The 124,472-nt window shown below is 41.2% G+C and overlaps 14 protein-coding genes across 20 annotated transcripts; 10 read left to right on the top strand and 4 right to left on the bottom strand.

Annotated features, from left to right (window-relative positions):
* Positions 1-602: 602 nt before the first annotated feature.
* rp2 (RP2 activator of ARL3 GTPase) lies at positions 603-5,774 on the top strand. 2 transcript variants are annotated; one of them, XM_061077672.1, is made up of 5 exons: positions 603-873; positions 2,536-3,204; positions 3,845-3,959; positions 4,726-4,811; positions 4,903-5,774. In XM_061077672.1, exons 1-5 carry the CDS (start codon positions 712-714, stop codon positions 4,984-4,986), a joined length of 1,116 nt encoding a protein of 371 aa, XP_060933655.1. In that variant the 5' UTR covers positions 603-711; the 3' UTR covers positions 4,987-5,774. The 2 variants fall into 2 exon arrangements, with proteins under 2 accessions (XP_060933655.1, XP_060933656.1); XM_061077673.1 differs by having other exon boundaries at positions 868-925.
* Positions 5,775-7,071: 1,297 nt separating this feature from the next.
* jade3 (jade family PHD finger 3) lies at positions 7,072-18,725 on the top strand. Its single transcript, XM_061077910.1, has 12 exons — positions 7,072-7,207; positions 9,632-9,707; positions 10,102-10,161; positions 10,257-10,339; positions 10,445-10,602; positions 10,692-10,882; positions 11,070-11,281; positions 12,328-12,495; positions 12,603-12,719; positions 13,273-13,731; positions 15,447-15,564; positions 15,661-18,725. Exons 3-12 carry the CDS (start codon positions 10,113-10,115, stop codon positions 16,449-16,451), a joined length of 2,346 nt encoding a protein of 781 aa, XP_060933893.1. The 5' UTR covers positions 7,072-7,207; positions 9,632-9,707; positions 10,102-10,112; the 3' UTR covers positions 16,452-18,725.
* A 2,486-nt stretch (positions 18,726-21,211) lies between these two features.
* plcxd1 (phosphatidylinositol-specific phospholipase C, X domain containing 1) lies at positions 21,212-24,098 on the top strand. The gene is made up of 7 exons (XM_061078715.1): positions 21,212-21,245; positions 21,416-21,524; positions 22,147-22,289; positions 22,392-22,520; positions 23,209-23,364; positions 23,505-23,685; positions 23,804-24,098. Exons 2-7 carry the CDS (start codon positions 21,431-21,433, stop codon positions 24,046-24,048), a joined length of 948 nt encoding a protein of 315 aa, XP_060934698.1. The 5' UTR covers positions 21,212-21,245; positions 21,416-21,430; the 3' UTR covers positions 24,049-24,098.
* A 1,999-nt stretch (positions 24,099-26,097) lies between these two features.
* Positions 26,098-32,239, top strand: si:dkey-66a8.7 (PI-PLC X domain-containing protein 1). The gene is made up of 6 exons (XM_061078578.1): positions 26,098-26,329; positions 27,370-27,506; positions 28,702-28,830; positions 28,914-29,069; positions 29,154-29,337; positions 29,973-32,239. The coding sequence occupies exons 1-6, from the start codon at positions 26,245-26,247 to the stop codon at positions 30,236-30,238; spliced, it is 957 nt and encodes a 318-aa protein (XP_060934561.1). The 5' UTR covers positions 26,098-26,244; the 3' UTR covers positions 30,239-32,239.
* Positions 30,458-34,744, bottom strand: gtpbp6 (GTP binding protein 6 (putative)). Of its 2 annotated transcripts, none has more exons than XM_061078577.1 (10): positions 34,146-34,744; positions 33,595-33,732; positions 33,431-33,501; positions 33,223-33,353; positions 31,899-31,969; positions 31,643-31,801; positions 31,341-31,549; positions 31,068-31,216; positions 30,774-30,926; positions 30,458-30,683 (listed from the first exon to the last, which is right to left on the bottom strand). In XM_061078577.1, exons 1-10 carry the CDS (start codon positions 34,519-34,521, stop codon positions 30,569-30,571), a joined length of 1,572 nt encoding a protein of 523 aa, XP_060934560.1. In that variant the 5' UTR covers positions 34,522-34,744; the 3' UTR covers positions 30,458-30,568. The 2 variants fall into 2 exon arrangements, with proteins under 2 accessions (XP_060934560.1, XP_060934559.1); XM_061078576.1 differs by having other exon boundaries at positions 30,458-30,695.
* Positions 34,745-36,533: 1,789 nt separating this feature from the next.
* LOC133011073 (T-lymphocyte activation antigen CD80-like) lies at positions 36,534-39,246 on the top strand. Its single transcript, XM_061078764.1, has 5 exons — positions 36,534-36,638; positions 36,731-37,054; positions 37,354-37,638; positions 37,944-38,120; positions 38,980-39,246. Exons 1-5 carry the CDS (start codon positions 36,575-36,577, stop codon positions 39,048-39,050), a joined length of 921 nt encoding a protein of 306 aa, XP_060934747.1. The 5' UTR covers positions 36,534-36,574; the 3' UTR covers positions 39,051-39,246.
* Positions 39,247-39,624: 378 nt separating this feature from the next.
* Positions 39,625-45,716, bottom strand: nit2 (nitrilase family, member 2). Its single transcript, XM_061077737.1, has 10 exons — positions 45,641-45,716; positions 45,395-45,513; positions 44,280-44,400; positions 43,306-43,394; positions 43,101-43,194; positions 42,933-43,007; positions 42,769-42,847; positions 41,868-41,966; positions 40,846-40,901; positions 39,625-40,279 (listed from the first exon to the last, which is right to left on the bottom strand). Exons 1-10 carry the CDS (start codon positions 45,666-45,668, stop codon positions 40,179-40,181), a joined length of 861 nt encoding a protein of 286 aa, XP_060933720.1. The 5' UTR covers positions 45,669-45,716; the 3' UTR covers positions 39,625-40,178.
* Positions 45,717-46,047: 331 nt separating this feature from the next.
* On the bottom strand, positions 46,048-56,630 carry tbc1d23 (TBC1 domain family, member 23). Of its 2 annotated transcripts, XM_061078342.1 has the most exons (19): positions 56,587-56,630; positions 55,462-55,573; positions 54,393-54,498; positions 53,212-53,416; positions 52,993-53,116; positions 52,758-52,882; positions 52,619-52,665; positions 52,436-52,539; positions 52,157-52,279; positions 51,930-52,022; positions 51,673-51,843; positions 51,461-51,503; positions 51,266-51,372; positions 50,821-50,963; positions 50,378-50,422; positions 49,535-49,623; positions 49,279-49,414; positions 48,568-48,762; positions 46,048-47,914 (listed from the first exon to the last, which is right to left on the bottom strand). In XM_061078342.1, the coding sequence occupies exons 1-19, from the start codon at positions 56,622-56,624 to the stop codon at positions 47,830-47,832; spliced, it is 2,091 nt and encodes a 696-aa protein (XP_060934325.1). In that variant the 5' UTR covers positions 56,625-56,630; the 3' UTR covers positions 46,048-47,829. The 2 variants fall into 2 exon arrangements, with proteins under 2 accessions (XP_060934325.1, XP_060934324.1); XM_061078341.1 differs by lacking the exon at positions 50,378-50,422 and having other exon boundaries at positions 56,587-56,626.
* A 1,124-nt stretch (positions 56,631-57,754) lies between these two features.
* On the bottom strand, positions 57,755-66,071 carry tomm70a (translocase of outer mitochondrial membrane 70 homolog A (S. cerevisiae)). The gene is made up of 12 exons (XM_061077697.1): positions 65,754-66,071; positions 63,368-63,541; positions 62,292-62,418; positions 62,086-62,195; positions 61,847-61,995; positions 61,048-61,255; positions 60,504-60,638; positions 60,248-60,355; positions 59,996-60,112; positions 59,783-59,880; positions 59,559-59,681; positions 57,755-59,472 (listed from the first exon to the last, which is right to left on the bottom strand). Exons 1-12 carry the CDS (start codon positions 65,985-65,987, stop codon positions 59,319-59,321), a joined length of 1,737 nt encoding a protein of 578 aa, XP_060933680.1. The 5' UTR covers positions 65,988-66,071; the 3' UTR covers positions 57,755-59,318.
* A 3,458-nt stretch (positions 66,072-69,529) lies between these two features.
* On the top strand, positions 69,530-72,944 carry lnp1 (leukemia NUP98 fusion partner 1). The gene is made up of 4 exons (XM_061078913.1): positions 69,530-69,685; positions 71,676-71,912; positions 72,416-72,511; positions 72,774-72,944. The coding sequence occupies exons 1-4, from the start codon at positions 69,530-69,532 to the stop codon at positions 72,942-72,944; spliced, it is 660 nt and encodes a 219-aa protein (XP_060934896.1).
* A 6,365-nt stretch (positions 72,945-79,309) lies between these two features.
* Positions 79,310-92,090, top strand: tmem45a (transmembrane protein 45a). 2 transcript variants are annotated; one of them, XM_061078215.1, is made up of 6 exons: positions 79,310-79,501; positions 82,748-82,955; positions 83,127-83,339; positions 84,811-84,995; positions 90,427-90,569; positions 90,694-92,090. In XM_061078215.1, the coding sequence occupies exons 2-6, from the start codon at positions 82,760-82,762 to the stop codon at positions 90,788-90,790; spliced, it is 834 nt and encodes a 277-aa protein (XP_060934198.1). In that variant the 5' UTR covers positions 79,310-79,501; positions 82,748-82,759; the 3' UTR covers positions 90,791-92,090. The 2 variants fall into 2 exon arrangements, with proteins under 2 accessions (XP_060934198.1, XP_060934199.1); XM_061078216.1 differs by lacking the exon at positions 79,310-79,501 and adding an exon at positions 82,111-82,138.
* Positions 92,091-92,410: 320 nt separating this feature from the next.
* sft2d2a (SFT2 domain containing 2a) lies at positions 92,411-95,879 on the top strand. The gene is made up of 8 exons (XM_061078703.1): positions 92,411-92,572; positions 92,668-92,757; positions 93,442-93,527; positions 94,284-94,365; positions 95,182-95,217; positions 95,343-95,401; positions 95,490-95,519; positions 95,628-95,879. Exons 1-8 carry the CDS (start codon positions 92,507-92,509, stop codon positions 95,665-95,667), a joined length of 489 nt encoding a protein of 162 aa, XP_060934686.1. The 5' UTR covers positions 92,411-92,506; the 3' UTR covers positions 95,668-95,879.
* A 2,205-nt stretch (positions 95,880-98,084) lies between these two features.
* chd1l (chromodomain helicase DNA binding protein 1-like) lies at positions 98,085-114,939 on the top strand. Its single transcript, XM_061078590.1, has 25 exons — positions 98,085-98,317; positions 98,511-98,623; positions 99,621-99,727; positions 99,924-100,035; positions 100,127-100,158; positions 100,848-100,929; positions 101,023-101,185; positions 101,341-101,496; positions 101,901-101,996; positions 102,078-102,174; positions 102,375-102,448; positions 102,598-102,708; positions 103,035-103,149; positions 103,966-104,119; positions 104,246-104,438; positions 104,643-104,794; positions 105,430-105,521; positions 110,520-110,713; positions 110,808-110,906; positions 111,019-111,089; positions 111,328-111,442; positions 112,342-112,450; positions 112,546-112,806; positions 112,994-113,078; positions 113,809-114,939. Exons 1-25 carry the CDS (start codon positions 98,200-98,202, stop codon positions 113,929-113,931), a joined length of 3,024 nt encoding a protein of 1,007 aa, XP_060934573.1. The 5' UTR covers positions 98,085-98,199; the 3' UTR covers positions 113,932-114,939.
* Positions 114,940-116,547: 1,608 nt separating this feature from the next.
* traf3ip2l (TRAF3 interacting protein 2-like) lies at positions 116,548-123,851 on the top strand. Of its 3 annotated transcripts, none has more exons than XM_061078253.1 (10): positions 116,548-116,782; positions 120,768-120,862; positions 121,177-121,832; positions 121,984-122,026; positions 122,133-122,197; positions 122,288-122,385; positions 122,463-122,531; positions 122,752-122,868; positions 122,961-123,035; positions 123,227-123,850. In XM_061078253.1, exons 2-10 carry the CDS (start codon positions 120,798-120,800, stop codon positions 123,371-123,373), a joined length of 1,335 nt encoding a protein of 444 aa, XP_060934236.1. In that variant the 5' UTR covers positions 116,548-116,782; positions 120,768-120,797; the 3' UTR covers positions 123,374-123,850. The 3 variants fall into 3 exon arrangements, with proteins under 3 accessions (XP_060934236.1, XP_060934237.1, XP_060934238.1); XM_061078254.1 differs by having other exon boundaries at positions 120,768-120,866; positions 123,227-123,848; XM_061078255.1 differs by lacking the exon at positions 116,548-116,782 and adding an exon at positions 117,945-118,018 and having other exon boundaries at positions 123,227-123,851.
* The last annotated feature ends 621 nt before the right edge of the window (positions 123,852-124,472 follow it).

Here is a 124,472-nt window from a genome sequence, read left to right on the forward strand (position 1 = left end):
ATGTTATTATTTTGTATAACACATCTACCATGAGCTGCAATGTGTACAAAGTCATTTTTGGGATGAAGGCAACACCTGAGAGTTGTGCCCAATGTGCAGATGGAGGTGCATTCAGGCTCATCTGTTAAATCGATAACTACTCGATTACACCTTCTCCTGGCTCACGAATGTGTGGGGTTAGAGGTCCGTCTACTTTGAAAGCACTCTACTTTATAATCTGGAACGTGTAATTGTATTTTAATACTTAAATGCATTCGATTAATTTATATCAGTTTGTATGCAAAGTCACCGTATTTGAATAGCAGCTATAGTGTTGTCATATATCACACGGAGTCATCTCATTTGATTCAGCTTAGACAGTATATATTTTGAATGTGTGTATTTTACTTTATGTCCATACACACTCATTGGAATAAGATAAAGATAAAACAGTTTAAAGCAATCTGGTTTGATGTTTTTTACATAAATGCCTCATGGGTGCACACATCTCCTACGTGATCCCGTCACCCCGCCGGGCTCGGTGATTGGCTGTTGCAATGACCACCTCGGCGCTGATTGGCTGGTGAGCTGAAGCTGGGGAAACGGGAAGCTAAAAAAAAAATCTGGTCTCCTGAAGTGCTCAGAAGCTTCAGTGCCACATTTCTCGCGTTCACGGAGCAAACGTCACGGCGAGAGAACGCTCCTCAGCTGGTCGCCGCGGTACGAGTCAACATGGGGTGTTTCTTCTCCAAGAAGTCCAAAAGGAAGTCGGATAAAGAGGATCTGACGCCGACAACTACCACCGTCGACACCACGACGACGGGCAACGCGGTTCCCCTTGGCAACAACACCGACGAGCCCCCGAAGCAGTACAGCTGGGACAAGAGAGAGAAGGTATCCCCGAGCTCACTGGAGCAGGAAATCACTACTGGGAGGGCTGTGGCAGGTGCTGGCTTTAGATGCTAACTCTGGTTTTAGATGCTAACTCTGGTTTTAGATGCTAACTCTTGGTTTTCTGTTTAGCTCAACAGCCTTTAACCTGAGCTCTAACTCGCTTCCAGGTAGCTGATACTCGTCTTCCACTGTTCGCTAACTTCTTTTACACCTTTAACTTGCAGCTACATGAACATTTAGGTTACTATTAAATGAGACATAATTCAATGGACGCTGCCCTGCGCCGTGGTTGTTCCCGGGTGTCACCGACCCACCTGTAGCATTCAATAATGTCGATGTAGGTGTTTCTGACCATTTCCCTCGGCGCTGCATAGATACCCCCCCCCCCCCCCCCAGCTGAGATTGACTGCGCAGTATCACGACACATTCACTTCCATGTTCCCTCCAGAGCCAGGGGATGCACCCGAGGCTCGTTGTGTGTTGACGACCCCTGAGTTTGAGGCTCAGCGCCCGCTCCCTGGCTCTCCCTCACATTTCGTGTCCAGAGTTATCTCGTTATCGGATTACTACACAATGTTGTGTAGCTCGCTGTTGTACAGCTGACCGCACTCACAGGCGTTAACCGAGCGGTGGTTCAACTTCCGTTTTGACTCATTGCTTGTTGCACTTTTGAAATACTCCTCCATGTCAGTCACAGCATAGCTCAATAACTTGTTTGCAATAATTAACGCTTACAGTTTACAGTTATCACTTTGGTTCCTTCGTTTGCGTCCTCAAATCTTACACTGCATCCTGTAGATAGTTTTAGTGTTGTATGTGACTTTTTTATATTAAGCTTATTTTACTATTTTAATTTAGATTCAATTATTGCTCTGCTGAGCTGACCTGTCCTTCTTGTCCAGAACATTTTATTGCATCGTTTACCTTGTGTTCACATACACATGTTAAATAAAACTTGAATTTGAAACTTGAACCACATGACCTGCATCTTAACAGGGTTAAATATCTAATTTATCGTGGTAATAGTTATCGACAATCAACCCATATCAACATTTTCATTTAGATACAATTTTTGGCCATGTCGTTTTACCGTTGCTTGGTAAATAATACTCATATATGGAAAGCCTAACAGTTTTATGAAGGATCAAAAATTCATCATTGGTGTCTTAAAAGCTTACATGTTCAATGTTTCATGAAAAAGTAGAGTTGGATGATAGAGGTGGAAATCTTTCAGATACAAGTGTGTCAGAAATGTTGTCTATCTCTAAAGCCGCTTTCAGACATTCATTGATCTCCAGATAGAAAAAGCAAATGTCCCAGTCAGTTGCTCCAAACCATCTCCAGAGTTGATCCTTCCTGTAAATTCTCTGCAGAGTCTCCAAATGAGCCCATCTGAGAATTCAGTGGCATATTAACCAGGGAATTCCCCACTTTGTTGGCACAACGAGGACGGTTCTTACGCAGCAGATGCAAAACTGAAAAAATAAAAAAGACATCTCAAGAAGAAAAGATTGTGCCTTACACAAGACACCGATGAAGATATCAACATGGGGGATTCAAGAGTTCTTGGCAATAAGGTGTATTGTGGTGTAGACCAGAAATGATGTTCATCTCAAAATATATTGTTTAAATACTCATCCGGTCACTTTTCTCTTCACATAGGTTGATCCCAAGGACTACATGCTGACAGGGCTCAAAGATGTCACAGTGGGCCGTCTCCCTGACAAACTAAATGGGCAACAGTTTGTCATCCAAGAGTGTGAGAACTGCAACATATACGTGTTTGACCACTCAGCGACTATCACCATCGATGACTGTGTCAACTGCCGCATTTTTCTCGGACCTATCAAGGGCAGCGTGTTTTTCAGAGACTGTAAAGACATCAAGTGCGTGGTGGCCTGTCAGCAGTTTCGCACACGGGACTGTAAAAAGATGGAGGTTTTCTTGTGCTGTGCCACTCAGCCCATCATCGAGTCGTCCACAGGCATGAAGTTTGGCTGCTTTCAGTATTTCTATCCGGAGCTGGCCTTCCACTTCAAGGACGCCGGGCTCAGCATATTCAACAACAACTGGAGCAACATCCACGACTTCACGCCAGTGTCCGGCGAGAACAACTGGAGCCTGTTGCCAGAGGCTTCAGCGGTTCTGGATTTTGTACCAGCACCAGATACCGAGTCTGAGTTCAAATCCGTGCGAATCTCCGGTGACCCCGCTCGCAGCATTGTGCCTTTGACAAAGGGAGGGAGACGTAAGGACAGTGAAGAGTCCTGCCTCTTTGTCTTCTTCGCTGGGGAGTACAGCACTGCAAATTCCCGCAAACTGATCGATGAGGTGAGAGAGTGAGGAAGTTTTGTATTATTTAACACCTGATTGTGAGGTGTTGTTTAAATGGGGAAGTCTTTATTTGTATTTGAGAGTGAGAGGTAAAAGGGTGGTGGCTGTATGCCTGTCACCAGGAGCACCACCCAGAGTTTAAGAGATTACTTACTAATAATAAGACAGGTTTAGGTAAAGTCAGTCATGTTGAAAAGTTTGTTGAGCAAATCAAAAGAAAACAACACATCACACTTGCAGCATTGTAAAAGGAACAGAAGTTTACCACAGAATCATAAATGAAGTTAAATAGTGAGGAAATCTTATCAAGCTTTACTGCCATTGGTCGTGGATTCATCTCAATCTGAAGATGGTTATCTGTCAAATCCAATCAGGTATGTGTAAACATGAATCTTTTTTATGTGCTCAGTATTATCTCAGTGTTCAGAGTAATGTGTTTTCCTTTTTTTAGCTAACTTGCTAAGATGGCTGCATGCTACTCAAGTATTTTAGTTATTTGCTTGCTCTTGTCAAAATATGCATTACTCCGTCACTTAAGCCTGAGACTGGAGTTACATGTGGAATCTGCATGTAATTGTCACTGGTTCACTACAACCTTTGTTATATAACCTCCCTTTCTAAAATCTAATTGGAACAGGTGTCTACTAAAGGTTTTGTGCTGATCCAGACAAAGGAAGTCTCAATGCGACCTGAAGACGTGAAAAGAGTCTTCCAACACAGTGCAGAGGATCTCGTGGAGTGGATCACCAAAGGTAATTAGTGTGAATGCTGGCACAGCGGCCACTCTGTGGTTTTCCTCTTTCGTTATTACTTCTCTATCTGTGTACATTTTTTGGTTCAAATTTGTAGTCCGTTTCAGTTAAGAAAAACCTCAGCATTTTTCAACAACATTCAAACTTTCATCTTGTTCAGGTCATTCCTGATCTGATTTTATTATATCAACTCCTCATAGTTTTTGAAACATTCAGCTTATTCTGCGATAAGTATTGTAGGCTTATATAGTTGTCATATCACATTTCTTGCATCTAGGAGGTGTAACATGGTTACCTTTTATTATTCTGCAGCTCGTAGCAGCAAAGCCTTTCAGCAATTCGTCATTTACACCAAATCTTCCGCAGGAAATGCATTATCTTAAAGGATGTAGCACATATTAAAGCAGAACACATTGACACATCCACAGCATGTCTTAAAATGCCTTAAATAGAGCCATTGCAACACACTCACATGATTATTAATACTGCTGACTACCAGTTTCCCAGTACCCATTTGGAAAACACTGCTGAAATCAGTTGAATCAGTATTTGCATATATGTTTATGAGGACTGGAATTGTTAACGATCCCCATTTCCCTGGTAGGCGGTTACTGTTTCATAACCAAAGTGTGTGTCAATGTAACTGGACTTTTGCAAAGAGGAGGGTGACCTGTATTTAGCTTTAGTATGAAGGTAACTGTAGAGTTGTGGTTGCTGCACTGTTGTTGTGCTGTAGGGTTTTGACTTTCATTTCTCACCACAAAAGGCCCTGTGATTGCCCTGGAGCTAAATGGTGACGGAGTTGTGGAAGCCTGCAAGAACATCGCAAATGAAATGTTCAATGGCACCAAGGTAATTACACTTTGGTTGTGGCATCTGTCTTTTACCGGTTACAAATATTTTCAAGAGCTTAGAGTAAGTTGTGTTTCTTTTTCCCCCACAGGTTTTTGTGTCTGATAACAAAAACACATCCTCTCGAGATGTGGACAACTTCTTCAATTTTGCAGACATGCAGATGGGCTTGTGAATTATAGAAATATTGAACAAACTGCTTGTCATTCTCTGAATCTTATTTTCTTATCCACCTGCCGCCCAGATCTGGTTGAATGCCAGTGGTGTTGGAACTATTTGCCTCTTTTAAAAATGATAGGTAGGAATGGTAATTATTAAGGACTAGATTCAGTCTCTATCATCCAAAATGATTTGCTGTAAACCACTTAATATCCATTAGTTGCTACGAGTGCTGTGAATATTTATATTTCTTTGAATGTATTTGATAAGCCTGTTGCTTTTATCGATTGTGAATGTAGTTCTTTGCTGTAAATCGGATTCATTTAATTTAAAGCAATTGTTTTTTTCATTACCTTCTTCAACCGTTGACGCAGTTACAAAAACATGAGCACAAGCCTGAGGGAAAATATTTGTAATAATAAAAAATGTTTTTATTTCCTGTAAGGATTAATTTGTGTATATGGTTTAGATTGTGAACTTTTCTCTGTTGAAGGTGTGTACATTTGAAACTCGCTATTTGGTGAGAAGGCCAAAGCTGAACTTTGAAGAGCTTGAGTGTATCTTGAATTCAGATCAATTGAATGAGTTATGTTAAAGATGTATAAATGCTGAGTTTTGATGTAGGCAACTTATGTTATTAGTTTAGAAAAAAAATATTTGTAACATTTGTTTTATACTCTACTCAATGTTTTTGTATAGAAACAATTTAATGTTCTCCATTGACATTTTTAGTAAAAGTGTCCTCATGACGACTTCAGTTCTGTTATGTATGAAATAAATCTGTCATAATGGTTGTAGACTCAATATATAGTCAATCTGTCTTTCTGAGTTACTCCAGTCACTGCATGTCTAATTGTACATTACTGTATTTCTGGCTTTAGGCGTTAGGATCTTCACTCACCAGATTAGATATAAAGTTTCCTCTATGTTGCAATAGAAGCCAACTGCTTAAAGATTTGAGCATTTTTAAACGTGAAGTGTGAGTCATGGAATCTTGAATTAACAAATGCGGTCTTTTCCAGTGTATCACAGTTTTGCATCTTTCACTTCAGCTATTTGACTTCCACATATTTTCAGCAACATTTCAACGTTTGACTCGCTACAAACATTCCAGGTTGCACAGCCTGCAGCTTGACCTCGCCCAGTCTGTGCTGGGGGCTTGTCGTCTAATCGTTTATCAAGGACAGAACACATTCAGCACGTTGCAGATGTAGGTAAAGCTAAAAATTGGCCTGAAATATCACAACAGCTGACCAAAACAACAATGACTGTGTGGTAAATATATATCAGCCTCAGTGGTGCATTTAATGGGGCAGGCAGGGGGGGTTGGTACAGTTGTTTTTTATACTGCATGTAAAATGTCTGCCATGGTGTAATTCCATGTATAATTTTGTAGATACATTAAGACTCCATTCATGAAAAAAATTGATAATTACAACAAACACTACCAAACTTTAGAGATCTGCTTCTTCGATAAAATAAGTCTTATCAGGGATATCATCTATAGTACAGGTCAAGGTTCAGTGCGTAAGATTTAGGTGAAGTGGTTCTATTGGCAGAAATTGAATATAAATATTGCTAGTGAGGTTTTCACTAGTGTGTCTCATCTTAATTGTACTTAATGTTTTCTTTACCCTAGAATGGCCCTAGAAAAACACCTTTTGAGTTTTTATGACAACTACAGGTTCTCTTTCATGTTTGGAAGCAGAACCTATATATATATATGATTGGACTTCTAACAAACACTTGTATAACTTATTTCTCTATCATATAATTATTTAAACATCCTGGTGTGACCCTTATGCTTTTTTATTTATGCACTGCATATGTAGATGTGTGTTCCCTTTAGGAATTGCACGAGAAAGGTTTATGTCGCCTTTACAATAAGATGACAAATCCACCCCTGGTCGCCCTGTTTTCATTGGTTGGGACTAGATTGTTGTCTTTGTTCCCACTGTGTGCGTGGATAGAGGTGGACGCCGGTGAACAAATTGAGCGTCCCCAGGATGGAGGGAACTCGGCGGGGTTTAGGACCCGGCGGGACGCGCGGTACAATAGAGCCGTTGTGCCGTGGTGGTGGAGGAGGACAGATCGCAGCTCTGGAGATTCCCAGTGAGGGGGACACACAAAACCCATCATTGAACCCGGAGCCAGGAGCAGAGACCCAGTGTGCAGAGTGTGTGTGTGTGCGGGTGGACGTGGCGGGACCGAGGCGGACAGCAGCGAGTGTACCGGAGGTAAGACACGGAGGGATGTGAACGATATACCCGTGTGTGTCCAGCGGGGCTCCCTGTGCCAGGATCTGCCCTGGATGGTTGATCCAGGCCACGGGGCCTCCTGCTCCCACTACCCCCACTGTCTGCTTTCACTGGTGTGTGTGGTAGCTCTCTCTACATGAGACTGTGAAGCAGCTTCTCAAACCTCCGTCCTGCTGCCTCTAGGAAGTGACATCTTTGTATGGTGGTGGCGCCCATGTTTGATTTCTCCACAGTCTGCAGTGGAGCCCGCTCCAGGCCTGTGTGTGTTTGTTTGGCGCCAACCAGACTCTTTGGGCAGGGCAGCCGCTCGGCGTTAGTTCATTTAAAGCCCTCAATCTGCGTGTAGCTGCAGCTAACAATGTAGCCACCGCTAGCAGCTACATGATAGCACATTACATGCCATATAAAACACACAGGAGACCACAGTGGACGATCCCGTTAACTCAAACCAGCGCTTTTGGGAGCGCTGTGACGTCATTTCCGTGCATGTTACATCACAGGCTGCAGTCACACTACAGCTGCTCTCAGACATGCACTGAGCTCCACATCATCTCAGACTCTCAGGGTCTGGTTTCTCTTCAGGGTGATGGAGGTTTAGAGCAGATCAGGTTTAGTCAGGTAACAACAACATGGATGAACTGACTCTGCCATGTTTTACTCTCTCTACCATCCAAGTCCTGTTTTGAGTACATGACAGCTGTATGCAGTTTGAACAGACAAGAGACCCATCACACTTTGATGATATCTTGTTTTCCTGGTTCCAAATGTAGATGTAACAAGAGCAGGCCCCTCCAGGTCTGCAAAATGAGCAAATGCTGGTCTCAGACATGAACTCCGGAGGATGTCCGCACAATTGTGCCTGCACTTTCTCTGGTGGTTGCCTGTCGCACAGAGATTATTCGCTCAAACACGTTAACAGTAACACAGAAGTCTCTGCTGCGTTCTGTGTATTATTTCCGTTGCGCAGATCATGTGTTTTTGTGAATAGCACATATCACCGGCGTCAGGCCTGATCACCAAAAGCTCTCTTGAAAAAATTGGATATTATCCAGAGTTTTTATTAGGGGACTGTCGGGAGAAACTCGGGAGCCTCTCACTTGGACATTGGCGTTCTGACATACAGACCTTCAGGAGATAATTCAAAGCAGCTTGACAAATGGTGTCAGGTCTTTAACCACTGTAGGGTGTTGTCTATCTTGACAGTCCTTTTGCATAATATCTCTGTTAAACGTCTTTTAAGAAACACAAGCAAGTCAAGTTCCCTCCTGAAGATTAAAAATCATTATCCAGGGTCGAAGGCTACAAAAGTGTATTGAGCCCAAATTGAAGAAAAGAAATCAGAAATTTTAGAATATTGTCATAATATTACGAGTTTAGTCGTAATATTACACGGGTAGTTTTAGTTGTAGGAGAACCCATCATCCCCTGTCTCCCACTCTTATCTTATCTGGTTCCGGAAAAACTACAAAATTCATTTAAATAGCCCATAGATCCCAGTCAACCACTACCTAACATTTCGTCCTCTACAAAACTGAGACAATTTCCTCAAAGTCTCTCTGGTTCTTTCTTCAGAATAGACACAGGTTCTTGCACAATTGCTTGCAAAGTCCTGATACTTATAATATAAGTAAATATTTTAACTTAACAAGATGCTCCACGTTCGTCATTTCAACGCAGACAGGCTAATCCTCTCATACCCAAGTGTTCTGAGAACACTGATTCTGTTTTGTCTAAATATTAATTCTCATGAGTTTTTTCTAGTCCTGCATTATCTCTGGATTAAAGCTGAAGTATAGATTTGCCAACATATTGATTGTTTTGATTGCCAGGAAAGTAATTGGCATCTATTTAATATAATTGTGTCAATTTTCGGAGTAAAGCGGTCTTCAGTTCATCACACAGAGCTCAGTGTATTCAGACCAGGCATCTGTTAATGGCAGGTCCCTGGTCTAATGGTTACTGCTACACAGTTTGCTGCAGTGTGTCTGTGCTGTGTGACTTGTTCTTAAAAATAGCATAACGTTTTCACCTACAAACATCTTAAACATTTATTTATACTATGATAGGGAGTGGGATTGGCTTTATTCCCTCGCCCACCCCTCCTGTCCTCATGAGGAATGTGAGGCATGTCCTGTCTGTTGAAACAGTGAACTGTATTGGGGGCTACACCGCGTTGACGTTCCTACATTTCTTTTAAACCTTCATGGTTCAAACTGTGGACTTGTGAAGATGAAAAACAAAATAGAAAGACAACCAAGGAATATTGTTAGTGGGTTAGAATATTGGATGTTTTATTGCAATGATTTGGGCCAAACCCTAATATGACAATATAGACAGAACACGTGCTTCTTGTTTACATGCAAACATATTTGCTTATGTGACTCTTATATTTCTTCTTTGCAGGAATGAAGTTGAGCAGTAAAGGGTTTATTTTCTATCAGAGGAATCCACTAGCATGCTTTTCAACTTGAAATTTATGGTGAGTAATTATCTTTTCTCCATCTCTTTATCAATTTGAAATAAAAAGATGCTTTCAGACATACACTGAGCTCAGGACATCTCTCCAGAGGGGCTGTATGTAAGAGCGCAAACATCCGAGTCAGTTGCTCCAGACATTTTCCAGATAAACATTTGATTCCCTCAGCAAAATGTAAACGTCATGTCCTGACTCCTGTGCCCAGACTCCATGCCAGAATGGACATTTTCCTGTTGTTGTGATTATGACTGACCCATAATCTCCTCCTGCGTTATTCAAACGTGAAAAAATTTCAGAGCTCATGTCTGAAAACGGCTTTACTTGAACTGAACAAATCATCTCATACCATCCATACCTTCTTTTGAACCATGTCTAAAGTCTGTCATCTCTTCTGCAGGATGTTACAGGATGAAACGTCTCAGGTCCTCAAGCAGCAGCGACAGCTCTGACAATGAGAGTGAGTAATTTGCCCCTCGAGACCCCACTGCCTGAACTGGACTGTATTTTGTTTTCTCCTCTGCAATTTGATCAAATCTCTTTTTCTTCATTTAGGTCCATCAACCTCCTTCTGCTCTTCCAACAAGTATGGCGGCAAACCTGAAACCCCCGTCTCCAACCCGAAGAAACCGGCTGAAGTAAGTTGCCATCGACAACGAGCACTGCATACTGGGTTTGTTAAATGTAAAGGCCAGTGTTGGACTGACTGTGTGCCGCCCCGCGTCCCCTTCCCTCTCCCAAAGGTGTTCAGAAAAGACCTGATTAGTGCCATGAAGCTGCCAGACTCGCACCATGTCTCCCCAGAGGACTACTACCTGCTGGCAGACACCTGGAAGCAGGAGTGGGAGAAGGGAGTCCAGGTGCCAGCAAGTCCGGACACCATCCCAGAGCCGTCCGTCAGGTAAACACTGACTGTTAACAAACACTATATATCACTGTTTGAAGATCCTTGCAGTTCTGACAGATTTGCAATGTGTTGTCTGTGCTCAGGATTGTTGTGGAGAAGCCCAAGGAAGTCCTGTACACCCACCAGAGGAAGTACATTCAGTGCTCTTGTCAGGAGTCAACTGAACCAGGTTATGTCAACATCAAGGAGCTGGCAGAGGCCATGTGTCGCTACGATCTGGATGACATGGACCTTCACTGGCTGCACGCACTCAACCGAGAGCTGGACCGCATGGGTAAGGAGCTGGATTGTAAAGGGATAATCCATCTTAAAATTCACCACCCGGTGATAGATCACATCTACAACAGCGGACATCTGTCCCCCTGAGACACAAATAAGAGCTTTAAGATTTGGAATCATGGTGTTCTTACAGTCTAGGCTTTCTCTGACCATGTGGAGCTTCGTCTCTCTGTTTCTCCCAGGGGAGGAACCCATAGATGAGCTGACGATGGAGCGCACCATGGAAGCCCTGGAGAGGCAGTGCCATGGCAACATGAAACACGCCATCGAGACAGTGGAGGGTCTGGGGATTGAGTACGACGAGGACGTTATCTGCGACGTGTGCCGCTCCCCGGACAGCGAAGAGGGGAATGACATGGTGTTCTGTGACAAGTGCAACATCTGTGTGCACCAGGTAAATATGAGAACACCTTTCAGCACTCAGGCCGCACGGGAGCTCCATGTTCGGTCACTTGATTGATCCGTTATTATCAGAATGTATATTTGTCCAGTCACTACTGTCATTGTATTCAAGAGTGGGCGAGAGGCCTGCTAAAAATATGTTAAAAAATACCAAACACACACAAAACCAGACATCCTTGTATATCGGAGCATATACATTTTCTAGCTAGATAGTTTCGTTGGGACTTAAAAATGTTATAAACTCTACAATTCAATAATCAGAAACATTGGCCTTTAGTCTGAAATATGTTAAAATGTTTTGTACTTTGTCTTAAATATGTTTAGGAAGGTCTTAATTATGTTAGAATTAGCTTAATGCTACCTCCACCGTGCTCTATGAATTTGGATTTATATTCAACATAACCACAGTCACTTTACAGAATAAGGCAAACAAAGAACTTAATAAATAAAACAAACCAGGACAAGAAAATGAAGTTAGTAGTGCAAGGTGAAAGGCGTCAGTAGTGCACGCTGCACATATTTTAATCTTGTGGCCAAAGCCTTTGTGAATATTTTTGAAGAGTTTTAAAAGTTTTTGTTTAAGAAGAGTTTGGAGGGTGGTGCTGTCGTGTCACCATCAGTTCACGGGCTGGTGCTGGGGATAGAGGACAGTGTGGTCCAGGATGAACTACTGTAAAGGGATGCAGGATCAGACAGGCCCGGGGGCAGGGGGCAAGTGTATTGAGGGAGTTATAAGTGAGGAGGAGGAGTTTGTACACGATGCAGGACTTGACCGGAGGCTAGTGATGATGGGCTTGGTATAAATGATAACCCTGGCTGCTGGAGTCTGGAAATACTGGAGCCTGACCAGGGCCATACTGTTTACCCCGTGCACTACTCCATTGCAGTAAAGCAGACATTAAAAGGAAAAACAATGATTGTTAGTACCTAAATCTAAGAGTATTTATTCATCTGTTGGTACCAAATGGTTATTGGTTTATTGTGTTGTCAGGGAATGTGTCAATCACATAATGTTCTAACCTGCTCTTCGCTCCTCAGGCCTGTTACGGCATCGTCAAAGTGCCCGTTGGAAACTGGCTGTGTAGGACGTGCGTCCTCGGCATCGACCCGCAGTGCCTTCTGTGTCCCCAGAAGGGCGGCGCCATGAAGGCAACACGTGCCGGCACCAAGTGGGCACATGTGAGCTGTGCCCTGTGGATACCAGAGGTAAACGCGCCTCACCTCTGCGCTACCTCTTGACCTCACTAAACAGTTTTACATTAATAACCCTGTCAACAGTCTCATACCACACTGAATGTTTTGCTGCCCTGCAGGTGAGCATTGCGTGTCCTGAGAGGATGGAGCCCATCACCAAAGTCTCCCACATCCCACCCAGCCGCTGGTCTCTCATCTGCAGTCTGTGTAAACTGAAGACCGGTGCATGCATCCAGGTGAGTGTGAATATGCGCATTCATTGGTGTTACAAGAACAACACAGTAAATGTAAACTTTAACGGAGCTGTAAGTAAGTTTTCTATGCTGCCAGCCGTGGTTTCTCTGTGGGAGCAGCTGGTGGTGGTGGCCACTTACTTGGTTTTAATACTGGCTGTGTGCAAAGTGTAAATAACACTTAACAGGCTGCCTGAAACTCATACTTATAGTAAAAAAAAGTAAGCCTTTCAAAAAATTCCACTTCTCCAAGAAGTTAGTTGCTTAATCCTTTGAGGACATTGCAGCCGTAGCAATACATTCAAATACAGTGGAAAACAGGTATCCAAATATCCATGTAAACATGTGTAAACAAAACTTGTGCATTTTTACTTTTCTCCATCTAATTTCTACACTATATCTTGTTTAGAGTTTCATTGCAAAACTTTTTTTAAGAATAACAAGATGTCCAAACTTCCAACATATACGAACAATTACAAACCAAATCATGGTAACTCGAGTAATGAAAGGAACATTGGTTTTCTTTAAATAACCATTATGTCCCCTCCACTCGCAGTGCTCTGTAAAGAACTGCACCACTCCCTTCCATGTGACATGTGCCTTTGAGCACAGCCTGGAGATGAAGACCATCTTAGACGAAGGGGATGAAGTCAAGTTCAAGTCGTTCTGCCTCAAGCACAGCAAATCCAAACCCGGGGAGGCCAGCCTGAGCCCGGCCCGCTCCAAACCCCCCATAGAGGTGGTGAAGGTGGGCCAGCGGGCGCAGAGACTACATGAGCTGGAGGAGGAGTTTTTCAGTCTGATCCAGCCGGACGAGCTGGCGCGGGCCCTCGGGCTCTCTCAGCGCTTGGTGGACTTCATCTACCATTACTGGAAACTGAAGAGGAAAGGGAGCTTTAACAAAGCTCTGCTGCCCCCTAAAGAAGAGGAGGAGAACCTGGTGCTGCAGCCTCAGGAGGACAGCATCCATACACGCATGCGGATGTTCATGCACTTGCGACAGGATTTAGAGAGGGTGGGTGCTTTATTTCTCACTGCAGTGTGTTGTACTCTGGAGTGCTGAGTCTCAGTTTTTTTTTCTGCTTAGTCTAGGACATTTCTCTGTTCACACTGTATTTGTTGTCTTAGTTTTATTCATCCTATAGTTTGCTTATTCCTAATGGGCTTTTTTCAAGGAGGCTGACAGATTATGTGCTTGAATTCACGTTTTATTCTATTAACTCCGAAATCACATTTTACTATGGTAGTTCCTGAGCAATAGAGTTTGCATATTCTATATATTTTGTCATTGTTATTGATAAATATATACATGGCAGAAATCTCTCCATACAGCCACAGTGCACTAAACAGCTTAAAGAGTCTGTTTTGCTCAGACTCATAAACTGAATAAATGAATTTCCAGAGCTGATTTCTGATGCTACAAATCAAATTAGTGTATTATGACTAGGGTTGCAAAGTTCCGGTAATTTTCAAAGTTGGAAACTCTCCATGGGAATCATCGGGAATATACGGGAATCAACGGGAATTTAAGGGAATAAACTGGAAATGTTGTGGCTAATTTATACTAACTGTATTTACCTTGTCATATACAGACATAAATATAAGCATTTTGTTTTGTCATAGGCTGATTTGAGCCCTGAGGAAACTTTGGGCACTTGACTATACGCCTCTGCATCGTTGTGTCATTCTTAACATAGGTCTTTGCACAGTATTTGCAAATGTATACAGCCTTTCCTTCTACATTGGATGGGGTGAAATGTCTCCACACATGAGATGGTACACTTGGCATTGTTCTGTAGAGTAAGATGAGAAAAAAGTTTGTAAAAAAACACTAATGCAATGCAAGAGATATAAATAGTTAGCCAAACAATTGGAATCGTCTGTAAAAATATTTTACAATCGATGAATGGAAATAGGCTAGATGAACAGATGAACAATCCTCAATCAGCATGCTAATATATTTTCCCCAGTTATATCATTGAAACTTACCTGACTATTCCTGCACACTACAGCAGGCCTCAATAGCCCTGCTGTAGTGAGCAGGATGCTGGGAGTTATCTGTGCATGTGATGGAAGAATTAAAAAAAAAAAAAGAAGTTTAATTTGCGAAGTTTTTTTTTTTTCAAAATTCCCAAAATTCCCGAGCTTAACTTCCAATGGAAAGTTCCCGAAATTTACCGGAAACTTTCCGCCCCCCTTGCAACCCTAATTATGACACAGAATTATAGCTTATATTCTATCACCAAACTCAAAGTTGTAAAACTAAATCTGAAAACCAGATAAATGTTTTCATAGGGCGTTATAAACTCTTAAGAGAGTAAAAACCGCCACACAACATCACTGTGGTATGAACCGTAAAGTTGTTATGAAGGGAGGAGGAGGAGAGGTTCTCACAGTTTTCTCTTCAGGTTCATATAATGATGATGTGCTGCTGTACCATTTTTCAAACACTTACTTGTGGGAAGAGAAGGCGTCGTAATGTGAGCTTCACAAGGCACGGGATTGGCTGGTTTACTACCCCCCCACCTCAGGGGACGTTGCCTCTGTGTGTGCTGTGCATCATAGCAGACCCGACTAATTGTTCATGAAATTAGTTGCCAGCTATTTAATTTGAATTTATTAAATCAATTAACCATTTCAGTACTAGTAAAAAAAACAAAAGGAAATTAAATGATGAACATGTGTGATGAACCTTTTTACCTGACACACCGTCATGTCCGTGTTCTGCAGGTGAGGAATCTGTGTTACATGGTGAGTCGGCGGGAGAAGCTGAAGCTGCTGCAGAGTAAATCCCAGGAGCAGATGTTTAACTTGCATCTGCAGCTAATGAACCAGGAGCAGTCTGCGGGTGAGATGCCTCTTTTGTTATAGTTATCTGTTTGGTCACTTGATGTTGTGATCGCCAATAGCTGACCTGCAATGTTGTGTCTCCCTTCATCCCAAGGCCTTCCTGCTTCATTCCCAGTGGAGAGTACACTGTTCCGTCCTCCTCCGCGGATTACTCTAAAGCTTAAAATGCCCAAAGCTTCAAATCTTGGAAATGGAAATAGCAGTTCCAAATCTGGTAATGGGCCACTGTGTCCGGACAATAGGGGTAATGTTTCAGAATACACAGGTGAGGGGCTTGGTCAGGGGAAACCTCAAATGCACGGCCGTGTTCGGCGAGACGAGCGATCCATTGGCCGACTGGCTTCCTCGAGCCACTCCATCATCCCGACACTGCCTGTTAAACCAACCGGCAAACCGCTATCCCTACACGCTGCACTGCACGGCCACTCGTCCCACAGCAACGGCAAGCTGGACCAAGACCGAGCAAAGGCTAACGGCCGCCTAGAGAAGTTTGCGGCTCAGAGGGACAGCTCCTGCCAGACTCCCATTCACCAGGACACCGCAAACGACAAGGGCAGCTTTCGCAAGTCTGCCATCGAGCACTTCGGCAGGTCATTCAAAGAGGCGACCATTAACCTGGTACGGACCACAGAGGACCTGAGGGCCTCTGACAAACTGTCCCGCAAAGTGTCTGCCAAGGAGAGACTGTGGGCGAAACCCGTGACTGAACACAAGGTGAAAAGCGCGCGATCGTACCAGGACAGTGACGGATACTGTCCCGACCTGGAGCTCAGTGACTCAGAGCCAGAGGCCAAAGGGCGGCACCCACGGCAGGTTGACACTCCAAGGGAAGGGGTCAGTCGGGGGAAACAGTCGCTGGGCTCCCGACACCCCATGCAAAGGTGACAGCTGTATTTTCTTTCTTTTTTTGTTATTGTCGTAGTTTTTTTTTTACTCTTCTCACTGCCACTGATGTCTCCTGACCCTCTGGCAGACTTCCTAAGTGCCAGGCTGCCTCTCTGAACACATTTCAATCAGGGACCAGACCAAGACCCAGCGCTCACGTTGCTGTTCACACGAACCAGAAGATGTTTGACGGGTGTTGTCGTTGATAGCGGCCCAGTAGAGTTCACGGAGAAGCGTAGCTGTTACAGTATTGATTTAACAGGAACAAATCTGTCTTCTGAGATTATCATGCTTGCCTTTTTGTTTGTGGCCAGCATCACATTTTGTATTAAACAGCCCTGTTCCCCTGTACACAGGTTCAATCTGCCTTTGAAAAAAAAAAACTGTTGTACATACATTGTTCAAATTGGGATGTAAATGTTGTGTAACTGAAACACATGTTCCACTTAATTGATCCTTCACTGTCACTGTGGCCAGATATTAAAACTGAAACGGCTAATGGGAATCCTGTAGAGAACTCCAGCATCTACTCCACCTGTTTCCATTGCTTTCCTCAAAGGTGACTGACATGGTGGTTTTTACCATCGTCAAATAGTGGAGTCATGTAATTCTAAAACATGAATGCCTTTTGTGTAGGATTACACTTTCCCACAGTGAGGACCTTCAGTTTTTGCAGGTGGTTAAACAATCAGGTTCTTGCCCATAAGGGAGAAAATGCCAGAAAATATAACTACATCCATCGGGAATGACTTGAAACGGGATGCATAAGGGCAAAGACTGAATACAGCTCTTTCCTCAGATAGTAACATGGTCAGTCTTTATAACAGCTGTTTTATTTTTATTGAAAATTGAGGAGCTTGCCAAATATGAACCAATTTTTAATACAAAAAACTTTATTTTATTTAATAAAAAAAGCCGAACGTCTCTAAAGCAGCCGTGACGTTATAAAAACAGCTGTACAAAAACTGCCTAAATAACAAACATTGTAAAAGTTGACCAAACTATGATTTAAAGAGGACATGTGATCACACAGGGCAGCATGGGGGTGCGGCGGTTAACACTACTGCTTCACAGCAAGAAACTGGGGTCACATTGGATTAATCCGGAAACTTCAGCTTCCTCCCACAATCCCCCTCCCAAACACATACAGGTGTAGCTTAGGTTAACTGGAGACTGTACTTTGACTGAAGGTATGGGGTGAATGGTTGTTTGCCTCTGTATGTCGGCCCTGTGACGCTCTGGGGACCTGTCCATGGTGTACGTCAGGGTGAATCCTGCATCTCGTCCAATCTCAGCTGCGATTGGCTCCAGCTCCCTCAGAACTCACAAAAGTAGAAGCTGTATAGATGAAGAACGAATACCAGTCCTTATGCCTCCATGCAAACGACAGCTGTGGAGACAAGTTTCCATTTTGTCCAACCCTCAAACCCATTGTTGTGAACACAATATCTCAGGTTCGCCATGGTGTAACTTCCTCTAATTTGGCACAAATGTTCACTTGGACTCCAGGATGAGAGAGGTTCAGTATTTATTTGTCAAAGGTCACTTTGATCTCACAATGATCTTAACCATTTTGGCAATAAGAATTACAGCAGAGTGATCATGGGTGCAGGGAGGTCTGGTTATGTAATATAATTCAACACCATAACTATGACAGAATAAAAGACTGTTAGCATATTTCACAAAAACAATTGTGGTATTTGTTTGGAACCCAGCTGCAGTATTCACGTAGCATAATTCAGGTGTAATTATATATTTTTTCAAATACACCAATAAACACAGTTGAAATAAACAGTTGCAAAGTGGGTGTTACACCTGAGGTTCCATTCAGAACAAGGTTGAGTAAAATCACCTTCTCAAATGAGGGAAGAGGAAGTAGGTGAAACTGAATCGGTTTCCTCACCTCTAACACTAACTGAGAGCAGGGAGGTTCATGCCAGTGAACGTTTCCAGAAGTAGACACACTACTTGTTCCGTAAACCAGAAACTTTATATGCTGAAGTGAAACATGGTTTTCAGCTCTGACCTACGCTATGTAATCATTTCACAACTGCATTGTGTGTGTTTGAGTGACTTACCTCCTGTGTAGCATCAACTAACACTGTCAATGCATTTTTGTTCAGTTCACCTTCTCAAAACAAACAGTCAAGACTGATGTGGATTGTCAATGTAAAACAGGTGCACAATTCAACACATCCAACACATTTTTTACCCAAAAATAATGGCCCACATGCATTTGAACATGCAATGTTATGTTTCTCCTTTGGAAGGTAAAGTTTTCAAATAAAATGTTGATTAAATAATTGTGTTCTTTGTGTAAATAGATGAATTTTATGAAAGTGGCTTTGTTCAGAAGGGTGGTATTAGGAAGGGATAAGGCCGAGATAAATGAATGACTACTGACAAAAAATAGGCTACATGAAATAGTTCCATTGTTTATTATTTCATGATTTTTATTAGTTATTTAGTTGGTTGGCTAAATGTCGGCAGTCTCAAACATAGCAACTGCACAGTTTGTAGCCAGGCAGAGCTGTTAAATGTTATACCTGTGGTTTTCTTTCACCTTAAGTGTGTCAGTGTGATAGCACCAGGAAAGTGTTTACACTAACTGAAGAACAGCCATTAATAATGTGAGTAGTTTCACATGTACTTGTAATAATGATACTCATCAGTTTGTCTTGTTTGCTTGACCAGACTGGCTAGTGCTGTTTCAGGGTTTATTGACAAACTGAAGAAGCTGAGCAAGACCTGACCAAGCCAAATGATCACAAACAAACAGATGATCAGTTTCTGGGAAGTCTGTTTAAGCACAAAGGTGAACCTCAGATTAAATTAACCTGATTTATGTTGAAATTGTTCAATCAAACAGATGTGTTTTAGATATTTGCATATCTAGAAAAAGTGACAACATCTGACATCTGACTGGTTGGGATTTGCAGATACAAAGGGTGTAGTCCTGCCTGTATGGAGAACAAATATGTGATAATGCAGGTCAGCAGTTCAAACTCTTTCACCTCATAAAGCAAAGCTACTCTATGTCTTCTTATGACCTCTTTTCACATATCCCACATACGAAGGTGTATGTGTGTCTCGTTTGTAACCCTTAGTGGTCTGATGAGGGTACACTTTATGAAATTGCAAAACAAAAAAAGAAGTGCACATGTCAAAAAATACACAGCATTTTTGAAGCAGTAATATATCTTTTGATCAAAGTTACCATCATTGACACCAAAGTGTCTCGATCACCTCCTGGTACCTGGCTGGAGCACAGGTCACGAATCCCAACTCATTTATGTTAGTAGGAAGTGGACTAAACAAGAAAGTACACTCCAAATTAATTGTATCACACTGATGTATGCCCAAGTGTCAATTTGTCAGGTAAGTTTTGTTTGAATTAGTTAGTTATAGGGTGAGCTACCTAGGCTCCATCCCTCAATCACTTCTGTGCAGACTCTGGCACCACATGGTCAACTATCTGGGATCTTTTGGCTTAATTTCTGGATATGTTCAGTTCTGTGGATTAAATTCAACATGTCATCTACATGTCATCTGATAAACTACAGCAGAGGTCAGTAACCTGGATCAAACCCTGGGTCAAATTTTCAGATGATTTATTGTTTTAAATTTGTGTATTTCTCCAAGACAAACATTCAAAGTAGTCACGTGACATGATCTCCGTCATGGCAACAACATTCATTGACTCACTTCCTCATTAGCTATTAGTCTTCAAAATAAAAGCACAACGTTCGCTTTGTTGCAATTCTTCTCACCAGATGGATTACAGAGGTTTTATTTTAGTACTGAGACCTTGGGTCTGAAGATAGTTTAACAGAACTCCAACTCCTAGCCAACATGCAATGTATGGACAATCGACGCCAGTTCAATAATTATTTTAACTTGTGTATAAACCTAATCTGTGAAAACGCTTTCATTTGATGATAAGCTCTGAGAGTATATATATATATATATATATATATATATATATATATATATATATACTAATACATTTTAAGAAACTCAAAGACACTTCACATAGAATTTAAAAAGAAAGAAAGGTTCGCACCAACATGTTTCACAATGACAATACTAGCAGACCAATATTTAGCTAGCAGCAACTATGTTAAACATGTTCCCTGTCTTAATTAAGCATGCAAAACATTTAGAAAATAGCCTGAAAGAAAGGCTGAGTATTGGACAAACTGTAATGACCTGATAATTACTCCTACAGTTGAGGTCATAGCCTGCAGCTCTGACCACACCCTCCCAGCAGGGGGTCTGACCTGGGGGGGACGACCACGTGTGTCTGAGACGGTGGATCAGCATCTCTCTGCTCGGTATGTGTCAGAGAACACCAGCTCCGGGTCTCTTTAAGAGGAGCCTGTGTATCTGCTGATCTGTCAGCAGGCTCGGTGCCGCCCTCCCTGCTGCACATCCTGCTGCAGCCCAGGGGACGACCAGCACCCGGCCGCCGGTCCCACACGCTGTCTGGTGCACCGCAGCATCACCATACCTGGACATGTTTTGGATAATCGACAGTCGATGTTAAGGAGAATGCGCCGGGCACATGGTCCCGTCTCTTCCGGGATTCGCAGGTAACCGGCGGACCGAAGCATCGCGGCCACGCTGCTTCTCTGGATCTCATCATCAACATCCTCCTCATCCTCGGCCATGTGTGTTGCTCAGCCATGACATGTTGTGACGCCGCGGGATGGACGACTTCTCCCGGCTGTAGTTTCACAGGGATCGAGTTGTGTGGTTGACGGAGAGGAGGACACAGCCGCGGCTCTCTGATCAGTAAGTGTGAGACAAACAGGACTACACCTCTCTCAAGTTGACTGAGTCACACTGATCCCAACCAATCACACACACCCCATAGTGTCCTGTGTGTCTGCCTATGTGCCTATGTGCTGTAACATGATAACAGCCTCCAGAAGTGGAAACCCTGAACACTGATCTGTGTGCAGACACTGGAGCTCGGTATGTCCAGCCTGAGTGAGCTGCCCATGGAGAGCTGGATGTCTCACCTGCCCTGTGCTCTGTGGGACACCCCCCTGCCCCACCTGGCCATCCCAGGTAAGCTGCCACAGATCTGCTCCCTGTAGATGCTGACAGAATGGTGTTTGTTGGAAATATGTGTGCTGTGTGAGTGGTTGGATCCACCTGGCTCCTGTTTGAAAGGTGACCCTGCCGAGCTGCGTGCACGGCCACTAAAGAAAACACATGCAAACAAAGAAACCAGCCTCACTAGTTTGACAGCACATAAGCAGCATTACAGTGTAACAAATGAGTCAGACATGTACCTATCAAGAATTGATTAATTTTACATGTTTGCACTTGCATCATTAAGAAACGTGCTGCCGCCAACACATGTAGAATTCCACGTTGTTTATTGGCAGCCACACGTGTCACAAAAGACAATTACAAATGTTTTACCCGTAGCCTGTTTTTATAATTATTATTCCATAGGCATACATTTTTTGTTACAAACCTTAACAGGACATAAAACAACGCAACTGGGAGGAATATAATTTAAGTTATGCACCTCTCATCTCTCATGTAAAATCTTGTACGGGGCCGGATCAAGTCAATCCACCTCGACTATTCACTGGGAAATGTATCTTGTTGCATCCTGAGGGAATATGTGAATAACCATTTGTCTAATGGTGATTATGTGTGTTATCTTCGCCCCAACTAGGCAGCCACAATGCAATAACCTACTGTCTGGATATGAATGACAGATCCCCAGTTGACCTCACCCAACCAGACATGCTTCAAAAGCTGGACAAATACATGAAGCCCCTTATTCGACCATTTGTCTACAAGTGGGCTGTAACCCAGGTAACGGATCACAGAAGAAGATGCTCAAGATACTTGTTGGTGAAATTATAATTCTTTTAAGCTGGGACTCCTATAATGAATTCCTGGATGCTTGTCTTGCAGGAGTACACTATAAAGCAGCAGCTGGACTGTGGGGTCAGATACTGTGACCTGAGGATCGCACACAGGCCCAATGACAGCTCCAGCGATCTGTATTTCTACCATGGTGTTTACACCACACTGACTGTGGAGGTACAATTACAACATGCAGCCACACATGTGTACACAACCATGATACTTTCATGGTCTGCAGAGACTCATCACTGCAGTAAGATGTATAATTGTCTTGCTCCAGCTTTGTAAGACTTTCATTTGATTGGGTGTCATCATTTTTTTGCTTTTAATGCAGTGCAGTTACTGCAGTAGAGTTTTCATATGCACCTCCATGTGAAAGTTTTTACGTGCAGCAATGTGATGAAACCACAAACAGACCTTTTTATTCGGTCTATCAGCCAGTCATGATCGTGTAGTAGACTCACGGGTGAATGCCAACAAACTCATCCTTTAAAACAACTGACCCTGGGGATGTTCCTCCCCAGATAGCATACAGATGTGGGCCACTTCAGGCAATGCTGCAGCACCTTCGACCCTAAAGTTGTAAATGGTGAATATGGCCCAAATAGCACAAAACAAATTCTTGCCACCTTTGGCACCTTTAGTTGACATGCAGGATTTTCTATGGTTTAGTTGTGGCCCAGGTCTGGCAAACAGGAGTTGACCACAGAAGTGCCATCATTCCACTTGGTTTGTGGCTGGATGTGGGCCTTATTTGGTCTAAAATAATTTGGTTATGTGGGTTGTGCACTATTAAACTTTTAACCAAGGCCAACAATTGTGATTTAAAAGCAGACTAAACGGCACCTTGTGTTTTTTCTGACAGACTGTTCTCCTGGAGATAAGAGAGTGGCTGGACGCTCATCCCAGAGAGGTGGTCATTCTCTCCTTCAGCCACTTCCTGGGCCTGAGCCCGGAGCTCCACATGCTGCTGCTCACAAACATACGCAACGTTTTCACCTCCAAACTCTGTCCCAAAACGGTACAACCTCTCCTCCGGTTTTATACAAAGACTAAGACTGGCAATATTTATTATTTTGTTTAACAGCTTTAATGTTTGATTTTAAAAAATGAAAAAATTCCGATAATATGATTCTAAGACTGTGATTCTGTTGATTTCAGGAAACGTTAACACTTCGAAACCTGTGGGCTGTTGGCTACCAGGTGATAGTTTCTTATGAGCACAATATGGCCAACTGTAACAGTGAGCTGTGGCCACATGTTCCTTACTGGTGGGCTAATAAATGCAAGGCTGAGGCTCTTATTGAGGAGTTTGAGAACAGGAAGCAACATGGCAGACCAGGTAATCTGCTGCTGATGGACTACCAGACAAAGGCTGGACAGAAATGCTCAAGTTTTGTGTTAATGCTGTAATCGACCTGCAGCAATCACAATATCACGTGTATTATTTTGTGTTTCAGGAGGTCTCTTTGTCACAGGAATTAATCTGACCGAGGACCTGAAATACATCTGCACTCACCCGACAGAGTCCCTGAAGGACCTGGTGACGTCCACGTATCCCACGCTGCTCAGCTGGGTCAAAGAGCAGACCCCCGGCTCCAGGGTGGGCTCCCTCAACATCATCGCTGGGGACTTCATCACAGAGAGTCACTTTGTACCAACTGTTGTTATGCTAAATGAGAAACTACTGAAATGGTCCTCATGACTTTTCACCAGAACGCATTATTTTACAAAAAAGAAAATGTGAATCACAGCATGAAAAACACACACACAAGCTTGTTTTGTTAAACGAGACGGGGGGGGGGGGGGGGGAGTACTTGAATAGTTAATTTAAACATAAATGCACTGATTGGAGGCAACATTTCAGTTTTTTAATTGCGTTTGGTATTTTGACCGGCATTTGTTTGTTTACATTCAGTTAACTCTTTATGCAATGCACTGTTTTCAGCGAGGTGACCAGTGGTGACCAAAGCAATAATGATACTACTAATCTCACCTCATCACCGCAGGCATTTTAGAAGAGTAAGCACAATGTATTCAAAGAGCACATATGACTGTAATGTAGAAACTTTTCTAAATGTGAGCAGAAGTTGGAGAAGCAGCCTAACTTTACCACCTACTCCACACGTACTGTATTTGTCCATAGAGAATGTAGAGACATGAAACTGCATGGAAATGTTATTTGCATGAACCAAACCTGGATTCTTCTACTTATTACTGACTTTAGGTCACAGGTTAGGCCTTGATTTAAAGTGATATTGCACCACTGTGCCTGTGGAGATGAGCTTTTTGAATAAACCTGAGCATTTTTAAGCTGATTAGCTTGATTATTTGCTCACCATTCAGACAGGGGACATGGACTACTAAATATACAAGTTACTACGATGATGAAAAATGGAATACAAACTTCAAGTTGACTTCAAAACCTTATTATATTTGTGCCAAAAACTGAAATTTGACTGAGCATTTACAGGAATTGTGTCAGGATGAGATGATGATCAAGTTGCGAGATGAAAATTTGATTGTAAAAAGGAATTTGCATGAACTATTGCAACAATCTTTTTAAATGATGTTAAACTATGTTTCAATGAATAGAGATATAAAATGTTTTTTCTCCCCAATCACTTACAAATGATATGAACTTTGTTTCCAGCTCTGTTGTTGTTAGGTATGATTGATCTGCTCATTGATCAGTGTATTGAACTGACTCCTGCTGACGACTGATGGCATATTTAGATTTAGACAGCCACACAATAGTTTACCTCTACATCGAAGTCCTTAACAGTCATAATGTGTTCATGTATTGTTTTTATATAACATGCAACTGATCTTTAAAATGTACAATTTCTGTTTAATCCACTTGACAAGGTCTGACCCACAGATTCAAGTAACCAGTGTCTACAGTTATCTCAGTAGCATGGTCTGGCATGTGTTTAATGATATATCCAGTTATACTTGAAGAGTTTAAGAGCTCAGATATAATTATGAATGTCCAGAATACTTTTTTTTATTGATACTGTATATATTAAATCCCAAACTTTGCTGTATTCTGCTTCCTTTCTCGTCGTTTTTCTAAATCAAGATGGATGCTTCTTATTTTGGGTGAAATGGCTCCAGTCTTTCTGTGGAGTTTCTCCTGCCAGCCCCCTAGTTACAACATTTGGCTAATGATAATGATAATGAGCTCCTGTGAGAATACAGCAGGAGATCTTCTGCAGGATGTACCATGAGCGAGTGGGTGTGTTCATGACATTTCTAACACGCGATATATGCAAAACAAAAAAATAAAAACAATAACAAATATATCAGGAGGACAAGAGCTACCGTACATGTAGAAGATGTTTTTTTCTCTCCACATTCGTCACACAGTATTTGCACATTGTCTAAACTGTTGGGTTTCTTGTAAGGGTTCTTTATAAAGTCTACACTTTACTATGATGCTTTACAATTATATTATATGGAAATTAACTGAACTTCCTAATGAGGCCCCATGCCAGTACATTACTGCAAAAAAAACAAAAAAAAACATAATCTTGTCTATGTCTGTCATGTGTTTTTTTCTTGTGTTTATGCCGATGTTTTGCCCATCGCCCCCAAAGTCCCTTGAAACGCTCCTGAGACAGAGCGCACATCTGCCTTGTATGTACATCCTACTGCTAATAAAGTTTGTTGTAAAGTTTTTCAGCTAAAGAATCAGGAAACGTCTGAATGTCGCCTCCTCCTCCCCCTCCCTCCTCTTCCTCCTCCTCGATGGTTGAAGGGAAGGACCAGAGATCACAGGATGTCTGGTCCCAGCAGGATTCTTAGATCCATCTAGCGCAGACCCAGACCTGGTGTTAGTGAGTCTCCGCTGCGGGACTGGGACAGACTGGGACAGACTGGGACAGACAGACTGGGGGACATGGACCTCAGCAGCTGCCAGGACTGGATGTCCTCTTTACCAGAGCAGCTGTGGGACGTCCCGCTCACAGACCTGGCCATACCTGGTACATGTGACTCTCTCATAAGGACTCCTACACACATCTAAATACGTCTCTTTCCTACAGTGTCATATTCATTACTTCCTGTTTCTCTGCACCTGCATGTCTGCCTTCTGGACTGTTTGTGTTCCTAAATGTTTACTAAATACGAGCTTGTGTTTGTTACACTTCTATTCTTGTATTGTGTAATGATTATTTTATGATAATCTGTATTCATTTAGGTGATTTAATGCAGTTGAGCTTTAGACGTCCTGTACTCTAGAGACATAAGGTGCATTACATACAGTACATTCACATTATGTCTTATGTCACACGAGTCGTTCAGGGCAGGGCCTGTTGTAAACCTGTCTGTCGGGAATGGGCTGTTCCACTGTGTGTGCAGCTACCCCCCCCTAATTATTCCTAGTCTTTGGTGCAGAGTGACATTATAAAACTTTGTGTTCATCCGACCTGGTTTATCTGCCACGAAGACGTCTTTTTCTCCATAAAATTAAACTTAATTGTGCTGTTAAATATTTCAAACACTTAATGTCAGCTATGTCAAAACTCTGTTAAGCAATTGGAACGACCCCCTCCCCTCCCCCCTCACCTGGACACTGGGTGTCCGTGTGCTTCATTCCCCTGAGCTGTAGCTGGAAGTGACGTCAGTTGACACAAGCTTCATACTCAAGATCACAGCTTTTCAAAATAAAACAAACAATATATAAAATTGGACTAATCCGTAAGTTTGCTCTATATAAAGTATTGAAGCAGAGTGAAGTTTGAAAACTTTGTATTCATCCTACCTGGTTTATCTGCAATGGAGATTTTATAGTCAACGTTTTTCATAAAATGAAATTGAATTAGTTTTATTAGTATACGTGCTAGTGAATTATGTATACATTTAAATTATTGACTCAACCGGTGTTATTTTACATACATTACATGTTGGCTATATATGTTGATGTTGTGTCTCAGTCGCGCGTATAAACATCTTAAAAATAAATTTCAAAATCTGAATTTAAAAATAATCTTTGTTGATGTGTTGATTCACATGTGTCATGCAGGGAGCCACGATGCCATGAGTTACTGCCTGGACATTAACTCCCCCCTGGTCAGGTCTGAGTCGGACTTCTTAAGGGTCCTGGATGGACTTTTCTGCTGTTTAACCAGACCTACCATTTTCAAATGGTCGACCACACAGGTATGTACGGTGTTCGGAGTCTCAAAGTACAGCTGTTCCCAAATCCTAATGCTGCCATGACAGAGTTAAACAAGTTAAACAGATCAGTGTAATCTTTATATGTTTCTCTTGTTATAACATGATATTTTCATGATTTCAAGAAATACGTATTTATCTGGACATAGGAATTATGACATTTTAAGGTGAAATGTTTATGTATAATATGGGACTAAGATTTTATTGCTGCATTATCTTTTGGTTCTTGTTGCTACTTAGAAAAGTCTAAATGTTTGCAGGGATCATAGGGCTGCTCTGAAACTGGAACCCTATCAGCTCAACAGGCCTATCTATAGATACATAGAGTTTGGTGACCTCATGTAATCCCCAGTATGGCTCAAATCAACAAGTCTAATCTGGCTGAACAGAAAACACATATGATAGCATGTGTGTATGTGTGTGTGTGTGTGGGGGGGGTCCTCAGTTCAACCAGGGGACTCGCTCCTCATTTCTTTCAAAGATGATACAGTCGTTAGTTAGCCAGAAAACTCAAAACAAAATAACAGGATTAACTATTAGAGTATCACTAGAGCTTCACAGCGGCATTGACAGATTTCTGTGGCCACGTGGGAGAAAACATTTATTTTGTTGTGTTTCTGTCAAGCAAAGTCCAATGTTTAATCTTCATTTTGCTCAGCATGGTGGTTCCTGGCTTGAATCCTGTTTTGGTAGGGTCTCCCTGTGTGAAGTTTGCATGTTACCTCCATGTTTGCGTGGGTTATCTTAGGAAACTCCAAATTCCTTTAACAGTACAGAGACGTGCAGATTGGAGTTGCTCTACGATCACAACCTAGTCTCTACAAACTCTGAGACTAGAGTCCAGGGACCTGCAGAGTGGGATGATCATTTTCTGTCAGTTTATTACTGAAAGTTATCACATTCAAATGACACATAGTCATTTGATCCAAATTTCATTTCCTTCCATGCCGGTGTAATCATTTTAGATTTTAGCAGCTTTAAGTGATCATGATTGGTTTGATTTCACCCTAATCCATTCTGATTTGTGAATGTGTGTTAAATGACTTCCCTAAGGGGAACTCACATGTACTAGGAGCAACATCTGTCTGTGGTATTTAATACAATTGATGTCAATTACTTTAAATCCATCCACATCTTATTCTCTGCAGTGCTCAGTGAACTGAGTTACTCTTCTTTTCAGGATAAAAGCATCGAGGAGCAGCTGTCGATGGGGATTCGTTTCTTTGATCTCCGCGTTGCACACAAACAGAACGACTCATCCTGTGACCTGTATTTCACTCACGTCATTTACACTCATCTAACAGTTTTGGTAAGTTTAGTAAAGAAAATAATAGAAATGATTTACTTTACGGATTTTATTGAATATTTACAGTACACGTCCTTTCTTTACAGGAAACACTGCTGTCTGTTGCCATTTGGCTGAAGTCTCATCCTAAAGAGATTGTTATCCTCGATTGCAGCCATTTTGAGGGAATGGACGACAGATGTCATGAATTGTTCATTTTTTCCCTGAAGAAGCTGTTTGCCTCAAAACTCTGTCCCCGGACGGTTCGTTTTCTTTCTACTTGCACAGTTGTTGTATGGTTTTAAAACTACACTGGGCCCTAACACATCAGACTTGCACCCGCACAGGAATCTGTCCTTACCCTGCGGAGCCTGTGGGCATCTGGTTACCAGGTCATCCTGACCTATGACTGCCAGAGTGCGTTGAGACATCAGGAGCTCTGGCCTGACATCCCCTACCACTGGGCCAACCAGCGCACGGCACAGGGACTGATCAGTTACCTGGACAGGAACAAAGATAGGGGGCGTCCAGGTGAGTTTGACTTAAGCTGTTTTCAGACATGAACTCCGGAGGATGTCCGCACTCTTCAGAGTTTATCTTTCACATATGAACAACGCAGCAGGAGATTCTGTGCTCATTTACATTCACAACAACATAAATCAGAGTGTTGAAGCGAGTGGTGGTGCAGCAGGCAGAGGCCGGACGTAACATATTAATGCTGCCGCTGAGATCACGTGTTTTTGTTTACAGCACATCAACACTGCGTTGGCCCTTATCACCAAGAGCTCTTTTGACATCTTCCTCTGCGTTTTCTGTGCGATGCTCAGGTTTTTCATCCTGAGATATTAGTAACTTTTTTTTGGGAGTCTTGGGTGTTAGAAATGTCATCAATACACACATACAGTAAAATCCTGCAGAGGATCTCCTGCTGTGTTCTCACATGGGCTCTTTTGGACATTCTGAAGCGTATTCTCTAGGGGGTTGGCAGGAGAAGTCACTAAGACATATGCATTCATACAGACCTGCCAGATAATTTCTGGAGAGTTTTCGGAGTTCTGTACATGTCTGAATTCAGCTTTAGTTTCACAGTGTACAGTGTGAGACATTTTTAGCCTTTTCAGTGGTTAGTCTGGATGTGCTTTTTAAAAAATATACTTTTTCCTCAGATGGCTTCTTTGTCTCTGGCCTGAACCTGACGGCGGATAGGGGTTACATCCTCACACATCCAAAGGAATCGCTGCGGACGCTGACTTACAGTAACTGGGAGTGTTTGAAGGAATGGCTGGAGGAGCAGATCCCTGGCTCGCAGTCCAAGAGCCTGAACATCATCGCAGGAGACTTTGTGGGGACACTTCCCCTCTGCTCTCTGGTTATTGCACTCAACCAAAAACTTGTATGGAAGGATTCCAGTTCGATAAAGAAAACAATATAAGATGTGATTTGATTCCCCTATAGCTCACAACCCTATTGTTCCTTCTCTGGATCTCTCTCAATGTATATGCAGTTTTGTCAGAATTTACACTTTGAACTGGAAGGAATATATATTTTATGCAGTTTCTACATTTTTAAATTATTTGAAGGTGTTTTTTAAAATCCCAACTCATTCTGTAACGTGCAATTCATATGTTTGTGTTAACAAGAATGCACATCATTCTTTAACAAAATTAATTATTTTCATTTATTTTAATACGCTGTACAATACATTATTTGAATGTCTCTTTGACCCACATGGAACACTTCAGTACTTCTGTCCCGTACTCTGCTATCTGCCCGGGAACAGCTTCTTGTAGCGTCCGTAAGCTGCGGTGCTGATGAGAACCTTGACGACAGCCGAGCCGTCGTCTGCGTTCACCTGCACGTCCTGAACCACTGCCTCTCTGTAAAGCCAGCTGTGGATGAAGATGCACATTCACTTACGGATGATTTGTTATTTTTAAACATTAAAAAGTAAGAGAAGCAGCTCACACCTTAATTGAGAAGTGCTGAGGTTGACTTTCAGATCTAAGATGCGTTTCCCAGTGGAGTTTACGATCTCTTCTTCCACAACCTCCTTCAGCTCGTCTAGGCCTCGCTCTTGCAGGGCAGATACGGGCAGTGCCTCGGGCTCTGCACACTGATAGCTGAGAATGATAAGATTATAAAAAAGATGAGTTCTTCCTTTTGACAAATGTAACCCATCATATCACTTACATCCTTGATCTTATTGTGAAAGTCTTCAAAATAGAAAAACGCTTAGGTGCAATAAGAGTTTTTGCTATTACTTGTTTACGAGGTCAGTTTTATTGTGGACTTCAATCATGGAGCTCATCAGCCTGTCGGGGACCTTGAGGTTCTTGAGGACATTCAGGACGTTCACCTTCTGATTCACCGCCTCCGGATGACTTATGTCTCTGACGTGAATCAACAGATCCTGGAAGTGTGAGCGAAACGAGCATAGAGTTCACACATTCGACTATGAGAGGTTATTTTTTACTTTAAAACCTCTGTGATCAAAAGCATCTCATCCCACAGCGATGTGAGCCTCAGGTACATACAGAGTGTTTGATATCGTCCAGGGTGGCAGAGAAGGAGTCGATGAGCTGGTGGGGCAGCTGGGACAGGAAGCCGATGGTGTCGACGTACAGAACCGTCATGCGGCTGGGAAGCTGGCCGGCGTGGACGGTGACATCCAGGGTGGCGAAGAGCTGGTTCCTGGGCTGGAGAGTGCTGTCCCCAGTCAGAGCTTTGATCAGAGTGGTTTTCCCTGAGCAGATAACAGGAGATAAATATCTACAGCACTGGTACATTGTTCAGCTTGACCTGGTGTGTGTGAGTGTGTGTGTGTTTCCAGGCTCACCACAGTTTGTGTATCCCAACACAGAGACAATGGGGAACTCGTTGCGTTTGCGCTGAGAACGCAGCAGGTGCCTCTTCCTGCGCAGTTTTTCCAGCGCCGAGCGAATCTTTAACTCGCGCTCCTTCAGCAGCCGCTGCTGGACCTCAAACAGTGTCTCACCTGTAAGAACCAGATACCAAGCAGAGTGTTGTTCTACCCTGGCAGCCCAGCTAATGTTCATGCAGGCAGACACTCAGGTGCGGCGATGGCACAGTACCTGAACCACCGATGTATCTTGATCCTCCACCTTGCTGATCCATGTTTCCCATTTCATGCTTCAAACGAGATCTGCCAGCGATAGAAAGAGTGTTCGAACAGTAAAGACGAGAGCTGAGGACACAACAGCAGGTGTAGAGGGGTCTACATCTGCTGCTACAACCACACCCTTCCACACACAGATATACTGGAACGTATAAAGGGACACATCTAGTTTTTCTATTTACCTTCATCCATCTACTGAACATCCATCCCCACCCCCTCCCTTCAATATGCTGAAAATGGATTGTGTTGACTGTTTTCAATTTTTGTATTATTCATTATTTGTCTAAATTAAGTTTCTAAAGCGATATAAAGTCATTTGTTTTAATGCTTACATAGCAGCTGCACTATAGTTTTTCCTATTTCTTTATTATTCTACAAATCACACATCTTTACATGATTCAGGAAATGCATTTTTTATATAGGTTTCGGTCACAAAGTTGTAAACAACCTCAACTGATTTCATCCATCAAAAAGTTCCGCTTATTTTTGACTATTGTGGAAATTTAGTTTATGGTTTGGTTCTTATTTGGTTATTTAGTATTTCACTTAGTGTGAGTTGTCTTATTTTTGGTCTCAATAACCCAGCATGACAGTACATAGAGTAAAGTCAGAGGAAGATTAACCAAATCCACCAGATAATACTGTTATAACACTGAGTCCCTGTTTCTCTATTGCAGTGTGTGGTGGGTTAGAAAGCCAGACAGATAACAACTGGAGGAAGGAACATGATGTGAGAGGACACTCTCTGAATCTCTGAACAAACAGAGAAGACACAACAATGGTTTTGTGAGATGAGATTGGAATATATTTGTCCAATAGAGAAGCTCTGCATGAATAATAATGGTTGGTGGCCACAATCATCATCATCTTCCTCAAATTTAGTGATGGCAATACAACTGTTAACTTGTTAACTTTTTGTGAGGTTCATCAGCCTGGTCTCCCGATGCCTACGTTATAGAGAATAAATACTTTGCTGAAGACAACATCCGTCTACAGATACTTTCCCTCAGGGACATTCCCGCTCTCGTTTTGCTTTTTTCAAACCCTCGTTATTTTTTTTTTATATTCTGCATTTTGGGATTTTAAAATGAATGTTCATGGGAGAGTGGTGACATCACACACGGAGCTAATGACTCTGTGACTTCGATCTTGGCAGTCTGGCATCATCACATTGTGGATTTTCACACTGATTCCTCAATTCAGCATTCACACCACATTTTCTACAAGAAATGCATTGTCTAGTATTGAAACAAGTTTTGTATAACTGAGAAAAACATTACCGTAACAAGGGAATCTCGGCCAGAGAGATCTGTAACTTGGCCTCTTTGGTTCTGGCGTTGCAGCGGAAGATGTGAAGGACCACTGAGTATCTGTCGAAGACTTTAACTCCCCATGCTTCCTCAAACTCCCTCTGTGTGGAGGAGAAAACCAGCATGAGTACACAAAACCTTTGTGTCAGCAGCCAGGATGGTTTCCAAACACGCTCACCTCAGACGAAGGAGACAGACGCTCAACGTTCACAAACACAGCGGTGATTCCTGCTGTTTGTCTGATTTTCTCTGAAGGGGGTGAAAGCACAGAAGAGTTCGATGAAGTCACAGAAGTGGGACCAGTGCATAGATCCACAGCTGGACACTGAGAGTGGATGATACCTGTGAGGGTCTGGAAGTTGCCTTTGCCAAAGATCCTCTTCTTCTCCGGAGTCTTGGTGGAGAGGATGATCTTGTCCACCACTCTCCAGCTGTCTAAAGTGTTGACGAGCCCCACGGCCTCGGCCATCATTAGCTCGGCTGCAGAGAGAGTCCGATCACAGAGATGAATAGTCAACTTAAATATATAGACTAAATACATTCTATATTCTAATAATATTACAACGTTATATCCCTGTTCATCCACTTCACCATTGCCAGAGCCTGAGCATGCAAATGGGCTAACGTGGATCACAACCACAGTGACATCTGGAGCATGTGGAGGTGACACTGTTCTGCAGGTTGGCAAGACTCTAGTGCATGCTGAGATGACTGGGTTGTACTAGAAGTAGTTTCTGTATATATTTTAATACTCTGTAAATGGTACAAAATGCTTTGTAGTGTTGTAAAAATGTAAAAAGTTGAGTATTTACAGCTCCTTAGAGGTTCAGAACCTCACATTGCAGTGAAAATGTGGCTTCACCAACTCTCACACATCTATACACACTTGTTACCTGTGGTCAGATGCTGCTTCCTGCTGCCCCACTTCACATCAGGCTGAACGATGAAGACCCTGTGGTGTCCCCCTGTGGTGCCTTCAGGGCCCTGCTGCTGGAACAGCTCCTCCACCTCACTGTCCTCGATGAAATCTCCATCCTCCTCCTCCTCCGTGAAGCCTGTGTGCTGTCCATCCTCTATCTTCAACCTGCGGGCACAGAGTGAGACAGCTCTGGCCTGCACAGTGGCTGCAGCACTCGGCCACCGTAGTTTGCAGGTGTTTCCGGTGTGTGCACGTTGGTGGGTGTGGAGCAGAGACCAGGCTGCTGCTGCTCTGTGACAGCGCAGTGTGCAGGGTCCGAACCCGGAACACATCCTGCTCAGTGCTGCCATCAGCTGTTCAATCTCACTCTCACCTCTGAGCTAAATACACTGATCATGGCAGGTCACCCTTCTGTTGACTTTTCCTTCTTCTTCTCCGGTTTGCATGCTGCAGGCTGCCAGCAGCGTGGAGAGATCACACTGCCCCCCCCTCCTGTCGCAGGAGGTTTTAGACGCACTTCTCTAAAGCAGTTTTCCACTTCACACCGCACGCACACCTACAGCTACGTGTTAGCTGCATGATGCTAACAGATAGCATGTTATGTTCCAGCCCATGTGAGTCTACGGAGTCATTTAGCCCTGGTTTATGACTTGTAGGCAGCTCTTGCTGTCAAGCTGCGCTTTAAACATACACTTACCAAGCTGCTGGTGCTTGGGTGTATTGACGTGATTGTGTTCATGGTTTTATTTCTAGTTGTGAGTTTGTGTTTGGTTTGCAAATCCCATCGGAGGAAGCATTCCTCACAGTTTGGGAGGGAGAGGTTGCCTGAGAGTCTTAACTGAGGGAGGTAAAGTATAGGCGTACCAATTTTTTACGTAATTTCCTGTGTTTCTATATTAATTTAAAGAAGATATCTAGACTCAAAAGCTTTCAGACACTAAAACCGCAACAACACTGTCCAAATTTACAGTAAACTTTTTAATAAACAAGAAGAACCTCTTTTCTATTCGTTATATTTATGTTATTTTGTATAATGTATAATGATGTAGGATACAACGTATATATATATTGGTTATTTTTTTCTAAGTAATTTTACATGCATTTTTCAACTGTTTTAGCCTATTATTCTGTATCAAGCACATACCTGCAATGTTTGCATATAAACCAGTTTGTAAATAAAGTTGTTAAAAACGTTTTCTTTAATATCTTTATTGAGAAAAAAACTAAATAAATATTGATATATCTATATATATATATAGTTGTGGAGACAAATCAAAACACAAAGTTTAACATTTATTTTAACACAAAAAGCATAAATGTCTATGGTTTTACTCATATAGTGTTTCACAGGTACAGCAAACAGCACATTGTCTGAGCTCCTCCAAGATAACAGGGTAATCTTGTTGAAATCTTAAAAGTTGTATTTCTTTTAACCAAAGTTATTAAAATCATTAATAACATGTATTACATATAAGAAAAAACTAACAGTACAGAATAGACAAAAAAGATTACGTTTAACAACTAGACAACTTTAACAATAAATAAAAGTATTGCATGGATAGCATGTGTGTGAACATTTTTTAATAATTTATTTAACTTAACTGGGTCGACTTTGGGCACTGACTTGAAGGACAAATATTTTAATTATATAAAATAAAATTCTTGAAGGCAATGATTTAAAAAACACGTTTTACCTTTTCGAGTGACACTTTTTTAAATTTTTAGTGACACATTAGCAACTCTAGCATTATTTTTTGATAAACAAACAAACGGCTGTCTCCTTTTTTTTGTCTGGAAATTAGACAACTTCAGTAGCTTTATCCTACATTAAATCAAAATTTTACTATGGTTTTAAACATTAATTTGACTATTATATAGGTTTGGGTGAGGGCTTGTTAAATGAGTTTAACATATACAGGCATGTCTGTCTCACACATTGTTTGAAGCTTTGTCATATCAAACTGTCGTCATCATATGTGGGCTGTGGGTGTGTTTGTGTGTGGGTGTGTTTGTGTGTGAGGGGGAGAGAGAGACTCTAAAAAGAAGTCAAACAGGTCGGACTGATCTCCAAACAATGGCTGCCAACGGGATCTGTGCCTCTGGAAACTTTCTAGACAGGAGGTTTTAAGTCTTTTAATCTGGCCTGGGAAACTTTATGGTTTTAAAACCCCGGTGACGGTGCCACGGGTCGTTTAAACTACAGGAGAGGGTGAGGAAGAGAGAGAGAGAGAGAGAATCCAGGTATGGCTCAGCAAGCCACAACATGACCGACAGTGAATTCCTTCCGCGTGTGAGATGAGGTGAATCAGCGGGGGGAGAGTTTCACAATTTAAGAACAAATGTGATTTTGTTCTGTGAATTAAGAGGCCAACCTATACTTGAGGTGTTTTTTGTTATCTTGCGATGCCGCTGGCTCTGTGTCGCCCAGGACTGCTGCTCAGCCTCATCACTGCCTGCTCCTGTCTGGGTGAGGTGACTGGGTGGTGCCGCACCTCAGGTCATTGAATGGAGACCTGTCTCTGAAACTCATTGCTCCACTCCTCTGTCCTCTGTCCACAGACCCACACTGTGTCCTCGGCATAGTGGGCCGGCCGGTGTCCCTGCCATGCCTCTACCCCAACATATCCACCTCTGTGAATGTGTCCATCGAGTGGAGGAGAGGGGACGAGGTGGTGCTCCGATCGGACTGGGGACAGGACGGACAGTGGGACAGACGGAGCACTGACAGCGCTGCCATCTCTGCTGACGCTGTCCTGACCGGAAACCTGTCCCTGCTGCTGCCATCAGTGGATCCCAGAGAGGACAACACCTACTTTAGTCTGTTCATCATCTCAGAGGGGAATCAAAGTGTAGCCGTGTGCACTGTGTGTCTCTCAACAGCAGGTCAGTGATGGACAGACAGACAGACAGACAGACAGACAGACAGACAGATGCTACAACTTCAAAGGAAAAAAATACAATTTTAACTAAAATCATACCTAAACATATTGTGCATAAGTTAAAGTGTGTTTCGTGGGAGACAGTGCAAGTAATGCAAACACATTTACAGTTGTGATACCAGACAAATATTAAACTTAAGTGATTAAGAAACATACTTCAGACCAAACGTGTGCATGAACAGACAGGAAGATATCTGAGTGGTGTTGACAGAAAGTAACTCAGTGTCTGATGGCTGATTGCAGCCAGCTTCAGTCCCCCAGTGCTGGAGAGGGAGGAGGCAGAGCAGGGAGAGGAGATAGCCTTCTGGTGTCACTCCACTGGGGGTTTCCCTGAACCTGTCGTCTACTGGCTCATCAACGACACAGAGAAGCCCCCCGAAGGGTCGGTGAGGACCCTGACCACAGCACTCCCTGACTCCAACCTCTACAACGTCACCAGCCACCTGAAAGTCAACATTTCCAAGGACTCCAGCGTGTCGTGCATGATAGAGAACCAGTCCATGAACCAGAACTTGACCTCCATCAGCTGTGAGTTTCTAATCAATCGATCGGTCAAATTTGATTTGCATAGTCCATATTCACCAATCACAATTTGCCTCATGGGGCTTGACAAGGTGAGACATCCTCTGTCCTTAACCCTATTGAACATATACATCTCAGAGAGCGTCACACATGAAGGATCTGTCTCATGTGACAGAGCACATAAAAAATAACAATATTTACGACATTAGAGTGAGGTGTTCTTGTGTGGTGAATCACTCAGCAGTGAGGTCACAGACACTGTAGTAAGCATCTCCTTGTTTCCTCTTCTCTGTGGTTCTCGTTGTGATCAGATGGCGTGAAGAGGGCCACGCTGAACAAGCGAGCGTCAGAGGCCATGTGGATCTTCAGCACCGGTCTCTGTGTGGTGGTGGGGATCATGGTGGCAGTGGGAGTGGTCTATCAGATCCACCTGGACAGGATAAGCAAGCGGAAGAAGAAGGAGTTCCGTAAACATCAGCTGAGCAGAGGTAGGGATCATCTGCTGGTGACGTGTTGTTGCTGGATCTTCTCATTTTAAATGTGGTTTCACATGTGGACTAATGGGGAAGCTCTACTGAGGGAAGTAGTTTTCTAATGAGATTACAGCACAGATTAGTTGACAGACTTAAAACGGCTGCTGGGTTGAAACCTACATACTTCATTCACAGAGTAGATGTGTGCAACAATATCTTGGTTGTGTTTTGTGTAAACATCCTTGATACATGACCTGCAGTTCACCAATAGAAACAGGATACAACGACACTATGGTCCTCACTCATCAAAGACCTTTGACTTTGCCATTAGAAGAATTTTGCCTATTTGACACATTTTTATCTAAAGAGAAATTAAGGGTGGCAAGCCTGACTTGACACGGATGACTACTTGTAGTAAAAATGAAGATATATACATTTGTGACGCCTCCACGACTCGATTATGTGAGTAACAGGCAAAGATATATTTACTTTTTTAGAGACAGGGAGCTGAAAGTTTCCCTTTCCTCACAGAGGAACAATACACAGAGAACAATAGAGAGAAAGTTAGAAAAATATAAACACATGATTTTGCTTAACTTCAGAATCTAGCAAACCTTCATTATAAATATAAGTGTTTCCCATCCTTCCCAAAGAGCGGCTATAAGAAGAGAAAGTATTTTGGTTCTTAAATTGAAACTCTCTCCTGGTTGATCAAGAGCACAGTTTCTGTTTTGGAGACTTTTCATGGTCAGGAAATTGGCACTTAATACTTAACTGTATAACTATATTCATTCACAGAGGTGGAACATGAACTCCAGTGTACTTTGCATTTTGTGATTACTAAAAAAACTGAATTAATGTTTGTTGTCTCCAGTTTATGACAGACATCAGAACGGGGAGGAGACAGAGGTCATGAAGCCAGGGTCCATAGAGACTGATGTTTAAAATCCTCCTAAAGTGTCCCAGCTGGAGGGAAACAGAGCACTGAATTGTACACGTTTGTTGTTTGCCTGTGTGTGTATGTGTGTATTTGTTAACTACTTAGGACCTTTTCCAGCATTAACACTTGTCAGGACCAGTAGACCTCATGTCCTTAGCTTTTCGTTAAAGTTAGGGGATGAGATGTGAAAGCCGAAGCAAAGTCTAGTTGCACAAACCTGTGTGTGTGTGTGTGTGTGTGTGTGTGTGTGTGTGTGTGTGTGTGTGTGTGTGTGTGTGTGTGTGTGTGTGTGTGTGTGTGTGTGTGTGTGTGTGTGTGTGTGTGTGTGTGTGTGTGTGTGTGTGTGTGTGTGTGTGTGTGTGTGTGTGTGTGTGTGTGTGTGTGTGTGTGTGTGTGTGTGTGTGGGTTTAAACAGATCATGTAGATATTAGTAGTTACTAAAGTTATTAGTAAAGTTACTCAGCTCATCTCACTTCTTTACTATCTGTAACCCGGTTTCATATTTACTGGACTCGACCTTTAATCTTTTCTCACTGGGAGAAGTTGTTGTTTTTCAAGATTTAATAAAGATTCACAATCTCAAACTTGGTGCTTTTACTTCATGTTTTTTCCTCATGACAGAAAATGACATTTCAGATCTCTTAAGATCACCAAAAATAGTTCATGAGTTGAAACTGATGAAAGAAAAACGACTAAATAATAGGATTAGTATAATTCCAGTGAGATACATTGATATTAAAATAGCTGCAATCTATGAAGAATTTTACTGACAAAATTTCTTCCCTGATATCAAAAATGTCAATGGTACCATTACAAATAATCTGAGGCACATGAAACAAGATTTTAACATTAGATCATTTGTAACCAGGGAATATATAGAACTGCTCACCAAAACTTTCATTAACTTGCTATTGACCGACTTATTTCAGCTGACATTACAAAAAATGTCATCACTGGTCCATCTTTAAGAGGTCGGCAGGATTACTGCGCTGAAATCATTGGCAATCAATCAATCGGTTGTCGTCCCAGCTGCATTTCCTGAGTCACTGGAGGAAGACGACGGGAAGCAGCAGAAGTCTGATGCCCGGTTTGCATTCGGCGTCTTCAGACCTGATTTGCTGTGGTCGCTGCGTTCAGCTGGATCCCTCCTGCACAGACGACACTGTGTAGATGTCACTGCGACGCTGGGCCGTGATCGGGATCTGCTGCCGGATGTCGGCCAAATACTGCAGGTCTGGGGACAGGTGACACGAGTTTAATGGAGACTCACTATGTAAAGAGAAGTGGAAACAATAGTGTGACCTAATACATCTGCTCTGTGTGTACTACTTTTGTGGAGCAGAAGTCTGCAGCGGTGTCAGCAGGCTGTTTTTGTCAGTCTGTTAATAAACAGGATTACGCAAAATCTACCCAACAGATTAGACAAAACTTGTTGGAAAGATGTGTTATGGGTCAGGAAAGAACCAGTTAAATGTTGGTGCCGATCTGGAACAGGGGTCTGATGTAGTAATTTATTTCACTTTTATTTTGCAACATTTCCCTGCTTCCTTGCCTTATCATTAAGATATCATCAATCATCATCATCATCATCATCATCATCATCATCATCATCATCATCATCATCATCATCATCATCATCATCATCATCATCATCATCATCATCATCATCATCATCATCATCATCATCATCATCATCATCGTGCAGCTCGTAAACAAAAGACGTAGCGACTGTGAGTTTGATTGTTTCATCTGCATTTGTAATTCTACTGATCACCACAAGCCCACTACTCTTCCACTCACCTATATCAGCATAAATCACACCTTCCTCTGCTCCGGCCTTAGATATAACTTCTCCCCTGCGATGACAGGTTGAAAAAAAAATTAACACAACGCTGAAACATCTAAAAATATCCACAGTCAGGTAGGATGTAGTTGGTTATTATGGAAGAAGGAGAGACATGACCTTAGAGCTGGAAAGTCAGAGTAAAATACATTGACTACTGTGTTTACGTACCATTTGAGGTTTTTGAGTATTTACACTTGATGCCAGTTTACTTCAGTGCATCTTAAAAGGGAAATGTTGTAGCTTTTACTCCGCTCTAAGTATTTTACTGGTAGTTTACTAAACAAAAGCGGCTTTCAGACATGCATTCTCCAGACATTCTGCGGGAGGGCTGTAAAAATGCCAAGTAAAAATTCTGGATTATGTCCAATGAGCCGCTTTGAGCACACAGCAGGAGATCCTCCAGGGGATTCACAGAGTGCGTGTTGATGAAGTTTCTGTCACAAACGTAAAAGACACTGAGGGAAATGTCAACAGAATGTTTAGTGATCAAAGCTGATACTGGTGTCGATGTACGTGAAACGAAACATTCCATCCTGCCTCCGCCTGGGGCACCACCCCTCACCTGAATGCTCCTCCAGTGGCTTCTACGTGTGCTGCACAACCTTTTCATCCTGATATTTGCATTCCTATTAGTTTTTTTTTCAGTTTTGCGTCAGTCGAGTGTGGGTGGACTTATTTGGCTCATTTAGACATTATCCAGAGTTAGACGAGGGGGCAGGCCGGACAACTCCGGGTAAATTCAGGATAAAATACTCACACATGAATACATTCTCAGAAATAATGGAGCAATATTTAACATTTAAATTACAGTTTTTCTGAATGATGAATACTAATGCTCTCACAGTCACTTCCTCTCTCACACACTTGACCCTGTCCGTCACAGCTGCCTCACTACTACTTATTCTACGCCTCTGTACTTTCCTCTCTTACTTATGACGTCACATCACACGACCACACATCTTCCCCTGTTTCTCACCATGGGTTTACAACAGTGCTGTGACCCCAGGCCACGTACGAAGCGCTCTCATCTCTGGCAGGAGACGCTGTGGCCACGTACAGTTGGTTATCTACGGCCCTGCGTGGAAGACAACCAGGTTACAGTCGTGGTATCATCGACAGATTAGCACCCGGGTAAAGGGATATTGACAGTTCATATGATGCACAGGTGCAATGGAGGACATTTTTGTATTGTCGAAAAGTTCTTTGTTTTTGTAATTTAATTAAAAAAGTCAAAGTTTCATATATTTCAGACATTACTTGAAAGTACAATATTTTCGAAGCCATTTTAGTTTCTATTCCGATGATTATGGCTCACACCTCAGGAAAATAAAAAAATTGTTACCCTTAAGTATTTGAAAATTTCCTCAAATAAATTGAAAAGGGCTTTATATACATTCTGTGAAACGCCAGCCCTCTCAGCAATGACCTTCTGTGGCTCCTCCTTGTGGAGCGTGTCGATGATCGTGCACTGTACTACACTGAGAGAAACACTGTATATATACTGTATGAACAGAAATTAACTCAAACTCAAATGAATTATTTTGCGATAAATTACTAAAATGTGTAGGATATATTTAATTTTCACTTGCCATACACCCCGAAAAATATCAAATTTTTTTTTGATATTGAAATTGTCGGAGATGCACCTTTACTATCATTTTTAAGATTTTGTTGCAGAGTGGAATTTAGATTTATTTTGTTGTCATATTTCATGGTTGTGGGTGTACTTGCTGTTCACATGTTGCTGCCTTAAAAATAAGAGTTAAACTTTTTCTGAAGATACAGGTTTTACAGGAATAGGTTAGTTTCCAAGAGCAAATATCCAGTGGACTTTCACTGAAAGGGTTTTGGGTGGTGACTGGGAGTGTGAGCCTGACCTCCCCCTCTGCAGGAGCTCCCAGTGCGCTGGACCAGTCGTCATGTTGAAGGCTCCGGGGTAGACTAGCAGCTGGCAGCCTGATGACAGTAGGACACACTCACTCAGCAAAATAACACACAACACTGAACTCATGACATACGAGCTGTCACTTCAGCCGCTCACCTTTCCTGCTGTAGAGCTGCGCCAGCTCTGCAAACCTGATGTCGTAGCAAATCCCCACGCCGACTTTACAGAACGCTGCAGGGCGTAACACAGAGAAAAGGCAAACGCATCAAAGTGACACTCATCCAGCTGCAGGGAAAGAAGCCACCGTCAGCAGGCGTCACTCACGCGTTTCAAACATTGACAAACTGTTGCCCGGACTCAGCGTCTCCGACTCCTGGAAGCGAATCTTTCCCGGAACGTCGATGTCGAACAGGTGAATCTTGAGAGAAAACGTTGAGAGATGAAGATGATATTGTGGATGTCCTGCTTTAATCTCACTAAGAGGTCAGAAAGAAGTTTAACTAAATGATCGTGATCAATGCACACACACCTTTCTGTGTTTGAGAATCATCTCTCCATCAGGCCCGAACACTGTGCAGCTGTTATACAACTTCCCTCCATCCTCCTCAGGGATGGAACCTGGTGAACACACACTCACATGGTTCATTACATCACACACTTCCTCCTTCACGATGCCACAATCATGTCACCTGTGTTGATGCTCTGAACTACATCAGAATTATACCTTGTAATTAGTGAGTCCTCCTTAAACTTTTCTACAATATACTGTCACTTTTTATTGTTTGTGTGCTGGACGTTGTGTGCAGTTAGAAAACGTTGTGTTCATCCCACCTGGAGCAGTGAAGTTATTACTGTTTACTTGTGTGGTTCTTGCATAAGTTTGAATGATTTACTCAACTGGTGTTATCTTTTTCATACATTACATATTTCCGAGGTCTGTTAAACAATCAACACAATCTTCAGACCCAAGTTGACAACTTTTCAAAATAAAATCTCTATAATCCAGCTCAATTTAAAGCACGTGTTTTACTTTGAAGACAAATTCCAAATGTTTGTACCATGAGATCAGTACCTCTGCTGTGTGTCAATATGGTGAAATAAAAAAAAACAAATAATCGAAATGATCTGGTTTATCCAAAGGACATAGAAGAAGACATGTAACTTGGTCCCGCCCTCACTGACTGCGACAGAGCGCTGGTCGCCTGTTTCTTCAAAGTTCATCAATATCAAACAATAGCAATTCTCGCAAAGCTTGCGAGATATGCGTTCCACATACAGACTGGCAGACTTTTGTGAAATTGGTAGATGGATCATTTAATTCTTTTTAATCCCAGAAACAAAGCTAGAACACATGCTCACACTGTAATACTGTATAATACTGTAATATGAATACTATGTACAGGAGAAAGGCTTCTTGTTAGAACACATTCAAAGGCATATTTACATTGACTCCTTAATGGACTGCAGTTTGATTGGTCAGTACAGTTACGTATGGCTCCTTACCTCCCACCAGATACACCTTGTTCTCCTTGGCTGCCTCTGACAGAACCTGGGTGGACTCTCCTGGGATCCTCTCAGCGTACGAAGAGAAGAAGCTGGTTCCATACGGAGAATTGAAGCATTCCTGTGTTTAAGACCAACGAGAGAGCGGTCTTAAAGTAAGATGTGACATTAATCTAGGTCCCAGACTGTCATGTGGAGTTTGATATTTGATACCACTTGTCTGAAAAGGTGAACAGGGACAGAGAGGGCCTCTTCCACTGACCAGGAGCCACACACTGGGAAATGCTGGTGGATGTCGGCCAGCAGCTTATAGTCCCATCACACATCGTTACCACCAACCTAAGACCAGATCTGATACTCTGGTTCAACACCCTGGGGTATACTGGTATACTGGAATCTGAGGAAAAACAAGGCTGCGAAGCAATGGTCTGCCCAGAGAAAGTTGGCTGCAGGGTTTTTGTTGCATGGTCCACATCATGTTGCTCTGAGATCTGGGAATCCATGGACCAGTCCTGTGCCAGACCATGAAGGAAACATCACAGGCTGCAGAGCACTGCAGCCAATGGCTCTGGATCAGGAGGGAAGATCCCAACTGGGCCCCAAGATGTAAGGGACACAAACCCAGGTCTGACCAGGCTGTGGTGGGCCTGACTTAGAAGAGGGGGTATCTTGTGATTAAAAAGCACAAGATAACGCACAAGAAAACACCCGATGACGCCGAGGTAAACACCTGAAGATGTGAACCAAACATCTGCTGGTGGTTGGCAGGCTATCATCACCCTGGTGCTGAAGACCTTCAATAAACAAGGGATATTCTCCATCTTGTCCAAAAGATTATATCTAAACCTTGAGAAGTTTGATCTTTATAATTTTTTGGTTTATGCTAAGATACCATTGAGTAATATAATTTCTTACAATGAATGGTGCTCTTAAATACATACATGTGTGGATTCATCATCATATTAACTTTATATTATTATTGCTAACTACCCTCGCATTACTGTTTGAATGTTGCATGGGCCGGATGAACACTTTTAACTGTACAGTCAGCTGTGCAGCCTCCTCCTCCTCCTCCACCTCCACCTGCTCCTCCACCTCCTCCTCCTCCTGCTCACCGGCAGCAGCACCACCTGACTGTCCCGCTCCGCCGCCTCCTTCACCAGCCTCCGGGCTCTGCCCAGGTTGTCCGCCTTCACTCCGCTGACCTGCAGCTGCACCACCGCCAGACGGAACTCTGACAGACACACAACCACCGGGAGAGAGTCAACACACATCAGTCCACCAGCTGTCCTCTCGGTTAGTTTAACTCTTAGCTTCAGATAAAGTAGAACACACATCATAACTCGCAGGAGAGAACTTACTGGACATTGCTCTGGTTAATCCTGACATGTGAGCACAGTAGATGTTTGATTCCACAGTTCACTCCTGTTGACATTCATGAGCAGGAATGACATGTGCTTCCGGGTGGCTCTTTGCTTTTCAAAATAAGATTCTGTAGTAAGTCTTCGCCTTCGGGAGGTGTTGTAAATCAAAAACAAAATAACAAGACGGTGAAAAAAAACACATGGTTTTATTTGATCATTTTATCCTATTATAACTAAAACTTTCACAAAAATTTGGATTAATAGAATGTTCAGACCTTTTAATTTGAAGTGTAAAGACACAGTTAGGTCAGCAGGGGGTGTGTGTTAAGCTGCCAATCCAGTATCAGCAAATAAAACTAAACAAACTAGTAACACAAAAACGTATGAATGAATGGCTCCACTGGTGCAGTCGAATAATCTCCATTTATTAAAAACAGCAACGCTTAGAAAAAGATAGCAGTACAGTAAGGTGCCAGTTACATCTGAGACATGTTGCATCTCAACTAGTGGTTGACATCCTTCGCCAGTGATGTCAAGAGTCAAGACTCCAGTTAACAGAAAACCGAAAAGTATCACAAATTACAAAGTACAACACAATGCATGGGTTACACAGGAATGCTCTGAAGGGCCGCAGTGAAGAATGACCAGTATTAGGAATTTTTAATTCAAGTTTTTGCATCTTGTTGCCCATTTTTAAATGTGCCACATGTTTTAGCCCATTATTATTCCTCCTCTCCTGACTGAAATTTGAACTGGAGCTTGTCAGGAAAGTCCTGCACCACTTTAGAGGCTTTGACACCTGAAACGCAGGATGCCCACACAACTAGACAAATTAACTGGTGAGCAAGAACGAAGCGAGGGGAAGTCTTTAGGTGAGTTTAAGATTAGAGGGCACGCAGCGATACACTGCCACTGCTGGTTCCAATATCACACATCACAGGCATGAGGCCGAAGGCAACAGTGGCGAGCAAACTGGAGCTGTTGAGTTTTGACTAATACAGTGGACGAGACGGGCTGATCTTAATTAGCGTCAAAGCACAGTCCTCGTTGTAGTGACGTCTTCTCTCTGAACAGGTTGATGCTGCTTCTTTTACAGTGTCATTATCAAAAAACAATTCCACCTAAGCATCATTAGTGGGAAAATCATTCAGTCTGAATGGGATGGAAAAACACTGAGGTGCTCGGCCTTTAAAACAATCACTGACCCTCCTGTTGATGCAGTCAAGAGGAATGTGAGCAATACTTTAGGAGAGCTACATCAGACTGCTATGAGATGAGGTTAATTCATTACTGTGTGGAAAAGCAGAGATTAATGATCTGCCAGAAACTCAGTGAAAGGCTTTAAACTCTGAGCCGGTTTAGAAGTTTCACTGCATATTCTAACTATCAGGAAATGCTTTCAGAGAAACATTGAAAAGGTCTGTGCTGATATAGAGCAGTTTACATAATATATATATATGTATATACACACATCACATTTTCAAACAGCCTCAAATAGTATATATTTAAGGAGCCTGTTGGAAAAGAAAAGTTAACAAAAATAGGTGTTATGGTGAGAAAACCTGACTCATGTGCCTGCAATGCCTTTTTTGGGGGGGATGTGGATCTTAAGGTTTGCTGACCCATGCTCACTTCTTGAAAACAACCAGGATCCTTAAATCTACTGAACACATCCAGAAAGTTAGTTAAGAGACATGACTGACCTGCGATACTGTTCACTACAAAAAGAAGGAGTAAGACTCGAGATGCTTGAGTCCAAAGAAAAAGTCAGTCGCGTAATGATTGAACAGGTGTGCCGCCGGTCAGTTGCTCAGTAGCTACGTTAAGGCCAGAGGGAAATTGCCAGGTTGGAATTGCACTGTAATCCCATGTTTTGTCAAGAGTAAAGTAAAACATACACTTGAACCAATAGATTTTAAATTAGTGTAAGATAATGGTTTGATGACTGCAGAGCACCTAAGTATTTGCACACACATTCTGTCCCACAGGTCTGCAGTCAGTGGTGAGCTCCCCCGTCCCAGACACAGACACACAGGGCTGTCCAGTCATCACTGCACTGCATCTGTCCAGGAGGGAGGACAGCCGAGGGGGAGCGGGACAAACGGTGGCAGACGGTGACTCTTCTGTACAGTCTGCGTCACGGCTGGCCGTCCAGAGCCCCTCCATCGTGACACCATCATCTCTGTTTACGAGCTTTCCAGAGCATCCAGCACTTTCATGATCTGCTGCTTGATGACTTTGGTGGCGTCGCCTGCGTTTGGTATCAAGTATCTAAGAGAAGGAGGCGGTAGATCGGTTATGAGGAAACAACGGTGATGATTACATTAGAGCTTCATGCAACAAAAAAAAAGAGATCTCCATAAAGAGCTTCATAGAGATCAGATGTCAAATCCTAAGATAATGAATGTAGGTCTAACTCAGCCTGTGGCGCTTTTTATCAGGGCAATCTGCAAATTAAGTGCAAAGTTGTTAATTGAAGAAAATATTAATTTGTTCACATTTATAAAAGGTGCTCAACCTCCTGTCATGCTGATGTTAGATGAGAGGATTAAAAACCCTCTCACTTTAGTACACTGATTAAAACTGGAATGAACCTGTTGCTTAGCTAAGATGGAGCTACAGGAAGTAGCTCCCCATTAACCAAACAATTTGTGATTTTTACACCCGTGTTTACGTACTTGTCATGTTGTCGTTATGCATGTTCTCATAGAAAACAGAACATATCAAGTGTAACTCTTAAATAACATTGAATTATTTGAGACACAAGAGAACTCTGAAAGATTACCAAATAAAATCAGGTGATAAGGGTCCTGTATATGTTATACAGACTAAGAAGTTCATCACTGCTTTAAAGTCACACCCAATCACACTTGTTTCTCATCAACTGGACGTCTAATGTGAAATCTGCTTCTGTGAACAAGCACCTCTCAACTGCTGATATCTCCACTCCAGCTGAGTTGTTGCTGCCAAATTTGAATGTGATCAGTTCGGGGTGCTTCTTTTTGGATGTGATCTTCACCACAGAGTTCAGTGCTTGTCTGGATTGGATGTAGGCGAAGCCTTTCCTTGAGGCGATCTCCCTCAGGCAGTACATGTGAGTTGCTGTGATCAACAAGTGGCTGGAAACACAAAAGAACAGTGTGAGGGTTCAGATTCATGGATTCCTGAATTATAATGCATCTTGTAAATCCATTGTGAATGAAGTGTGCAATAGTCATGTTTTAAATGCAAATGCTTCTGGACCCATCATCAGTGATGTTCCTGGAAACATCAGGTGTTTCAGTATCGATCAGCTTCCTCCAGGCGACCCAGCTAAACCTTTTCAGACCCCAGCTTGTGTCCAGATGGCTAGCTCGCTACCTTGCACCCCATGTTTCTTCTCATTTGAGCCACACCCACCTTGAGGCTTTCTCCGGCACTTGCCCGGCAAACTGAATGCTTTGGACAAGGATCGAGCTGGTCATGCCTGCATCGGTACTGTCCCTCACCTAATGCCTTAAGCAGCTGCTCAGAATGTGCTCCATGTGCTTCTTCATTTGCTTGCTCAATACAAATCCAGCCGTGGAGGATGGGTGTAGGTGTCACAAGAGGAATATTTGATCACATGTTATCAGTCATTCATGCATTCGACTCACCTCGGGAACATGTGGCCAGTTTCTTTCACCTCATTACATGGAATGTGATGCTTTACGTCTGGTTTTTTCATCCAGGTCTGAATGTTGACAATCTCCTTCCTGTCATCGTCTGACATGGACGAGCTGTCAATCTCATCTGCACAGATAAAAGATGGAGGTTCAGATTCATTTTTTCCCAAAAATAAAAACTCCCATATTATTTGAATATTATTAGTCTCGAGGGTTCAGCTCCTTTATATTTGCATTGAGAGTTTACCTGTGTCATACTCCTCTTCATCACCAATACTGAACACAGGTTTAACACCTCGGTAAGGTTTGCCGACACGGTCGCTGCTGCTCACGTGCCTGGAGATGAAGTTACAAGAAACAGGGGAACTTAGTGCCTTACATCAGAACTAAGGCATAAAGACACATCAATACCTGGGATGGAAGGTGACATAAAGTACACATAACAGCAGGGTTGAACAAATAGCAATGGCATGAAGATCTCCAGGCTGCAGTTAACACTCTTAGCCGTCTACTGCCTTGTGTTATGCTGCTGAAAACAAAGAAAGAGGTTAAGAGATGTTTCTACTGGACACCAGGAGTTAGAGATTAGTTCCTGAATGATATTCAGGGCTATTTAAAATCAATAAAACCTAGTAATTATTTCTGTGGTGCAATAAAATGTTTCTTTAATAGCCCCGGCTATCATCTAAAAGAACAATGAGATGGAAAGACAGACTGTTAAGTGCATCTCCAAGCAAACAGCAGTGAGGCTGAGGTTCTCCCTTAACACCTCAGCTATTCGCACTAGAAAGAGACAGTGAGTTGTGGGTGTAAAGATGAGTCAATGCATCCTGAAAGGGCACAGCAGCGTCACCAGTGCCACCTTGAGAGCAGTGCTACATGTTAGTGAAAGCATGAGGACAGATCTGTAGGAACATCTTGTGCGCAGCTTGCCCACGCTGTATGGGAATGTGTCTGGACAGAGATGCTGGTGCTAGGCATGCGTTATTGTGAAACAAGGTAAGTGTCCTACAGCCCCTCGCGGACCGGTGCGGGCCTACAGCTGGTGGGCATGCTGGTGACAAACGACTCGATGTCAGGGAGCTCTTACCGATCTGGAATCACCTTCTCTGGCCAAGGCAGATTGAAAGACATTCTAGCGTGGAATAAGGCACAAGGTTTGATAAACTTAAGTTAAAACACAACCAAATAGCAAAACATGATGCGACAGTCATAACAATGACCTCATTTAAAGTAGTCTGCTCACTGTCAGTCCAGTGTGCAGAATGTGAAAGGCAGCAATGGTTTGTGAGGAAAAAACATGTTTACTAACTATACCTTTCATTTTATTTCTACATGTTAAACAGGTGTGAACAGATATCGAACACGGCAGCATGGTTTCATATTAGTGACCAAATTAATGTCTAACTTTAGGGGACCTGAAAATGAAATGTTATATTCATCATCTGAAAAACTAAACAAGTAGTAAAGGAAATGTCTGTGATGAAGCAATGCTTTGTGGTTCATAACCATGAAGGGGAAGTGGGACCTCACCTGTCTACAGGGGTGGAAGTATTTTCAATGAAGCTGATCATCTTCTCCTTCACGTTTACCGACTTGGACTTGAAGGCAAATGTCATTTTGTTGACCAGGGACTTCACTCCTTTGCCGTCTCCAGGGCTGCTGAGTGACTCTCCCTGTATTCCCAGAAGAAAAACAGAACACAAGTAAAGATATATTTAAAATGTCCAGGTTTGCATATCTGTAAGCAACTATAGAAACAAGAGGGGGCGGTCAAAATACAACAGAAAAAACACAATCCTGAGAGAAACTAATCAAGCAAAATGCCCTCTTGTAATTCATCAACATACCTCCACCTTATCCTTACACTTGTGTATTTATAAAATAATTATATACTGTCCTGTTTGGCCTATTATTTTACATGATGTAATTTTTGTTAACTGACACCAGGGCCGTTTCAACATCTCTGGCCACTTACATCAGCAGAGCTGAGGCTGCTGTGAGACCCTGATGTGCTGACAATCCAGTGGAGGTATGAAGAGTCCAGGCCTTCCACATTAATGTCAACCAGATGCTGCTGAAGAGCTGAAATCACACAAATCTGAGTTTAGAATTCTGATCCATATCCCATATATCTATATTTATTATATATATATCCCATACATGTCCTTACCCATGAAACCTCCTTTAGTGATGCAGACATATTCTTTGTTTTTCTGCAAGAGCATACAAAGATGTTAGATCGTGCAAAAGGATGACATTTAAGGAAATTGGGCAAAGATGATTGTTTCACACAGACAGCAAAACAAAGGTCTATGAAGATTTTCAGTCTTTTTCTCTTTTCTGCCAGTTAATCTTCCTTCCGTGCCTTTCCACATCCCTCACCTGCAGGAAATGGGCCAACACCATGTTCATATACATGTCCTCCTCCTCCCTCCCACTGCCCATGAAGCACAGGTGCTCTCCGCTGGCGATGGAACCAGACTCTAAAGACTGCTTCTGAGCATCCAGCAGGGATTTCACAGAGAGAGCAAACTCAGAAGGATTCTGGAGCATCTGTGGGATGACAGGAACAAACATATTACTTCACGTACAGATTTCATATACATTTTCATACAGAATCAATATTGTAAATTTCTCACCAGGTCAGAGTCCAGGTGGAAGGCCGTGGACAGGTGCCCGGCATTGTACTGCTCCGCAGGCCGACAGTCCACCACAAAGAACCGCACACCATCCTGACGGTAAAACCCATTAATATCGGATCACATATCATATTCTCTTTCCAGCTTATCACATGGCAGAGCTTCAAGTGCTAATAACATCCTTGTTAGTTTAAAGGAGTGAGAAGTAACCTGGGAGTGTTACTGACCTGCTGAAGCTGGTTGGCCTGCAGGATTTCAGGGACAGACACAGGGAGACACAGGGCCTGACTCAGGTCTGTGTCCTCCTCTTTCAGAGCCACCAGGCTGCTACCAAACAGATTCTGATTCATCTGCCAGGGCACAAACAGAAAAAATAGCAAACAATGAATTATCTTGTGCAGCCTCAGTCACCTCTTTGTTAACTTTGTCATCACAATCCTGGATCTTATGAACACTAATCTCTGAGTATCCAAACCAAGATTCTCTATTTGTACATAGCACCTTACCTTTCTGAGCGACAATGGAGTCTTGCTCTGATAATACTGAGCCAGAGAAAACAAATCTTCAACGTCTTCAGATTCCAGGAGCGAAGGAAACGCTTCCAGCATTTCTGTGGGAGAAAAGGTCTCGTTCATTTTAACAAGACACAGAGCGAATCCAGAAATAATAAAACAGGACACCAAACTTACTGATGATTTCCTCTTTGCCGTCTCCTTCTTGTGTAAGGATGCTCTCTCTGAAGGTTAATCAAAAAAAGACAAATCAAATAGAAATCTTAAGTTCCTCAGTATGATCGTGTTTCTGTAGTTTTTAACACAAGTTGCCTACTTGGCATTGACGAGCATAACTAGCATGATGAAGAAGATGAGGAAGGGGTCAGCCTGCTGGAGGTAGATGTCCCACAATGCCTGGGTAACATCAGGAAGGCAGTGACTGGAAAATATACTACCCAGCTACAGAGAAAAGACAAAGACACATGGTTCAGACAGGACTACATTTATATTATCTGTCTTAATCACAGGAAACAGCCTGTGACAGGAATTGTGAAGAAAAACTCACTAACCCAGTTGATGGCGTAGGAGTCAGGTGTGATCTTTTTGGTGTCCAAGAAAGAGCAGAGCTCAGGCTCGTGGTACTGCAGCAGTAGTCTGAACAGGTGGAAGGGTCGACCGTTTGGCACACAGTCCCTGAAACAAACACGTTTTCCAGATAAAAGAGTTAAAGTTCATGGGTCTATGTGAGTGGGATGAAAAGTTGGGACAACAATGTCCAGATGATTCACCTGGGGATGTATTTGTTCATAACAGCATAGAAGCAGTTGTAGAGGTCGCTGCGGGGAAGCATAAGCCCCAGTAGTGGTTTGAGCAGGTGTGGCCAGCTCAGCTCTGGAGTGAAGGTGATGTTGCGGGACTTGCAGTAGAAAGTGATGACTGACTCAACATCAGACACCATGTCACTGCTCTCCTCCTCCGATAATCCCAGCTGATCTACACATGGAGACAGAGGGAGGTATTATTTTTGTTAGTTTATTAACACATTGTACAGTGAAAAAAAAAACACATTTTACGTAATTATACAAATACACCTGAAAAGAGCACTTCTTTCTGTAAACCTATTTTTTCTGAAACTCTTTCTAATAAGAGGTTTTCTATTTTAAGCTATATGAGATCCTGTTGTCAAGGGCAGACTAAAAAGAAGTCATTTGATCTTCTTTGGATACCAACAGACTGCATGAATGAGGAAATGTTTGGATCTGTGTCCTATCTAATGACTGGACTTGAGATACATACTTATCAGAAGCTGTTAACTTTATCATGTTGGTTTTTTGTTGTCTAGCCTCCTGAAAGAATTATCTTAATTGCCGTATATAAATATTTCTTTTACATTTTCTGCTTAGACAGCTGACAGTTTTAAACAATGAGATCATCATTATTAAGTTACTGTTCACCACCTATTCACCACCTACAGTGAACCATCTTGGTTTTTTCTTCAAGCATTTTATAAGTAAAATACCCATCTTCAAACAGACTAATGATGCAGGAGCAGAGTATTGTAATTACGGTGCATACAGATGAGAAACTGCAAAATGTCTTTTTGCAGTTTTTGATCTGCTCGTCCCTTTCCTACACACAGGTTCCACCAAATAGAGGTGCGAAGCTGTCTTTAGTTTCTGTTTGTAAAATTTAAGGTAAAACCATCATTAAATACAGACAATACTCATTGTATTATCAATACTATTTTGCACTTTGTCATTGTCAAACCTTATAGACATGATGACATGATGACTGATACATGATGACTGATACTTTGTATTTTGAAGGGGATTCACATCCTGGATCTGCACAAACTACTAACAACTAACTACATTCTGTTCAAGTTTGGGCACTGATTAAGTACTTTCACTACCACAGTTCCACAAATCATCATTGTTTCAAAGAATTAAAGACACATGCATTTACTCACCAATCAGCTGTTGACTTCGATTATGAATGGGTGTCTGTTCTGGTAAATCCAAGACGCCGTCCCAGGGAGACAGACTGTCTCCTTTTCCAGAGACATTGAGAGCGATCTGATCAACACAAAACAAAGAAGTCACAGCTGAACATGCAGACAATAAGTGAGAAAGAGACAACTGATAATTAAATCTCGTCAGTGTCTCAACTGCTTCGGCACTAATGAAAACCACATCTACTAAGATGTAAAAGTAGAGTTTGGTAATAAATGCTTATTAAAATCCAACATCTGCAATCCAAGCAATGAACTCACTTTTAACCAGATGATCATGATTATAATCTGCTAAACAATCGGAGAGTTAGTCTGCTGTATTACTTTACATGTTCAAGTAAAATGAAAATGTAGCAGATTCAACAGGTTCACAAAGTTAGAATTGTATTCTTGACAACTGAGTTAATACTGACTCAACATAAATCAGGATTACTTTTTGTCCACAACAAAATAACTAACAATGCAGAATCTTCTTAAATTTGATAGTTAAAATTATGTTGATTAATTGTATCCACACAACAATATGGCCATAACTTGCGTCAACCAGCAAGTAAAAAGATGATTGTGTAATGAAAATCATTGTTTTTATCATATCTGAGCAAATACAAGTCTCTCTTAAATTAATAGTAAAAAAAAAGCTGCATGGTATTTTAAATGATTGGAAAATATATTGAACCCTATATACTATAACAGATTATTTCATTACATAAAAAATGGAATATTGTTAATGAACTGATAAAATTGTCAACAGTCGAAACCAAACAGTATTAACTGCTCACAGAACCTTTCAAATATGTTGTAGGTATGTGGTTTCAGACCGAGCCTGTCATGTGGGTGTGTCATCTGAACATACAATGCTGGTCTTTCCAGTCTGTTGACATCTGCCTCACATGAGGCACTGTCACCGTCACAGCATGTAGACTATTAATAGAAGCATTAGGGATTCATAGTCATACAGACAAACATACCGTCTCTAGCTTTATAACTTGTAAACTACAGTAATGGTCACATTGTAAGTGTTCTTCACCTTCCACATTTTGGCTCTGTGTTGGGCTGACTGTTCCTGCACCTGGGCGATGCCTCTCTCCATCTCCGTGTCAGAACCACCAGAATCCAGAGCATCGGCTAGATCCTGGTCCCTGAGGCAGCAAAGACAGCAGAGTCCCAATATTTAAACCTTTTCCACAAAGTCTCCATGCATGACTATTTTAATGACTCAATTTTTTTATTTTATTTTCTCAATGAGAAAATAAAAACCTCCAGGTAGACAGTTCTTTTAATAAGGAGGTTTGCTGTTTTTCTCTATGTAGTATTACTGTTAATGTAATATATGGAGTTTTCAATCACAAGGTAGACACAACAAACCATTTAAACCATGTCAGTGCACTCATAAGTTCTGATCTGTACTTGGAATTACAATTACACGTTATGCAAAGCAAATGTGATGAATACATAAATAATAGGTTATAGTTTTGATAATTCCCCCCAAACAGCTATACCTTGGGCCTGTCATTACAGTACACTGTGGAATGTGTAGGACACAGGACTATTTAACAGGTGGTCGAGCTGAAACATGTGGGAATCTTTATTATGATGATACTTATGTCCACACTAATCCAGACATGTCTTAACAGCTCCTCACATGTTTGACAGGTCTAGACCGTAAATTACACTATGTTATATGAAGATATTTGAAAGCGTCCCATGAGTACAGAACACCGGAGCTAGCTAAGGTGTGGGGCCGCGGTTTGGATCGTTTAAAGCCGAGCACAAGTCGACTCACACCGGCTATTAAGCTAGTTAAGGTTAGCTTACTGGTCGACACACTTCACATGTTGACTTGTGACAAGAGAAATAAGTGATGAAACGATACGCTTTTACACTGATATGTCCCGAAGCTGGTTATTCATCTTTACCCGTCTTAGAGCCTCGGCTGTTTAACACAACCAACTTAGCTAATTATCATTAGCTGGCTAGCTGCCGACCAGTAACGGTACCAAAGCGACGAGCATCCAACGTCAGCGGAGCAGACTCACAACACACACACACGTTTAGCTGCTCCACACGATACAGAGTCAGATAAACACAACACTGGAGTTTGACAATTAAAATAACGTCTCTGTTCACGTCAGTCCGATACGAATGGTCTCACCAGCTGCCGTGAAGCGCTTCCTCCGCGGCGTCCGCCATTGTTGTGTTGACGGAGACACGTCAAGTGCCGTCAACAGGGCCAGAGTGTCGCAAAGCGCTGTCACTGATGAGTGTTATTTTATCATCTTCATCATCATCTTTTTCTTCCCCTGTAGACCGCTGACAAGAGGGCTTGGGCTTTCTTCATCCTATAATGAATACATTTAGACTATGCTAATACAAAGGAATATGGGAGATGTTAAAGTTCAGAATGTTGTTTTCTTACAGTGATAACCAAATTCTGGGTAAAACTTGTAAATTAATATATATATTAACACATCTAGTAATTCTATTATCCTTGACCTTTGGGGAAGATTTAGAAAATGCTTGATCCACACTTGACAGAAACTGTTGTTGCGTTGTCATTGATGAATGAGCCTGTGACGTTGTTTATTGAAGGCGGTGAATTGTCTTTGTTGCCAAATATAACAAAGATGTCAACACTGACAGATGTGAGTATGACTGGGTTTAGTTTATTTCAGTCTGCCGCCTCATCTTTAGATTTTTAACAATGAAATATATGAAACCACCTTATTTTCGTCGCAGCATGCACAACACCAGGACTTAAAACCCGAAGCAGCTGCATGGATTTCAAACATCACTGATTCCTCAACAACCTTTTAAAATAAAGTCATTCTGATCTCTGACAAAAAAGTTTAATTACAGATGGGCTTACCTGTAAAAGTCATCTTCTTGGATACACTTAACATTAAACCAAATTGAATTTATTCTAATTGTTATTATTCACTTTGTATCACCATTACATTAGATTAAACGGAGAAGTTAAACGTGTCACAAAACTATATTCTTAGCCTGTAGGTGGCAGCATCTCATTTGTACTCTTTGTTTCCCCATCCATTCATAAAGGTGGCACCAGTGTGACATGTCAAACAATGACTGGAAGCCTCTGTTCATGGACAATTTCCAGTCCGTTTAACAGTTGGATCAGTTTCTGATTCAATTCAGCTGCATGAGGGGCTTCATATTTCATATAAATAACCAAAATATTAAAGATATCAATCTGACAAAAGGTTTTCTCACTGACTCACAGAGGACAAGAGTTGTCAGGGTGTTGAAATCAAGCAGTAATTACAACACTAAACAGTAAAGCAGAAGAAACAGAGGTGAAATTCATTCCAGGAATTATAACTTTATTAGGATTCATATCGTCTTTCACTTTGGTCACCATATATATCACTGATTCTCTATCAAACAGACAGAATGTACTGGATGCCTGCAGATACACCGCTTCAGGTTACAACCATTTCCCCAATTTTGAGAAAGATGACATAATTTGAGAACTCCTTGCCAGCTGCACCTGGGATGCATGATTTGGTTCTTTGGCATTACCACACATTTAATGAAATGTAGCCATTACTGCTGCTTGATTAATGAACGTCACAGAAAACAGGAGTGATTCAATTTTCTAGTAATTGAAAATGCTCCTCACATAGTCAGCTCTTGTGGCAAAATTTTGCTTTTCGCAGTGCACAGATGCAACTTGAGAACCAAATCATACACTGAACCAACAGCTCCTCAGGGCTGCATGCAGGCTGGAAAAACAACACGTGGGCTGTGAAAAGATCATTTGAAAATGAGAGAAAAAATAAATCAAATCACCACGTGATAAAGAGATGAAACCAAATGTATCATGAAAATAAACCTTTTACAATCAAATTAAAAAAAATCCTGTTTCTCAATTGAGATGATCTAGGAAAAAAACATTGACTCACCAATCCCTTTTGAAATCTGACACTTGAGGAAATTAAAATGTAACTTCCCCAAAAAACTAGTTCGTTAGGGTTTTCTAATCCAAAGTGTTTTGCCCAAAGTATCTTATAGACGGGTTTTCATAGTGTTCAAGACAGCACGAGCATTGCATTTACATTTATCAATAAAGTGAACATGCTGCACAAAGTATATAAAAATGAAAACAGGCAATCCCATCATTAAAAAAATGAAACAAACAAAAAATACATTTGCTAAACTAAGCGCTCTGTTGCCCCACATCTATGGGATCAATTCCAAACACAGACATTACACGTTTGACTATAATTTTAATCTTGCATTCAGAACTGATGATGTAAGTTGTAATATGGAAGTAGCTGGACAAAAACACTTCAGATCAGCATAAATTATAAGTGAACAGTCCATTGGAACTATATAAAGCTCTCACAGTATTTTCTGTAGATTTGTGTCACAGAAGCTTCATCATTAATCGGTTTAACAGACTGCACACATTTCAATTCTCCTACATTTTACAGTTACTACTAATTTAGACGGGCATACATGGCCAATCATGTATGTTTTTCTCTCTAGAGGACACAGATATTCTCTCCTATTATTTCTCTGAGCAATAAAAAGGTTTTATATTGGTGTTCTGGTTGAATTAAGTGCCAGCAAAGGACTGTGCTGGACTAGACCACCCCCCTCAGCCACCCAAACGAGTATACCAGAGGCCTGTATCCCAGCCTTGCCGTGATAGTGAATAGAAATCATTATTTTTCATCAAAACAAACCCTTTTGATGTGATGTAAACACTGTTTATATGCAGGGCTCTTCCTTACTTCTCATATACTAGCACCCTTTTTTTTGTTTTTGTTTTTACAGATCAAAGTTACTCCGAATGTTGCATTTTAACACAGTTGGGGTTAAGCAATGAAGACTGAGATTGGCGATCAATTGGAAGAGAAGTTACAGTGTTGGAGGTTTCAGCCCATACTTCCTGGCCACTTCTGTCTGGGCGTACGCTGCATCACATAATGAGTACAAATGAGCCATCTCCATCTCGGACTTGGCTAGATTAATGGCCTTGTTGAACATTTCTATCGCCTTGTCCAGATTCCCTCTGAAAAGAAAATCCTGAGGTTAACTCAAGCAATTCAGGACGACGTGTAATAATTGACTGGTTTCAATTAAATAGTTACATCTCACCTTTGCACTTCAATGGTTCCCATAGTTTCATAGGCAAAGTCACACTTGTTGTCAATTTCAATGGCCTTACTGATAAGATCCAGACCCAAGTCAAGGTCTTGTTTCCACTGAAGCTGTAACAACCTGGAAAAATTCATTTTAACTGTTACCAACATGTCCCATCGACACAAGTCAGTTGAATTATGAATGAACTGTGACATAACAAAGGGAAAATAAATGCTTACCCCTTGTGGACATATGTGGTAGCGTTGTCCTGCTCCAGTTCGATACACTTGTCATACATCTCGTCTGCTTTTCCAAACTGCTGCTGATCAGTCAGTGCCTGGTAAGAACACAACGCAACATTTAGAGTTGTATGGTCACACTGACAACATCAACAAGGTATCAAAGCTATTTCAACCTGTATTTTCCTTCAAAAGTCCAGGTCGACTTCATACCTGAGCATAGAGAGCGTAGCCTTCTGCACACTTAGGGAACCTCCTGATAACATCCTCAAAGCCGTCCATGGCTGTCTGTACTTGTGAGGGGTTGCTTCCAGTATAAGCTTGTCTGTACTGGGAAATACAAGACCAAAAGAACTTAACTAAAATGAAATTTTGAATGCTTGATACATGTAAAAAGGGACAAAATCAGGATAAAGAGTAAAACTATATACATTACGTCAGACAAGTTCGATTTTAGGAACTTACAAGAGCAAAGCATTTCTGTGCCTGGGCCAGAGCAGAGTCAGGTCTGAGCAGGATGCACTCGTCAAAGTCTCCCACTGCCTCGTCCACCTGGTCCAGCAGGATCTTCAGCTGAGAGGAAATACATGGCACAGTTATGAAGTATAACATGTCCACCATATTCATGACCACTGTTATTTTTGCTCTATAGCCGAGGCATTGCAAACATTAGGGCAATGGTTGCCAAACAGATGTTCAAGAAACCAATTCGACCTCTTACCTGACCCCTGTGGTGATACACATCAGGGTTGCGTGTATCAATCTCAGCTGCCATGTTAAAATCCTCTGTAGAGAGCATAGGCTGCTGCTGCTGCATGTACATACTTCCACGCTTAATCAGCGCGTTGGCTCGTAGCTGTGAAGATCAAAGAACAGAGAGAAAACCAGTCAAGTTAGCTCTCCAAGTCCTCAGTAAATTATCTCTATGTTTATGTAAATAAATTAGTAGAGGGTATTTTTCTCACAGTGTATTCTGTCTTTAGTTTCAGAGGCAGTTTGTTTCTCAAATGAAATTTCCATGAATTTAATGTAATTTTCAATGACTAGTATTTATCAAACCATGAGACTTTGTGTCTTACATGGTGCAGCTTCTTACAATGTCCAAATCCCAAGAATTATCTGCACATCCAAAAGAACCTTTTGAGTTAGCAGGCTATAAATTAGAATGTTGTTGTGCCTTTTAATGGTACTAAACAACTCTCGTAGTAGCTGAATGGCATTGATGTCTCATCTAGCAGCAGGTTTATTAAATCAGCAGTCCTCACCTTCACATTGGCGTCCTGCATGTTGATTACCCGATCCAAATCAGGTTGAGCAGCAGTAGCATTACCAATGAGCAGAAAGAAAGTGGCTCGCAGCAGCAGTGCCTCCGCAGTGTATCGACCGCCTGACTCAATCTCCTTGGTGCATTCGCTGATGATTTTGTCATAGTTCTCCTCTTCCATGTACTGCTTCGCCTTCAGATATCCAGAGCTAAAGAGGTGGAGGGAAAAACAGATAAGGAACTGTTACATCTAAAACTACACCTAATCTAAAAAAAGTCTATGAAATTGCCTGTGTATAATAATGAAGAATTAAGATAATTTATGTCATCCCGGACCTTTAATTCGACACCTACTGTCTTGCCTATCATAGAACTTTATATGTTTAGCGTCAGACATTTTAATTATCAGTTAGTCATCTGTCAAATCATGTCCAAAACTAAACTCTTTCCCTGTGGTTGTAAAAATGACCTTGTAAAGAACTTTCAAATTTGTGTAAAAGTAAGTTGTGATGTTATCAATTTAACATAGGGACACTATCCAATGGAATATTAGCGCCATCTCGTTCTATACTATCAGCTCATCTGTAAAATCTATATTTACCTCAAGACTGACATTTTTTTTATTGAACCAATTTCAATTAAATGTTGTGGAGGGGTGGGGCATGGCCAGAGGAAGAACCCCTTACATTATACTAGATCCGGTTAAGTGGAAGGATGGACACAGTTTTTTGTTATTAATGGTGGAGGTATGCATTCTCCAATCACCATTCTAGTTACCAATAAAGTAAATGTCCCCTGACCTCTCAGTGACCTCAGCTGCCTCGCCCTCTTTGTCCTTGTCTTCATCTTTCTTCTCTCCCTTCTGCAGGGGCTGCGAGATGATGTCATCGGTGAACGAACTAAAGTAGGACTTGATGAACTGAGGAGAAGGCATCATCGGCTCACGGTTCTACAGAAGAGAGATTTTCAAACAATAAACTTATTGCGTCAAATCAGGGGGATAAATTAAAGAGAAATGTTTCTCAAAGTGGATAAATACCTTGTACTTGTCCTTTGCCTTCTCTTTCCCCAGATGCTTCAGCACTTTGTCTGCTAGCAGCATGCTCTGTTGGTTCTGGAAGGCCTCAAGAATACACACGGCTGTGACATCTGGGGGGAAACAAAACCGACTAGCATAAGCATCACAGATTTTTTGGGGGTGAAATTTGAACATACACGTTTTTTTAAGAAAGATAAGTGTCTCACCCTCTAAGCACTCCTTCTTGTTCTCTTGTTTTTCCAGAGCCTTGGCCCTCCTGAAAAGAGCCTTGATGTAGCGTGGATTTAGCCCCACGGCCTGAGAGCAGTCCTGTATTACTTCTGTCCACTTACACTGAAACAACAGTTATACAATAATCATCTTCTACACAATATCTGTATCAGATTCTGCAGTGGTCCAGAGCTCTGGCCAATAGCCAGAGAAGGTCTATGGGTGCAGTGGAAACACAGATCTGTCATTTCTTAATTTTACTACATTGAAATGCAAATTAAATTGCTTGAAAATGAACAGCTCTGTTCCTCACTGTGACTAAAGCTTGCGCTTTACAGTACTTGAGGGCAAACTGTTCTCTCTTTCGCTCTTTGTAGCTCCATGAACATTTACAAAAAAGGGAAGTTCAAGGCATGCTAGAAACATTTTCACACACTGATTTTCCTCCAAAGCAAGTGCAAAGAAATATACTGTTATACTTGAATCTGAAAACCAATATATAAAACTTTTTTATATTGGATCAGTTTCCAGAACCACGATATACATTTTGACCTTCAGTAAAACATCAAGGGCAAAAGAGTTGAAAATGTTGGTGATTTGCAACACTTTAACCAAACACATGAAAGTAACAGCTGTTTTCTGCAAAGGAATGTCATCCCTTCAAGGTTTGAGTTGTGAGAAGAGGATCCTTTATTATTCAATGAAACCATTTCAGGTAGATATTAAATTCAGGGTAGGGAAAAGAACATTGAACAACATTGTTCTTTCTACAAGAACCTCAACCCAGTGAACAGCTCTTCGGGAAAGGATTAAGTGCCCCATAAATGCAACATACAAGACACTTGCAGTTATACTCTAAAAAAACAATTTGCTTACGGAGAAAGGCTATAGCTTCCTGCAAAATAACCAACAGAAAATCGAAGCCAGGCACACGACAAACCTCCTCAAAAAGGGAATGACATACAATCTGAGAAATATAATTTTCATCACTCTTGATAAAGATATCTGTAATTGTGTGTGTCTTTCATTTGAACAACAATTTCAGCACAGGATAAAAGAAGGCGGTGCGAACCTGCTGTTCGTAGGCTGCTGCTCTGTTCTGGTAAAATGTTGATAAATCAGTCTTCTGCTCTGTGGGACAGAGGGCAATGGCCTCGGTGTAGCACTGGATGGCGTTCTCGTACTTTGAAGCCTTGAAGTACTTGTTGCCCTTGTTCTTTGCTGCTTGGGCCCGATCCAAAGGGCTCTGAACAAGAGAGAGAGAGAGAGAGAGAGAGAGAGATCAAGTATTAAAGAGTTAAAAAGACATAGCAAGACATTTATACATAACAAAGTTATCACTTTGCATCTTATACTACAGTAGGCTTTTAAGTTAACTGTGCATAGGATTGAATGCCATTAAAGTGACAATCCAAAAGTGCAAATAACCCATATGCAAAGTAATAAAGATATAAACTAACTACAATGAATCAAACAATCATCGACGTGCGTAGATCCAAGTGCAAGTTTCAAAAGTTATCCTATTGTATAATAATAAAGGGAATTCCACTGACATTATCAAACACTGAACTGAACACACCATTTTGAACTTGGACCAATTGATAATATGTATGTTTGAGCAGGGAAATAGTTGATAGAAACCACACTGGTAACCTGCTACGCAACCACGGCCTCCCAGTATGTGCTTTGGGTGTGCCTTAATAAATTCAATTAATTATTCTGTCAGCACAATGCTGGTTTACTAATAACACTTCATACATCACCTCATAGCCATGTAGCTACGTTTCTACTTAATCAACAAATGTCTGTTTGTATGTGAAATGCATATCTCGCAAAGCGTTCATCGTATCGCCTTTGGTATATTTATTCTTAATGGACCAAGGAAGAGCAGTGTTGAATTTGGTGAGATTTGGAAACTTCCAATATAAATAAAATTTGAATTAAGAGCCGACCAGCGCTCTGTAGCAGTCAGTCTGCGGACAGAGGGGAACAGGTCTTCTTCTACTTCTTCAGCAGACGCTGGCAACAGAAAGCCCACTGGCCATAACTGTCCCATCAGCAATAATATCCATCCAAACAGATCATTTTGAAGATAATTTGTATTCCACCATATAAAACTGACAGATATTTACGGGAGTCATGATCTCCGTCATGGCAACGATAGTCATTCAATTACTCTTAGGCAAGTTGTCTTAAAAGAAAGAGCACTGCTTTTGTTTTACTTCTGTATTGCTTTATACAGAGCATAATTAAAGAGTTTATATTTGAAAGAGATGTGAACCTGGGTCTGAAGATTGTGTCAGGTGCTTAACAGACCTCTGACGTACTGGACATGTAATGTTTGAAGAAATAACAGCAGTTAAGTAAACCATTCAAGCTTATACATAAACCACCAGTGTAAACAGTAATCAAGCTAATTCGGTTTCAATTTAAGAAAAACATTGACAATAAAATCCGGCCAAAAAGAAAGAAAGCTGCTACCAGCATCATCACAAGCCAACCAAACAGAAGGAACTGTACTCCTCAATACCACACAGTTCACGAAATGATTCCTGACCGTTGTCAAATGTCAGTGGGGATTAAATGACCTATTGACTGACAGCACACTCCTCCTGTTTTCAAGAATGAATCTCATAACAGTAATGTGATCTGACAACTACTAAATCTTGCTCTTTGCCATTTGGAGGCCTTCCAAAATCAGGAACACCAGCAAACGAGCACTGAAGACACAAGCACACAAAATATAACAGACACCTTTGGTGGAAAATGCACAGGTGAGCTCTGCCGCTAAAAGTAAGGCTGGGCAAATGTTTCATCATAATTCTGGCCTGGTGGACTCTGAGCTGTAAATATGATCTTTCATCGAGTAATCTTCTCTGTGCAGATTAAATATTGTTCGTTAGTGACGCATGACGGCGCAAAGTGAAAGTAATGGCAGCCACTCGTAGCTGCACAGCGTAGTAAACCTGCCTCTGTTTGAAATGACTTCCGTCGCATTTGACTTTCCGAACAGATAGTTAGCCCGTCGTGAAACACATGCTAACAGCTAATAACAACGCTAGTGTTAACACCCGTCGTCATTTTGTGGCCACATGGTAACCGCATGATTCACCGGCTGATGCCAATGTGGTGTTAATTGTTAATACAGTTGTAGACGGTCCAGCAGTTCACCATGCTAACCTAGCTCCCGTGAAAACATTAGCGTAAGAGGCAGCTAGCCAGCAGCTAACAGGCTAATTCACCACGACTGAGCCGCTAGCCACCGCGGTAGCAGTCGGCCTTGCTGTGGCAGTAGCTGTCAGTGCTGGGGGTCGGTAGCGTCCGGTGTCCTTGACTGTGGTGTTACGGTGATGACAGGTGTTCACGCTAAACCGTGCGCGTTACACGGTCGCGCTAATGCGGTGCCCGCTCTGCTAGTAGCGGAGGCTCGAGCAGTCTCCAGGCAACGGGGACGTTACCATGTCCTCCAGCTCCCGGCTCGCCCGGGCGGCTCCGTCCTGGCCCTGGACGGGGCTGGCGCTGCCCTCCGGGGTCTTCCGCTCCCCGGTGCCTTTCGGCTCCTTCGTCCTGCCGCGTTTCCAGAGGTAAAGCGCCCCCGCTCCCAGCACGATGGGAGTCCCGATGAGCAGGGCCAGCTGCCAGCGGGGAAGTCCTGTCCCGACATGCGGCTCCACCGGCTTAGAAGCAGCCATGATCTACACCCGAGCACTGGTTAGCCACTAGCCCGTCGGTAACAGCAGGAGACAGCGTGAGCTGCGCACACTTCTTCTTCTTCCCCTGCGCCGAGAGGACACAGCGAGGAATCATGGGATATTGGCGGACAGGCCACGGGGCTGTGTGTAGTTGTAGTCCCACCTTGAGGGTTTGTAGTCCAAACATCACCTCAGAGAAACAGAGGTCAGAGAACTAATGTTCGAGAGACTGCATTTCATTTAGTGCAATGATGCCCTGTAGACTAATCATATTCACAAACAAATATTTTATATTTTTTAATTGTTCTTCACAAAAGTGGTTTAAAGGCACAAATAATAAGATATGTCACCAGTAGAACTTTCTAAGATTATCACGGGCCAACAGGTTTACTATCTGATTTGTAGTCAATTGATTAAGCATCAATTCTATTAGAAATATATTTTTCCTGTTTTACACATGAGATGACTTTATTGCCACTATAATGATAAAAACTTATTTGATACCTCACTTTTCAACATGAAGCACAAAGTGCTGCTCAGCAGAAAACAGATGCTTGAAACACAGAGAGAAGTAAATAAACAATAATGGTAATAATAGGGATAAAATAACTATAATTGCCTGGCACCTGGAGTGAATTTATTCTTTTGAGTTTTTTGTGGTAGAATTAATGTTTTAATTTTCGCAGCTCTGTGGAAAAATACTTTATTTTTTAACTGTTGAAGCCACCAGGTGGCATTGCTGCTTTTCTGTGAGTGAACCTGTGCTCTTGCCCACTCTTGAATTGTACATAAATATATATACATATATATATATATATATAAAAAGATGTATATACCTCTTGACATGTGGCTTTTTGTGTAGAATACTTCCTGCTTCCACCAAAAGGAAGCTGGGTGATGCATCTAATTTACTTCAATAGTCAAGGCTATGTTCTCTTCAGATTGTGTGTTGATTTTCAGCCCCAACACCATCACTCTTCCTTTTATCCTGATCAATGTTGATTTATCATACGAGTTTGACTGAGAGTGTGCGTGTGAATCACAGTGTGTTTGTATCTCCACTTTGTCCCATTTCAAAGCTTAGTGCTGGTCTGTCTGGACCTTAATTTGCACCCGGGGCCATCTGTCCTCACACAGGGACCAGCACTGAACAGTTTTCAAAGTCAACTGTATATAGGTGCTTGAGAATGAAGTCTCTGTGAGGAAGAGCCCTGTCCTTACAGAGACACAGACCTTTGTTGGGACGACTTGTCCCTCATGAACTGTTCTAAAATTCAAGCGCATGTTGAAAGTTATGCTGCAACTTGTAACCTATTCACACAGTCAGGTAACTATTCTTTCATTTTGCTCTTGTAGTTGTTAAAAGTAAAAAAATAGAGTTTCCTTACTTATATTTCATTCTAAATTAATGTAAAATATGTGACATGTTTTGATCTGTCCACATTGAGCAGTTTAACACATGTTGCAGTTGCTTGTTTTGAAAAGCCATAAAATCAATTCCTCAAAACTACAACACGTGATGAGACACAATAACCTTGTGTAGTGGACGTGCTAACTAACCTGCAGTAACCCAGCAGATGTTGTTGTTTCACAAAGGGGAAAAAGTGCTGGTGATGGAGATTATAATAAGGATGTCTGATCTTTTGACAATTCCTAACCCTGTTTTTGTTATTCCTGTAATATGCGCCTGCTATTGTTAGCACAGCCGGGCTTAGTTTTAGGCCCTGCCACTAGATGATTGGTAACCATGGCCACGGAGATGTGTGTATGCTCCTGTAATGCGGAAAAATGTTTAGACAAAGTTAGCAGGTACTTTTAAAATGTAAATCTGTACACATCACCTGTCATAAACATAAACATTATTTCAGGTGGTTTATTAAAACTGGTTAACAGGCATATTTTAATCTATACAGTTGAAAGTCTGGTCTGGGTTCTTAAACACTAAATCCAGTGTGTATAAAAAATTATTTAGTAGATCTTTTAAAACACGTCAGAATAAAAATTAAATTGAATCAATTGATAACTAGAGTAATCTCCTGTATTTGATTTTATTTGATTATTTTTACTAATATTCAATGCTATTGTGAGCAAGTGTGACATGAATTGGCTCCATTATGTTGAAAAATGACAGATTAGTGTAATCTTGTTCTCAGTTTGAGGTTTGAGGCGTCATTACAAAGCAGCATGAGTATCTCATAACAGTGTGTGTCTGTATTAGAGCTCATCTGTGAGACTCAGGTCACTGAGCTAATTAGCAGAATTTGAATCCTTTCAGTTTGTGAAGGTCGAAAGGAAAAATGTTTTCATGTTCAAGTGTAAAATTGTAACTCCCTTAAGATTCCATTGCTTTGTCTACAATTTCTTAACTACACACATTAGTAAGTCTGCTGCACTGCAAAACGTTTTATCTCAAGTGTTTTTCAGGGGTTATCTAATATTTACTTTATTCATTCAAACATCATAATTATTTGTATAATTGATAACAACTAAGTGTTTTACAAAATGTAATAAATAGTAGAACCAGACGAGTTGTATAACAGGATTGTGCAACTTTAAATAGCGTCTTCAGTACAGCTTTTATATGTTATTCTTGTGTCTCTCACAGATCACTCTCCTTACCTGTAATGAACACCACAAATAACTGGAGTCTCTACTATGATTTGATTTTATGTTGCATATTTTATGTTAGTAAATATATTTATTTATAACATTAAATTCTAGAATTAATAATGTTTAAATTAATCTTTAAATGCAAAAAGTTTCCTTTGATGCAGCTGATGGAACTGATCACAGACACACAACAGGTAGCAAATGTAACCTTATGGTCTTGTACAAATCAACATATGCTTATGATTTTGTACAAGTTTGTGCGGCTGTTGCTTTTCTAGTTGTATTTCTCACATATTAATTTATTAAAAAGCTCTTCTAAAAACAAAAACAAGAAAATATGATTCAACATGCTCCCTCTCTGTCCTGTATTGCACAAGCCTCGGGCTCACAGTGCACAGTGGTAGCCAGATGCATGCACTCCATAAATATTGACAGGTTTGATGTACTCAGCGAGTGGAAAGTATGGGGAAATTGGAGTTTCAGATGTCTACCCCCAGGCCCATGACTGTAATGGAAAGATTAAAAGCTGTGGTCACATCAGCCACCCAGTGCCAGAATACCATTCCTCCCTGCCTCCCTGTTTATTCCCATCACCCCCGTTTTTCACTTTCTACAACTAACATTCAATAGATTACTGGGGATTCACTTATTTAAAGACCTGAGCAAAAGCTCTGCCATGCATTTCTGGATCCTCCAAGAATAACACAACAACAGCAACTGCGCTTGAGGCACCAGAGGGATCTAATTGAAGTGAGTTACCTTTTTAGTAGTTGAGCGGCCAGTGAGTTAGAAGCTTAGTAGGTCAGCTCTGTGTTGTCTTTACCCTGTGTACCACTCAGCTGGGATCACACACTCTCCTCTGCTGAACAGGGACGTGCTGCACAGAGACTCTCTTGTCCACCATGGCACTCAGGCTCCTGCCTGCATTTAGTATGGACAATGACGAGGACGACGATGGTAACTTTACAAAATGGATGAGTAGTTACTGGGGTCACGGAGCTGAGGGTGCACACTCCAGAGAAAGAAAACACAGCTTCAGAAGACCTGCAAGAACACAAGGTGATCGAAGAGCATCACTCCCGACTGTGGTAAGAACAGACAGCATTTCATGGATCCATGCATGTGACTTTGTTCAATGTATTCACACGGACATAAACAGCAGACACACACTTTTCATTGTATTCAATGTCTTTTACAATGTCTGACCACATCATATTTCGTTTTTAAACTTAAAGGTTAAGAGAAAATACTGTATCTTCTTTTATTTGTTAAAATAAAAAAACATGGAAAAAGTGGGTAAACGTTATGGACAGTGTAGTTAAAGACAAAGGTTGACCCATGAGAAGGCACAACTCCTTTATTGTATATTTATGAGACAATGACACCGCAGGTCTGTTAATGTGTTTAGTAATACGATGTCCTGACCTGTGATTTCACATCTATAATCACCTGATCCACAACTATATGACATTTCCCCAGCACACACCAACACACACACACACACACACACACACACACACACACACACACACACACACACACACACACACACACACACACACACACACACACACACACATGCACGCATTCACACTTGATGTGGAAACATACAGTACAGTTGAAGAGCAGTCTGCATATGTGCAGTTATTAGACCATGGATGTTTACAAAATAAATGTTTACTCTGTACGCTTAAGATGAGCTGGTTAAGGGACAGTCAATGTGTGTGTGTCTGCCGCTGAATTCATGTTTTTCCTGTCAGTTGATGTGTTCTGTAATAAATTTAAAGACTGCAAAGCTTAAAGTACCTGAGATAATGCTGATATACAAGTTTCTTGATGCATACATTTCCCTTGCATAGATTTAACCCATCTAACAGTTTGAGTTGACAAAAGTAGAATGTTAAATAGATTTAACTGCTGCTGCTGACAAAATATGTTCATATGATTAGAAATGTGCTTCTATTAGATTTTTGAGATTTTGAGATATGTCCTTTAGGGGCCAAAGATGTCGCTGCTCAATAGTTAAAAACATTGGGAAACCTGATTTTTCAGCAGAAGCACATCAATGTCAGCATAAAAATTCAGAAACATGCTTCTCTGTTCTACTTCCGACAAGTTTTCACCCCTGTCTTTATGATTGTTGGTTTGGTTGGTTCGCTTCTTTGTTTGTCAGCAGGATAACGCAAAAATACAGAACAGATAACCGGGAAACTTGGTGGAAGGATGTGGTATGGGGCAGGGAAGAACAGTTTGGTGCAGATCTGGATGAGGGGCAGATCCAGGAATTGTTTCCCCTTGTTTTTTCATGTTTTTTCCAACTTCCCTTGGAATAATTCATGAATCTTAATGAAAAGAATCAGGGACATTTAGGGAAGTTTATGAGTGTGAGTATTCGTAGATTGAATTTAAGCTTGATTGAGTTTAACGGGACTATTGAGCCTTGCCAGAGGCATTTGTTAAGTTCTAGGTTGTCGTCAGGATTTTGCAATAACCGATGATTTTAGATTTCCCCGAAACTTGGTGGGGGGGATGGGACATGGGCATAGAAAGAACCCAATTAAAATTGTGGCATGGATCCAGGCAAAGGAACAGATCCAGGAATGTTTAATCACTTTCTCTAACATGGCGAGATAAGCCGAGTTAGGACGTTCTCACCTAATACCTAGGAAATAATTCATGGGTCTTGATTGAAACAATCAGGCAATTTGGCAGTAAATCATCAATGAGGAGAACAGATCACAATATTCACTCGCTCCCTCAGCAACCCTGTTTTGCAACATATAAGAGAAACAATCCTATTATTACTGCTGTGTAAATATCAATAAAACTCAGTCGATACTATAATTAGGTGGGTGCTTTGCTAACATGTTACTTAAGGATATTAGCGAGTGATTAACCCCATTCACACAGAGAGGCTCAGCAGAGTCGTCTGTTCTCAGGAGCTCTCAATGCATTTACAGCCGTAATAGGAAATTTGACACTATTGTTTACTCCCAGCTATGTTTGCATCAATGTGGTGTTCAAAGTAAGATTGAGTTTTAATGTCACTTGTCCATCAACACTCTGTGTGATCCACAGTCACAGTTGGACGCCATGAAGTTGAGCAGGCTCCATGCAGCGACGATAGCGTCCTCTCCCAGCCACAGCAAGACGAGAGATGAGAAGACGGAGGTCAGACCCCACCAGAGGGCTCGCCGTTCCTCCTCAGACGACAACAGTCGCCAAAAGAACGCCATCCCAGAGAACCGTATCACCACCATCCCGGAGCTCACAGAGTCCTTCGAGAGGAGACTTTGTGTCCGTGATAAGAGGGCCGTGCCTCTGGTGAGCTGCAGTGTGTGGTGCATGATCCATTTAACATCAGGTTAAATCTCGTTTGGTCTCTGTCTTCCACTAAGAGGGCATTACGAAGCTCTTCAAGATTGAAGAGCTCTTAGAGAGATTTAAAAGGTGTATTACTTAATGTGTTGACAGGATCACAGATCCTCAGATTTCTCCTGCGTGAAATGTACCAAAAGCTCATATTGATGGAATGTCTATCACCTGTTTTTGCATCATAAATGCATTCAACATATTGTTTTCATCAGTTTGGTTTGTATTCTTTTTAGCTTGTAATCATGGTTTAGCTTTAAATATCTCTATCATTATTAAAACTTAAGTTATGCATTTTCTCGTAACCATCAAACTCAAATGGTTGGAGTTAATACACACAGTGATCTGATGTTGTATGGACAACAATATATGACATAAATAGCATTAAAAACAATGTTACTATAGTATTACAATTCATTTTGAGTCAAAGTTCTTTTCTTTTACAGAGCGGTGATGAGAGGTTGTGTCTGATCTGTCACGAGGACATGCGTACGAACAGAGGCGCACAAGAGCTGCACTGTACACATCGCTTCCACAAAGAGGTAAAACATCCTCTGAGATTGATTGACTGCATGTGTTTCCCTCACCCTGACCTTCATTGCAGAGGCCTCATCACTTATTCCCTCAGGTCCCAGCATGTCAGATATCAGATAACCCTGGTGCATGACACGCATGATGTGAAGTGGTATGAAGAGTGAACACTGGGCGTTCGCCTGCATGAGCATGGGGCACACTTGCAGCTTTCGAGTGGTCAAAGATTCAAAGCTTACTGATTGCCATGTTTCTGTTTGGTGGGTGCCGTAGGCGGCTCGCAGGCTAGAGCAGTGTCGGCCCCACAGCAGCGGCAAAGAGGCAGCAGCTTCTCAGGTGAGGAGACTGTCGGACGAGAGGAGGAAGTCCGCAGACGGCCCAATCTACATGGAGAATGAGCAGCAGACACTCCGTCGTCAACTTTCCCTGCGGAGACATCGCTGATATTGGTCAGTGGAAGGAGGTGGAGAACAAGATGGAAGATGTGAACCCATGGCCTAATCTTCAGGCTTTTCTCCCTGTACCTTTACTACTGTATGGTGTGAGACTGGTGGTTCAGCTGATCAAGTCTCAGGGCCTTGACTTTGTCTGACCTGATCCTGTGAAGCTGCCCCATGGGACCAATTGCTGTGTCTGCTGTCTTTACGACTTTCTCCACTGTGTCAAAATCCAAAACGAGGCGGATTCAGAATATGTGAATGAAGCATAATGATTTGGTGGAATTTCGATTGTTTATTAAAAAAACTTAAGCAGTACTGAAATTATCATTACCTGAAGTTTCCTGCTTATACTCCATACACACTTATTCCATATAAAGTATTTGCTTCATTCACAATGGTCCTATATGTTCAGCCATGACACAGTTAGCTATTAGGTGACAATCGATCAGATATCTTTTTTGTTTAACTCATCTGATGGTTTGATTACTACACAATTCAATAGTGTAAGGGGTAAAAAAAATCCTATAATATTTAATTTGGCATATTCAGTAGATGTTCATGTACAATAGAGTCTGAAGACTTGTAGGAAGAAGTGCAATATTTTTTTGCCGTGTATTTTTGTGTTCAGTCCTAATTCAAATGTCAATAAAAACCAAAGAAATTAAAAGTACTTTGGATTTCATCAGCTTTATAACCTTTTTGAAAATAGATTAAAAAACATGTGACATAGAGTCCTCACAGTTCAGGGTCAGGTCAGCGTCGAGCCTGCATGTAGTCAACAAGTTAACATGTTGGAAATGACCTCCTGGCTTCAGTGAGGGAAATCGATGCCTGTGAAAATCCTTAACATTCAGCTTGGGTGAAAATTAGTTTCAACAGATGCGACAATAACATCATTTAAAATGTGTTTCAGTGCATGTTGCAGTGGCTATGGAAGAGACAGACGTGTCCTACATTTCTTGTCCATGTGTCAATGCCACAGGTCCTCTACTGCTCATCGTCCCGATCCAATGTCCCATGACGGTCCCTGCCATGAACGCATGCCTGCATGAGACCCACTGACCCCATGACCTCCACCACACCCCAGTCCTTCTGCTTAAACCTCTGGGATGAATATCTGCATGAGGGTTTCATTACATTAGTACTCTAGAGGGAAACTTATTTCAGTTCTTCTGTTAGGTGAGGCACTGGGCACTCTTTCAAAGTTAATAAAATAGTAAAATATTGTAATTTAAGCTCAGACTTTATATGATATAAATGTGAGAGGTTTTGTCTGCTTCTCCTCAATGTCTGGCGACATTCTACACAATGTTTTGTATTTGTTTTAAGCTAAAATAATAATATATATTTTTTTTTTTTTATTGTTTTTGCTTTTTTCTTTATTTTAAATACCTTTTGGGAAATATACTCACTATATTTAAGTTAAATGAGGACATAAATACTGCTGACATACAGTACTTGTCTGTTAAATATAAACCAGACTTGAGCTCAGCTCTAAAACCGTAAACAGACGGAAGCATTCAGCCTGACTTTGTCCTGAGATAATACATTTGTCCAGTCCTCAAGTTTCTGCTTTGTTGCCCAACTAGTCAAAAGGAATATTCCACCACAGAAACCCTGTAAAAGAGATAATTCAGGTTTTTACACAAAAAACAAATGAGAAGTTGTTAATTAGTGACTTTTAGAGGTGCTTAGAGGCAAACTTTGTACAGAGCTAGGCCTTATGCTTAGCTAAGCAGCTGCTGGCTCCGTCTACATATTTACCGTACTAACACAAGAGCGATATATTCTTGTCTAATTCTTGGCAAGAGAGTAAATGAAAGTATTTCCCAAAATGTCCAACAATTCTTGAGCAAATGACCCACATAAACTACACCACATTAAACTTACCGCTTCCAAGTTTTTCCTCATTTAATTTAATTAATAGCAAATTTAACAACTTAAACCTTTTTATTCCTCTCCTTTTTCTGATACTCTGAAGTGTCAAACTCACTTCAGAGTATCAAGTGTATATTGAATATTTACATATTCAATGTGTTTTCTCTGTGCTGTTGTTCCAAGTTGCTGAAAAATATATAATGGCCCAATGTAATAACACTCACAGGCTTATGATGAACTGGCTTTGCTGATCTGAGAGTGAGTGAGCCTACGGGTTTTGTCTCTGCTGTTATAGGTGTAAACTCCTCCTTAAGCTTTGAGCTTATCTGACACACAACTTTCCATCTGTTCCATCTCTCCCTGCCTTATCTGTGCTATTGTTCTGCATGTGAGGTGTAATCAACTGTCGTCACCACTCGAGCTTTCAAGCACCTCTGTCATGTTGCATGTCTTACACGGCCAAATGAGAGTTTACAGTGTGTGCTACATGTCTAACAGCATCGGACTGCATGTACATAACTTTATATCAAAAAAAAATTTAATTAGCTGGCTTACAAATCTTTAGCATGTTGAATACTACATTGTTTTAATTGTATTTGACCCACAGTATGTATTTATCTGTATAATTCAGTCGATAATCAGTGAATATATTGTATTAATATCCAAAATGTTGGTAATTTTTCTGGATGTGTTTGTATCAAACCAAGATCAATCTGTTCACACAATGCAGATAACATCTATTAGGGTTGGTAAACATGTAGCTGAGGAAGGTTCAAGTTATCTTTCCATTTCATTTGGTCTTTTACTTACCATCTTGTCTGTGAGTAACACATTTGGTTCCTGGACTGTCTATCACATGTGACCTATTTAATGTTATACTGTCCTACATTTGAAAAGATTTTTGCTAAAAACGACAACCCTTGTGTCAAGAAGTTACACACTGGCAAAAGCTGAAATGCTGCTATGTTCACTGTCACTCACAGAACTGTTCTTCTGTGAATGCGCCGACCTGTCTTCTTCAATAAAGACACACTTATGTGACACACCCTCGCTGTGGTTTACTTTGTCAACCCAAACTTAGTTTTCTGTGTCTCAATATGTGCTTTACAGTAGTTAATTATACTTTTATTGTTCAAATGATATCACTGCAGAAAGACAAAAGGAATGTTATAACAATACTCAAGGTTTCCAAACCTCATAATAACAATAAAAAAACTTTCTCAAGACAGATTTTTAGTCGTACTGATGGATCCGTTCTGTTTGTTTGTGCGTCAGCATGTGCAATTTCAAATTTATGTGACCCATATAACCTAACTGCCAAGCAGCCATATTCAATGTTATCAGTTACACCTCTGTGATGTTCAAGTAAACACATAAATACTTCCTCTTGTGTGAGTGTATCTGTATTTACATGTATCTCAAACATGTAAATATATGTTTTACATGTTATTTATATATATATATACATACATTACATATATACATTATTTATATATATATATATATATATATATATATATATATATATATATATATATATATATATATATATATATATATATATATATATATACATATCATGCAGATACTATGAAACTATATATTTTGGGAGCATTTGGTGGCTTTTAGCTTTTTCTAAATATGGAGCTGGAGGAAAGGCATGGCCAATTGTTTATTGTTATGCTACAGTCTGAATACAGCGTGTGCATCACATAAGCTTTTTTTAACCAGAGCCAGGTTGTTTCCTCTGTTTCCAGACTTTGTGTTAAACCAGCTAGTGGCTGTACTTTCCTACTTATCAAACTTATCAAACAACTTATTCAGGCTCCAACATTTGTCAGCCTGCAGTATGCAGAAACATACTTTAACCACAATAACATTAAATGCATACATGCATTAATACATAAAATGTGAAAAATCTAAACTACGTAAGGTTTCTGTTATGACCACTCTCGAATAAAAACTAGGCCTATCTGGTCATCTAAACCAGGTGCTTTTTCTTTGAAAGAGGTACAGGAAATGTTGAGAATATTTATTGTGACACAATTGAATGACATTGAAACTGTGGTTAGTGATAATTTGCACTCTCTATTTGGCTGTGAACCGCATGTGGGATGTGGAGAAGAAAGGTGAGGCCGGACTTTCCAGAAGAGCAGCACAGCTCATCAGTGGTGCAGTAACAAAGTAGAAATACTTTGTTACTGGCGGAACGTGCACCTTTACGCACGGCGCACCTCTCTTGCCTTCTCGCTCCTGCAGGAGCTCGGTTCAGTCTTTATTATTAGGGCCCGAGCACTGACAGGCACTGACAGGCACTGACAGACGTGAGGCCCTATTGAAATTGTAAGGATTAATATTCAGGCAAATGAATTGGCTTTTTGAGGGCTTTTATTTGGTGACTTTACATAATTTTTTGAAGGTATTCCTTTTTCGATTCACATTTGTTTTCCCTTTCCTGCTTCGTGTCAACATCTGCACATAAATTCATAGCTCGAAGCAGCAAGTGGTTAACTTTTCTTAAAGCAAATATTGGAAGTAGTTAGTTTAAACAAAAACTGTTGGCAAATAGACTATCATTGGTTGGCCGTGTCTACTTAGTCTTACACGTCCACGTAAACAAAACCAAACAGATTTAAAACAAGTCGAGATGGAAAAACAAACAACACAACCAATTATATAAGCAAACGCAAAAACAACTTTCAGCCAACACAACCAAAAACAAACACTGTGTCGTGAATTACTGCATAATCACGCACACAATTCAGGTTTTTTAATGGACCTCGCCAAATGGAACCCTGGGTAATCAGGCCCAGTTTTCCACTCACTATAATGCTAATATAATTTTTGCAAAGATATTATATATCTATATATTGCCAATTCCAATCCTTAATCGTCCTTTGTGCTGACTCAACACAACTTAGAAGCTGTTGAGTCTTATATATGTATTGTACAAACTGGCTAATGTGTACAACTTCAAGCAGGGTTGTGTCTTCACTTTGTCGTCCCTACAGGCAAGAGACCCTACAGGTGCATTGTCACCCTGCTGGAAACAAATGCAAACACAACCGCAGGCCCATTCAGTGAAGATAGTCTAATGATAAATAAACAGGCTTACATGTAGATTCTTGGACAAGCTGGCGGGCAGGTATACAGGCAGGTAAACATCCAGGCAGTTACAAAATACAGCTAATAGACACAAAAGGTTCATTTGGTCTATTTGTGTTCTTAAGTAGAATCAAGAGGCACAGGTTTATTCTGTTGTGTTGATTCTTTGTTGTCGCTAGAAGTTCAGATGCACTTGTCCAATACTAGTCAGTTGAAATAAATCCTGAACTGAACAATTTTGGGTTGTTTTGTGTCTGTATAGGCCTACTATAAAAAGCACTTCATTTTGGTACTTGTACTTTTACTTTTGATACTTAAGTACATTTCAACACCAGATACTTTTGATACTTAAGTACATTTAATATGAGCAACTCGAAGACTTTTACTTAAGTCATTTTCTGAGGGGTGACTTTTACTTTTACCGGAGTCACTTTCAAGTAAGATATCTCTACTTTTACTCAAGTATGGCTTTCAAGTACTTTATACACCACTGCAGCTCATACACAGGAGACGTGCCAAATTGGCAGCTCCAGCGTGATAGCATGGGTGCCTGAATAAAAAGAAAGAGATTCCTCCATGAACACGCACTACTCAAGCATCCAGTCCACTTGTATAACCCGTCTTTGACGGAATACAAGGACGCGCAGATGGCCTGCAATTCCTGGAAGGAGATCTCAGTTAATGTCGGTTTGCAGGCCGACGAGTGTACGAAGCTGTGGAGGAAGATCAGGGACAAATTTGCCTGCCAGAAAAAGGCTATGAGGAGCAGTGGCAATGTAAATAAACAGTCGACAACGACTGCCACACACAACGACTCTAAGGTCGTCTTCGACAAAAAACGTTACTCCACCTAGTGTTCTGACTTACTTTATCCTGCTGCTATAAAAATCTATACATAAATATGTAAGCTCTGACCAGACAGAAATGTGCACTTTAAATAAGATGTCTGTTTTATTACAGTGATTTTATAATAAAAATAGCAATAGAACAGATATTACATTGTTTTCTGTTGACTTTGCTGGTTGTTTACTTCATCCAGCCTGAATCTGAAATGTTATTGTCCAGTTTATTCGCACATGACTGTGACTGACTCATCAGACCCTGGAGCCTGAGGAATGAGAAGAGGGTCTACGTGCCGGGGCTCTTGTCCCGGGCCAGGCCCACTCTGGCCGGACACATGGACTCACTTCCTCCGCGGAGGGAGGGAGCACAGACTGTTTATAAAGAGGAGGGACCAGGCGGAGTGAAAGTGCACTCGTGGACACCTGAGACTGACGTGAACTTAAGCCAATCACAGCACGGATTGGTGACGCCAGCTCCCACCAGTTACCCAATGGGAGAGTTTACTGGTGGAGTAAAAATAACAGTCGGAAAAATGAGAAAAACGGATGTAGCGGAGTGTTGGGCCAGGAGGAGACACACAACTGATGCTTATTCCACATTTTACTGAGGAACACAACACATCTGACTGTGTTACTCCCGGAACAGGATTTTCAATGAAGACAGGAAGAGGATGCTTTGATTTTCCTGGTTGAATTTCCTCACTGCAACTTTTTGTTCCATTAACAAACATACTGGGTAAGAACCCCCCGTTTTCTTGCTGCTATCGACGAATTCAAGGATGCTGTGTGTTCAACTGGGGCTTTATGTGCCTTTCTTTCTTACACAAGTAAAGTGTAAACGTGTTGCCTCAAGAGCCCTTGAAGCGTTTGTACAGTAGTCTTTTATAGTATATAGTAGTCACCTCATGTTAAGGCATTTAATTCGTCTTAGTTTATAAGTATGCATTACTTTCACAGCTTCCGTTTGTTCTGCCTGGGCAAAATTTATTATACTCTTTGTAATATAATTTCTTTATTATCTTGCTCTAGTTTTAAAGGTGCCGTTCCTTTTAAAACAGCTGAGGTCAGTAATTTAAACTGTTACTCCTAAATAAAAACTAGATCTACACCGAAGACCGAAATGTATAATGATTATTCACAATCTAAAGAGGATCTCGTTTAAAGTAGTGTACGTAGGTGTGTGAGAATATGATACACATGATTATAGGTTTCAATCTTCTCACTTACTGCTTAGATGCTTCTATAAATGGCCAAACTTAAATCACTGTTCACATAATTTACTTAAAGTTGCTATGCCAGTTAGAAATACTCAATAACAGGCAGGTAACAGCCCGTCATCGGCACTGCTACTTGATTAAACAGGTATTACTTGACTAGTTAAAGTATCTTACGTTTGGTCTTACTTTATGATTCGATTATTATTTTTTAATCTTCATGACTGATGCATCAACTTGAAAGTTTAGTTTGTCAAGCTGCTTTCATCTGTTAACTCTTGGGTAGTTTAATCTATTGCAGTGCATCATCCTTGTAAAATCTTTATATGAAAGTAACCTGCAGAAGCCTAATATAAATTGATTGGAGGAAAAGTATAAAACGTTACTCTGAGTTGATGCATAAAGTACTTCAAATTTGTGCTTGTTTAAATATAGTTACTTGCCAACATTATGTTTGATAAAAGTGCATTAACTCACTTAGATCCCTCACACGAGGAACTGTGTGAACTAATGAATCTGGAGACAAGACCACACAGATGTTGTCATGGATTAAATCAGTCACACACTTGAAGGTCTGGATGGCTTCCAGTGACATGATTGAGCGATCGCCATGGCGACTAAAGTGTTTTCCCCAATCTGGAGAGGCTGCACGACGAGTTCATTTCAACGTCTGAAAAAATCTGCCTGCATCATGTGTTGTCCTTCAAAAGGTTCCCTTTGTTGCTGAGCAGAATGCTGTCCGTCATCTACATCACAAAGCAAAGTGCATCCAGGCACCTTAATGAAATTCTCTGCTTATTGATGTCACCCCCACTTTGCTCTCTCAGAGTTTACCAAGCGTTATTCACTGCAAAGTGGACTAAAGTTAAGCAGGTTTATGATGCCCCTGAGTATTCATCTCATATTTACACTGAAACCATGAGGCAGAAACACAATGGATAATGGAGGGCCCAACACATCCTTGAGTAGTTGATCATTATCTTTACTTTAATTGGACAAACATCTGTTTCCTGGAGAGAATGGAGGAGTAAACAGATGAAAGGCTGGTCTGCAGCCGCAGATCATAGTTCACATCAATCATGTGAAGTTCTCACTGTTGAGGAAATGATGGCTAATCATTACAAAGGAGATCATGTGAGCGGTGGTGTAACTGAGAAGAGAACAGCTCTGTTGTACAGTGCAGTGAGGTAGATGTTTAAAGGTAAAGGTGAAAGCCTCTTGACACTCTAAAGCTTTCTCTCTACGTCTAGACGCACTCCTACCAAGGTCAGCTGAAGGCCTGTCGCCAGCACACACACAGTAATTATGTCTAATTATGCTCTTCAACTAAATTGCAGGCACTCCTTCAAATCCCCCCTCTATTTTCTAATTTCTTCCACTCGTGTCAGGCACACTAAAATACTGTGAACACCCATGCTACTTTAAGAACACACAATCAAATATACGTCGAACTGTACAGTGTATGGGGTGGAATGATCTTGTTTGTTTTAAATATAGACTATAATTAAAGATGGGTGATGCAGGCAAAGGAAAAAGAGACTTTGATGGGCTTTTCTGACGACACCGATGGAGTTGTCATCCCACTTCAGAGAAAAGGAGACTGTTGTTCCGAGACACAACTTAATTTCTGTAGGCTGGTTCATCGTCGCATGAGATCAGCCCTACCACTGTTGTGTTGTCAGCAAATTTGAACTTTTTAACACAGTCACAATGTGAAATGCAATTGTTTGTGTACAGTGAATACAGGAGAGGCGATAGAATGCAACCCTGGGGGGCACCAGCAACTTATCAAAAAGTTTTGTTGGTAAAATGGTATTGAAAGTGGAGCTGTAATATCCACAAAGAGAAGCCGTGTGTAGGTGGCAATGGCTGCTGAGTGCTGCAGGATGGAATTGACACAGAGTGACACAGCATCCTCTCCAGACCTATTTGCCCTGTATGCAAACTGGTGTCTGTCTGAGCTGACCGCGTTGGACAGGTGTTTACATATTAGGCGCTCAAAGATTTTCATTTGTACAGAAGTTAATGCGACAGGTTTGTAATCATCCAGGCAACTGATGTTGGATTTCTTAGGTGCAGGTATTATGAGATCGGACTTAAAACAAGCAGGAGCTTTGAATTCCTTAAGAGACCTGTTAAAGATATCAGTGAAGACTGTGGTAAGTTCATCTGCACAACATTTAAGCGAGGTAGAGAATACCATGTCTGGGCCTGTTGCTTTCCTCTATGTTAATCTCTCTGCTGAACCATGGTTTGTTGTTACTGAATATAATCGCCGGCTTAGATGGAACACACATTTTCAGAGAAGTTTATGTAGGAAGTTACCACATCAGTATATTGATCCAGATCCTGATTTGACTCTCTGAAAAGTTAATTAAACATATACTTTGACTTTTTTAGTTTAACCCATGTCCCATTTACTAACATGGAGAAGGCGGGAGATGTGACCTATTCTGCAGCCTACCACTTGGGGGTGATTGAGAGATTTTTGGCTTCAATTTTGGGGATCAGTCATGTTGTTCATCTTTACATACACTCTGTAGCCTAGATACATATCCCTGAAATTAAAGAAAGACAATATTTTTGTACTTGCTGATGTAAGATAGAGGAAATATTCAGAAAGAACCCTGATTTGAGTACAAAGCTGTGGTTTTAGCTGTCGTGCAAGAAAAAATAGCAGCAATGGTCTTCACTTTATTACAACAATTATTGATTGGAACAATGATCCATAACAACAACTTATAGATCTGTTTCCTCCCTCAATTCAGGCGTTGTGAGTCATGGGAAGCTTCAAGGGCCACGCTCTCCCTGGGAGCTTCTTCCTTCTAGCTGGGCTCTGGTGGACAGCAAAATACTCGCTCTGGCACGCCACCCGCAGGAACAAGAACGTAGGTTCCACCCGGTTGGCTAGCAGAGCCTCGCAGCGCCGCCTGGAGATCATTGAAAGCTCTATCGTAGTCTTCTTCTCTTTTTTCGGTAAGCAGGTCTCTGACTTCCTAGAAAACATGTTTGTGAGTGACAACAACTTCATGAACCTTCTTTAATCTCGGATGATGTCATGTAGTTACAATTTAAAAATTAAGGCTTTTCTAAGTATCCAGTTGTTCAGTAAAAGAGATCAGAGAGGTTTTTTTCAATGTTCTACAGGGATGCTGGCAGAGCAGTTTTTTGCAGATGGACCGAAGCTCCGGTTGTACGACTTTACAGAGAAACACTGGGAATATCTGATGAACTGGCAGCATTCAACCATGTACCTCTTCTTTGGCCTGGTTGGGATAGTGTCTCTGATTATCCACACCACAGAGGCTTTCCCACTGACTCTGGACAGGTTAATGCTGGCCATCGCATTCTTTAACGAAGGTAAAAACGATTCCTTATTTTGATGTTCTATTCATGTTCCTCGGCTGCATTCTAAATGCACCCCCACAGCTCCGGCACACATGTCAAATGTATATAATATAAACTGATTTTTAACCGAATGTTATTTTACAACATGAACAATATTGTTTCATATTCATTATCACTCACTGTTTTGATTGATTTTGATTTGTAGCTTACTAATACTGAAAGAATACTACAGTGTATAACTTAAAGAGGAAAATATCTGAGATTGAGAGAATAAAGTAATTATGTTAGGAGAAAAAAAGTCTTAATTTTAAGCTTCATGTCATGTTAGAGGATGAATCTCAGAAAAGCTGCCTGTCACCTGTATTAAAATGAAGAATGTGGAGGAACTTGTTAAGTTATACTTTAGAATGACGCTTACAAATAACGTAATACTTGATATTTTGGCTCATCAGCACCATATTATCATAAGTATCAAGATTTTGAAAAGTTTCTGAAAGAAACTGAATCAATTCTGTAAAAAGAATCACACAGACTTGGAGGAAATTCTCTCTTTTGTGGAGGAGGAAATGTTTCTTAAGAAACAGTGATATTGGTTCAAGATTTTGGATCCAGAGAGAAGGGAACACAGGTGAGCAGTGCTCTCCTTCCTGAATATGTCTTTAAAAGATATTAAAAGTTAGATTTTTCTTTAAATATTATGACTTTTTCACAATTACAACTTTATTCTCTTAATATTCGGACTAGATTATTGTAATATTACAACTTTACTCTTGTAATTAACATGGTTCTAATATTCTGTGTAGAAGAAGCTTCAATCATTTATCCTTAACTTGTTAAATTAATTTTGAGCTATAGCTATATATTTGAACTATTTATCATTTATGTTCAGCTGTTTTTCAACTATTTTAGCTACCTTTAGCTTCTATAAGCTTTATCAGCTACTTTTAGTTATTCATTTTAACCTTTTAGCCCCATTTATGCATTTCATTAAGATAACCATTCAATGATTTACAATCATTAGTTTAACTATCTGTTATGATTAGGCATTGGCATTGATTTGAGCCACTTATCCATTACTTTTACCGGTAATTATTACAACAGTTTATTCACTGCTTTTACCTAAAGTTATCTATTTGAACTGTAAAGATTTTAACCCAGTTCTTAGTTATTTCTCTGCAAACCAACTTGCTTACACTCTCAATTGAAACAAATCATATTTGTTTGCTGACTCAAATAATTTTTTATTTTTTTTTGTATTAGTTGAGCCACTACTTTCTTATCTACTTTTTACATTAGAGTCCTTGGTATCTGGAGAGGTATTACCTCGGTTACAAGTGCAAAACTTGGTTTACACTTATGGTTCATACAGAGAAAACTGCGAAAACCTTCAACGGTCCAAAAGTTGAGTGCAAATAATAACGACACTTCTCATCTTCAAAACAACCTTCCTACTCAGTTTTTACACTTTCCTTTGCTGTTGCAGGATTTCTTTTTTTCTACCACCTCCATGGGAGAAGTATGCTGGACGTCCATGTACATCAGCTGCTGCTCTATGCCATCTTTGGAGGGGCTTTTGTTGCCTTCCTGGAGGTCTTCCAACGAGGCAACATCGTTCTGGAGCTGGTGCGGTGCTGCCTCACTATGGTGCAGGGCACCTGGTTCTGGCAGGTATGTGTAAAGGCCGATTTATAGAACTGCGAGTTGCAGTTGCATCGACGGACTCGTTTTGGTTTATGGTTCTCCAAGGGTTGCATGTGTTAATTCCCCGCCAGAACACTAGGTGGAGTAACGTGTTTTGTCAAAGACAACATTAGAGACGTCTTCTTTGTGTGTGGCAGTCGTCGTCGACTGTTTATTTACATCGCCACTGCGGCTCCTCATTGCCTTTTTCTGGCGGACAAATCCGCAAGTCAGTGACGGGTTATACAAGTGGTCATACTTTCGGATCTCTTCTGCCAAGTGCTCTTCTATTTGGTCTATATTCGTTCTTCTAAATCTTCCGTGATTTCTGCCTTTATTATGGGGCATGAAACCGGAAACTAGACTCCGGACGGGATGTAGTAAGCAGACCAATCACAGCCTTGCGGGCTACGTGAGGGTTGCGTAGCTTTGTCGTATAGTTAGAAAAATTGGCGCATGGGGCACGTTGCGTGTCTTGCGTGCCTGCGTAAAATCCGACTATAAATCGGCCTTTAGTTGGGGCATGTAAGAGCAGAAGTTCATGGTCGAAGTTTAATTTCAATTCATTTGTATATTTATTTGATAGGGAAAGGTTAGCGCTGGTCACCTGTGTATTCAAAGTTTATTCATATTGAACGTATCACAAGACTGATGATTCATGTCTCTGTACCACGCAGATTTTTGGTTTCCCTCACCTCCAAAGGGAAATATTTGGCTCTTTGATGGTTAAATGTTCCACTATGTTCACCAGCTCATTATTAAGTTTCCTGTTTGGTGATGCAGGAAGTGCACTGTGGGTTTAAAGAGCATTTTTTCTTATCTGAAAAAGTGAAACAATAAACCAAAACAGGGTGGAACCAAACCACATAATTGTGGGAAATGAAAGCAAAAACATTGATAAAAGAGACACCATGAAGCAATGGACTGCATTGCCAGGCGATAGCTCTTAATCATTGAATCACCATGATTGACCCTTTAGCAACCAACTATTGTTGATATAATATACTGATTATTGCAGATTCCATTTTCACAGCAATTCGTTCATCACTGGCCATAGGTATGACCATTTACATGCATGAACCACAACCTGTGTGATTTAATTATTATTATTATTATTATTATTATTCAGGCAAATTAATTGGCTTTTTGAGGGCTTTACCATGCTCAACTTCTTACCAAAATTTGCAGAAAGTTAGAAAGTGGTGAAAATTTACGTATTCTGAAGGAATTTTCAATGGGCGTCGCAAAATGGCTCAACGGTGCCCCCCGAGACCCCTGGAACGTGTTCACATTGACTGATCTTCACAAAAATCGATACACAGGTGTATTATGACCAGACAAAAAAAAAATTGCGGTAGGTGCAATTGGAAAAACACAACAGGAAGCCTGCTATTTTGCATTTAGTGGCCATTTTTGTTGTTGTAGTTGCTCTTTGTTACACAGCTGTGAGACACCTATCAGTCTAAAATGCAAAACATAATTTTGCTGTGAGAATGTTAACTGACATTTATTTTTATTTAAAGTTGAGCAAATACAGAGCAACATTAATAACCATAGTTACTTTCTAAACAAGCTGGTTTGGTCTGTAGTGATGCCGGTTGCAGCTTTCTTTCTGAAACTGTAAAAGTCACCTGCAGTAATAAATAAAGAGCTGCTGCAGGACTCAGTCCACAAAAACCATGAAGCTGTTTTTCAAAGTTCTGTCAAGTTCAACTTAGTTTGCAGAATCCTAGACTGGACAATCTGTTGCCATTGCTGCTGTCCTGAACGTACCTGTTGTTGTGGATGTACTGTTGTCGTGATCAACAACATCACTTACGTTGATAAGTCCCAGAGCGCTGGTCACCTGTGTATTCAAAGTTTATTCATATTGAACGTATCACAAGACTGATGATTCATGTCTCTGTACCACGCAGATTTTTGGTTTCCCTCACCTCCAAAGGGAAATATTTGGCTCTTTGATGGTTAAATGTTCCACTACTTTCACCAGCTCATTACTAAGTTTCCTGTTCGGTGATGCAGGAAGTGCACTGTGGGTTTAAAGAGCATTTTTTCTTATCTGAAAAAGTGAAACAATAAACCAAAACAGGGTGGAACCAAACCACATAATTGTGGGAAATGAAAGCAAAAACATTGATAAAAGAGACACCATGAAGCCTCATAGAGCTAAATGGACTGCATTGCCAGGCGATAGCTCTTAATCATTGAATCACCATGATTGACCCTTTAGCAACCAACTAGGCATGTGATTCCTTGTTGATATAATATACTGATTATTGCAGATTCCATTTTCACAGCAATTCTTTCATCACTGGCCATGGGTATGACCATTTACATGCATGAACCACAACCTGTGTGATTTTATTATTATTATTATTATTATTATTATTATTCAGGCAAATAAATTGGCCACTAAACGCAAAATAGCAGGCTTCCTGTTGTGTTTTTCCAATTGCACCTAAGACTTTTTTGTTTGTCTGGTCATGGTACACCTGTATATCGATTTTTGTGAAGACCGGTCAATGTGAACACGTTCCAGGGGTCTCGCGGGGCACCGTTGAGCCATTTTGCGACGCCCATTGAAAATTCCTTCAGAATACGTAAATTTTCACCACTTTCTAACTTTCTGCAAATTTTGGTAAGAAGTTGAAGTTGAAAAAGCCAATTCATTTGCCTGAATAATAATAATAATAATCCTTACAATTTCAATAGGGTCTCACCTGACCTTTGATCAGTGCTCTGGCCCTAATAATCCCTCCTTTGACACAATTATCCTAAACTTTCACCTCCTTTGACACATTATCCTAAACTTTCAGTTGATATAATCGATAATTGTTTCAACATACATTTTGTGGAAAGAATATAAAATAAGAAAAAAAAAGGTGAATCATAGATTGATATTCTAAAGGGGATAGAAATATTTCCCCTTCTCCTCTGGCTTGAGCAGAACAAAACTGACCAGCTCTATCTAAATTCACTGTGCTGACTTTATCAGAGCCTAGTTCTCAATATTATAAAACAAAAACACTGTGAAGCATTCATTATCAACAAAGCCAAGAAAAGAAAAAACATTGCACATTAACTGTACTAAGAGATGGGCTTTAAAGGACACATTAATGTGATTTCGTGAGGTTTGTTCGTCAACAAATGTAAGAGTGAGACCTGTCAATCGAATTTATTTTCTACATCTCCAGTTATTAAAACTGTGGATTTCTACAAGCTCCTCCACTGAGTGCTTGATTATCCAGATTCTGCGGCTTATTTAGAGGATCATTTCTTTTAATCTTATCTTCCTCTTATTACTCTGTTCCTTTTTTTCTGGCTTTGTCACGATCCACAGAGTGTTCTATGTTTTTTAAAATGGCCAAATGAATCACCTCCTGAAATGTTGCAGTAGTTGTCATTATGCTTGCTTTTTTAACTACTGTTTTCACAAGTTTATTCAAATACAGTTGGCAGAACTTAGATAGGGAGAACGCATTGCCATGTGTACTTGGTCAGAACAGGAAGCTTCTACTACAGAAATAGTTTCAGTAGCGCCCGTTCTCTCGGTGTTTAACACAACCAAAATAGACACTTTTCCACAATCTATTAATATTCTGCCAATATCTATTATAATAGATACAGGACTGTAATTGTCTTACACTCTTTGTGTTGGTAGTATACCGACAATTTACAGGACCCACCCAAACATTTCCCAACACTCTCGGACTTTAACCAATAAGTGATCATTCAATATCAGACTTTAACTGAAAAATTGACCATTCCCAACACTCTCGGACTTTAACCGATAAGTGATCATTCAATATCAGACTTTAACTGAAAAATTGACCATTCCCAACACTCTCGGACTTTAACCGATAAGTGATCATTCAATATCAGACTTTAACTGAAAAATTGACCATTCCCATCACTCTCGGACTTTAACCGATAAGTGATCATTCAATATCAGACTTTAACTGAAAAATTGACCATTCCCAACACTCTCGGACTTTAACCGATAAGTGATCATTCAAGAAACTTTTGAAAACTTTACAATGCTTTTAGTTGATTTTATGAAAAGGGTTCCTCCTCACCTGATTTATCAGACCGTTCACTGTGAACAACAAACTCAAGGACACATGGAGATGTGTTTCTTACTCGTCCGAATCGGTCAACAACCTTTCATCTCGAAGGACGTCGGGTCACCAAATGTCGAGCCCGGTCCCTTCTGGACCAGACAGCGTGTTCGTTGATTCGAGGTTCAAGTGGGAAAGGTTAATAATTTAGACAAGTTCAGTGTTCAAAAGTTTCACAGTAATACGTTTATTGTATAAGAACAATACTTACAGAGAGTCTCTGGGGTTCTGCTGGACACGTCACCAGGTCATTGGATCATGTCGAGAAGCAAAAGCCCCCACTTTTCCCAAGTCCACAGTATTTGTAAGAGACACGGCGTGCAACACAGAGGCGGGTCTTTTCTTGAGGGCACTCAGCAATTGGCCAGATGTGTACTGTCTCTCAAAGTGCAGTTTTTTGCAAGCACATCATTGTGAGAGAAGGTTTACTCCACCAGGTGTCTCACCATTGTGCCCTTATCAAACAGGGAGTTTTCCGCAGTGGAGAGACCCAGCAGATTAGACTTTAGAGGAGGATTTAATATCTTTTTCTCATAATAATTTATGAAAAAGGTTCTTTGTGTTTAGTCCGGGCACATCCTCTCTCCTTCCTGAGAATCCTGCTTTCATTATCTCAAATCTCAAGAGGAACTTTCCTTCTCACGCTTTCCCCAAATTGCACTTTGCAGTCAGATTGACCCTCAGATGGTTGCACTCTGTGTTTGACCCTGTACCTGAGTCCAGAAATTATATATCACTCCAGGATAAAATTAACAGTTGTAATATTGTTAATTCTATAGACTACACAGCTAATATTGATTCACAGGATATAATGTAGATAAAATATAGTAAAATATATTCATAAGATAGAGAACAAAACATAGATATCTCAACACTAGTTCATGGATTACAGGTCAGCTATTTCACAGGTCTGTAATCTACAGACCCAAGTTCACAACTTTTCAAAAAAGCTGTGAAAAACCCTGTAATTCAGCTCAATATAAAGCATTGCAGCAACAAATCAAACATTGTGCTTTTCCTTTAAAAACATATTGCAAAAGTGAAGTTGATTCTATGAACCTTATTGTGATAAGTGTGTCCTCAGACTGCCGGTTTATTAAATGTTTATAGATTTTGAAACACGGCACTGCAATTTGATCGACAATTGACAATACACACGCCAAGTGTGAAGCTGATTATATGGTTCCTGAAATAAGCTATATTCCATAGAGAGGCAGAAAGATGTTCATTTGTGGAATTAGAAACAAGATAAACAAATTTTCATCTGTTGTTCTCCTGACATGACCCTCTCTTGGATATAGATTGGCTTCGTGCTGTACTCTCCCAGTGGCACTGAGTGGGACATGAAGGATCACAACAACATGATGTTCATCACCATGTGTTTCTCGTGGCACCTCGCCTTCGCCATGCTCGCCGTGGGTTTGCTGTACTGCACCGTCAACTGGTGAGAACCTTCTTCATACCAGATAACCTATAAGCTGCTGCTCATGCATTTGGAATTTGATCGATTCTTCTGTGCCTGTACTGCCACAATCTCAGGTCCGTTGTTGGTTGTACTTTCTCTGTAGTGGGGTTCGCTCCAGATTGAAGAGGACTCCTCCGATGGAAATGGGGCTCCTGAAGCCCAGCGAGAGGGACCCAGAGTCAGAGGATGAGATTTTATAAGGAGGACTGTTGTTTAACTTCACTGTGATTTGTGTACATCACAGTTGAATCAGGGATATAATGTTTGCAGCCATACAGCAAGAAGAGAGGCATTCAAACAAGAAAGGGATGAGGACATGTGCTTTACTTTAGAAATATATCCTACCTCTGCCTTATTTAATCAACTGTTCTTACTATCATTGTTGAATTTATTTTAGCCATGGCCTTTAGAATACAATATATCATTATTGTCCATATCTTTTTTTGTTGGAGGAAATTTGTCTCACCAAACAACATAAAAAAAACAAACATTCGTAAAACAAACACATGGGCTAGGTAATATGATACATAAAAAAAAATTCAAAGAATGTCATGTCAATTTATGTGGGTAAATCTCATTGGTCACTATTGATATTGATGGCACTTGGGATAAAGGACTTCTTAAATACATCTTGGTCGCTAAAGGGGCTCTATAGCGCCTCCTGGAGCTCAAACAGGCTGAACATAGGATGGGATACTTTGCATATATTCTTCCATATTCATTTATTATTAATTTGCACACGTTTTATCGATCGCATGCTTTTCATTTCACTAACCCAACATTTCTTGTCAGACATGTTGGTGTTCAGTAGTGCCACCTTGTGGTGAAAACAGTGATCACCATCAGCACAGCATATATTACTTGAAAGTATTTGTGTTTCATAAAGATAGGAAATTGAGTCGCACATGTGAGTCGAACCAAAAGCCAAACAATACATTATTTATGTTGAATTTTTGCTGTTTGAGATGAATACAGACTAAATTATTATTGCCTTTGCTGTAAATGTTTGTTTTTTCAGTGTGGATAAATGTTTTAACAGTGTCTTTGTGTGTGGACTTTCTGCTTGTCAGTGGAAGCTCACACAGTGTCTCTAGTGTTCTTATCATACATGTACCTTCCATTTGAATAGTTATCATTGGGTTATTTACAGAAGTCACCGCTACATTAATGTTTGTTTTTTCCCCCACTAGTGACAGCTCAAAACATAACTTATAACCAAATGATCACCCATGAATCACATAATCATCCCAGCGGAAGGCAGCCATTTTATCTCACTGGTTCCTCCTGCCCATCCCAACAGAACAACACACCCTGCATCCCTGGCAACAGGTGTCTACAAAGATCTTATATGTGGAAGAAGACATATTCTTGAGTGTTCAGAAAGGTGGCCTATGCCGTATTGCACTGGATTGTAAAGTGAAGCATACGTTCCTGCAAATGTAATTTGCGAAATAATTTTGTTTTGGCCTAGCAACTAATTATTGTTGTCGTTGTTTAAGCTTCTGGTTATTATCTTGTAACTTCAATGTTTTATCAATAAAATATCATAAAATACACATTTATCATTGCAGCAGTCTAAATAACACCAATATATTAACAAGAGTAGTCTCAACAACAACTGCATTTTATAGCATTTGTAGATCATGTTTTACGAAGATTTTGATTTTTGATTTATGTTTTGATATTAATTGACGTTGCTGATAAAAAGAAAAGCAGAAAAAGATCAGAGTGAGACCTCCTGCTGCTGCTCGGCTCAGGTGTGACTCACCGGAAGTGGTGCACCTGTCCAGGTGAGCTGCTTCCAGACGTAATGTGACGCTGCTGCTCTTCATCACAGCTCAGAGGGAAACAGTTTCTCCGTCTCTGAAGGAAATCGGGTTGTTCCTCGTCTCAGTGGATTTAAAGGATCTTGCGTGATGGATAAACTGAAGTCTGTTCTCAGCGGCGAGGAAGCGAAAAGAGATGATCGAACCGTGCTAGAGGTAAAAGTGACCCGCAGCTGTATGTGACATGATTCCCACTGTGATCTCCGCTGATTCCCTGTGACTTGACCCGGGCTCTATTCCTGCTCCTGCAGACCGTGAACGAAGCCTCCACGCTGAGCTGGACCACACGACTGAAGGGATTCGCCGTCTGCTTCGTGGTGGGGGCCGCGTGCACTGTGGTGGTAAGGACGTGCATGTGATCGCTTCTGTGGTAGGGCTGGGGATCTCAGGGTAACCCACGATAACAATAATATCACACTACAGCGATTCTGGGATGATCAATATTTTCAAAGATAATCGTGTAACGATACATTCCGATGTCTGTCGAACTGAGGAATAATAAAAAATGACAAATAGAGGGGAAGTGTAGGGTTTGTTTATTTATTCACTGACATCTGGGTCAGTTTCACTGAGTTTGACCCCAACTGAGATGAAACAATGTACGATAAAGTGCATCAAGTCCTATCTTAGTGCCTCTTTAACAAACATACTGTAACTCATAAATGTCCACATGTGCCATCATTCCACTGTAAAGTAACCATGAACTGGTCCAAATATATGAATGAACATGAATAAACAAGTAAAGATAATTTCTTGAGTTAGGATGACGATATCTTTGTTATATACTTGTCCCACCCCTACTTTCTCGTGATGCACTCGGGGTGTGTTATTCTGCAACGAGGAAGAGCTCAGGTGGAGGTGACCTTACTGGTTCTTCTAGCTCTGAGGAATGTTGAGACTGTGCCGTTCATGCTTTGAATGACATGAACCAGTCCCTCAGGCTGCTGCAGCTGACAGATGAAAACATGCTGTGAGATTAATCTAACGTGTGACCCTGGGGCTTCTCTGTGCTCTCCATGTTGCAGGGAGTGTGTTTGCTCTTCCTCCCCAGGATTGGAATCACCCTCTTCATCGTCTTTTACACTTTTGGAAACCTATGTGCTTTGGGCAGGTCAGTGCGCAAAATGATTCCCTGCCAGGACTAAGGTGGATTCTGGTACTTCACATTTAATAAGCAGTATATGTCAACCCTAATAAAACAAGACCAATAACAGGGCGCAAGATATTTTTCAATAGCAATATAACTAAGGTTCAATACAGATGTATGTCAGTCTAGTGCTGATGCATTGTGTAAGCCCAGTCAGGAGGTATAACACATCCACCTCAGATTTTGGTAAAATATTGTGCAGTTTATCAGTCTTTGTTATTCTCTGCTAATAAGAATGAGGAAAAAACTGCAACCTTTACTCAGGAGCAGAAATCTCTCTTTAAACTTAAAGGCCACGCAGATTTATTTATAAATCACATTTCATACATGTGCATATTAAAAACTTCAGACAACATATAAAAAGTAAGATCAGAAAGCACCGTTAAAACCAATTTCAAGCAAAATAAACGAATAACAGCAGAATATACTAGTTAAAGAGATTAATAGAGGTAAAATAAATAAAAAGTATCAAATCTGTATAAAATAATAAAAATAGATTAAAATACAATAATGGCAGGGCCATGTCCATTAAGAGATTTAAAAATAAGCATTGAGAAATAATAATGTGACATTTATCTTGATAATCATTGATATCGACTGATGTGAAACATTCTTATCTTTATATAATTTTCGGGCATATTGTCCATTCCTAATATAACCTTTAAAAAGTAGTTATTTTCATGTTAACTTATTTGTTAATTTGTGTCCCCTGTTCTACAGCACTATGTTTCTGATGGGGCCAATGAGGCAGCTGAAGAAGATGTGTGACAAAACAAGAGCACTGGCCACCGCTATTATGATTGTAAGTTCACAAAGCTCATTTATGTTTGTGCTCTATTAGACACTCAGTTAGAACTCTGAGAATTTTCTATACTTTTTTTTTATCTGTGCAGGAAATGTACTTAAGCAAAATCACAAATGAAAATGAAACCTTAAACGTGTGATTCCAGTTAATGTTTCGACAGGTCCTGATAAAGATGGATTAGGTTGACGTCCAAAAATAAAGGTGTTTTTTTAGCCAATGTGTCCCTGCACTTATTACCGTGTAGCTCAAATACTTCCTGTCTTGTGCTTACACAGTACAGGGTAATGTTGGACAGAATGGCACTAAATGACATGATGAATTGAAAGAAAAAGTTTGAGTCGCCTTATAGAGAATTTTCGTATACACACAACTTGAATCTATTTTTAATAACATGTTTCAATAGAGTCTAGAAATCAATATTAATAATGAATGAAGGAAGCATCGTCAGGGGGAGGGGTCTGTGTATAAAGAGGCACAGACATGGGTGTGGTGAGGTGGCTCAACTCATGCCCATGTTCTCTCCCCTGATGTGAAGAGGTTCTGGTTGGCTGTACCTGATTCCTAACTCTCCAGCCACATGTTAATAAGGGAAACAACTTGACAACTTATTGCAAAAAAACCACAGTGCCTGGTCACGTCTGCACTTTCTGCCATTAAAATCATTGCAGAAATGGTTTATAACGAATTAATGAATGGAATTTTGACAATTCAAACTAAATAGTGTTGAAAGACAGATGATAGGAAACCATTATTCAGAATCTACTACCAGAAAGTCCACGTTGTTGATAACATGTCTCCTTTTCTTTGCTGTAGACCTGCCTGGTGTTGACTCTCTGTGCAGCTTTCTGGGTAAGTGAGCTTCAAACTAAAATAAATGCTTTGGTCCTATGTCAACAAATCATTTGTACACAATTATCTGTTTGATACTGTTTGATGTTAGTCCAGTGTTTCATATCAGTGTTGTTTTCCCTCAGTGGAAGAACTTTGGGCTTGCTTTGTTATTTGTCATCTTACAAGTCTTGTCATTTGCCTGGTGAGTCACAATTTCTAATGAGTTTTTAACTGATGGCTTCAGTGTGAATTTACTGTCGGTGTGTGACACAGATGTGCTTTGTGTCCAGGTACAGCCTGTCATACATCCCATATATGAGGTTTGTCATTTTAATACCCTTTATCCAAATCAGCTGCATAAATGGTCACAATCAAAATGCCCCTCAGAGCCTCATCTGCACATCTGATTCATGTGCTTTACTTTCCAGGGAGGCCCTAATGAAGATATTGGCGGTCTGCATGAAATGAGCAGCGTCTTCTTGCTGAAGCTTGAGGGAAATGGGCGCGTCTCTTATTGATGTTATAATGATATATTTGTATTGTTCTGCTTCAGAGTCTGTGACTCTTACTGCTGCCCAGCCCTCCTCTGTTAATACGTGAATATCCACATGTTCTTATCTCCTAATTGTTGCAATGAATGAAGATGCTATTGATGACTTTAGCTGTTTAGACCAAGTTTTACATAGGGGCATATTTTGTAATATATGTAAATATTTGTAATAAATGAATGTAATTATTTTGGTAAATTACTACATCAACTTTGTTATTTCCATCACCAAGAGAAATAAATGCAATTACAGGAAATATTTTTAAGCTTCTGAAATTAGTTTAAAAAATAAATCACTCAAGTCTTAAGTGCTGTAGCAGAGCAAAACATGTACATCTGTCCAACATGCTTCCAAAAATATGTTTGTATTATTATAATTTTTTCATACTTCTCCCAAATACTGTATAGCTTTTTTTTTAAAACATTTTTTAAATTTAGCCTGTGAAACACAAATATACTTAAGTTGACAGAGACACATCCTGAATAACTGTTAAATACTATTATTTTGGTCTTGAAACGTATAAATTACCAAAAACATTTGATTGATTTTAGCTTCTCAAGAGATTTATTTTTGATTTTACATTTATTACCAGGTGTAAGTTTGCTGATTTGTCGCTATTTTGTTAATATCATTCATAAAATGTGTTCAGTCTGTCAAAATTGAGAATTTATTGAAGTGAATTTGAATTTTTACGTTATAGGCCCACAATTAATAGCACTATTATTTTGAAGAATGGGCTCAAATCCTGTTGAGCTGCTGTCTGTGAGACTTTACAAGACTGGGCGAATCCATCATACGTCTGAAACATTAGAGCAAATTTCCAAAGAGGCCATTTTTGGGAATGACCGGATACTGTAAATGGAAAGAGTTACATTCTTACCTGAATCAAAAGGAAAGTGATATAATGTCTCAGAACCTTTTATTTGATTTCTACCAATGACCGGCAATGTAATCGAGCTCTAGCTTTCCTCTCAACACACTTAGATTTTAGATTTTAGATTGTAGATTTAATATTTAGATTTAGTTTGAACATTTATGTTCCAATCATAAACATTATGTATAGGAGGAAAAGAAGAGTAGAGACTTGAGCTTTGTATGTCTCCCCTATTCTTTCAACTCCTTTACTGATATCGACATTGTCTCATTATTTTATTATTATCAAAAAATCACAAAAAAGACCCCGGTCAACTCTGAATAAATATTCCTAGCAGATCTTGTCTGTGTAAATACTTGATGAACATTATTAATGTTCGCTTACATGCTTACACACCTACTTTTACATTATATTTATGTATTTGTGTTAATGTCGTGTGAATAAAATTGATTGATTCTTCTTCATGAACAAAAACATACTTACAGGATACATCCAAATTTATGCACCTACACATGTATTTAAATATACATTTATATATATATATATATATATATATATATATATATATATATATATATATATATATATATTTATTTAAATGGCAAAAAGGTATCGTTCTTACTCTGTGAAGTGCTTCAAAACATGAGGAACAAAAATATGACACAGGTAAAAACATTTTTTTCATTTACATATAGACACAGAAATACAGAAATAAACAACTGTAGAATTATAGAAATAAATTAATTGAAAAATGTATTAATACATTTGTACATATAAAAGTAAGCTAATAAATGAATAAACAGTGTAAAAATGTATTAATAAAAAAAAATAATGTATGAAGTAAATAAATAATTGTAGAAATAAGTAAATAATTGTAGAAATAAGTAAATAAATTAACATACAAATGAATTAATAAATTATTGTAGGAAAAATATTTTTCTTTGCAGTCTGTCTTTATTTCATCAATTTATTAATTTGTGAATCTATTTATTTTGACCTACATCGAGACCAAGTATGTTGTGATTAGACACAGATACAAATCACAATGGATTGGAATTTCATTGGCGCCCGACTTCGCACCGTCATGTGGCAGCAGCCTAGACTGTAGGCACCATAGATATATCTATGGTAGGCACGAGTAGTTCGTATAGGCTCTTACAATAGAAACTGCCACTGATATGTAAAGGCGACTGCCTCTGATGCCACACTTCTAAAGGCAGATGCCTGTGATGTAGTGGAACCCCTAAGATGATACTTCAGTGGTTGCGAGATCAAGCTCGCTCCTTGAAGCTCTGAAGAAACAAACGTCCCAAGTCCACAAAGTGTGAGGGGATCCATCTCGTCTCGCCGCCCCTTATATTTTGCATCGCACACCAAACACGCGAACCATTTCCTGTATCAGTCACGTGGTGGTACGGCCGGCGCTAACGTCACCGCGATACGTCATCAGAGACAAGCCTAAATACGAGCTTCACTCAGGTCTTCCTGGACTTCTGGAAACAAGTCAGGGAAACTTGCCTGAACTTGTCTACCAGCAGCTACAGTGCGTTAACTCATTGGGCCTGTCACCGTGAAGACATGTCACACATCATGGCGAGGGTGAAATCCCTCTTGGCGAAGAAGAAGAGGAAGAAGAAGGGGGCCATAGATAGGGAACCTGTGACCCAGAGGGAGCTAGAGAAATGCGGGTTAAGAGGTACGGACTCTGTAACTTCCGGGTCGCTTTGTTCATTCACAGGTTTAAGCAGCTGTGTTTAAACTATTTCAACTATCGTTAAGTTGTGTCTCCTTAATGTTCGTGTTCTATTCTGGTTTACATGTGTGTGCGCCAGTGTCAGTAACATACCCAGTCTCTGGTCAGTAGTGATGAACTGTCCCGTTGCTCTCAGGGATCACGTTGAGGGGCTACCAGCTGGACGGGGTGCAGTGGCTGAGCCAGTGTCTGCAGTCCCAGCAGGGATGCATCCTGGGAGATGAGATGGGTCTGGGTAAAACCTGTCAGGTGTGTGGTCCATCACTCTCACCTACTTAAGTATGAGTTGTCATAGTGATGCATGGCAATGTTTCTCTGTGTGTTTTCAAACCGAGATGAATAACAGGAAACAGGTAATAAGGGTGTAAATACAATGTTTTATTTCATTGTAATATACTTTACCAGCTCTCTGCTCTTTAGTCTAAGTGTAAATGAAGAAAGATAAACCTGCAGGCTTTTTTTATCTCACAGGAGACATTTTGATTTGTCTGTAAGAAAAGTTAAGTTGCTGCTGATTCATGACCAATGAATCATGACAGTGTGACAGTTAACCACCACACACAACAACAGGACGATGTCAGTGAAGGAGTTCAACCATCATTATTTATAAAATAACAATGATTTATAAAAAGGCTTATAAGTAAACCTGCCCTGATTCATAGGCCAGCTATAACTCCACTGTTTATAAACAACACAAGTAGTTGATTTATCTTGTTTGTCAATCAACAGAAAAAACATCAGTAACTATTTCATTCTTCAAGCAAATATTCCAGACCTTTCCTACTTCCTGCTTTTCATTTACATGACCATCTGTTGGTCATGTAAATGAAACAAAGTTTGTGTGTGTGTGTGTGTGTGTGTGTGTGTGTGTGTGTGTGTGTGTGTGTGTGTGTGTGTGTGTGTGTGTGTGTGTGTGTGTGTGTGTGTGTGTGTTTTGAGGAAGCTCTCTCTGAACCGGTGTGTGAATTAGTGAATGTGACCTGTAGTGTACCAGTGCCCACTAAAGCTATGGCTGGAGTAAAGTAGTATTCACCTATTGTGTTGTTATCATCAAATTAACCATGGTCTAAATACCTACCAGAATGTGTTTTGTTTTGCATTTGTTGGTTGTACAGATAATCTGATCGATATTTCATGGACCTGTAGCTTGTTTAAAATAGCAAAGGCACTTTTATCCCCTGACTGAAAAGATATCCGGACTGTATGATGTATGTGACAATTTCATGATCATAATTTGTCCCTTCAGACGATCTCTCTGCTGGTGTACATGTTAGGAGCTCTTGGTAGTGACGGCCCGTTTTTAGTCATGAGCCCACTCTCTGTCCTGGAGTACTGGAAAGAAGAGTTGGAACGGTACTGTCACATTTATCTGTAAATCTACATTAACTTAAAAATGTTATTTAAATTATTAATCTGTATATAACACCATCAAACACAGACAACGTATCTGGATACGTTTTTAACATGCCAAGTTATAGCTTTAATTTGAGTGTGTGCTGGACTGAATGTAAAATGAAAAATTCTCCACTTGTGTTTCTCCTGGTTGCAGCCTCGCCCCCTCTCTGATTGTGATGGTTTACACGGGAGGCAAGAAGAGCCGAGCAAAGATTCAGAAAGCAACAAAAACAGAGGACTTCCATGTTCTTCTCACAACATATGAGGTCAGAGGCTGTTTTGGTGAAAACAAAATGACCTAAAGTTTCATCTGTATTCAAACTGACATGTTTATTTTTTTTATTCTGTTATTTCCAGCTGTGTCTCAAAGATGCCTCATTCCTGAAACGGTGAGTGGGATCTGTTACACAACTACCAGCAGGGATTTGAATTAAGAATTGGTTGCTCACATTGATACATTTTGAACCAAGCAAATCCTGCATAAAACGGTATATAAATAAAATAAAATAATTGATGAATGTATTTATGCAGTAGACCTCAGTATTTAATTTGTATAACAAACTACAATGACAGACAGTAGAGCACATACCTCTGCCAAGGCCCAGCAGTCCCCTAAAATCTAACCGAGCTGCACTAAATTTCACACATTCATAGATTTCAGTTCCCCAAACGTGCAGGATTTATTTAATCAAGCGCCATGAATCATTCCCTGCAAATGAAAATGTTGAAAAGCGCCCTATCTCACAATGTTAAAGAAAGTAAAAAGATAAAACTGTGGATCCGCCCCCTGATCTTGATCAACACTAAATTTCAATTGAACAAATACCACATCCTTCCACCAAGTTTTCCTGGAAATGCATCCAGTTGTTTTTGTGTATCCTGCTTTCCTTGGAGTTCAAATGTATAATACAATACAGGATGAACATGTAACTAACCTGTTATCACATCTTTTGTTCATCAAGATCCTGATCAAAACATGAATGTCATTATATTTGATGTTTTATTTATAGCGATAACGATGATGAATTTTCATGGGTTAACTCATTGTGTCCATGCACCATCACATTCTGTTTCCCAGGTGGGATTGGAGGGTGCTTGTGGTAGACGAAGCTCATCGATTAAAGAACCACAACTCATTATTGCACTCAATCCTGACAAAGGTACAGAGTCAACCTTTTGTCTCCTTATCTTCTCCACTATTCTGTTATTTCCCTGACAAGGTGATTGAGTTTTTTTCTGTATTTCTTCCATAGTTTTCAGTGGATTTCAGAATCCTGCTGACAGGAACGCCCATTCAGAACAACCTGCAGGAGATCTACTCCCTGCTGACCTTCATTCAGCCCAGCATCTTCATCGCTAAGGAGATAGATCTCTTCGTCCAGACTTACTCAAATGTACAACATCACCCTGCTCTTGGTATGATGCATATTTATCCTGTCACAATGTTTGGATACATTCAGCAGGATTAGTTATCAGCTAGAAAACAATTATTTGTTATTTACTTGTACTGCACTGAGAATTCTGTACTTAATCAACACTGGTCTACTGTGTCGCTCTGTCTCTGTTTCCAGCTGCTCGGCTACAGTTTATCCTGGAGCCTTTCCTACTTCGCAGAGTCAAGTCAGAGGTCGCTGTCGAACTGCCGAAGAAAACGGAGCTGCTGATGTACCATGGCATGTCGGCGCTGCAGAAGAAATGCTACAGAGCCTTTCTGCTGAAGGACCTGGGTAAGAGTTTGTGAATTGACAATCCTGGTAGGATGCTGCAGAATCTATGAATCGTCATAAGCTGCTTTCAGACATGGAGAATGACAGGAGGGTCTGACTATGTGAGAACGCAAATATCTGAGTCAGTTGCTCTGGACTTTCTTTTGAGTTTCTCCTGTCAGCCCCATAGTAGAAACATGAGCTCTTGAGAGGATAGAGCAGGAGATTATCTGCAGGATTCACCACGAGCAAGTGGACACGTTGAGGATTTTTCTAACACACAAAACTGAAAAACAACAGAACGCTCCAAAGAAATGTCCTTTTGTATGAACGCATCTGTCCCAGACAAGCTCCTGCTGCATTGTTCATATGTTAAAATCCTAAAATGACTGAAAGCTTTCTGTCTTCTGAACCTGCGCTTTCAGGGGCTTTTGAAAACAAGGAAAAAGGAAAACGGAACCGGCTCATGAACATCTTGATGAACCTGAGAAAGTGTGTGGACCACCCATACCTGTTTAATGGTGAGATGTGTGAAAGAGACAGATACTATTCATTGCAAATATAGAAGCATGTTTTATACGTGAAGGGTTTCTTTTGTTCAGGGCTGGAGCCTGAGCCTTTTGAGATGGGAGAGCATCTTATCCAAGCCAGTGGGAAGCTTTGCCTCCTAGACAGCATGCTGGCCTTCCTGCACACTGGGTAAGTCCAGCTGCTTGTTATTTGTCTCCATCTGCTGGCAGTGTAGTCCAAGTCTGACTGCTGTAACGTTGATACCACATGAACTAGATGCTGACACAATGTTATGATCTCTTGGAGCACTTAACTGTACTTGTAATATAGTTTAAGTTTCATATTCCCTGATAATTATTTGATAACATTTTTCTTGTTTGTGAGTGAAGAGGCCATCAGATCCTGTTGTTCTCTCAGATGACCAGGATGCTGGATATTCTTCAGGATTACCTGGAGTACAGAGGTGAGCGAGCAGGCTGACTTGCTCTCATATTAATTCAAACCTCACTCTCATTGAAATTAAACTGTCTGATGTTGCAATGATTTCAATTTTGCAAAAATGGAACATGAACCTTAATAGTCCTGTCCTTTTCTCAACCTGCTTGACCTCAGGTTACAGCTACGAACGTCTGGATGGCTCTATCCGAGGGGAAGAACGAAATCTGGCAGTGAAGAACTTTAACGGAAAGGAAGTATTTATCTTCCTCCTCAGCACTAAAGCAGGTGACTAAAATGTTGTTAATAATACCTTACCACAGGTTTGTAGATAACACAGCAAAGTCAGCAGTGACTGAGCTGCACTTGAAAGCTGCGTATGTACCTCTGCAGTTCTTGTAAGTAGCTGAGAGAGGAAAGGGGACTGATCACACAGAGATAAGAGCTGCCACAGGATGACACACTGCTGTGACTTAGAGCAGCTCTCACTTCTTCATGCTGAACGCTTTCAGTGCATATTTCTGTAACGTGTATAAATGCATTACTCCACCTGTAGAATGTATTGTAAGTAAGAAGTGCGCGCTGTTCTCAAACATGGTGCTCTGTCTTTGCAGGGGGAGTGGGCCTGAACCTTACAGCTGCTGACACAGTAATTTTCATGGATAGTGACTTCAACCCTCAAAACGACCTGCAGGCTGCGGCTCGCTGCCATCGGATTGGTCAGCACAGGTGAGGTGTAAGAGTCTGTCAGGGATTCAGTTGTTATCATGCCAGGTGTTAGTCAGTTTGTTCATTATAACTTCTTCAACTTGTAGTTTTCATTACCCACCAACATTTCTCCCTCTGGAGACACTAAAGGTTTTTTGCACCTATTTTCAATAATATTGGAACAAAAAATATAAACAAGTGGCAGGGAGTTAGGAAGAGGAGGGCATTTAACAAACAGGAAATGTCAAAGGAAAGATACTTTTAAGATCCAGCGTTTTTGAAACCTTTTTTTTTAAGACCACGTTCAGACCTCCTGAGTGATCCGATCACAAGTGATCAACAAGCTCATTCTTTGAGCTGTGTCACCACAAACCTGTCCTTGGCTGCACTAGATTCTGCACTAGATTCCCACAGTCCCTCCTGCCCTGCTCGACAGACAGATAAACATTGTCATTAGACACATCTGTTAACTCTGTAAAATGGTTAAAAGCCACATATTTTAGTCTTGCAAACATAAATGATTTACATGATTCATTTCTTGTAGAGCAGAGAAGTGAAATCCAATTACAAGTGGTCACAGGAGACACATTCAGGATACATTTTAATGTTAGGTGTGAATAGACAAACTTAGAGCTCTCGGATCTCTCAGGATGGATTTAAAAACCAGATATGAACAAGATTTAAAACTCTGTAGTCGTTCAGTCTCTTCCACTTTGATATCAACCATTTTCTTCACATCCTCTCTCATAAATACCCTAACTAACCAACCTAAGTGAAGTGCAAAATCAAACTACTGGAGAAGCCTTTTACTCTTAGATTGACTGTATTTCATTACAGACCGGTGAAAGTGATCCGCCTTCTGGCAAGACACACTGTGGAGGAACTAATGTACTCTCGAGCCGTGTCTAAGCTGCACCTCACCACGGCTGTCATTGAAGATGGTCGCTTCTCTCTACTGGAGCAAGTTCAATCAGACCCGGCAGGACTCGAGGTTTGTGAACTTTGATCACCATGATCTCTTTTCTTTGAATCCTGCAGTCCCTAGTTGCTGTGTTCACTTTTATACTAAACTCAATTCAAACCACTTCTTCTCGCTCATATTTCCTGCCCCACGTAGCTCAGTGAGATCGTGAAGTTTGGGGTAGATAAGCTTCTGTCGACAGAAGAGAGCTCTGTAGAGGAAGTGACACTCCTGAAGAAAATCCTCGGTCCAACGCTTAACGGCATGTGGGTGGATGATGAAGACTCCACTGCACTCAAAGAAGATGAAGAGGAGGAGGATTGCAGTGCCTTTGACCTTGACGGACAGAGTATGTTTTACCACTTCAAAGTCTCAAATCACTATTATGTATGTGCAGAGCACTCAGCCAACCTGGTGGGAATCACATTTATAACCACAAAAATAACCACATATATAAACACGCCACATAATTACTGTAATCCACTTGGTTCATACAACGTACTCTGCTGGAGATGAACAATCAGACTCACCATTGTGCTGTCCCATCTTACAGACCACATGTACTACTATGAGGGGAAAGACTACAGTAGGCCCACTAACCCCAGCGCTGAAGACCTCAGGAGGTTTGCACGTTTGATGAGGCAGCACAAGGCTGAGTATGAGAGAGCTGCGGAACAGGGACGAGCTCTGCGAGCCAGAACTGAGGTAAGAGTCTGTCCCCTTTACTATCAACTGAGGGGGAAGTACACATTTTTGAATTGAAAACATTGAATCTTTTTAGTAGATAGAGAAGATATAGAACTGGCTTTTTTTACTGCAGGTCCATAATAAACCAGAATGACACTCAGGGGAGCACATACCTCCACTAAGGCCCAAGTCCATTTAAATTCTATCAAGCTGCACCCTCACAGATATCAATTCACTAAATGGGATAGTTCTTTTCATGAATATCCATAAATTATTTTAGACACTATATTATACACTCCTTTTGTTTAGGGCAACAATTTTGGGGCAAGTTCTTTTTTGTCTGGTTTGCAGGGCCACTGGAACTTTGTATCATTTCAACATTCACATCAGCAGTTTATCATGTTCACAGCTAAATGAATGCAGTATGAATCGTATACAACAGTCCTGCACACATCCTCCCTTCCTGAAGTTTGCAATGTTTAGTCTTTTGTTTAAATTCAATTACAAAGGTGCTGGTTCATGTGTGATCAGTCATGTATGTTTTACTTACTGTGATTGATATCTGGGAATCAAAACTGTCCACAGATATATTTAACAGCACCCCACCCTATCTGTGCAGCTGTGACTTTTGTATATTATGTGTTGGTACCCAGGCTTTACCCCCAACAAGGAAGAGGACATTACGGAGTGAGGATAAGCAGGAGACTGCAGCCAAGAGAGCCAGAATTCAGGAGGATAAGAAAAGGTAAATATTTGTAAATCAACACTAAAGCTTTTCATTAGATTTGGGGCCAAGCCCAGAATAGGGCGAGGGGCTCAGGAGCATCTCTTTCTTATTTCTCAATTTATATAGCATCACTCTTTTAGAAAAAAAAGTGAGGATGCACACAGGCAGGCAGGTTGGTAAGTGACAGAAAGGTACGCCAGCGAGTCATTTCTCAATTAGATTTTTTTTTTGTATTTGGACGCACATATATGAGGGCCTGAACCTGCTCAAACTCACAAACCTTTGCACACATCTGGTCCAGTCCAGTCTTTTATGGGTCTCACACATGTGCATGGCAGAAAGCCTCGCCCTAACAGTTAAAAATTCAAAGTCCCCTGCTTTACCTTTGCCCTACTGATATTTGGGAGACACATCTTTTAGGCCCAGACTTAAAACAAGGCTCTTGGAGCTATTCCCTAAACCCAATAGGAAATCTGCCATTTTGAATTTATTGGTTGAATAATTTCCAACTCCTCCCAGGGCATTAATACAATTGACTTCAGATTTTGTCAGTCTATAACCTATAGAAGTTTGTCAGTGTGGTGAATGTGTCATTTTCTAATATTGTTTGCAATTGTTTGCAGGGGTTGAATTATCGGTGACGTCTGGGATCTGTTGCTTTGGTCTTTGGGTTAATTTCACACTGGGATTCAGGGTTTGGACAGTAGACGGGGTGGCTTGTTCATTACACTTGGACTGGAAGCCAGCAAACACCGTGTCCGTTTCATTTTTGTCCTTCCCCCTTTTCTAGGGGCGTAACATTTGGAGCCACTGATGCGATGTGTGTACGGCATGGATCAGCTTCGAGAAGTAGTAGATATCCTCACCGGTCACGCGGCCGTCGATAAACTACGCAGACATCAAGAGCAGGTGGTGAAGGGTCCACAGTGGGATCCTGACAAGTTGAGGACAGAGAACATGTTATCTGAGGTGTTATTAAATACTAGGAGAGCTGCTACTAACCTACCTCTATAAAGAGTTAAAATGGACCACAAGTCAACGTTCATCCCCACGCTCTGCTGGAAAGATGAGTTTTTTTCAGAGATGGAACAGCTACAGCTGGAGATAATCATGTGTACTTCCCAGAGAGATTCTGGTGGAATTATGTGACTTTCTAATCATCGCAGAGCCAAAGTTTGAGTTTGTAACTGGCAAGAGTCGAACAGCTCTCATGACACTAATTTCGAACCACATACAGAGGGAGGATGTCGAAGAGCTGGAGGACAAGGGAATGTCTTTTCTACTCCATCTTCAGGATAACATTTCTGAGCTCCAGCTAGTTGCCTCAAGTGACCAGAAGACCAAGTAAATTCACAGGGAGAAGCTGTGAATGAGGAACAGATAAGGAAGGATCAGGAACAGGAAAATATATTGAACGAGGTCGAGACCTTGCAGCTCCAGTTGAAAAAGATACAGAAACCAAGTGAGAAAGAACCAACCTAAGAGCCATTTCTCCTGGTATGCAACTCCGCAGCTATTTGGAGGGGGAAATGAACCTGACATTGCCCACATTGAGACATATACTTCGGTCTCACTATCAGGAGAAGAGTGCAACCGAGCTCTATAATCAGCTCATCTCTGAGAAAGAAAACCCAACAGAACTTCCTTATCCAAACTTTGACCTGAGACAGAAGATTTTGTTTTGCCTCGCAGTAAGCAGAGTCAGTAAAACAGTACCATTAAAGCAATGTGCCTCATGTAAAAAAGTGCTCTACTGTTCAAGACCATGTCAAGTTGATAATTGGCCTGTGCACCAAGAGAAACGTGCGCCACTTTTATGTATGAACATAAACTCTCCCCCTACAAGAAAAAAACGGGCTAGCATGGCTCCACTGGTGGGGAGAAAGTATCTGTTTGACTGTTACATCCAAGATTAAAGGGTTCAGGCCTTGTGGGACTCAGGCTCCCAAGTGACAATAATTGATGAGCTTTGGAAAGAAGCATACTTGCCTGACACAAGACTAAGAGACATTTCCGAAATACTGGACACAGCCGACACACTAGACATAGTGGCAGCAAACGGTGAGAACATGCCATATGCAGGGTGGGTAGAAGTCACTTTCAGACTAGCTGCAGGAGAAGCTCCAATGACAGAAGTCGTAGTCCCCACAATTGTAATGAGAGGAAATAAGCTTATTCGACCAATAATTGGCTTGAATGTTATTAAGCTCATTAAAGACAGCTAACTGAAACAGTCCAACACCACTGACCGGGAACAGATGGGTTATGCGCTGAGGGCAGTATTTCCTGACCTAGGGCCGACTCAAGCAAAAGCCTTTGTGGATCAAATTCATGCTGAGCAGACAAATGAGTATGTTGTCAAGACAAAGAAGGAGAGGATCAACATACCGAAACACACTTCTTTCCAGGTTGAGAGCCATGTGCACATGTGTTCACCACAAGATGATATCACACTGATCATGGAGCCCGATGTGAAGCCCCGCTGGACAGAGGGGCTCGAATTCAGTGACACACTCGTAAAAGGGATTAAAGGTAACAAACCATCCCATATTGTGAGGGTTCAGAACCACACAGACCATGACATGGTGTTGGTAGGGAGAACTGTGATCGCCAATGTCCAGCCCATTCAGGCCCATTACCCAGCCTCCAAACTAGAAGGATCCAGCCCTGCCCATCACATGATGGATCACATGAAAGTGGAAAGTAACCAAGCTGCTGACGATGTGTGGGACCCGCCTGTGAATCTTAGCCAACTTAGTGAGCCAGAGCCAGTAAGAGCTCACCAGATGTTAAGGGAGGAGTCAACTCAGAATATCACTGAAAGATAGAGAACATGTTGCAAAAACCTACCTTTCAGTGCCTAAGCAATTGTACCAGGAAATTAAAGACTATTTGCATGATCTCATCACACAGGGCTGGGTTCAGAAGTCAAATTCACCATATGGATCACCAGTCGTCTGTGTTCGGAAAAAAGATGGGAGTTTAAGACTATGTATTGTCTTCCGTGAGGTGAACAGAAAAACTCTCCCGGACATCCAGCCTATTCCCAGAGTACAAGATATCATGGATGGTCTTGGAGGAAACTCCTGGTTCTCACTGCTAGACCAAGGCAAAGCCTATCACCAGGGTTTCATGGCCAAAGAGAGCAGACCTGTGACTGCTTTTGTAACTCCCTGGGGCCTCTATGAATGGATAAGGATATCTTTTGGCCTAATGAACGCCCCAGATGCCTTCCAGCGTTGCATGGAGGAATGTTTGGCAGGACTGAGAGATGAGATCTGTATTCCATATTTAGATGACACTCTGGTCTTTAGCAAATCATTTGACGACCATGTAGAGGATGTGAGGACAGTACTACAGCGACTACAGCAGTACGGGATAAAGCTGAGGCCTAGTAAGTGTGAAGTGGTCAGGCGTGAGGTCTGATACCTCGGGCGGATGTTGTCTGCTGAGGGCAGTAACATGGACCCAGCTGATACTCTGGCTGTGAGAGCTTTAAAGGAGAAGAAGCAAAGAACTGTAGGAGAGGTGAGGGCAGTCATGGGACAACTGAGCTACTACCGACATTCAGGATTTCTCTTGAATAGCGGGACCCCTGTATGTTCTACTCGAATCAGACCCTGAGGCAGCTAAACCAAAAACCAGCTATGTAAAGACAAGGAATGTAAAAGGAAAAAGCAAAGGGGCACCTTCACATAAGCTGATTACATGGACTGACAAGCACCAGCAGATACTGGAAAAACTGTTTGGTGGAGCCGCCTTGACTTGGATTTCCAGACTTCCACAAATCCTTCACTGTGTACACGGATAACAACCCGCTTACCTATGTATTGTCCACAGCCAAACTCAACGCCACAGGATATAGGTGGGTTGCTGAACTATCAGATTTTCACTTAACTATCAGATATCGTCCGGGAAACGAGAACCGTGATGCTGATAGTCTTTCAAGAATGCCCTATGAAATAGGAACAATGATAGAAGAATGTACAGAGGAAATGTCTTCTCCTTCCATACAAGCAAAAGTGCAAGCATTCGAAACAATAGATGAGAACACAGTGTGGTTCACAGGGGCTATCGAGAGTGCAGAGAGGGATGGGGGGGGAACCTATGCTTTTCTCTGGATCAGCTATACGTCAAGCTAGGAAAGATGATCAGAACGTTTTTTTTTAATTTTCAAACCAATTTTTTTCCCACAAATTTAAATGTCTTTAAATACACATTAACATGCATCCAACATATTGTGAGGCTGATTTGACCCTCTGCCTGACAACCTCCATCCGTCCAAGATTAGATAAGTCGTGTGCTACCCATCAGGGTCCGACATCTCACTAATGTGGGAGTATGTGTGCCATCCACAGATGGCTTGAGGATTCACTGTCTCTTCTACATGCATGTTGAAAATAAAAACATGAATCTGTGAATGACTTTAATAGCTCAGTGTTGTATGCAAGATGTATGTTTATAAATGGCAGTGGCATGGCAACCCTGTACCTTGCACATGTTTAAATTAAAAACATGAATATATGAACCCAGTGTAATATTGCCATGACAACACTTAGCCTAGCTTGTTTGAAAATCCACCAAATTTGGCACAGATGTCAAAGTGACAGAGAGGTGTAATTTGATGGGGTTGTTTGGGATTTGGGTGTGGCAAAACGCCTCACTACAGATATAGCTATTTTCTTAGTCATTCAGTTTCTGGCAGACTTTTGCCATGATTTTCTTGCAGGAGTTCATATATTTGTACAGACAATTTATCAGTTAGCACTAAAAGAGTCTTGCGGTATTGATACTTCACTAGGGCTCAGGAGCATCTCTTTCTTATTTCTCCATTCATATAGAATCACTATTTTAGAAAGAATTATCCATAACTCAGTCGCTCCTTCGTGCATAATCCAATGATCTTCAGGTCGTTCCACAGAAAGGACAAAACACCTGCACCTCCCCTTGAAATGCACAAAGGTGCGAGGGCCCTTCAATGCTGCTTGCAACTTGGTGTTTTTCTTAATCCTGCAGAAGGGCATGGTGGGAGTCGTGTGGCTACAGATCACTGTGCCTGCAGTCTGTGGACAGTGAAGAAGAGGAGGATGAGGAGGATGATGGCAGTTTGTGCTCCACAGACTCTGACAGCACGGCTATCCACTATGTTCTAGGGGATGTTGCTCATCCACATGCTGCTCAGGGAGATGCTATCATTGTCCACTGTGTTGGTGAGTTACAATAGCAACATGCCAGGTTGTACGTCAAACTGACATGGAAATGTTCTCTGGTCAGTCTTGTATTAATCAAAGTGATGATGTGTAGATGACTCAGGGTGGTGGGGGAGGGGAGGCTTGTTTACTGCTCTGGAGCTGAGATCTGATGAACCACGGAAGCAGTATGAGTTGGCAGGCAAGATGAAAGGTGAGATTGTCCCCGATTACAAAGAAAATGGAGACTTGTACCATTTTCACTTTTGGACTCTGGTTGAGAATGAAGCAGACAATCTAAAGTGTGAACCTGTCATTTTTCTCAGATTTGGACATTGGCAACGTTCTGCTCTTCCCCATCGATGACAAACAGTCCAGATTGGACGGCCAGGATCAAGTAGGTTATTTTAAAACGAAAAAAACCAAGATGCATTAAGACTGCATAAAACTTTGCTGCCTGGAAATGCATACTTGGTTCATGGTAGAAGCTGCCTCGTTGCAGTAGTAGTGATCAACAGTAGGGTTTGGGTTTATGTGTGGTTACAGGATTGTGAAATTGTGGCAGCAAGTGAAGAAACTGACTGATCATAAGATTAAGCTTTAAATTCTGTCAACCTCCTTCCTTGTGTCCTCAGTTGGCCCTGATAGTGTCACAGCAGAGAAACAAAGCCAACAACTTGTCTGGGATCCGCCTGACGGCTCTGGACGAAGGTCTGAAGAAGATTTATGCTGCAGCCAAAAGAAACAAGGGTACAGTAAAGCACTGGATCTTTAAACACTTTGACAATTACACCTTTAAAGTGACCAAACATTTTAGAATCATGTCATACATGCTAAAATAACCTCCTGAATTTATACTAACATGCTGATAAACACACGACAGGTGAATACAGTAAAACAAATTCATTAAGACTTTTGTTCTGGAAAGTTTACTGTAGCCAAGTGCTACTGATGTGAAGAATTCTGGCTCAGAGTTGTGATTTTGAGAAAAAAAAAAAGCTGTAAGAATATAGTTCAATACTTTTTATTGGAAACTAATATTGACTGCACAAGACTTGGCAGGAGAATGACCCGGTGTAGTGATCATGTTCCAGCATGTTGTGTTTAAAAACCAACTCCTGGTGAATTCAGGAGAACTCGATTCGGCAACTTGTAAAGTGAAAATCTAAATGTACAGCTTGGATGTTAGTATGAAAAGTATGAAAGAAGACGTTATGGAACCTCCAAATTGACCAGTGCATGAACAAACAATGTTTAAGCCTCACCTTCAGGTTCCAGTGTTGTATTATTGTTAGACTTGACTGACAAGATATGCAGGACATGCTGTGTGTTATCGTAAAAACACGTGAGAGTGCACAGAACATTAGGGCCAACACAATTACTGAGGAACAGCACACAGGAGAGGAATTGGATATTCCTCTTGTTGAGCTGCACAGTAGAGGAACTGATAAGAACACCGTGCACTAAAGTTAGCTTCACCTCTCAATGTTTTTCAAGTAGGTGATGCAAACCTGCACATTTCCCTTCTGTCAGTCTGTAGGTCAACTTGAGTGCAACTCTAACATTAGAAATTCAGGAGGTTGCAGTTAACATTCAAGCTCACCCTCCCTCACACTCACTCTGCCCTCTTTGTCTTTTCCCCCTCAAAGCAAGCGTTCATCTCCCTCGCATCGGTCACTCCACCAAAGGATTCAACTGGTACGGCACGGAGCAACTCATCCGGAAACACTTGGCCTCCAGGGGCATCCCCACGTTCATGTATCCTTTAAAAGTTTCAGCAGATATTTCTGTTCTCTAGAAGCCTTATCTATCGAAAAGTTTGGACTTGTTTTTCCTGAATGTGACTCTGACAGATACTATCACAGCAGTGCTTCTAAGAAAACTGCTACACCTCAGCCATCCACCTCTGCCACCTCGACATCGACATCCTGCCCTGAACCACAGCTGTGTAACCCCAACAGGCTGACTAGTGAAACAGAAGCAGACACTCCTGGCCCCTCAGCTCCTGTTGGGAGCCCCGGCCCCACAGATCTCCCCAGTTTCATGTCGGGAGTCCAGGTGTTTTTCTACAACCTCCCTGCATCAGAGAGAAAGAGGCTGGCCCGTTACCTTTTCACATATCCTTTCTGACAGGATGTTTTCTTCAGTTTGTTCTCACAGTCAAAGGGTTTTTTAAAGCAAAAATGAATGTATAAGCAGGAAACATGTTTACGTAGAGTTTTGCTGGGAGGGAAGGGTAACAAGTGAAATAGTTATTATTACAATATAGTGTAAAAATGTCACTACTCCTTAACTACATTGCACTTATGATGGTGATGAGGCGGATATGATGAGTCCAGAGGTCACCCACATAGTTGCAGAGGTGGAGAATAGCATCCACTCAAAGGTCAGTAGCATTTTGGGGTTTACTGATCATAGTCTGATCTCTGTCCTCCTCTCACTGAGCTCTTTATTGGAAACACCATACTTAAACTAAGGCTACATCCACACTACTACATTTTAGTTATAAGATGCATCGCTGTTGCTGCATCTATCATTTTCCAGTGGCTAAAATAAAAGTTTGGAAATGCTGCTGGCTCCATTTTAGTTTAAAAACAGCTGGTTGTGTTGAGTCTGGACGGGCAGAAGCATCACCTCCTGAGAGGTTCACATCAGTCACAGCTTCACTTCCAGTGATGAAAGCAAAGTCTTGTTAACACTTACTCTCAGTCACACTCCCACCTCGTCTGTCGCTCTAGGAAAATGAATCTCTCATCATTCTTTTTACCACTGTGGTTTCAAGCAACCGACTGAAGGGTAGACAGTCTGCTTCCTGTTTATACGACACACACATGCACAGTGTACACGTTTTTTTTGTATTATTATGGACACAGATTATTACTGATGCAGAGATAAAACACAAAGACAGAGACCGTATTATTTTTAAATCACTATTTTAAACCATATTTGCCTCAGAAATCATGGCTTCAACAAGATGTTGGTAGATGTTCCTTTGAGATTCTGCTTCATGTTGACATTATCACATAATTTCTACCAAAAACGTTTCAAGACTGTTTCAAGCAGATGCAATAAGATGGTTGCAGGATTGATTTGTTTTATTTTACTGTGTGAACCAGGAGCTCCAGGATCTGGTGCGTCAGTACACGCAGGCGCTCCCTGTGCAGAAGGCTTGGCTGGACTCGTGCTTCTCCAAACAACGAAGAGTCAACACTGAGCAGTTCACACATCTGCTCAAATAACACTATGATCCAGTGTTTCATCACTTTTTAATGATCAATTTGTCTAAATCATGAATGAACTCGGTTCACTGCTTTAAAATGTGTAAATGCTTTATAGTTACACAAACGTTTATAACGATTGATGTATAAATGAAAGAATCAGTAAATAAATATACTGCTGTGCTACTGGTGCTAGGTTGGTTTGTGCTGACATTTCTGCCAGGATACATCCAGTGTCTAGGAAAATTAATCAACTATTGTTTGTGTAATGAATCCTCAGTTATAAATCCAGTGTGTGTGTGAGTGGCTAAACATTGTCATGGTTCAATTTGAGGGACATTATATAATCTTCGAGTGACTTCTACTAACCCCACCTTTATTCCCCCTCTGACCATTTGACATTTCACCTTACATTTGAACAGGCCCAGATCTAGACTGCTCAGATAGGGGGGGCATTTAGAAATGTGGGGCGGGCACCTTTTCCCACAGAAGACTTAGTGTTGAGCGTATTTTCCTAATTTTAAGGAACTTGTCACGATAGAAAATTCAACCAAGCTGTGGTATAATAATAATTATTTTAATCAGAGAGATGAGATTACTGACTATACCTCCTATACCTTGAATAAATTAAAAAAAAATTGTTTAAAAAAAAAACAATTTTTGAAACTAACAATTTAGTAGCACTTAAATTGCACTTACTTATAGCACTTTGTAGTTTTGCTTTATTTTGAAGAAATTGTACTTTTTTGATTCTTGTTGTCCTGGGTCTGTACCCTCGGGGTCAAATGCACTTATTGTAAGTCAGCTAAATGAATTGTAATGTGAAATGTGCCCATGTGTGAAATTGTTCAAAGTAAGAATTGTCAGTGGTGCTAGTGCTGCCCACACCTCTGATAACCTTACTTCTCTATTAAAATCGTAACCTATTCATGTGCAGATACATTAGAATCATTTGAGTGCACTTCTATGTACAGTGGTAATGTTTTTAGAAATTACATAGAAGTACATTAAACGTCAATTAATTGCGAATGACGACTTCAATTGTAGCACTTTCTTACCAGGTACATTAGCTTTATACCGAATGAGTGCTGATAAACGTTTGCAAAATGTCAAATGCTAAATACTGTCGGTATTCACTTGCTAGCCATTTAGCTAGAAAAATAAAACAATTACCAGCAACGATACCTATTTACACAACAACAAACTATTTTTTTTGTTGACAAAAAGAAGCTTTAATAAGAAAAAGGATGCTAATTACAATACTAATATGCTTCCCCTGTCACATAGGATTAGTCTACAAATGATCTGCATGCAGAATGAACACAAGGAGCAGCCTCTTTGGTGCTGGGTATTGCCACTGATTCCCCCAAAATGTTTGACTGTGATTAACAATGTTTCCATTCGCTTCGATATCCCATTTGATTCGATTCAATATTGATTCAGTTAAGAATATTTAATTGTACAATACCAATTTGGATATGAAAGATATTCTCAGAAAGTGAAAGCTGTAAACTGTGCAACTCACTTGGTGCATTATTCAAAATATTAAGGTAGACCTGTCACGATACGTTTTCCCAGAAATGATTGTAATAAATGATATTGTTGTCATCATTTTGAAACCATTTCACTGATAAACTGATAATATCAACAAAACAAAGATCACTCAACTTTTAATTCGTGAATTAGAAAATAGGGCTGCACCCTAACTAGTGACGCCAAACTTTTATACCCCTAAGCACACATGCAGGTGATGAGTTACGGTGAGAACTCTGTCCTGAATCAACAATGCTGCAATTAAACACAACACTGAAGATAGATTTTTACTGATACAGGAGTGATTCATTTAAAATATGTTAAAAACAAGTTCAACAGCCCGGTTTGCTTCAGTGTATGGACAATGGCTTGGATGTCCTCTGAGTAGAGTTTTTGTTTTTTCGACCGGAACTGAAGGTAGCAGCAAATTATTTCCCCCCTGGGGTACCTAAGTGTGTGTGTGTGTGTGTGTGTGCGTGCGTGTGTGTGTGTGTGTGTGTGTGTGTTTATGTGTGTGTGTGTGAGAGTGTATGAGTGAGTCAGATTGTGTGTAAGTGACTGTGTGTGAGTGAGTCTGTGATTCTGAGAGTGTTTTTATATGTAAAAAAATCTATTATCGCTAATAAATAATAGATTTTTTTACATATAAAAACAAGTCCCCTCTGGAGTGTTTAACATGTGACCTATAGATGCCACATGTTAAAATTCTGACGGGGGCGAATTAAATAAACCTGATTGGCAGAATCACATGGGACAGAATCAAGTTGACCAATTGGGTGAGCAGGGTAGGGATGTTCCCACTTTTAGATCAGGCCAGGGGTGGACTGGCCATCTGGCATACCGGGCATAATCCCGGTGGGCCGTTGACCCAATGTGGGCCGGTCTGGTCCGCTATGTTGTTTTTTTGTTTTTTTTCTCTTCTTCCTCTCTAAATTCCCTCCAATTGGGCCGGCCAATTGGCTACAGAGGGCTAGCAGTGTGTTACCAGCATCGACACATATTATTGGTCTATTGTTTGTCATTGTCAATCAATCATGGGCTGACAGGCTCAGAGAGCCCTGACAATGCTGTCAATCACAATACAAACCGGGGGCGGGAGTCGCGGGACGGGCTGCTGCTGAGACAGAAACTTAACTTAATGGATAATAAGAGTAAAAAAACGCCCGGGTGGCGCTGAGAAGCATCGGGAAAAAAAGCAGAAGTCTCTGGAGGTGGAGGCTGCTAAATATGCCAAATAGACGGACCTATGTGGTGCCGGGTTCACCAGCCCAGCAGCAGCAGGTGCGCCGGGAGACGAGCGAGGAGGACTCGACAATGATGAGCGAGTGGAGGCAGACATGTGAGCGCGCATTTTCAATTTTCAATACACTCTCCAAACTGGCTCGTTACTTGAGCAGCGGAGGTTGGCGTCGCACGCCTCTACCCACGGCGCACCCCCCCCTCTCTCTCTCTCACTCTCTCTCTCTCTCTCTCACTCGCTGCCCCCTCCCTCCTGAGATGTGCAGGTCCCGGTGGCGTGTTTGCCGTCGGGGGGGGGGGGGGGGGGTTGGTCTATCCCTCCGCAGGTTCACCTTCAGAAATCTTGTTACGACTTTTACTTCCTCTAGAATAGGATAAGAGATAGTGTCTTATTTTGTGTGCCTAGATCTGGTTTCCCTTTGCTGAGTTATCATAAGGGGCATTGTGTATCACTCTTGCTACTGATGAGAGGTCCATGTTTAGTGATATTTACAGAATGTCTTAGTGGTTATACTGCGGTTTATTAATGTTCTTGGGCAGACACAAGAGGCACTTGTTTATAGTTAATTCTTTGTTGTCTCTAGATGCACTGGTCCATTACTATTTGAACCTCAGCATCTAGGGTTCAAAATTGGTAAAATTATACATTATATGCATATTGTTGTTGTAATTTTTCAGTCAGTTGAGTTAAATCTTGAGGAGAAACATTTTGGGTTGTTTTGTGTCTGTAAAGACCTACTATAAAAAGAGCTTTGCATTTTTTATTTTAGTTCTTGTACTTTTGATACTTAAGTACATTTCAACACCAGATACTTTTGATACTTAAGTACTTTTAATATGAGCTACTTTAAGACATTTAGAAGACATAAGTTACGTCAATTTAATGGCAGATGTGCTCGGCTAATTATGTGGGCCGGTCTGAGCCAAAAAATGCCCGGGCCGTTTTGTTCTCCCAGTCCAGCCCTGGATCAGGCCATCACCATTTAAATGATTCACTTTGCGAGGCCTGTGATTTCGTTCCCATAAAGAACCTAAAATACACACAAATACAGAGGTCCCCACAACGACAGTAGTACCTGTAAACACACGCACAGTAGATGAAAGGTGGAGTTAGTGAGAGGGGAGCGGTGTCAGAGAGAGGGGCGGGGCTTGGCTGAGGGAAGCCACTGAACAAACTCACCTTCCGCGTCTGTACTTTTCACTTTTCCTGAGGACTCGACTAAAACATGAACTACTACTAAGTATTTGAGGTTGATGGTAAAAAACACCGATCCCTGTGTGTTTGCGGAGGGGGGGGACCCGCAGCAGAGCTGAGCACAGGACACACACACACACGGTAGGATGACACTCACACAACCATGAACCTGTGGCAGCTGTGTTATATATGACCTGTCTCATGCAACACATTCATTTGACCTTTTATAAAGCATCACCTTTAACTGACGGGTGATTGATGATCTCAGGTGAAACGATGTTATTAGCAGTCGGTGTGTAGTCTGTCAAACTAATGACTGTGGCCTGATTATTTATGTATTTGTGTAATAAAAGAAGCACATTTAATTTTCAGTCGTGAATTCATATTATCAAGTCAATATTGATAATTATCATGATAAATGCCACATTTTTATTTCTTTATAGTGAGAAGACTGGTTTAATTTGCTCCTGACCAGAGTTATACAATGGATACATTTGTAGAAACATTTAAAAATAAATTGAAGGAGAAAACTAATACAAATAAAGTAGATGGTGCTGTGTAAAATAATACAATTTAAATAGATGAAAAACAATGATGGCAGGACTTTGTAAAATAGTTGAGTTGTTAACAGTCTTATTGTAAAAGCTGCAGGGGAGGGAGCTGTCCTCAGGCCGTCAGACAGTTACTTCCTGTGCTGCATAGTGAGCATCACCACCAGAGTCATTTTAACTTAGATAAATGATGAGTCATAGGCAATATATGGATATGTATGGACCTTTGTTTTATTGCCACTAAATTACATTGCGATAATTGTTGTTATTGTTTCATCACCCAGCCATATATGAGCCTGTTCACCATCTGGATGTGAGTCTGCTGTTAAAAGGACAGTGAGAATATAGCTTTTCCTATCTGTTAACAAACGTGTCATTACTCAGAAATCCAGAGGCACTTTTTTATTTTCGGGAAGTTTTGTGGTTTTCCACCTGAGGCTTGTGTCTGTGTGTCGAGAGGCATCATGTTCCTCAGTCCCACACATGGGTTCATTTATCTCCTGAGTGTTAACCACCAAAGCTTTTGAGAAAAGTCCCCTGTGTGGGAGACACGGTGTCGTACACTGAACCTGTTCCCATTCAGACCAGCAGCAGAGGACTGGGTTGGGTTGAATACCAGTGTGAAGAGGATGGAGACAGATTGAAGGGAAAACGCTGACAAATGAGGGCGAAACACAACACATGCAGGTGCATTGCATGGTAGAATCATTCATTAATAGCCTATCATGCTCTGTGGCAGATGTAAAAATGCCGAATAGTCTAGATTTTGTATCAAGACGACGAGAGGAAAAGATCTGAGTGACTTGCCACGCACGACACCTGAGCTCCAGTTTCAAAGCGTGGCTGGCGTGTGAACAGGATCAGTGAGTGAAGTGACACAACAGAGGAGCAGCTCAGGCGTCAGAGTGTCGGGACAGGATGTGATCAGACTGCATCGGCAAGATCAGACACACACAGGGAGGGTTATTATTGTACAGCTGCAGCGTGTACAGCCCTCAATACACAGATGGACGCACATACAGTTCACTGATCAATGGAGATGTGGAAAAGTAGGTGATGCGGCCCGATGAGTCATCCTCCACTGTATTCTGTCCCCGTGGGTGGGTGCATGTTTGGCGCACACCAAAAGAACAACTGAAGTTATGACACATACAGTGGAGGGCCCCTATGATGGAAGATTCCATCCCGATTGAAGGGGTCTCTTCCACACCACAGGTCAGGAGTAGTGGTGGGGGAAAAAATCGATTCTGTTCAGAATCGCGATATTTTGCTCAAGCAATTATATCGATACAGTAGCATAAAGTATTGCAATATATATATATTTTTTTTAATACTTTATTTACAATTTCTGCAATATATAATTATATATGTTACAGCCCCTGGCTGGCAAAGCATGACGAGGAGATTTTCAGAGTTTAAAAGATACCAAGTGTGTGTGCGGAAAGGATGTTCTCCACTGCAGGAGATATAGTAACGGCCCAGAGGAGCACTTTAACATCTGAGCATGTTGACCAACTCCTTTTTCTAAACAAAAATGCCAATATTCCCAAATGAATTTGACATTTTGGGTCATGACCTTGCAGCCAACTGGACTGGACTCTAATGGTACACATTTTTCTTTATTTTTCTCAATTTGATTGAAGCTCTAAGTTACTCTTATTTATATGATTATTCTCAGGTTTATGTAACTCTATTATGTCTGCTTTATGTTACTGTGTTGTATTTAAATAATTGTAAGTTATGTGCTGGGAGCTCTGTGTCATGTGAGAGGTCTCCTATTCAGAAAATAATAACAAAGGTCCTGTGTCCTGAAGGTTCAACGTTGTCAAGGACAACGTTTTTGTACTACCCTTTCTGAGTTTTTGCACTTCAGTTAATGTGTAGAAGACAATGTTGTTCACAGAATTAAATGTGACATTTGACGTGAGTTGAGCAGTTTTATTTTTCTCATTTTTTGTAATGCTTTTGAATAATATGGGGGACATGAATCGCAATATATCACAGAATCGAATCGCAATACTTGCTGAATCGCAATTATATTGAATCGTGGCCCAAATATTGCAATACTATCGAATTGTCACATTTTTGCCAATTCCCAGCCATAGTCAGTAGAGGTCATGGAATGATCTGATGGGCGTGAAAGTAACGTGAATCAGCCGCTATGGACTTCACCATCACCAGATCTGAACCCCGACTGAACACTGCTATGTTTCAGCACCGTCATCAATACACCATAGAATGGAATACCTTTTAGAGGAATAGGGTTGTAGTTTGTGCACTTGCAATCAGATATTTTTCTTCCGTCGGATTCATCAGTATGTTCTTCTTTTCTTTGACAGATTCTTAGATGCAGATTAAATCAGACCCACATGGACATCCGGAGGAAGAGCTCCTATGATGCTGCCGTCTTCAGGTCACTCGGCTTCAGCAACAAGTAGGTGAGTGTGGTAACCAATGTGGTGAAACACAGAAGAAACAACACAATGCACCACCCATCTTTCTACGGCAGTATGTGTGTGAACAGATGCAGTTTGAACTCCCTGCAGTAGAAATCACACTTTGATAAGAAATGATAAAGAACAGAGCAAACTGTTAAACAGGCATCAGGCGTTAAGTAGCAGCTCCACAGTTCAACAATCCTTCACGTTAGTTTAACAACAGATTCTTTATGTTAATGTTAACAACAGACACTTTGGTTGAATGACAGATCCACTGCATTATGTGATGAAGTTTCTTTGTCTGTCCCAGTCACGTCAGTCAGCTGAGCAGATACAAAAGCTGCCATTACAACACGCCTGAAGAAGACGATGAGACCATGAGCATCAAGGAGCAAGAAGCCAGGGTTGTGACCATGATGGACTCCACCTCGAAACATGATGACCAGCGCCCCCTAGCAGAGCACGCCCCCTTCGCCGACGACTCCCTGTTCAGCAGGCGGAGTCTGGACCCAGAGCACCAACACTTACACCACCACACTCTGTCCGAGCCCGGCCCGAGCTATTACTCATACCAGCATCCTCACAGTTTGCCGGCTGGCTACAATCAGCCCACTCCGTTCCCCAGCCAGGCTGAAGGGCAGTGGTCTCACCCGAGCTGTGCCAGCAGCTGCTCGGTGTATCCCAACAGCCTGCCGTCGTACACTGGCCACAAAGATTACTCCAACTGCTCTGGAGAGAGCTGCCACTGCAGGTACAAGTGCACCACGATGAGCAGCCTAGAGCAGCCGCTCTCATTACGCTCCAACCCGCCATCGGCCGACTTGCGTCACCACACCTTGTCTCCGTACGCATGCTCGCCACAGGGAGCCGCCTGCTGCGCTCAGTGCCAGGTGGACACCTTCACCAGAGGGATCATGGTCCACAAACCCCCCGGAGCCCAGTACCACCCAGGGCACAGCCCGTACTGTGAGTGTTGATGTGTTTATCAGCCCTGACACAGACTCATCCTGTGTGTCAGCTACAGAAAATAAGACAAGCAGTATCTTAGTCGTCTTTTTTTAATCATGGTACAGTATCACACGATGAAAACCCATGAATTCCGAATTTTCTGCTTCAGATCCGGGTGACTGCAGACTTCCTGGAGCTGGACACACACAGACGTGAGACGTTTTTTCATTATTATTCTAAGTCTGCCTCACACAGACACATCTGAGCACCACAGTATATTCTGCATCTTTCTTACTCTAATTAAACATGTTCCTTCAGGGGCCACAAGTCTCCAGCTAAAGAGAAGCACCCTGCGTACAGCACCCTGCTGTCTCTGGAGCAGAGTGAGTGTCAACATCAGCACATGATCACATGACTGATCCAGCTGCCGTCAAGTCCTGTAACTTATTTGCTCTTGTGTCTGTTGAACGCAGGGAGGGTGTTTGTCACTTACGAAGCTGACAACGACAAGCACGTCAATGAGGTCATCAACTTTGTCGCCCTGCTGCGACACAACGGCTTCGATACACATGTAGGCTCTGACCTGTTCAGTGCAGATTGTTAGATGTGCCGCCTGCGTGTTAACGACCTGATGTCTGTTTCTTTCAGATTGACATTTTTGAGCAGCAGTTTAGGAGCATAAGCAAGATCGACTTCATGGAGCGATACCTCAGTGAGGTAAAAACCAGACAGATTTTTGTGGATAAGAAAAAGATTAACAGCTAGAAACTGTTTTGATGTTCAAATGTGGCACTCTTGGGAAGGTGTTGCTTCACCTTTTAATGTCTTTCTGCAAGAGGGATCATGTTTCAAGAGTGAAGTGTAGCAGGAAGAGTAAGAGCAACTCACTGACACGAAGAACTGTTGATAAGCTGTGGTGTTGTTGTCCCCTATGCAGAAAGAATACCTGATCATTATCATCATCAGTCCCAAGTACTACAACACGGTGACAGCTTCCCCTTTCAGCCTGGAGAACGATGAAAGGACCTTCAACACCGTCTACATACACAAACAGGTCAGAGACCACAGTCACATGAGAACTAAAAAAAAAAGAAATTGCTTTCTTACGATTTTTATTTTCCTTTTTTTTCCTGTGCTGTTGTTCAGCTCCAGAATGAGTTCATTCAGAATGGAAGCAAGAATTTCAGGTTCATTCCCATTTTGTTCCCCGGGGCTAGAAAGGTTAGTTATTATGCCGCGTGACAGGAGTGAACTCACGTGTGCCCTGGCGCCATTTACTGCTGTGAAACATACCAAACACATGCACGCAACCACAGTAACATGTCATGAAGGCTTTGTTGTGATACAATTAAACCCTCAACAGTTTCACAATCTGTCCGCTGTGCCGTGTGTTTTTGTTTCTGTGATCACAGTGTCACATCCCCAACTGGCTTCAGAACACCAACGTGTACGCTTGGCCACGCGACAGGGACGACATCCTGCGGCGGCTCATGAGGGTGGAGAAGTATAACCCACCTCCGATCGGGGAGCTGCCAACCATCGTTTCCATCCCCATATAGAGACCTCTGACCTGGACTGAAATCCAAAACTATCTCTCCCAACAGCTCCAGGTCATTTTTGCCATCATAAATGTACAGGATTGTTTTTTTATTTTACCATGTGACTGTGTAGATTGTATATTGTTGAAATGTGTCGGGTGCTGTGTGAACCTTTCTACTGGGATGCGTTGCAGAAGTGTAACTAGTTATTTTAGATTCCTCGCAGAAAGAGTAACATTTCTTTTGGCTTTGTTTGTTCTTTGTCATTTGAAGAAATGTCTTCGTGAATGAAAGATTTGTTTGTGTGTTTTATTGGGACACACACTTGCTCATGTGCTACTAATAAATACAGAAATCTCTGTATTTCTGTCTGTTGTTTGATTTTCTTGCCATCAAGTCATCTGATGGACCGTAAACTGGAAAAGTGCGAGGTCGACTGTGATGCTCTTTTGGACGAGCCTTTGACCGATAGATGACATCACAGTTGATTTTTATGGTCCCTTGTTTAATGGACAAAAACATAATTACTAGTATAATTTAATTTAGACGAGATCTGAGGTTTGAAATAGTCAGATGATTGTTTTTTACAGTCGTTCAGAAGGCCTTTTTCATTTGATATGTAAACATGGACCCCCCCCCCCTTTGGTACACACTGCGTCAGAGATAACGATGAGATAATATCGTTCTTAATGCGGTTCTGTTGTGTGAAGAAAAAAATAAACAACGCAGTGTTCGAAAATAACTCTTTATGGCATCTACTGCATGGTACATGTTTGAATAGAAGACAGATGTGTCTTCTATGAGTATTTCAGATTTTAGTAAAAAACATCACAACTATATATTTTATTTTGTCCAAATCAAATCTTGAATCATGATCAGAACAAAATTACTTCAGCCAGACAACTCCCGTTCAAACATTTGTTGCAGCAGTAGAACAGGTTGAGTGTTTGGCATCTCGTCTGGAAACACAAATAGAGGTATTTGTTGAAGCGGCCAAACACCTCAAGGAAACCTCACACAAGCACAGACCTGGGACTAGTTTGGCTGCAGGGCCATCGAGGATTTTTCAAATAGTGAGCAGCATTTTTCTGTTAGGGAGAGAGCCATGGGAACAGGACAG

Source organism: Limanda limanda, chromosome 9 (genome assembly GCF_963576545.1).
Source record: "Limanda limanda chromosome 9, fLimLim1.1, whole genome shotgun sequence".
In the NCBI taxonomy this organism is placed as follows: domain Eukaryota; kingdom Metazoa; phylum Chordata; class Actinopteri; order Pleuronectiformes; family Pleuronectidae; genus Limanda; species Limanda limanda.

What these genes read in the sequence shown, in the direction of transcription:
- traf3ip2l (XM_061078253.1), top strand. Translation starts at nt 120,798, where the DNA reads ATGGACATCCGGAGGAAGAGCTCCTATGATGCTGCCGTCTTCAGGTCA. An exon ending in TGGAGCGATACCTCAGTGAG is followed by an intron (nt 122,532 to 122,751) that starts GTAAAAACCAGA and finishes TCCCCTATGCAG; the next exon opens with AAAGAATACCTGATCATTAT. An exon ending in TGTTCCCCGGGGCTAGAAAG is followed by an intron (nt 123,036 to 123,226) that starts GTTAGTTATTAT and finishes CTGTGATCACAG; the next exon opens with TGTCACATCCCCAACTGGCT.
- tmem45a (XM_061078215.1), top strand. Translation starts at nt 82,760, where the DNA reads ATGGGAAGCTTCAAGGGCCACGCTCTCCCTGGGAGCTTCTTCCTTCTA. An exon ending in AGTCTTCTTCTCTTTTTTCG is followed by an intron (nt 82,956 to 83,126) that starts GTAAGCAGGTCT and finishes AATGTTCTACAG; the next exon opens with GGATGCTGGCAGAGCAGTTT. An exon ending in AGGGCACCTGGTTCTGGCAG is followed by an intron (nt 84,996 to 90,426) that starts GTATGTGTAAAG and finishes TCTTGGATATAG; the next exon opens with ATTGGCTTCGTGCTGTACTC.
- nit2 (XM_061077737.1), bottom strand. Translation starts at nt 45,668, where the DNA reads ATGTCAGGATTAACCAGAGCAATGTCCA. An exon ending in GCAGCTCTACAGCAGGAAAG is followed by an intron (nt 42,848 to 42,932) that starts GTGAGCGGCTGA and finishes TACTGTCATCAG; the next exon opens with GCTGCCAGCTGCTAGTCTAC. An exon ending in AGCACTGTTGTAAACCCATG is followed by an intron (nt 40,902 to 41,867) that starts GTGAGAAACAGG and finishes CTGTCATCGCAG; the next exon opens with GGGAGAAGTTATATCTAAGG.
- jade3 (XM_061077910.1), top strand. Translation starts at nt 10,113, where the DNA reads ATGAAACGTCTCAGGTCCTCAAGCAGCAGCGACAGCTCTGACAATGAG. An exon ending in ATCCCAGAGCCGTCCGTCAG is followed by an intron (nt 10,603 to 10,691) that starts GTAAACACTGAC and finishes GTCTGTGCTCAG; the next exon opens with GATTGTTGTGGAGAAGCCCA. An exon ending in CCGAGAGCTGGACCGCATGG is followed by an intron (nt 10,883 to 11,069) that starts GTAAGGAGCTGG and finishes TGTTTCTCCCAG; the next exon opens with GGGAGGAACCCATAGATGAG.
- tomm70a (XM_061077697.1), bottom strand. Translation starts at nt 65,987, where the DNA reads ATGGCTGCTTCTAAGCCGGTGGAGCCGCATGTCGGGACAGGACTTCCC. An exon ending in CAGCAGCCTACGAACAGCAG is followed by an intron (nt 62,419 to 63,367) that starts GTTCGCACCGCC and finishes CTGTTGTTTCAG; the next exon opens with TGTAAGTGGACAGAAGTAAT. An exon ending in TGTATCACCACAGGGGTCAG is followed by an intron (nt 60,356 to 60,503) that starts GTAAGAGGTCGA and finishes ATTTCCTCTCAG; the next exon opens with CTGAAGATCCTGCTGGACCA.
- si:dkey-66a8.7 (XM_061078578.1), top strand. Translation starts at nt 26,245, where the DNA reads ATGGACCTCAGCAGCTGCCAGGACTGGATGTCCTCTTTACCAGAGCAG. An exon ending in CACAGACCTGGCCATACCTG is followed by an intron (nt 26,330 to 27,369) that starts GTACATGTGACT and finishes TGTGTCATGCAG; the next exon opens with GGAGCCACGATGCCATGAGT. An exon ending in TCAAATGGTCGACCACACAG is followed by an intron (nt 27,507 to 28,701) that starts GTATGTACGGTG and finishes TCTTCTTTTCAG; the next exon opens with GATAAAAGCATCGAGGAGCA.
- gtpbp6 (XM_061078576.1), bottom strand. Translation starts at nt 34,521, where the DNA reads ATGGCAGCACTGAGCAGGATGTGTTCCGGGTTCGGACCCTGCACACTG. An exon ending in CAACTTCCAGACCCTCACAG is followed by an intron (nt 33,502 to 33,594) that starts GTATCATCCACT and finishes CACCCCCTTCAG; the next exon opens with AGAAAATCAGACAAACAGCA. An exon ending in TGGACGATATCAAACACTCT is followed by an intron (nt 31,217 to 31,340) that starts GTATGTACCTGA and finishes TCACACTTCCAG; the next exon opens with GATCTGTTGATTCACGTCAG.
- tbc1d23 (XM_061078342.1), bottom strand. Translation starts at nt 56,624, where the DNA reads ATGGCGGACGCCGCGGAGGAAGCGCTTCACGGCAGCTG. An exon ending in GTTATGCTCGTCAATGCCAA is followed by an intron (nt 52,666 to 52,757) that starts GTAGGCAACTTG and finishes ATTAACCTTCAG; the next exon opens with AGAGAGCATCCTTACACAAG. An exon ending in TGAAGAGGAGTATGACACAG is followed by an intron (nt 49,415 to 49,534) that starts GTAAACTCTCAA and finishes TTATCTGTGCAG; the next exon opens with ATGAGATTGACAGCTCGTCC.
- rp2 (XM_061077672.1), top strand. Translation starts at nt 712, where the DNA reads ATGGGGTGTTTCTTCTCCAAGAAGTCCAAAAGGAAGTCGGATAAAGAG. An exon ending in GCTGGGACAAGAGAGAGAAG is followed by an intron (nt 874 to 2,535) that starts GTATCCCCGAGC and finishes CTCTTCACATAG; the next exon opens with GTTGATCCCAAGGACTACAT. An exon ending in CGTGGAGTGGATCACCAAAG is followed by an intron (nt 3,960 to 4,725) that starts GTAATTAGTGTG and finishes TCACCACAAAAG; the next exon opens with GCCCTGTGATTGCCCTGGAG.
- lnp1 (XM_061078913.1), top strand. Translation starts at nt 69,530, where the DNA reads ATGGACAATGACGAGGACGACGATGGTAACTTTACAAAATGGATGAGT. An exon ending in GAGCATCACTCCCGACTGTG is followed by an intron (nt 69,686 to 71,675) that starts GTAAGAACAGAC and finishes TGTGATCCACAG; the next exon opens with TCACAGTTGGACGCCATGAA. An exon ending in GTGTCCGTGATAAGAGGGCC is followed by an intron (nt 71,913 to 72,415) that starts GTGCCTCTGGTG and finishes TTTCTTTTACAG; the next exon opens with AGCGGTGATGAGAGGTTGTG.
- chd1l (XM_061078590.1), top strand. Translation starts at nt 98,200, where the DNA reads ATGTCACACATCATGGCGAGGGTGAAATCCCTCTTGGCGAAGAAGAAG. An exon ending in GTTGGCAGGCAAGATGAAAG is followed by an intron (nt 110,907 to 111,018) that starts GTGAGATTGTCC and finishes CATTTTTCTCAG; the next exon opens with ATTTGGACATTGGCAACGTT. An exon ending in TGCAGCCAAAAGAAACAAGG is followed by an intron (nt 111,443 to 112,341) that starts GTACAGTAAAGC and finishes TCCCCCTCAAAG; the next exon opens with CAAGCGTTCATCTCCCTCGC.
- sft2d2a (XM_061078703.1), top strand. Translation starts at nt 92,507, where the DNA reads ATGGATAAACTGAAGTCTGTTCTCAGCGGCGAGGAAGCGAAAAGAGAT. An exon ending in ATGATCGAACCGTGCTAGAG is followed by an intron (nt 92,573 to 92,667) that starts GTAAAAGTGACC and finishes CTGCTCCTGCAG; the next exon opens with ACCGTGAACGAAGCCTCCAC. An exon ending in CTCTCTGTGCAGCTTTCTGG is followed by an intron (nt 95,218 to 95,342) that starts GTAAGTGAGCTT and finishes GTTTTCCCTCAG; the next exon opens with TGGAAGAACTTTGGGCTTGC.
- plcxd1 (XM_061078715.1), top strand. Translation starts at nt 21,431, where the DNA reads ATGTCCAGCCTGAGTGAGCTGCCCATGGAGAGCTGGATGTCTCACCTG. An exon ending in ACAAGTGGGCTGTAACCCAG is followed by an intron (nt 22,290 to 22,391) that starts GTAACGGATCAC and finishes CTTGTCTTGCAG; the next exon opens with GAGTACACTATAAAGCAGCA. An exon ending in GAAGCAACATGGCAGACCAG is followed by an intron (nt 23,686 to 23,803) that starts GTAATCTGCTGC and finishes TTTGTGTTTCAG; the next exon opens with GAGGTCTCTTTGTCACAGGA.
- LOC133011073 (XM_061078764.1), top strand. Translation starts at nt 36,575, where the DNA reads ATGCCGCTGGCTCTGTGTCGCCCAGGACTGCTGCTCAGCCTCATCACT. An exon ending in TGTGTGTCTCTCAACAGCAG is followed by an intron (nt 37,055 to 37,353) that starts GTCAGTGATGGA and finishes GGCTGATTGCAG; the next exon opens with CCAGCTTCAGTCCCCCAGTG. An exon ending in TAAACATCAGCTGAGCAGAG is followed by an intron (nt 38,121 to 38,979) that starts GTAGGGATCATC and finishes TGTTGTCTCCAG; the next exon opens with TTTATGACAGACATCAGAAC.